Raw genomic sequence first — 144,179 nt, 5'->3', positions numbered from 1 at the left:
ACTGACAAACAAGTGGATGGTGCAAGGGTTTCAACAGTCTCGCAGCATTTCGCAAATTCTATTGTCGTTATATAACGATCTAGAATGTCACTACAACCTATCATTGCTATCTGACGTGTTAGGCAATTCTTGGTACACTGATTTTGACTACGGATAACTCTGTTTACCTGATCGAGATATAGGGCTCACGGCGGGTGTAGCCAGTCGACAGGGGATGCTTACTCCTCCTAGGCACCTGATCCCACCTCTGGTATTATCCAGGGGTCTGTATTTGACCAACTCTTTATTTTGTATTGCTTATAGGAGTTATGAGATTGATCACTGTTCGTTATCTCCGCGTTTCAAATATCTAGATAAGAAACTATGTGCAAAATTTATTTCATATCAAACAAATGAAACTGATCTTAAAATGAATGTTAATTTATTCTATCCATAGTTTAAAGTATTGATGTGACCGAGGAAGCAAATATGCACACCCGGCGCAGAGCTCAGAAGTCCTGCTGTGTGACTCCTGTAAAATTGTCCCCCTACAGAGCTATTGTGAACTTTGTCAAATCAATCTCTGTGTGAACTGTGTTGTAAAACACCTCTCTGATTCGTCTAAAAGACACAACGTTGTGCCCTATAAACAACGAAAGTCTACCCTTAACTACCCTGAATCTCCGAAACATGTTGAAAAACACTGTGAATTTTACTGCGAGAAATGTGGCATTCCTGTCTTTTCTACCTGCGTCTCCTCAGATAAACACAGAGGTCACAAAATATCAGATGTTCTTAGAAAAATCAGCTCTAAAACAAAAGATTTACAAAAAGATTTGGAAGAACTAGATACCAGAATTTATCCCCGATATGAAGAAATGACTTCCGATGTCCAAACTGAGAAAGTCGAGTTAAAAACGATTTACAGAAAACTTACAACAGTTCTCGATCAACAAGGAGAAATCTGGCACCGTGAGGTCACCGTCATTGTCAAGCAAAGGAAATCTGAAACTGCGGAGATGAAAACTAAACATATGGCTGCCTTAGATAAAAACACAGATGAAATCACGCACAGTATTACTGAACTTAAACAAATCATTCTAAACCTGAAGGCAATATTAAAATCCAATGATATCTCTCTAATCTCTACCTACAAATCTAGGAATAACGAGTTCAGAAGATTGCCTCCTAAAGTCCGAGTTGCATCACCAAGTTTCTCTCCTCCGAAAATAAACACAGACCAGCTCCGTGAAATGTTTGGTTCTCTGTCACCATTATCCATTAACACAGAAGAACATGGCGACACAATGAAGTAACCAAAAGCTGAATCGTCTCCTCCAGTCAAACCAATGAAGTCATCAGAAGCTGTATCGTCTCCTCCAGTCAAACCAATGAAGTCACCAGAAGCTGTATGGTCTCCTCCAATGAAACCAATAAAGTCACCAGAAGCTGTATCGTCTCCTCCAGTCAAACCAATGGAGTCACCAGAAGCTGTATCGTCTCCTCCAGTCAAACCAATGAAGTCACCAGAAGCTGTGTCATCTCCTCCAATGAAACCAATGAAGTCACCAGAAGCTGTATCGTCCCCTCCAGTCAAACCAATGAAGTCACCAGAAGCTGTATCGTCTCCTCCAGTCAAACCAATGAAGTCACCAGCTATTTCGTCTCCTCCAGTCAAACCACTGCTCGATGATCCTCGACTCACTGCCACTATAGACACTGAGTATAGACTACATAGTGTTAGATATCTCAATGAAAATCAAGTCTGGACATGTGGGAATAACGAAATCATGAAGCTCTTCAACCTGCGGGGTAACAAATTTATGCAGCTCCTCAACTTCCAGGATAAACTACTGGCAACTATACAAACTAAGTCAGGGAACGTACCAGAGGATATAACAGTGACACGGGACGGAAATCTTGTTTATACTGACTATGATAATAAAACTGTAAACCAAGTGAAGAATAAACAGATACAGACCGTGATCACACTCCAGGGGTGGATACCTCTCAATGTCTGCAGAACCTTCTCTAACGATCTCCTGGTTATCATGAACAGTGATGATCTCAAACAATCCAAAGTTGTGCGATATTCTGATTCTACAGAGACACAAGCCATTCAGTTTGATGATCAGGGTCATCCTCTCTATTCATCTGGCGGGGTTTTTTAAACGAAAAACAGGAACTTGAACATATGTGTTGCTGACCGTTATGCTAGTGCAGTAGTGGTGGTCAATCAGTCAGGAAAACTCCGATTTAAATACACTGGTCATCCCTCTAATACATGTACCAAGGAATCATTTCATCCATTCGGCATCACTACAGACAGCCAGAGTCACATCCTGACGGCAGACTATAACAATGACCGTATTCACATCCTAGATCAGGACGGACAGTTCCTCCGTTACATTCACTGTGATTTACGCGATCTATGGGGTTTATGTGTGTACATCAGAGACAACCTCTTTGTGGCTGAGTATGTCACTGCTAAAGTAAAGAAAATCCAATATCTATCAACACAGTGTTAAGTACATCTACCAAAACTGGTAATTACATCTCCAAACACAGTGTAAATTACAACAGATCTAACACAGTGTTTTTAATGATTAACCGTGTTAATAAGAGAGCTCTAAAACTGTGTTCATTACATCTCAAAACGATAATTGCAGTTAATTACAGCAGTGTTTGTGATATGCAACTAACCTGTGCATTGACACAGTAGATTTGTGGGGTTGTGCTATCTTTCAAGCCTAATACTGTCTGTATTATGTTTTGAACAATATATCTACATAATTCTTCTTTTGATTATATCTGTGTACCGATGCTGTAGATTTGTGGTTGTTTATTTTTGTCTGTGTTGAGTTACTGCCTGTCAAACATTATTTTGTTTGTTACTTATGAATATTATGTTTAACAATGTATATATCATATATAAACATTATAATTTTGTTGATTATATCATTTGAATTTTACATTCTCAAAGTTTTTACCTTCAAAATGCTTACCAATTGATATGGTAGCCATTTTAGCATTTCAATTGGTGAAAATATCAAAGATAGAACCATTGGAAATGTAATTATTTCCGTAAGACTGTGAGCAATGTGCGTGTGAATCTTGATAAACATAGTGCGCCTATTTCAACGGCTGGCAATATTCCGACAAAAATGAAAGTAGAATGTAAATTTGACACCTGAGCAACCTTTGGTATTGCCGTTGTTCGAGGTCACATGGTTGAACACCACGATATAATGTCAAGGTCGTGTCATAAAGAATATATATATATATATATATATATATATATATATATATATATATATATATTATATATATATATATATATATATATATATATATATATATATAAAATATGAAATCCCTACCTAAATAGTTTAGAAGATAAATAGGTAAAAAAAAAAAAGTAGTTCAAACTCCAAGGTCAAAAGATCAAACACCATTGTGTCCCAATGCCTTGTCATAAAGAATCTATATACAAAATTTGAAATTCCTACCTAAAATATTCCGGATATACTTAATGAAAGGTGAAAATAACGAACAGTGGTCAATTTCATTACTCCTATAAACAATGCAAAATAGAGAGTTGGACTATTGAAACCATTATCTTTGTAGTATGTACACTTTTATTTATAATCTGGTATAACTCTAGCATCAAAATGATATCAGTGGCGGATTTAGAGGGAGGGAACTGAATGTAAATATCTAAATGATATACATGAATATAGAAATTTTATTTTATTTCAAACAATTAATAACTGATCTTAAAATTACTGTTAATTTCTTTTGACGACAGTTTGAAGTATTGGTGTGACCGATATATCAAAAATGCACCCCAGCACAGTACCAATGACGTCCTATTGTGTGACTCCTATAAATTTACATACCACAGTGTCACGGTGAACTTTGTCAAATCAATCTCTGTGGGACCTGTATCGTGAAACACCTCTCCAATTTATCTTTAAAAACACACCTTTTGCTCTATAAACAAAACAAATCTATCCTTAACTACCCAGAAAACATACCAACAAACACTGTGAACTTTACTGCAAGAAATGTGATGACCCTGTCTCTTCTACCTGCATCTCCCATAAGATTATAGGACACTTTTTATGTGATATCCTGGGGGGAAAAAACTCGGCTATAAAACACAACGTTTACGAGACAATTTGGAAGAATTAAGAGACCAGAGTTTATTCCCAATATGAAGAAACGGCATTCAATATCCAAAATGAGAAAGTCGAGTTAAAAACGAATTACGAGAAATTGACAACAGCTGCCAACCAACAAGGAGAAATCTGGCACCGAGAGATCACCGCCATCGTCAACCAACGGAAACCCGACATTGCAGAGATGAAAACTAAACGTATGGCTGCCTTAGATAAAAACACAGATGAAATCACGCACAGTATTACTGAACTCAAATTTAAGAAATCATCCTAAACCTGAAGGCAATATTAGAATCCAATGATATCTCTCTAATTTCTACCTACAAATCTAGGAATAACGAGTTCAGAAGATTTCCCCCTAACGTCCGAGTTACATTACCAAGTTTCTCTCCTCAGAAAATAAACACCGACCAACTCCGTGAAATGTTTGGTTCTCTTGTCATCATTATCCATTACCACAGAATATAATATAGTGGCACAGTCTCCTCCAGTCAAACCAATGAAGTCACCAGAAGCTGTATCGTCTCCTCCAGTCAAACCAATGAAGTCACCAGAACTTGTACCGTCTCCTGCAATCAAACCACTGCTTGATAAATCGTGACTCACTACCACCATGAAAACTGGGTGTAAATATCAACGCAGCGTTAGCCGTCTCAGTGGTCTTGACATGTGGGAATAACGAAATCATGAAGCTCCTCAACCTTCAGGGTAAACTACTGACATCAATACAAACCGAGTCAGGGAATGAACCACAGGGCATAGCAGTGACACGGGACGGTGATCTTCTTTATACTATGATAATAAAACTGTAAACCTAGTGAAAAGTAAAACAGGAACATACCGTTATCACACTACATTTGGTGGATGTCTTGAAATGTCTGCAGTACCTGGTTACCATGATCAGTAATGATACAAGAGACCCATAGGCCACATCGCTCACCTGAGTCACCTTGGCCCATATCTGAAGACTTTCCATATATATTTGCATGTAAAAGATTAGTTCCTATTATGGCCCCAACCTACCTCTGGAGGCCATGAGTTTTGCAAACTTGAATCTACACAATGTCAGAAAGCTTTCATGTAAATGTCAACTTCTTTGGCCCAATGATTCTTGAGAAGAAGATTTTCCCTATAATTGTATGTAAAACTTTGATCCCCCTTGTGGCCCCATCCTACTCCCGGGGGCCATGATTTTAACAAGCTTGAATCTGCACTATGTCAGGAAGCTTTCATGTAAATGTAAATTTCAGCTTTTCTGGTTCAGTGGTTCTTGAGAAGATTTTTAAATGGTCCCACCCTATTTTTGCATTTTTGTGATTATCTCCCCTTTGAAAGAGATATGACCCTTCATTTGAACAAACTTGAAAGTCCTTCACCCAAGGATGCTTTTGGCCAAGTTTGGTTGAAATTCGCCCTGTGGTTCTGGAGAAGAAGGCGAAAATATAAAAAAAAGTTTACCGACAGACGGAGAGACGACAGACAACAGGCGATCAGAATAGCTCACTTGTGCTTTCAGCTCAGGTGATATGAGCTAAAAAAAAAAAAAAACAAAAAAAACAAACAATCCAAAGTAGTGCGTTACTCCGACTCCAAAGAGAAACAAACCATTCAGTTTGATGATCACGGTTGTCCTCTCTATTCATCTGGTGATTATGATAAATATAGCAGTGAGAACAGGAACCTGGATATCTGTGTCGCTGACGATGAAGCAGTAGTTGTGGTCAATCAGTCAGGAAAAATCCTATTTATATACAGTGGTCATCTCTCTAATACCAAGAAATCACTTTTTTCTTCATTTTGTATTTTAATCGTGTTCTTGTAGTAATCTTATCATATTATTATATTTCGCTATCGGCACTCTTTACGATATCCGAATACACAATGTTACGAATTATCAAATAAATGTTTCTACTTAATCACTCCAAAGCATTATCTTCCCACCATTTTATTTACAATCATGTTGCTTTGGACGTTTTCTTTTTGAATATGTCTTATTTCTACAATTTTTAAAAAAATTCTATTTTAATCCCGACCCGATAATGGCCGTACAAACTCTCTACCCTCTCGTCTGTAGACACGCTTACAACGAAGCCATTCTTCTCAATTCAGAACATCAGTGTATCATTCTTGTTAACAATGTAGATCATTGATATTTGTCGTTTTATTCCGTGGTATGTCATATTTGTTTATTTAATAAATGTCTCTTCATAAACACGCGGGTTGCGTCGAAAATTTGAGGTTCAAATAACCAACAATGTCTTGGCCTTTTCAGTGCTGAGAGAGAGAGAGAGAGAGAGAGAGAGAGAGAGAGAGAGAGAGAGAGAGAGGCACAAAAATCCGTTCTAACAGTAGATACGACATCAGATAACTAAAGATATAAAAAGTACTAAAACTAGATGCGATCTCGTTGCGAGCAACGAGTGGGTCTTCCGTCCAATTTTAGATGTGATGAGATAAGAATTTGACTGAGATTTTCGTTCATAAATAATGATACAAATATATTGTCTAGACGTACAATTTAGCTTCGGTGATGTTTTACAAATAATGATCATTTAAGTGTAATAAATCAAAGACTCTCTGCCCCTCTCGGAAACTAATTAAAGCCTTTTTTCGAGAAAAAAGTTAATGTTATTTACTGCGATACAAATTCGACTGATCAGGCGAGTCATGTCGCCCAGAGGCCTATTTTTCATATCATTTTAGATATATCTCGCAAAACTGAACAAATTTTGTTCTACATGTCCTATGAAAATTTTCTTGAGAAAAAAGTTATTGATTGCGACATTTATCAGACTGTTAAGGCGAGTCATAAGGCCCATGGGCCTTTTTCTTGATATCGTTTGAAAGATCTTGCAAAACTGAACAACGTTTGTTCTACATGTCTAATCAAAAGATTCTCGAGGAAAATTTTTTATTGATTGTGACATTTATCAGACTGTTAAGGCGAGTCATAAGGCCCGTGGGCCTTTTTCTTGATATCGTTTGAAAGATCTTGAAAAACTGAACAACTTTTGCTCTACATGTCTTATCAAAAGATTCTCGAGAAAAAAGTTAGTAATTGTTACACTAATCAAACTGTTGAGGCGAGCCATGAGGACCGTTCGCTTTTTTTGATGTTGTTCGAAAGATCTCGCAAAACTGAACAACTTTTGTTCTAGATGTCTTATTAAAAGTTTCTTGACAAAAATATTATAGATTGCAACAATAACCCAACTGTTCAGGTGAGCCATTAGACCTGCAGGCCTATTTCTTAACATCGTTAGTTAACGCTTGCGAAACTGAACAACTTTTGTTCTACATGTCTTGGCAAAAGTTTCTCGAGAAAAAAGATATTAATATTATTAATTGTGATACAAATTCGACTGTTCAGGCGAGCCATAACGCCCGGGGGCCTATTTTTGGATATCATAGATCTTGCAAAACTGAACAACTTTTATTCTACATTTTTTTTTCAAAAGTTTCGTGAAAAAAAAGTTAATCATTGTAACAGAAATTCAATGGTTCAGGCGAGCCATGAGGCCCATGGGTCCATTTCTTTTGTTATATATGTCTAAGCAAAATATTTACGAGTAAAAAGTTCTGATTTAAAACGCGGAAAAAAATTGGGCACTTTTTAAAACTCCATTTTCGATCCCTACCGAGCTTCCATACTAGGCACTGCATAACTACAACGTGTCTAACATCACTGAAAATTTCAGCACTCTAGCTTGAAAATCGATAAAAGGGGGATAACTTCCAACCGAAAGTGATTTTTTAAAAATGGAAATGGCGGTACAAACTTCAAATGGCAACGAATCAACCCTGAAAATTTGAAGCAAATCGATCCAACCATCTCCGAGAAATCTTCTGCACAAAATCAAGGGTCTTCAATGGAGACGGAAGACCCTACAATTGTAATAATAATAAAAGTGAAAAAGACCCTAATGACGAATGACTGTTTTCGGACATTTTAGTGCTTTATCACTCAGTCACTATATATATATATATAATATATATATATAAAGCACTAAATAATCACAACTAGGTACTCACCCCAGCCCGGGGTCGAACCAGCGACCTACGGCACCCACCGCCTAGCAAGACTGTCTAATCAGTGCGTAAGTCCACTCGGCCACAACGACTTCCCTAAGAAAGGAAGTTTTTGTTATGTTCCTAAAGCGCTACTTATACACACTGGTGCAATCTCACACAGTCGCTGTATTATTCAGTGTTTAAGATATTTTTATAAGGAGAGTGGATCTTTCAATGCAATTGTATAGAATATTTAATAGAAAGCACCAAAAAAAAAAAAAAAAAAAAACAATTATAACACCCAACCTTACATAAACCCCTAGGATCTAAACGATACATGTGATAATCAATAATTCATTGATTATCACATGTATCGTTTAGATCCTAGGGGTTTATGTAAGGTTGGGTGATATAATTGTTTGTTTGTGCTTTCTATATACAACTGTGTACATATATATATATATATATATATATATATCAATATATATATATATATAATCCAAATAGAAAGAGTTGATATCACACAGTCAAAATAATTCAATAAAAAAGCAGGAAAATCTACAGTTCCAAAATATATTTAAATCACTAGCGCTTTCTGGATTTTAACATCCATCCTCAGGTGAATACAAATTTTAAATAATGAATACATATATGTGTGTGTGTGTGTGTGTGTGTGTGTGTGTGTGTGTAAAACTTATACGGTACCAATTTTGATGCACCAGATGCGCATTTCGACAAATAATGTCTCTTCAGTGATGCTCAACCGAAATGTTTGAAATCCGAAATAACTATGAAGTTTTAGATCTAAATATAGCCAAAAACAAGTGGAGCCAAATTCGTCCAAGGATAAGAGCTATGCATGAGGGAGATAATCCTTAATTTTGAAATGAATTTCTAAATTTTCTAACAGCAATTAAATATACATCCGTATTTTCAAGCTAGTAACGAAGTACTTAGCTACTGGGCTGTAGAGACCCACGGGGACTAACAGTCCATGCACCAGCAGAGGCCTCGACCTAGGGGTCATAATGTAAAACTTATACGGTACCAATTTTGATGCACCAGATGCGCATTTCGACAAATAATGTCTCTTCAGTGATGCTCAACCGAAATGTTTGAAATCCGAAATAACTATGAAGTTTTCGATCTAAATATAGCCAAAAACAGCGTGCCAAACAAGTGGAGCCAAATTCGTCCAAGGATAAGAGCTATGCATGAGGGAGATAATCCTTAATTTTGAAATGAATTTCTAAATTTTCTAACAGCAATTAAATATACATCTGTATTTTCAAGCTAGTAACGAAGTACTTAGCTACTGGGCTGTAGAGACCCTCGGGGACTAACAGTCCACCAGTAGAGGCCTCGACCCAGGGGTCATAATGTAAAACTTATACGGTACCAATTTTGATGCACCAGATGCGCATTTCGACAAATAATGTCTCTTCAATGATGCTCAACCGAAATGTTTGAAATCCGAAATAACTATGAAGTTTTAGATCTAAATACAGCGTGCCAAACAAGTGGAGCCAAATTCGTCCAAGGATAAGAGCTAATTAAGAAATAAGATATCATTTTTGAATATTGTTGGGATATGACATGAAGTTGGTCACGTGATCAAATCCTATAACACCCGAAGGGCGTTTCTATTTTGATTTGTTTTCTTATCGAGCTTCCATGATTATGTAGCAGATGACCAAAATAACGATCGTAGAACGCAAAATATAGTTCGTAAGAGTTTTATCGAATAAAAAATTAGGAACAATATCAAAGAGAATATAAGATATAGATATTTAATTGAAAATGCTAAAAAAAAAAAAAAAAAAAAAAAAAGACGAAACATGTGTAAAAATAAAGGTAATTTAGAGCGTAAAGTTAATTGAAATGACGACAAGAGTGGAGTAAACTACATCCGTGGTGTGATTTGGTCGCGATCAGCGATTGAGCAACTGGCGTCCGTCTAGGTTACTTAGTTGAAAACGCATTTGTTGATCACAGATTTCGACAGAAATTCAAAGGATCTGAGAGAATTGATGGTGGATATGACGGGTCAAGTTAACGTTAAGGTCTTAGTCAGGTTTTTGGAAAGAAACAACGGTATGTTCATCGTTAGGACTCGCGGTTGTAGCCATGCAGGAGACGATTCAAGACAGCTAGTAGGACAGATTTAGACCAAGTGCAGGTATAATCATGCCGAGTTATAGCCGTGATGGAAGTTGCCAGGAAACAACAGGTTAACTTATCATCATGAAGTAAATACATGTAGGCTTATAACTCTGCCTACATGTTTTCGCTTCAAATATCATAGAACTTTATTTTATGAAATCGCCATGCAGAAGTTGCAGACTGTATTTAAAACTGCATAAAATGAAACAACAGAACGATATATGTTTAATGTTTCTTTCATAAATTGATGAAATTTTTTTTTATTTACAAAATAAACTGTATAAATATCCTACTGCGTTTATTTCTGTTATGATGTCATTGCAGTGGTGGATCCAGGGTTTACGAAAGGGGGTGTGTGAAAGTCAAGAATTAGCCAAAATGCTTAGCCAATCTGGAATTTTACTCACACTATTTCTATTATATAAATTTGTGGCGAGATGGGGGGGGGGTCCTAAATCCCCTACTGCATTGTATAAGCAAGAAGCCAGGTGAAAATACAGGAACTGACTTTTGAAGCGGTGATTGTATTCATTCGCAAGAACGAACTGATCACATGACCAAATTCATTTCACACGAAACTGAACATCAATTTCATTAGTACTGTCATATAAGGAAGTGCATTGGCAAATGTAAATATTAGAATATAACATACATGTAACTCCAAATCATATCAAGGAGATAACTGGTTTTCAGTCTATGAACAATAACAGCATCAATGAAAAGTGTTATTTGTATATTCAGGTAATGGAAACACGAGAAAAACGTCTTACAAGTACATTGAAATTAAAGTTAAATTCTCAACTTAATGTGCAAAGAATACTAAGCATACTTATATTATACTTATAAGATACTGTGCCTATCAATTTTCATAACTGCTAGATCAACACAGAATTGTACTATAAAGTTACATTCATGACATCTCAGTCACTAAATTTTATAATATTACTGTCATTTCATGAGTTATATTTTACTCTCTCTCTCTGTATATATATATATATATATATATATATATATATATATATTCTACACATTGAGGAATAAAATGTCCCCGACAGAAACTCGTCTCTTCTCTTCATTAAATCTTCTCTTTCACTCTTGATTCTGTCTTCTGTCATCATCAGCTCTTTCTGGAAAACAGAATCATGAAATATACATTTTGTGATTATAACCAAAAAATATACAAATGATACAAAGATTGAAATCGTGAATTTAGTATCAGATAAACATAGATCAAAATTACCTCTCTTTGCGTTACACTTTTCAATTTCTTCAGCTGCTGAATTTTTGTAAGAGAATTTTTGAATTCTTGCATCTTTTCCTGAAAACTCTCATGAGTGCTGACATCACGGTATTTGTGTAGACTATTGTAGCCTTTGACTGATGAACCACTTGAAGATTTGACAGATTTAGATGATTCAGAGGACGGTGTCTCCTCTGAAGAAACATCAAAAGCTTTGGGGCCAGACCAGCTGAATCCCACGTAAAAGTACACCTTCTTATTCCACAGATGTCTCTGAGTGACCGGAAGTGACGTTGTTATAACTACTGTTTCTGTGTTTCCTCGTGGACCTTTTATGTCAATTACAACTTCTAGACCATGCGACTTCAAGATTCCCTGCACTCTTTTAAGTCTGTCTCTGACATTTTGTTTCCGCCAAACTGAATCCCCACGAAAATACCGAGATCCACCTTTATCATGCAGATCCTCGTAATACACTACTTCCCCAAATGCAGACCCATGACCAAGGAAGAAAAAAGTGGTATCCCTCCGATGTAAAAAGCTGTCTTCACGCTGCTTAGGATAAATCTGGAAAAATATATTCTTCCATTTCTTTATGGCATCCTGAAGCTGTTTCACGGTACAAAGTTCGTCGACGAATTTTTCATATCTTTGGGTGGTCGGCCAGTGTAACAAAACAACAAACATATAAATTTCTAAAGACGGCCTTTCTTCCGTTTTCCCAGTCATTTCTAGCGCTGTTTTACTCCATTTGAGCAATTCTCTATATTCATCATCTGCGTTTTCTTGGTTGAGGTTTTTTACGATAGAGACACCAACCAGCTGTCTCACATCCGTTACCGTGCAAAATTTTGAATTACAGTTCTCTAACAACAAGTCTTCTACTTTCTTTAGTATTGACGGACCATCATCTTTTGTCTTTAATCTCAGGACTGTTGTCAAGGTATTTCCAACAAGTCATCGAACTCTTCGGCGAATGAATTCTGCTCTGTCGTGTGCGGATAATGATTTAGGAATGCTATCTGAATTTTCTCCAAAATATTTATCCAAGTTTTCCCTCAGGTAATCTAAAGAATTTCGTTGTGTAAAATCAGGTTTGCACACTGTGGCATTGCTCATAATATCACTCTTTAATTGTGAACTCTGTTCTTCAATAATGCGCATCACCGTGTTAGTTCGAAACTGAAAATGTTTGATGCGGTTTACTGCTTCTTCTGATAAATTTTCACAAAAAGAAGGCATGTAACGGCTGTCGTTGAGAAATTTCCTGAGGTCATCTTGCTTGTTAGTTCCAGGACAAAAGTGAAGAATTTCAAGAAGAATTAACACCGTGCGTAATTCAGCAAAATACCCAGCATCATTCAATTTGACACTATGTTCTCTTTCACTTTTTTCTTGTTCTTGGTTAAACTTTTGTATTGCCTTCAGTCCCAACTGAATTGCGTCCACTGCATCTTTCCCTTCCAGATCTGACAATTCTTTAGATGTGTCCAAGTACATGTTTGTCAACTGCCGTTTAAATACTTGGCCATATGTATCCCACAGATACGAGTTCTCAGGTTTCATGTTTGTTGCAATTTTCGCAGCACGGTCCCAATTTTTAGAATACATGTACAAACGTGCTATCTGTTGAGCAATCATTGCATCATCGAACATTTCAAATCCCATTTCTAAGATCTTGCCAGCATTGTCTGTGCCTTCTTTATTTATTACTGCCATTACTAAAGGTGAAAAATTTTCCTTCCTTCCTGTAGCTAACACTTCGCGTCTCTTCATTATGTCCTTTATTATCTTTTTCAGAACTTCATAAGACCTATTGAACCCTTTGAAAACTGCTGAGTTTAGAAAATATATCATCATTTCACTTGTTGCCATGCGTTTCTTTGATGCTATGTACATAAAGATTTCGCTCGCGAATAGTTGATTGATGATGCAAAAGCCTTTGAGCTTACTTCCACAATCCAATCTGGCACTTCTATTTACAAGTACAAGCAAGGATGAATTTAGATTGGCTTCCCAAGAAGTTTTTCGGAATCCCCGTCGTTGTTGCGTTACTGAACCAAAAGTTATTTTCCTAATGTTTTTGAAATTAGTCATAAGTGGATCAAACGCACTTATTGGTACAGACTGAAAATCCAGATCAAAAGTATTCATCAGAGAAAGAAAACACAACAGATTTTGTTCTTGGTCGTTTTTTATATCATCAACGAATTCTTGAACTGTCCGTTTGATGTAATCTTTGTTGAAATTTTCTTTCAACATGTTGAATGAGATGAGTAACATTGGATTTGTTCCACCTTCTGCTTCAAATTTTTCTTGGAGATGTTCATGTTTCCGTTGAAACCATTTAAGTTCTTGTTGATTCAGCTCATGACGTAATTGAAACGTATGATCAAGCAAGCTTTTCGGAAGATTTGCCCTTCGAAAGCATACAAGAAATACACAGTAAACTTTGCATGGTATTTCACTTCTTCTGGAGAGGATTCGCGCCCTATTTTCTAAATGAGCAAATAGAGTTGCCATTTTCTCCTCGTCCTCGTTGTCTATGAGAATGATTGGTGGTTTTGGATTTTCTGATTCTTCATAGTACCTTAACTTCTCAATCTGGTCACATGTTTGCTCTGTAATTCGTTGGACCACTGCGCATCGATATTTTCTCCGCATATCCCACAGCACTTGTTTTGCAGATGTAGTACCACCTGCACCCGGCTGATGAACTAAGCGAACAATTCCCACTTTACTATCATCATCCATTTCATTTCCCTCACATACTTTATTCATTTCATCAACTAAGCGCTTGTGCATGTTGCGTTTCAAAACGTGATCTTCTTCGAACCACAAGTTCCACCACTGCACTACACCTCCCCTAAAAAATGCTTCTTCGACACTTTTTCTGTGTTGTTCTATATTGTCCTTAGGAATGTTCAGGTCATTATCACATTCATTTGCACTTAGAATTTCAAGATCAAATAACTCGTTTCTTGTTTTTTCTTTCAGACGACAGAAAGCACCACTAGAAGTGGGTAATTCACTGGCAGCTGTTGCTTTGGTTCTCATAACTTTTTTAATCATTTCATTGACATGTTTCCATGACATCCCTATAATGCATCTTTCATCCAAAGTAGTTCTGTCTACGCTTTCTCTTTCCAATAAATTTTGCTTCCAGTGATTAGCAATTGATTCGTTTGTTGCGAGAAGAATCCATTGATCGCGGAATTTTGATAAAACCTCATCAGCTGCGTCCAGCATGATGTCATAGTTTTTCGAGAATAGCAGAAACACAACAATAGCGCGATCTTCGGGTACTTCACCATAAAAGAAACGAATTGCCTCCTTAAATCCATTGCTCCTATTTTGCTTCCAGGCTAATTTTTTGAAGGGGTCTTTTCTAATGGGTTGGTACCCGTTGCAGAATACCCAAGGTTTGATGACTGACGTCCGTAAGTCTTCCAATGCATTGCTCAAGCAATCCTTACCCATATTCTCTTCACTGTTTTTATCAAAGGTATCTGTTGTCAGAACTTTGAAAATTTTTTCTTGGTCGTCTTCAACAAAGTGAAACATACCTTTCCCTTCGCTGCAGGAATCAAAATCAAATATTACACTGGGATCAATGTCGTGTAAAAATTCAAAATTTTCTGCAACGTATTCCTCTCCAAGATCACTTTCCAATGGACTCAAAAACAAAAATGGATAAATTTCTTCTAGAAGTTCATCATTACCAGCAGAAAATATATTCAAAAATTGTTGGCGTAAGTCTTTAAATTTTGGGGTTGTCTGGGTTCTATTTTCTTCCTGTTTTCTACGCTCCTGGGTAAATTTGGATTTAGAACTCATAAAGGCATGTTCTTGTTCCGCTGTCAAAACTATGGGAATAGCAGTTCCTTTCTTAAACCTGTACAAATATCTTTTTTGCCCTTGCGTTTTTGGGGGTGGTTGATTCCTCAAGAAGAAGGCTGTTTCTTGCACGAGACTAGAAGAAGGAATAATATCGATTTCAACGACAAATTTATTTGATACTTGGACTTTATCTGCATTCCCTGGCAATGTAACATGGATAAACTGTGGTGGTTGCATACATCGATTCACAACTTCAAAATCATCTTCAAAGAAAGCATCCCTAACAGCTTTATAGAGAGATCTTTTTATTTTCTGTTTGTTGGCAAATATTCCGATAACATTTCCTTTTAACAAGTTTTCATTTGGCAACACTTTCACTCCAAAATGAATGGTGCCATTCATACGTTCGTTCAAACAGCTACACAGAAATGGTATAGATATATTTGCTATCCATTCAGGAACCATATCCTCAGCTAATGTTTCGTACACGAAATAGTGCACTGTTTCCAACATGCTGTTGGTAAGTTGATTTTCTGATGTTAGAATAGAGTCAAAGAGATAACTGTCTCTCTCTTTGGTGGCATATCCAAATTTTCGAAAGGTTTCTCGAAATTTATCTGAAATCGAGGAACCTCCTGCAACAGAATTTTCACTCACTTCAGCTTCATGAAAGACTGCTTCTTTGCTGTCTTTAAAAGTATGTTCAGAGAATGTGAAACCATTTTCCTCTGCCTGTACTATTTCATCACGAATATTGATAATGCGTTTCCTTTGCCCAAATGATAGGTTGGGAAATAGTTCTCTTGGAAATAATAGGTATGTTTCTTCCATAGTAAATGAACAAAAGACTTCACCATTTACATCCTCTTCCACAAAGGTATCTAATATTGATAGATTAATACCTTTTTCAACGAACTTGGCATTCAAAATAGCACGTATACCATTTGCAGTTCTCTCTTTTAAGGGCAATGATGATGTGGGATCTTTTTCACTTCTCTTTGCATCTGAAAGATTACAAAAAATAATGATACCAACAAATATGACCTATCAACTCCTAAGAGCATAATACATTAGGACCATTCACTCTTGAATCTAACGATATATGTCTCTATTCATCTACCAACTTTATATAAACTACATAACATGTATTAGACTATTAACTTGGAGAGAAGTGTCTATGGTGTCTATAACATTTTTACATTCAATTATTGTCTATATAAAAGGCGAAGGAAACGAACACTGATCAATCTCGTAACACCCACAAGGAATACTGAATAAAGAGTTGGGCATAAACGGACCTCTGGACATAACAGAGGTGGGATCAGGTACCTAGAAGAGCGGATCCGCTGTCGACCAGTCACACCCGCCATGATCTGACTTTCATGACCTTTTACAATCTAATTGATTACCGGACGGCTTGTCCAAGTTGAGCTTCTTTGCCTGGCACTCCTTTTCATTTTCTGACCCAATGTCTTCTTCGCCGCTGGTGAAATCTGATTTCCTCTTAATTCCACGCACCATTTCTTTTCTGTACATGATAAAAATCTAGATATACACAATGAAAATGAAAGGGTTAGGGGAAAAGTTTTCAATAAGACAGGTGAAAATGACTTTCATAAATACTATAATATACCTTCTCTTCCGTTTGTAAATTATATCTGGAAACTCTTCCATTAACACTTTGCTTAGAAGAGTCCAAGATGCATCCCAAATATGTTGCCGCTGGCTAAATTCGTATTTCACGTCATCTTCTATTTCTTCTTTCAGTGCGAAAGAAGAGTGATCTGTTCGGGCGTAATAAGCATGCAAAATTTCTCTCACAGTCTGAACAGTCCTTTCTTCCTCTGGAATATGAAGGAATTAGATTACCTAATGTGGACACCCCAAAGCATTTTTATGTTCTATTATTCCCATAGAATTCAGCTTTAAAAAGGTGATATTACACATCTTACGAATGTGCTTCGAAGTCACTGTAAACAAATTCTTATTCGTTTGAAGGAACATTCTGCAAGTTTCACAAATAGTATTCTCTCTCTCTCTCTCTAGTTATTTCTCCTCATGAAAAGTAAAGATAACGAAGAGTGATCAATCTCATAACTCCTTTAAGCAACACAAAAAGAGAGTTGGGCAATCACGGACCCCTGGATACATCAGAGGAGAGATCAGGTGCCTAGGAGTAAGCATCCCATCGTAAATCACAATATTATATCTAGCATATTTATTCAAGGGTAATGATGATTCAATGTAAAGAAATATTGTCAACGCGGGCAATTCATTGATTGTACTATGTTGGCAGGTTGTGTTGTTTTTTATAACTAAAGAAAATTTACACTAAGATGGTATGAAGAACAAGAGACCCATGAGCCACATCGCTCAACTGAGTCACCTTAGCCCTGCTGTTGTTCAGCTGTTAAGATTTTTCAAAGGTTTCCGTTTTAATCTTGGGATTAAAAAAATTTGACGCCATATTGTGAGCCCAATCGAGTCCCAAATGAACATCACAAAACCGAACTTGAATTTACAAATGACTAAAATACCTTGCTTTTCTGGAAAAGAAAACAAATTTCAAAGATTTTTTCCTGTCTACATCAATTACACTAAATTTTATCAACCCTAACCCAAGGGTTAATGAAATAAAATTTTAGTGTAATGAGCTACCATTTAAATTCATATCTACTTATCGAGCTATGATCCTGCAAAAGAATTTCGGTCGTGATTGTACCCGATTTTATGTTAAGCCCCTTCCATAATATTTACTACAGCTATTTATGATTTATCACGAAAATGTTAAGTGCACAAAGGTCAAACTTTCAAATATAATTCAACAATGTTATTGATATCATTGTCCAATCAGCTAAAGACTGCCTTATTTCTGATATATTATGTACAAGAAGGTTGAAGAAGTCATAGACTGAGTGGAATCACTCGTCACGAACAAATATACTATACAAGTATAACTTCAAGGGAGGGGGGGGGTCAAAATCAAGGTTAGCTTCATACCTTCATATTCTTATAGGAAGTTAGGTACGTGAATAGCGTTTAATTGATAAAATTTACTCACAGATTTATTAGCATTTTTCATCTGGTATTTGGACCATCTTGTTTTTGAGTACTAATTCCACCCCCAAATTCTTAAATTTACCTTAATTCTTATCATGTAGTTATGCTGCAACATGTTACTATCATTTATTCTATATTCTGCATATATTCTGAAGTTTATTGTAAAATAAATATATAAATTTCGTCAAATTAAAAAAAAATAATCATTGAAAATCGGAATGGTCTTGGAAAATTCACATTTTTCGAGAAAAAAATAATAAAAGCCTGGCTGGATTAGAATCTGTAATTTACAATTCAGCAGTCGATGTGCTAATCTACGGTTCAAGCCCAGTATTCCGACTGTCCGATAGTCCGACGGGCCGGTAGTCCGACGGTCCGATAGGCCGGTAGTCCGATAGTCCGACGGTTCAATATTCCGACGGTCCGATAGTCCGACATGTTGACCATAACCAAAAATGTTAATTAATAGAGTTAAAATGTATTCATGTCAGTCATTATTTTAAGGAAATTACCAGAAACCGCCAAAATCGACACGGCCTGATTATAAATCAGACAATCCATTTCTGACCAAAATCATTCAAGTGTGAACTTACGGCGGCGTAGAAAGGCCATATATAAATATATTATTCGTTCGGACGAATTAGCTATTTGTTCGCACGAAATAGAAAATCGTTCGGACAAATTAGCAATTTGTTCGGACGAATTAGCTATTTGTTCGGACAAATTAGCAATTTTTCCGACGAATTGGCTATTTGTTCGGGCATATTAGTAATTCGTTCGGACAAATTAGTAATTCGTTCGGACGAATTAGCTATTTGTTCGGACAAATTAGTAATTCGTTCGGACGAATTAGCAATTTGTTCGGACGAATTTGTTATTAGCTATAAGGCAACGCCAATGCCGTAGTCAAATACCGTAAAGTGTTGGCAGGAGAGCACAAAACTTAGATTGGGACACATGCTAAAATGGGATTCAATTCCAAAATGTTCCACATAAACGTCATGAAGATGGCGACGGTAACCTACATAATCACCCCAACCCCTGAAATAACAAGCTAAAAATGGTAGGAATCCCTCCACCCTGCTCAGTCTTAAAAGTTTGAAGTGGGCCTCAAGCCCCCCCCCCCCCCCCCCACCCCCCCCCCCCCACGGGCAAAAGTTTATTAAATGAAAATTTTCTGTATAACGGGGCATAACACAATCAATAAGAAATCAATTTTTGTATGGAACGACAATAATGCAATTATGCGCCAATCAGAGCCTATCTAAGTTTTTCAACGGAAATCTGTATATCCGAATTTTATACCAATTTTATGGTATACATTTCTTTATAGCAAATAACAATTTTTGAACAGAAATTTCTTGCACTAGAATTAAGGGGAGGATGTTATCAAACAACATTTGATATAAAGATGAGGATCTCGTTTGGGGTCCCAGAAGTGTAAGGAGGGGGCACATACATACTCTTGTCTCCACTCCCTACTTTTGAAAGTGTTAAGGAGACACGAGCAGGCGCGTGGCATCGTTTTTGAAAGGGGGAAGCTGGGGGGCAGCCAGAAAGGATTAGTGGGAGGGGGGGGCAGCCGAACCAAAAAGAGTTTTAACATGTAAAAAAGAAGAAAGGAAAAAAAATTTAAAAGTGGGGAAGGGATCAGCCCCCCCCCTTTTGCTACGTCCCTGACGAGTATCCGTTGTAAGCCCTCCCTACAAGCCTTATAGATATCTGTATATATGTATACCTACATGTATCTACATAGCTCTCTATAAAGACACGATGAAAATGTTCCTTAAATTCAGCATACATACATACATACAGACAGACAGACATACAGACACACACACAGCGAGTAGGAATGAATGAACCCACGGGTGATGGAGAAAGGAACGAAGCGTAATCAACCGTGGGCTTCCGACGATGCCGAAATATATACATGTAGATGTAGGTGGGTACCTGTAAAGTGCGAAACGAAACGAAATCTACCGAAACGAAAACCCACCGAAATGAAATGAAACAGATTGTATAACCGAACTCTTTTATTAGAAATGGTATCTTAGGCCCCTGTGAAAATTACCACATATAAATAAAATTCGCTTCCCCTTTGATATAGGCTTTCAGCTTGACTGATACACAGTTTTAAAAGCTGGAAAGGGGGGGGGGGGGGGAGGTGGTGAGTAAGCAAAATGTACATATCCGAAGTTGATTAAATAACATGTACAATTAGTTTCAGATCAATAAATTTCAGAACGGAGAGTTACAGTCTCAGAGGTCTGGCGAAACACACTAAACAAGGGGTGGGGTCGCTTGCGTTGGATCCGCTTTTGGGTATAGATACATTGTTTTAAGAAACTGGTGTCTGAGAAATTTGAAAGCAGGAAGAGCTCTTAACCTTTTATTTTATCTCTAACTGCTGAGGTGCGAGTACTTTCAATAATGGAAAAAGTTAGATAGTATACCATATTATATGAATGCAATTCGGTAAAATATATATATGTGTGTTATTAAAAATTATTATTGATATGTAGTGAGTCTAAATATAACTCTATACATTTGTTTTGTTGCTAGGACGGGGAATTGAAAAAGGGACGGAAAACAGAATTTTTTATGGAAAAATATCAGGAGGAGGTCAGCATTTTGTAAACTCAAAAGGCTTATGAACAAGGGAAGCAGAAATTGCAAAGAGAACGGGAAGACACACTCAGAATCCACCGTTTGATATACTACATACAAATACACAATATCCACATGTATACATAGATTTGACTTTAGAGCAAAAAATACTGAAACGTGTATTTATGCCGAACTGTAACCCTATGTTCTGAAATTTATGGATCCTAAACTAATTGCACAGGGTATTCAATCAACTTCGGATATGAACTTTGTGCTTACTCACCCTCTTCCAACTTTTAAAACTTTGTATCTGTCAAGCCGAAAGCTTACCACAATGGGGAGGCAAATTTTATTTATATGTGGTAATTTTAACAGGGGCTTAAGATACCATTTTTAATTATTATAATTAATATAGTTCGGTTATACACCATTTTTAATTATTATAATTAATAGAGTTCGGTTATACAATCTGTTTCGTTTCGTTTCGGTGGGTTTCGTCTCGTTTCGGTGGGTTACGTTTCGGTAGATTTCGTTTCGTTTCGTTTCGCACTTTACAGGTACCCGATGTAGGTCGAACCCGTTCAAAGTTTTCCCACTGTGCGATGTTTTGCTCTTGTGGCGTAAAAAATCGCTCTGGCACACGGCACTTAATCCTGTTTTCTGCTGCCTATTACATAGCGATCTCTTATATATGTGGCCACAAATTATCGGAGTTTCGGACTCTCGGACTGTCGGACTATCGGACCGTCGGACTATTGAAATACTGGGCGGTCACCCTAATCCACTGCGCTACTCAGCTAGGCATTTGAATTTGAAAGGAATAGACAAATATTGCTGACATTACATTTTCATTCATGTTTTAGAAGGAAGTCAGCCATTATGACCATGTAGTATACCTCCTTAAGATTTAATCTTTTATATAAAAGGTGAAGATAACAAACAGTGATTAATCTCCTGATCTCTTAACTCCTATAAGGAAAACAAATTAAAAGAGTTGGGAAACTCGGACCCCTGGATACACCAGAGGTGGGATCAGGTGTCTAGGAGGAGTAAGCATCCCCTGTCGACCGGCAATTATAACACATCTTTCATCACTTACCTTCCTGTATTTCTTTTTCATCGATTTTTGTTTCCTGCAGTTTTTCGAGGACAAAGTCATGCTCACTGGCCTCTAAAGCTTTGCAAAACCAGTCGTAACCCTCTGTTTTGGTAAAGAGTATTCGTAAACACCTATCAACTTTATCTCCACTGGTGTGTTCTTCATTCACTCTTTCAAAATCATCCTCTTTAAAAATTGACTCAAACAATTTGTCAAGAAAACTTGTGTGTTTGACATCTATGTTTTCCTTTAGATATGTCCAGTTTCTCTGTATTTTTTTCCTGTCGATTTTATTCATGGTTTAATTCTCTCGCTGAAAAAAATATTAGAAAACTTACAATCACAACTGTTAATGCTAAGTAATACAATGTTCGTATCCTGCAATACACTAGCATATGTATACACATTTTCGATATATTTTGGGTCATCTGAGTAAACTCAGGTGAACTGTTGTTTACTCAAGTGAATAACTGCAATTGATCTACGTCGGTCGTGCGTTAACAATTAAAACAATTTTAACTTCTCGATAACTACCATTCCAATTCTATTCAAATTTGCTATGAAGCATCTTTGGAACAAGTGGGACATTAACTGTAAATTTCAAGACTCTCGCACCCCTGGGGCCTTAGGAGCGGGCCAAAAACTGTCAATATCGTCTCTACAACTGCTTATATTTCAGAAAAAATAAATGCATAGTGATATAGAGCAGGAAGGCCTCTATCAAAATTGTAAATTTCATGGGTAGAGGTTCTGACTCCAGAGCGTGGTCAAATTTAATATTCATAGTGTATATGTGTAAAACAAATTGTAAATTTCATGATCCTAGAGGGTAAGGGTTTGTTGGTTTCAGGGTGGAGCCATAATTATTACAGAGATTATTGTCATTATCATTTTCAGTTTACTGATACAATATATAAACTAAATACATATTTAGGAAAACCAGAAAAAGATGTATAAAAATGGTGAATTTCGCAACCCTAGGGTTTTGACGTTAGGGTAGGTCCAAATTAGTGATCATATTATCTAAAGATAAACCATGTATTATGTAAAACCTTTTGTTAAGGTATGTCCCAGGGCATTGACGTTTTAAGAACATATCTTGTTTTATACTGTTGCTGAATATTAAAATTTTGCTTAGATATTCAGAACAAGAAATATTTTCTAAATATTTAGCCTTGGGACTAGTGATGCTCTTAACAAGTACTCAGGTGACCGATAAGGCATGTGGGCCTCTAGTTTATTTCAATTATCAAAAACTATTGTTATAAATTGAAATTCTACTATTATTTTATTAATGATCTAGATAAACATATTGCAGAAATAAACTTAGAATAGTAATAAAAATCGCAAGGGAAGTAACAAATATTGGTCATACAAATTAGATCAACGTCCAAAAATTCAATATCATTGTAACGTTAAAATTGCAAGAAGAATTAATTAGTGTTGTTTCCACTTTCACAGTTACATGTATTATGCATGTTAGTTTCATGATTGTAATACATCACGAATGTATACCTTAATAGTAAATAATATAAATTACATTCAAGTGTATTTTCTACTTTAATTTCTGTTGAAATCCATTGCTTGTCTTTTGCAACAGTGAAAACACATTTTGTTATCAATCTAGGTAGAACTGGTTTTGGTGCAGTTTGTCTGCGTATATTCCACAAACTACATGTATTTTTTAAACTACTAACGAACAAACAAATGTGTTAAAGCAGTGTGCAATGATATGTAGCTTATTTTATGCGATTAAACTTTGTCCTTCTTGAACTATTTTTGTAAACCATCGTTCAACAAGAGTACCGCAAACGGTACAATATACACCCGTCAGACTGAAATTCAACCTGGAAGCATATTGTGCGCTTTAACCATTAGACTAAATATCAGGGCAATATCTGTATCCATAATGAAAATTAAAAGCTTGGAAACTGTTTGACCTGGTTTTAGCCTAAAAGTAGGTCAAGGACGGACCAATCCAGCTGAAATGCAAACTGCACTTGTATTCCTCCGAGAGGAAGCCGTTGACTAAATAGCAGGACAATATCTGTATCCGTAATGGAAAATAAACCCGGAAAACTGTTTGACCTACTTTTAGTTCAAAAGGCCAAGGATGGATCAATCCAGCTGAAATGGAAACTGAACTTGTAATCCTCCAAAAGTAAGTCTGTGACCAAGTTTCAAGGCAATATCTGAATCCATAATGGTGAAAAAACGGGAAATTGTTTGACCTATTTTAGCCCAAAAGAAGGTCAAGGATGGGCCAATCCAGCTGAAATGCAATTGAACTTGTATTCCTCTGACAGGAAGCTTATGTGTAAATTTCAGGGCAATATCTGTATCAGTCAAGAAAAAAGTCCGGAAAACTGTTTGACCTACTTGTAGCCCTAAAGTTGGTCAAGGATGGACCAATCCAGCTGAAAAGCAAACTCACTCTTATAATTCTTGAGGGAGAAATTGGGACTAAATTTCAAAGTTGTACATACATCCGTTAAGGAAAAAATGGAAAATATGACCCCGAACGGACAGCCAGCCAGACAGACGCACGGACAGCATATCTAATGACGGGCGCATAAAAATGGAGATCATTGCTACATATGGAGTAGAGTCAACTTTTAGCTGATACCTTTAAATAACTTACCGGTAAAAATATCTATATCTTACATACTTGCAAGTATTTATCTGTTTATCTTTTTAAATTACAGGAAAATTTTAAGTACATATAAACATGATAAAGTGGTTATCTTTTGTTTGTTAGACAGAAGATGAAGGTCGCAAATACTGCGGAAAAATATATTTAACCCGCTAGTGGGTTACGTATATTTTCTGGAATGTTTGCAATTTTCATAGATAGAAAACGTACATTTTACGATTTTCATATCCTATTTAACAAACCAAACAAAAGATTTTAGTTTTTTAAATGAAAATGTATTTAAAACACTGTACTTCAATTCTTAAGCTTTGATTCACAATGCCATTTTTGAGACGAAGGCCAGTCCACGAAGCAAGGCTCTGAAAGAAAGAGAAAAGACAAAATCAAGCAGATAGAATATGTAGTACATCTACTGTCACTATTGCATATTCCATAGCAGTAAATGCCTAGTAGCACCGTGAAATTTCTTCTTTTTTTTCAGGATGTAGATGATTCTGCATTATTAGCCATTGATAACTGTACGACGACTCGGCATTGTTTGTACTATACAGTATATATATATATATATGCAACCTCTAAAAGATAGCACCAGTGCCAATCTATTTTTAGATCTTATCAAAATCTTCTGCCGATCTCTGCGATAAAAATATGGTATGCTGTATATTCTTGGTAAAATTGAATAACTTTAACTACACGCTAGTTTTTCAAAACTTCTAGAAACATTTATCTTGCAGAAAACAAATAGTCATACAGCAAGGCAGGTGCTTCATCTACATGTGACACTCCCACCACCCTCCGTAAATACAGCGCGACCAAGATTTAAAATACGCCTCATTTTCTAACAGCTGGGGTAATATTAGATAGCTGTCACAACCTTATTCATCTCTGAAACATACCCGAGTCCGAAGGAGAAAATCTGGGATAATTTTATCTTGGTCATGTTTGGGGGAGAACATTGAGGTAATAAGGTCTGAGTTTGTCTAGTTTTAAATTAGCACTTACCCGAACGTAAACTTAATTTTCTTTTGTAAGTAGATTGCAAATTCCTAGGAACATGAAATCTTTAGTCATATCACTCAGAAGCACCATTTAAACCTCGAACAGGGCAGTCTAGACAAGAGTCGACGTCACAAATTACTCCGCGCATTTTGAACTCTAAATTATCGCATGCCAAGTTCATAGATTACGCAACATTGTAAGCACTTATCTATGGAGGGTAATCGTGTTCAAAAATCCAAGCATGTAAACTTGTTAATTGAAACATGCAACTGTGTTAATTTCTGTTTCAACTATGTATGTTTGCAACTCAGGGGGTGTACGTTATGTTTCTCAGAAATGTATACCTCGGTGTTGTACTCTTCATTTGTGTCATCGTTTGATTTCTTATTTTACATTTCTCTTTATAAAAATGCATCATTGTTTCTTAAGTTATACGCGGTCATCCCTACAGTATTTCCGTTGGTAGACTTTGTATTTACATAGCTGTACCTTACAACATCACATCTTACACCTTACAAGTCAACAAATGTCAAGTTAACATGTTTGTCGAATTTCGATATGACCATATATGCAAAGACAACGGAAATCCACGATTTCTACCGAGAACCGAAAGAAAATCAATGTGCTATACGGGCAGAACACAAGCGGTATCCTCGCTAAATTGTACGTACTTGGGTGAAACGTCACCAATGAACAATATATTTCCGGAATATATGTTAACGTATTTTTTAAAATTCAAAAAATTAATCATAATAAAGTCATATCTATTAGATCTAAAATACATATCTAATTACATAACGAATTTTACGAGGTACAACTGGACTGAAATTACATGTTAGTTTGGTAGGCTATTTTTTTCTTCAATCATATCTAGGGCTAAAATAAATTAAAATACGTATATATTTTTTCATTATAATATGTAGCAATATGTAAGGAAATAGTAGTCAGAAATTTAACTCAACTTAAGTTTTGTTGCACAAAGAATGACAACGAGTATCGGCCACATGACGTGGCTTTTCTGAAAAGGGGGTGGGATTGGGGGCAGAGGAGAAGTCGTCTAAAATTCCTGACAATCTAGCAAAAAAAAGGGGACCCCCCCCCCCCAAGAACTCCATAAAATATGTTGTCTATTCCAAATTAACAGCCTAAGGGAGGGGGAGGGGCTTAGTTCTTCAATTCATTACAATGTACATGCAGTTGGGGGGGGGGGGGGGGGGTCATCCAATATACCTTACTTTCTATGTGAAAATAACTTTGCACGTAAAAATAATGGAAAATCAATTTTAACGTGCCTGAGTATAAGATGGACGAAATCAGGGATACCAAATGTGATCATCCACTCAAACAACTTCTTTGAGACTTTATCTCCCACAAAATTTATAAAGAGGAACACTTTAACAGAGACGGGATGCCCTTCATTGATTATGGAAAAAACTCTTTCTACCACATCATTCTTTCAGCCTTTTGACTGGCCCTGTGACGTGCAGTACCACATGACCTCTGCACTTTTGATATTACATACACATACGCATAGGCGCCCTCGGGTGATACCCCTACTAAGATGGGATAATTTCCGATGTCTTCCTGCTATAAACAGCCCATAATTGTATATTAACAAATAACGTTTTCAATTTTCATAAATATTTTATACTAAAAAAGAACGTTTATATCTGAATCTTTTAGGCATGTTTGATTAGATATCCATATCATGCACCAAATCTCAGCGAAATTTGAACTCTAGAATCCTTTATTTGCGAGGAAAACATTTTTGTTTTATCATTCAGGGACGAATCACTAAAAATCATATAAAATAATTGAGAGTTTGTTTCACTCTTTCGATGGTGAAATCACACTTCATAAGAGGTGTTTTAACAAGCCATTAAATAAAATTTTAGTGTAATGAGCTATCTTAACCGGTGTAAAATATGTGTACTAGCATGTTGGATAGTTTTATCCATACATAAACGTTACATGTCTGTGCACATGCACATCAAGAAAGTATATGTTTATTATTAGGCGTTGGTGTAAATCCATTCTTCGTAACCTTATAGATCATTTTCTGTGTGTAATGCGTAACGTCGAGAACTTGAGACTGTGACACATGTCGATTTGTCTTTTGATATAAAAACTTAGCAAATTCGAGATGCAAATCCGTTGTTAATTTTGGCGCATGCGCAATAGCTTAGTCCTACAAATGGGGAATTCTTTCGTTTCTCGGTAATAATCGTGGATTTCCGTTGTCTTTCCATATATGGTCATATCGAAATTCGACAAACATGTTAACTTGACATTTGTTGACTTGTAAGGTGTAAGATGCGATGTTGTAAGGTACAGCTATGTAAATACTAAGTCTACAAACGGAAATACTGTAGGGATGGCCGCGTATAATTTAAGAAACAATGATGCATTTTTATAACGAGAAATGTAAAATCAGAAATCAAACGATGACACAAAAGAAGAGTACGACACCGAGGTATACATTTCTGAGAAACATAACTTACACCCCTGACATGAGTTACAAACATACATAGTTGAAACTGAGAAATTGACACTGTTGCATGTATCGATTAACAAGGTTACATGCTTGGATTTTTGAACACGATTACCCTCCATACTTATCAGCGTATTGAATGTCAGTCCGTCTTTTCCGAGGATTCGCCGACATCGCCTAACAGATAAATGTATGTCTAAAGGTACAACTGTCTCCAATCAATGTAATAGGCTTTTTTTAAGTCTATATACTTAATTGGAGAATACACAAAATACGACAAAATATTTACCTAACAATAAAGGTATTTATTAGCAACACATTATTTTTGCCGGGATATCAATTTCCAGTGGGGACCTTGGAGTCGATCGACGTGTTGCACCCATTTAACCTACCTCTCAGAACTGCAGATATTATCGGGACTGCTCCCATCGTCATTACCAATAATTGCACTATCACAATATTATTTGACGCTAACTTAACCATAGTCCACAATGCGCTCAGTTTACATACCTGAATTGTGGGCTTGAAGAAGCAGGACAATCGTGTGGTTTTCAGCTTTCGCTTTAAATACCTGGAACGGACTATTTAGTTTTAGGAAATCTCAAGCTCTTTTATTTCTGGCTCCATGATCATAAACTGAGAAATTATGATTGATTTAATGCATAGCGTATCGATATACCGGTAGCCAGTCAATAAAACTCATATAAATATAATTCAAAATATCAATGGGGTATTGGTGTAATTTCAACAAGACCGTAGTTCCACCTTGAAAAAAGGGGGAGGGGCACACTTACTTTGGAATTATATTAATTTCATAATGATAAAGATTGCAACTAATTAACACAACACTATATGAAATAGAATATTGGGTGGTTATATGTAGTGTAACGCGAGACCAGCCGAGCCACCTATTACTATGAGTACGCGGGATTTTGGACACTCGAGAGTTAATAGTCTGTTACCTAACATACTACCAAAGTACATAATCAATATATTTATGAAGATAGAATTACAATTAACGGAATCAATATATGTGTTATAATTGGGAAAAGAATCAGGGCAAATAATCGCAGAGAAAACCGTGTACAGTTCCTAAATCCATATTCTGACAAATACGCACTGAGCATAATCACTGATAATTGCAAGAGTTTTATTGAAACGTTCAACCACCCCGTCGCTTTGTGGGTAGTAAGGGGTTGTCCTGGTTTTCTGATTATGTAACAGGGCACACAGTTCTTGAAACAACTGGCTCTCATAATGTCTCCCCAGGTCAGAATGAATTATACAAGGGACCCCAAATCTAGCAACGAAATAATATACCGATTACCCATTCCTATCCTTGACAGCTCTCCCAAGATACCCGTCACCAATCTCTCCATGGGTACACCTGTGTCAACCACTTTCGTAGGAGCTCTTTTATAGTCTCCTTGGGATCCTTCCGTCTAGAACACTTATAACATTCTGACCCATCTCCTACACCCTGGCCTATAATGGCTACTTTCGCTAGTGGGATTTTGGTAGCCTAAATGTCCAGAACTCTTGAAATCATGACAAAAATACAGAACATTTCTCCTTTCCTTCATAGGAACAATTACCTGCATAGTAGATTGTCTGTTTCTTGAATCCCATTTTCTACATAGTAGGTTATCGCTCAGGATGAATAAGTCTCACTGCGTTAGAAGATTTCTAAGAAATATACTTTTGCCAGATATTTCATGTGGTTTTGACTTTCGATCCGTTTCAAGCAAACTAATGATGAAGGCGATTTCTGACTATTTTTTTTTTTTTTTAGAATGATTCAAAAAGTATTATTCGGAGTTTCATCATCATTCCTGTGAATGGAATCACAAATTCATTCATCTCCTCATTGTTCCATTCAGGAGAGAATCCGAATTCTTTGCAAGGTTTTCGGCACATGGTATCATTTCTAGTGGTGTACTTCTGATCAGCATTCAATCTGCAAGTCATAGTCATAAGTACTTAGTTTGTTGCTGAGATAATATACCTTTTATAGAATCTTTGCTTGCAACTAAGATTAACTTCTCTTTTTTTAAATCTGGATAAGTTTCGTCATTCATTACTCCATACGAATGGTCTCCCGTTTACGGTTAATTTCTGCAGACACTTGGCGATTTTGGCGAAATCATTCATGAATTTCCCACATAGTCTTATAAAACATCGTACTTCAGTAATGCATTTGTGGGTATTACATTCTCTGTCTTTTAGGGATCTATGAAAAGGTTAACATAACGAACAGCTAGTGACCAATCTCATAACTCCTATAAAGAATACAAAATAGAGAGTTGGGCAAACATGGAACCCTAGATATACCAGAGGTGGGATCTGGTGCTTAAGAGGAGTAAGCATCGCCTGTCGACCGGTCAAACCCGCCCTGAGCCCTGTACTAGTATTCCTTCTTCTGAAATGATGTGATCAAAGAACTTTACAGATCTATGAAACAAATGACACTTCTCTCCCTTTAACCGTAAACCAGCTGACTGAAGCCCGTCAAAGACCTTTTAAAGATTGGTCATCATACCGTCAAAAGTATTTACCATGATTATGATATCATATGAACAGACCAAACAAATGTCCCATTGCAAACCACCCAATACCTTCTCCGCCAATCTTTCAAAGGTGACGGGTGCGCGGCAAAGTCCAAACGGTAAGTCTCGAAACAGAAAGATTCCTTTAATTTCCTTGAGATAAAAGGTGATTTTTGCCAGTGACTTCAACTGTATCAAGTAGAATTTGCCAATACCCGGAAAAAATATTCAAGGTTGAGAACCAACTATATCCCGACAATTGTTCCAATGATTCATCAATCCAGGGGAGGGGTATGTATATCTTTTACTGTGTAAGCATTTAACCTCCTGTAATCTATGCAAAATCGTTAAGTATCGTCCTTCTTTTTCACCAAGGCAATTGGTGTAGCCCATGGGTGTTTCAGAAGAATGGTCTGCTAAAAACTACCCCTTGGCTACTTGACGGACGAATATCGAATCGACATATGAATGAAAGTTATTATTGTTAATAGACAAAACGTCGTCGGTATATCTAAATGTCGAACTGAAGGCCATGTGCAGCAAGAGAGTTTTTTCTTCTCACGTAGAAGTTTCTGAATAAATTCTGCTTCATATGAATATAGAAACAGGTCATCTAACAAAGGATCACAACTTGTGCACATGGGTGTTATAAGACCTGATCACCAAAAACCACGAAGATAAATGTCAATGAGGAACTCCAGCATATTTTTTTATTTCAACTTCAGAGTACTTGTGCGTGAAATCAGAGTGGAGTTTAACAAAGTAATTTCTGGGATGACTGGTCACTAGATAGGAATATTTGCGTTTTCCATTTTTGTTGAAGAAGCAAAGTTCTGTGTATGATGTCAAAAAGTCTAGTCTTTAAATTATCGTGAGGAATGGTCGTGTAAAGAGTTGAAAAGTCATACGTTTTGATGTTGATTTGAGAAAAGATTTGTGATTTCAAGAATACTAAAAGTTCTTAAGAATTCAGTCGCACAGTGCGTTTGAAGTTTCTCCTTCACGGCTGTTAATATTTTCGTGAGGAGCAAATATAGGGGCTTGGTAGAACATTTACTGGACCCAGCAATGTATCTTTGTTTGTAAGGGTTTTTATGAAGTTTAGGAATCCAGTATACATGTAGGTACGGTAACAGTTACTCATATTCATCCGACCCATTGACTATCAAATGAATATCAAATGTGTCTAAAACTGATGAAACATGGTTCTGAAGAATTTCGTCTTTTGAAAGGGCAGTTGGAGTATAGGTACGATAACCAAAAGTGGAAGTAATGCCAAGGTCGTTGAAAATACAGTTGTAATAATGAGCCTTACAAACAAGACAATTGTTGAATGTTACAATGCACTGATCAAAGTACCAAATCTCATGTAACTTGTGTCCAGTCGAGCGGTTTTTTACGATAATATACATTAATTAAAAGTTAACCAAACCATTGTTAAAGCTCGTTCCCCAATGCATTTTTGTGATAGGTGTAGCATTTCTGCATATTTATTGTCAGTGTTCGAATGGTTCGATGATCGAACTGTCATGAACCGGAGACATGTCAAAACCCATGTGCGAATGTTTATTACAGAAACAAACACAGTCTGTCAAGATAATAACACATTTTGACAATTCCTTTCAAGAGGTAAGATTACAAAGCTTTATGAATAATTTCAAAAACTGAGAATCACAGTGTGATGTTTTGCAATATAGTGAATACACCCTAGGCCGCGAGGTTAACCTCAAATATTAAATCAAAATGAAAGTGAAACTACGCTGCCATAAGCCTCTAAATTAGTAAATACATGGGTAACTCTCACCCTCTTCTACATAATACCTTTTTTTATGTAACAAAGCCTTAGTCTTGTATTTTCAAAACTAATTAAGAAGTTTTATTTTGCTGTATTGATCAGTGTTGATGTATGGTGGAATTATAACTGTTGATATCGAATATCTAACCTGGGTATATTTAGTGTTTATTGGGTTGCACTGCTCTTGGATGACTATTCAGGCCCATGGGCCTCTTGTTGAAGAAAAAATGTCGTTTCTCTGGCCAAAATGATCTCCAGGAACATTGTTTTACAAAAGAACTTACAACAAAGACTAAAAATGTTCTGAACTCTCATCTACTGATCGTCATCAGTCATCATCAACCTGTTTTGATTATACAGGCGATGTATTAATGTCGAGGGTATGACCTTTCTGTCTGTCAAGAGCGAAGTCTTCCTCTCCACACATGGCTATCCAGTGGGTTGGTAGAGTCCATTTTAGGGCTACATAATCACACTTCATGAGTTCATCCCAAGAAAGTTAAAAATGGTCTGCCTTGACCCCGCTGTGCTGCAATGTTGATGCATCTGACCTGCGAGATGCAACTTGTGCTGCGTTCAACGCTTTACCTCATATAAAAAAATAATAAAAATATCTAATTTTTTCTTATATTTTACTTTAAAATCGTAATTTAATCAACATAGAGAATAAAATAGATTGCAAAAGAAGATTTTGGTCTTAGTCGTACGTTCTTTTGTAAAACATGTCTCATGATGAAAATATAAATTCTGAAACCTTATTTAACACCAACAGCTAGCCACCACCAATCATGTTCTTATAGGTGATTTGGCTATTTATTTTTTGGAAAAATGTATTTTGGCTTCATAATTATGCTTCTCAGATGGAAAAAAAAGAGTTCCAAAACTTTATTGTATGTCTTTGAAACACCACCAATCATATTCTAAAAGATAATTTGACTATTGCATAAAATGTAAGAGGAATTTTGGAAAAATTGTTTTTGCAGAAAAATGTCATTTTTTGGTCCACAATTGGCCTCTTGCATGAAAATGGAAATTCTGAAACCTTATTGCACATACAGGACAAATCCCATCATATTCTTAAAGATGATTTCATCTTTTAGATTAATTACAGTAACTAACATGTAAAATTTTGGGTAGATGTTTTTAATGGAAAACGTAATTTTTCTATCTCCCTGGATGAAAGTAAAAACTCTGAAACCTTATCGCTCATCTACTGGACACAACCAATCATATTCGAAAAGATGAATTGGCTATTGCGTGAAATGTAAGAGGAGTCTGAGGGAGGAGGGTGTAACAGAGGGACTGACCAGGATAACAACAGTATACCCGAAATTTCTGTAGAAAGTGTGGGCATAAGAAACAGATCTTCAGATTTACAGAGTGATTTGTCAGATTTCTCTATTAATACATTAAACTCTAAAGAAGTGAAACTTTATGGCAGTTGTTGTTCATTACAGAGAAAACCTGTGATACTGAGAGGACAAAACATCGGGAATGTCACAGAAAAATGGAGTTCAGTGGACTATCTTGCAGAGAAGGGCGGGGCCAAACCTGTCAAAATCCACGTGTCACCGGTCCCACAGATGGACTTCATCAACAAAAACTTTACATACAAGTATTAATTATCTCCTTTTTATAAATTCAAAAACTTTACATACAAGTATTAATTATCTCCTTTTTATAAATTCACAATTTTCAAGCATTATAAAATATATTTCGTAATCTCAGTCTGACATGTGAAGTACATAATATGTATTATTTAAACAGAAAGCTGAATTCATGCCATAATTTTGGGTCCAGGGTGGAAATCTTATAGGATCAGTCTTCCTGAATTTCAGCAAATTTCATAAAATCAAAGATGATTGTGGAGTACATTATTTTCTGTTTGTATTTAAATTTCTTCTGATGGTGAAATAAAACCAAGATACAAGATATTTATTTCCAATTTGGACTTATTACTGGACAGAATGACCTAACAATTGGAACAGCAAATCTTAACATCATTATGTACAATATACAACTACTTTGTCCATCTCACTGAGCCATTGTATATGTATGTATTCAATTTTAAATTAGAATTGCAAAAATTAATGATAGAATGGTTAAACAAAAGAAATACTGCATTCAAAGATTTCATGCCCTATAATATTTAACACATATAAACAGATCGCTGCCATTCAATGAATTTGTGAGACGAGCAGCTGAAGAAACGCACACAGAATTCTTCATATCAGAGGTGAGACTTTGTTTATCTAAAACGGAATTTGAGACTCGACAGGACTAAAGCCAGCCCTCTCTTTACCATGTATTCTCTACATGGAAGCGCAATTGGAGGTCTGGCTTTAGTCGGACCGAGGGGAGGCTTTGTTTATATAAAACGGAGTTTGGAAAGATTTTGTGTTCTATAGTCAGCATATATATAGATGTTGGCCCATCAGAGCTTGTTTTGTTGGTGTAATGTCTAATTGTAATTAGTGGACCTTTATTGCAGAAATTGAGATTTTCTTACTTCCAAAAGCTCGATTCATACTATTTTGAGTGTTATTTCATGTATATATAAGTTTTTAAGGCATATTTAAAACATGCTGTTTAGAAAAATATGGATGTACTGGTAGCATTACTGTGTTAAAGCTATATCTTCTGTGGGGGTGAATCATACTGGGTAACAGAAAATAGTTACATGAATCTTACAATGGTGTTACAGTATATGTGTATTTCTTAAGTTTAAACATTCATACCTAGTTTGAAACCTTGGAGATGTACAACCTTTAGGTGTACAGGTGTACAATTTTTAAGTGTACAAAGATGGATTCTAATGAAACTGGAATTTTTATTTTAGACAGAGAAGTACTACTTGCGGGCCCTGGGTGATGATGTGAGGAAGGACATCGCTGACGTTCGAGTACAGTTCCCGGAGCTTGCTGAGGATCTGATCTTTCCCGACCTGTTCCCTAAGGACAGATTCTTCTCCAGCGTGTTCCGGATAGCCTCCAAAGGCCTCCAGCTCTGGACTCATTATGATGTAATTAAAGCTTAAAAGATGCATAGTACTTGTTTGTTGAAATTAAGGCATTGATAACTTTTAGTGGGTAACCGACACTGTCTATTAATGGATTGCCTAATTAGGCAATCCGTTAGTAGATTCATACCAGAACATGTGACATGTAGTAACCAATTAAAATTAGGCAGTACATTAAAAACAGATCAGTGATCAGTCTAGGGACTGAGGGGATGGTAAAAGGAAAACAGAAAAACAGATCAGTGATCAGGCTAGGGACTGGAAGATGGTAAAAGAAAAACAGATCAGTGATCAGGCTAGGGACTGGGGGGATGGTAAAAGGAAAACAGTTTTTTAAGGATTTGGGTAATGATTTAAAAGTAGGGAATGACTTGAAAATGTTATTTATGACCTTGACCTTTAATTCTGCAGGTGATGGACAATATTCTGATTCAGGTCAGTGGCAGAAAAAGAGTGGTGTTGTTTGACCCAGCAGATGCCCACAATTTATATCTCAATGGTAATGTATGCTTTATATCACAATTAAATCTTTGACAATCTGAAATTTGATTTCAATCTCAGAAGTTTACATATTATCTGAGATGCATTTACTTATTTAAAATCTACTGTTGCTTGAAGATATTTTTATTTTTTTGTGAATTTAAGTTTAATATGGAAAGATAATTATACTCCACACAATGAGCTGTGGTGGGTATGATGATTTTGACCTGTCCTTCCATCAGCAAGTCTGTCAGTCCTGTTCTTGTGTCCTCTGAAACTGCTCAACAGAATTTCATGAAACTTTGTAGTTACATGTAGTAAGGACATTAGTGTATAGATGTGCATATTCACAGGAAATTCTGATTTTTCCCCCTGTGAGTTATGCTGCATAGCATTAGAATGTAGAAGTTTAGCCAATATTAAATATACTACATGTACTGAAACAGATTGTCAGTGCAAACTCCTCTAAAACCGCTGAGCAGAATTTCTAGCTTTGTACTTATTATGGGCATACTGTGTAGATAGGTATTTTCACAGGAAATTCTGATTTGGTTTTTTTTTTTTTTTTTTTTTTTTTTTTTACTTTTGCCCCTTTTTGAATATAGAAGTTCTGACCACACATATATGTATATATTCAAAAAGAAACAAAATATATGATATTAGAGTAATATGACAGTTCCATGTTCCCAACATGCTGCCTTTTAAATAAACATTATGATGTATTTATTGTATTTTATGCATAGCATTGTCATTCATTATGAGGGTGTGGGTCATGCGAGTTTGTTCACATTTTCTTTCCTTCTTTAAAAAAGTAATCAGATGAGTTTAGTTCTACAGATGACCTAAGATTTCCTTTTTAAGCTTTTGTATTGCAATATTTCCCAAATATTGTATGCATGCAAAAACAACATGTTTTCCAGTAGACATCAATGAAGTATATCAAGTCTTAGTGGAAAACTGAGTAGTTTGGATTCATGGTTTTAATTCCAAGCATAGAGTAAATCATTATTTATTTAATCCTGCAATGTTTTTTGTTTTGACAGGTGACAAGTCTGAGGTGCTGGATATAGAGAACCCTGACCCAGGGAAATACCCAAAGTTCTACGAAGCCACGAGATATGAGGGGGAACTGGAGCCCGGAGATATTCTTTATATTCCAGGTAAAAAAAATAAAACTGGAGCCCTGAGATATTCTCTGTATTCCAGGTAAAAAAAATAAAACTGGAGTCTGGAGATATTCTCTGTATTCCAGGTAAAAAAATAAAACTGGAGCCCCGAGATATTCTCTGTATTCCAGGTAAAAAAAATAAAACTGGAGTCTGGAGATATTCTCTATATTCCAGGTAATAAAATAAAACTGGAGTTTGGAGATATTCTCTATATTCCAAGTAAAAAAAAAAAAACTGGAGCCAGGAGATATTCTCTGTATTCCAGGTAAAAAAAAAAAAAAATAGGGCTTTGTTCACTGAATAAAATTCTAAAAATGCAATTTTTTTTTTAGATACTCCATTTTAAAATGTGATGCACACTAGGTACATATGTATGTCTACCTATAATTGTGAAAATATGGAGTCTGGACGAAGTCATTCAATGTTGTATTCGTTTTACAGCTCTCTGTGGTTTCACAATGTGGTGTCTGGTCTAAGTCACTTAATGATGTATATTTTTTACAACTCTGTGTGGTATTACAGTGTGGTGTCTGGTCTAAGTCACTTAATGATGTATATTTTTTACAGCTCTGTGTGGTATTACAGTGTGGTGTCTGGTCTAAGTCACTTAATGATGTATATTTGTTTTACAGCTCTGTGTGGTATTACAGTGTGGTGTCTGGTCTAAGTCACTTAATGATGTATATTTTTTACAGCTCTGTGTGGTATTACAGTGTGGTGTCTGGTCTAAGTCACTTAATGATGTATATTTTTTACAGCTCTGTGTGGTATTACAGTGTGGTGTCTGGTCTAAGTCACTTAATGATGTATATTTTTTACAGCTCTGTGTGGTATTACAGTGTGGTGTCTGGTCTAAGTCACTTAATGATGTATATTTTTTACAGCTCTGTGTGGTATTACAGTGTGGTGTCTGGTCTAAGTCACTTAATGATGTATATTTTTTACAGCTCTGTGTGGTATTACAGTGTGGTGTCTGGTCTAAGTCACTTAATGATGTATATTTTTTACAGCTCTGTGTGGTATTACAGTGCGGTGTCTGGTCTAAGTCACTTAATGATGTATATTTTTTACAGCTCTGTGTGGTATTACAGTGCGGTGTCTGGTCTAAGTCACTTAATGATGTATATTTTTTACAGCTCTGTGTGGTATTACAGTGCGGTGTCTGGTCTAAGTCACTTAATGATGTATATTTTTTACAGCTCTGTGTGGTATTACAGTGCGGTGTCTGGTCTAAGTCACTTAATGATGTATATTTTTTACAGCTCTGTGTGGTATTACAGTGCGGTGTCTGGTCTAAGTCACTTAATGATGTATATTTTTTACAGCTCTGTGTGGTATTACAGTGTGGTGTCTGGTCTAAGTCACTTAATGATGTATATTTTTTACAGCTCTGTGTGGTATTACAGTGCGGTGTCTGGTCTAAGTCACTTAATGATGTATATTTTTTACAGCTCTGTGTGGTATTACAGTGCGGTGTCTGGTCTAAGTCACTTAATGATGTATATTTTTTACAGCTCTGTGTGGTATTACAGTGCGGTGTCTGGTCTAAGTCACTTAATGATGTATATTTTTTACAGCTCTGTGTGGTATTACAGTGCGGTGTCTGGTCTAAGTCACTTAATGATGTATATTTTTTACAGCTCTGTGTGGTATTACAGTGCGGTGTCTGGTCTAAGTCACTTAATGATGTATATTTTTTACAGCTCTGTGTGGTATTACAGTGCGGTGTCTGGTCTAAGTCACTTAATGATGTATATTTTTTACAGCTCTGTGTGGTATTACAGTGTGGTGTCTGGTCTAAGTCACTTAATGATGTATATTTTTTACAGCTCTGTGTGGTATTACAGTGTGGTGTCTGGTCTAAGTCACTTAATGATGTATATTTTTTACAGCTCTGTGTGGTATTACAGTGTGGTGTCTGGTCTAAGTCACTTAATGATGTATATTTTTTACAGCTCTGTGTGGTATTACAGTGTGGTGTCTGGTCTAAGTCACTTAATGATGTATATTTTTTACAGCTCTGTGTGGTATTACAGTGTGGTGTCTGGTCTAAGTCACTTAATGATGTATATTTTTTACAGCTCTGTGTGGTATTACAGTGTGGTGTCTGGTCTAAGTCACTTAATGATGTATATTTTTTACAGCTCTGTGTGGTATTACAGTGTGGTGTCTGGTCTAAGTCACTTAATGATGTATATTTGTTTTACAGCTCTGTGGTTTCATAATGTGGTGTCTCTGGACTTCGGTGTGGCTGTAAATGTATTCTGGAAGCACCTCGAGGACAGTATGTACGATAATAAGGATACTTATGGTAACAAGGACCTCCAGCCAGCAGCCCGAGCAATGCAGATTACAGAGCGAGCGATAAAAGCCCTGGAGGAACTACCTCCTGTATACAGAGACTTCTACGCTAGACGACTAGTCAGCAAGATCGAGAAAAAATGTTACATTAATTCCGATGTCACGTAGGGATCTCAACATGCGTTTATTATTATGTTATACTGAATATTACTTGTTGAAGTTCTATTGGTAAAAAATTCAGATACATGATATTACTGTTTTAATTTAGTCATGAGTATCGGGGTGGGTTTTTTTTTGGGGGGGGGGGGATTTTAATTGTATGCAATTATGATGCATGAATGGAAAAAATTTTTGCTCTTATGTTCGACCATCGTTTTTATCTGCCATAAAAACCAACATTCTGAACTCCCAAATACACTGTATTACCTGATAGATGGTACATTAAATTCCATGGGTGTTGAGGATGAAAATCAACTGCTTGATTGCTGTATTTATTCCAAGTGACTCGTAAAGGATTATATGTGGGAAGGACTGTCCCCCAGTAACGGTGAAGTTTCAATATTACTTCAACATGGAGACAAATGCTACCTGTATTTAGTGTTCCAAATCCTGCGTAATAACATAGTTCTTGTCTTTCTATCTATCTACAGTGCAATAAAGATATAACTATAAATGATTTACTGCTTCATTACATTGTCTTCATTTTCGATCTCGTCAGTATGTCTGTGGCAGTAACTTTTGTACTTAGGCCCACAACTCTGTTAATACCAAGAAATATATGTATTCCTTGGGACTGTGCCTTTGATTTGTACCAACTTGAAGATCTGTGGACCAAGTGAAAAGAAGACACAGATTGGATCAGAAATTTAAACTTATGCTCTGTCTTGACCATTGTCTCGGTCTTTGTCGTAGATGGCCAAGGACAGTGAAAATCAAAGATGCAGAGGGTAGGCGAGTTTGAATCTGGCATAAAAGCCATATTGATAGAACTACATTAACCTGGATGCTTGCAATCAATATGGTTATTCTTGGGAAACAATCTTTTGCACATTATTTTACATTTGGATACTTCATCTGTTCAGAGAATTTTCCTAGGAAAGCAAAGTATATAAAGTTATGAGCTATGGTTATATGTGTTGTAGTTTCATGAATTATTTCCCCCTGTAGACAACCTCCCCAAATTAATGCAGTTTTGCCCCTAAGATTTTAAGAGGATATGAGGGGATCATATACTCACTTCCTGTCAATAACTAAAGTTTAGAAACCAGCAACATGCATCAGATGTGAATTGGTGGGAGTTCCGTGTCCATGGGACATTAGTGGGATTTCTGTGTCCTCGGGACATTTGTGGGAGTTCTGTGTCCCCGGGATATTGGTGGGAGTTCCATGTCCTCGGGACAATCTTTTAAACTTCAATTTTCCTTAATGATTTTTAGTTCTAAAGGTTAATGTATAGATGATAACTGGTCCAATGAAACCCAATATAGTGCACACTCGTATAGAAAGAAGACGCCCACAACAATTACGAGTCCATGTTAAACAATTATTAACATTTACGAGGTTAACACGATGCTTTAGCTACCTGAGAAATACAATGTTTACCGACCCTGGAGCACTTAGAAGGTACATGTATGATGTAACTATTTACAACACAATATTAATGGAGAAAAAATAATATAAATTGCTTTACTATATGACTGAATAATATAAATTGCTTTATTATATGACTGAATAATTAAAGATGAAGATAACGAAAAGTGATCAATTTCATAACTCCTATAAAGAATACAAACTAAAGAGTTGGGCAAACATGGAACCCTGGACATACCAGAGGTGGAATCAGGTGCTTAGGAGAAGTAAGCATCCCCTGTCAACCAGTCACACCCGCCGCAAGCCCTATATCTTGATCAGGTAAACAGAGTAATACAATGAAACTGGCCACTAGAGTTAAGAATTACGTATTTATATATAAAGCACTAGAGTTAAGAATTACGTATTTATATATTAAAGCACTAGAGTTTAGAATTACGTATCTATATATAAAGCACTAGAGTTAAGAATTACGTATTTATATATAAAGCAATAGAGTTTAGAATTACGTATTTATATATAAAGCACTAGAGATAAGAATTACGTATTTATATATAAAGCAATAGAGTTTAGAATTACGTATTTATATATAAAGCACTAGAGATAAGAATTACGTATTTATAAATAAAACACTAGAGTTTAGAATTACGTATTTATAAATAAAACACTAGAGTTTAGAATTACGTATTTATATATAAAGCACTAGAGATAAGAATTACGTATTTATAAATAAAACACGAGTTTAGAATTACGTATTTATAAATAAAGCACTAGAGTTTATTACGTATTTATATATAAAACACTAGAGTTTAGAATTACGTATTTATATGTAAAGCACTACATTCCAACAGTAACATCCGATACCTCGGATCCACAATAAGGTACAAGGTCAAAAACAAAAATTACATATATATATATAGCACTAAAACCACCAATGACATGAACAATTAGATTGTTTGCATCATTGATCATTTTAGTGTTTTCTATGTAATTGTATATATGTGTGTGTGTGTGTGGTCGACTCAAATCAAAATACAGAACAAATTAACAAAGAATGAAATGTACATTAAATTTAATGTAGAATATTTATCAGTAAATAAAGGAAGGGAAAGACCACATGCACGCATATGCTATTTCCATCTATAAACTTAAAATGACAAGTTGGGCACATTTTTTATGTTTTGAAATCGCTCATCATTTACAACATTTAAAAATAATAATCATAAACAATTGCAAAGAAAAATGTCAAACAGATTACTGCAAGCCTCCATCAGAATTCCTCCAACAACACCATTAGCAAGTACAAGTACCCAATAAATCTGATAACAAACACTGCAACTTTAACAAATCATAAGCTGTTTGTACACTGACGGTACAATACACCAAATAGCCAATTAATGATACAATACACAATGACAATACAATACACCAAATAGCCAATTAATGATACAATACACAATGATGATACAATACGCCAAATAGCCAATTAATGATACAATACACAATGATGATACAATACGCCAAATAGCCAATTAATGATACAATACACTATGATGATACAATACGCCAAATAGCCAATTAATGATACAATACACAATGATGATACAATACACCAAATAGCCAATTAATGATACAATACACAATGATGATACAATACGCCAAATAGCCAATTAATGATACAATACACAATGATGATACAATACGCCAAATAGCCAATTGACTAGAGTCCCGTACCATCCTGGACAAATAATGCACAGTTGAAGAGACATACTTACTCCAATTAAAATAAATATAAAATATTGTTTAATAATCCATATTAGCAAATCCTCATTTATTACCTAAATTTACTGAACTTTGAAATCCTAAATCTTGGTATATTTACAACTCATTCAGACCCCACATAGCAGACACATTCCCCTCGTAACATGGAGGGTTCAGACTTCCAGGGAGCAAGGCATAGGTCCTTTTGTGAATGAAAGATATGAAATTTAACAGTTTGATACTTTCATAAAACAGGTCACAGAGCTCGTTTATTTGATATAATTCAGGAGAGCCGTGCTCGAGTTCTCCAGGCATCCATTAATAATGATGCCTTCTCTTCAGGACTCTGTGGGAAACTTCTTAAAAAATGTCTGGACTGGGTAGTGCAGCATCTCTACCAAATAGCAGTAGGAGGGCTCTGTAAATACAAAACACATTATACTCTACCAATTAGTAACAGACGACTGTAAGGCCACATCAAATCGATTCTCTGGTTCTTGGACAATTGTTTTTCAAAAAATGGGTAGGTAGGTAGGGGGTTTAGTTTTTCAGTTTATCTCCATGTCACAAATGGGTAGGGATTTTTTGTCCGTGGTTTTTTTTTTTTTTTGTGTTGTGAAGAAAGTTAAGAGTTTTACAAATGGTATTCAACACCGTATAGCTTCTTTTCATTGTGTTTATTTGACGAGGGCAAATCAGTCTTTTTTTCAGACACTTTCACTTTTAAATATCTCCCGAAAAGTTCAACCACTTTGGAAATTTTCACTGTTGAAAAGCCTTATCGCTGTTAGCAGTTTTGTTTCGACCTACGAAAATGTCGTACTTCAACTCGGCCTTGCTTTCATCAATTTGTTCCTTCACGGTTTCAATTTCTTTAAACTCACCGCCCAGAAGTTTCTTGCAAAGCGTATCAACTGTCAAGGACGAGTCTACCGGTATAATTGTCCATGGAACAATCTGTTTTCAATGAGTTAAAAATAATCTCAATGCTGACAAAAACTGTTTCTGTCACCATATTGTTTACATCAACTAAGCAGCACGTCTTATTCAGCAATGTGCTTTACGATTTTGGCACCAAAACACAAATTTTATTTTGACGGATCAAATACAGGCGGCGGCAATTTTTTTCCGGGGCGGCAATAAACTCATGTCAGCAGCCGATTTTTTGGAGGGGGTGGCGGTGTCTGAGAACCAGAGAATCGATTTGATGTGGCCTAAATACAAAACACATTAAACTCTACCAAGTAACAGACGACTATAAATACAAAACACATTATACTCTTGTATTTACAGTCGTGAATACAAAACACATTATACTCTACCAAGTAACAGATGACTGTAAATACAAAACACATTATACTCTACCAAATAACAAGAGGATGACTTTTAATATAGGTAGCACAAGAAACAGATTAGCTGTTGGGCATGTGTACAAGCTCTTGTGAAAGGTGTTGGACAATACCATGTGTTGACAGTTCCAACAGGTCATTCACTGTCTCAAAACCTGTCAACAATAGTTTTATCCACACTGCACTGCCTCAAAACCTCAGTCAATAACTGTTTTATCCACTGCCTCAAACCTCTGTCAACAACCGTTTTATCCACTGCCTCAAAACCTTGGTCAATAATCATTTTATCCACTGCCTCAAAACCTTGATTAATAACTTCTTTTATTCACTGCCCTGAAACCTTGGTCAACAACTGTTTTATCCACTGCCTCAAACCTCTGTCAACAACTGTTTTTATTATCCACTGCCTCAAAACCTTGGTCAATAACTTTTATTCACTGCCTCAAAACCTCAGTCAATAACTGTTTTACCCACTACCTCAAAACCTCAGTCAATAACTGTTTTATCCACTGTCTGAAAACCTCAGTCAACAACTGTTTTATTATGCATTGTCATCTACTGTTCACAAGACAGTCAGATTTAGCAGTTCAGTTTCCACAAAACTCTGATTCAACAACTTGCTTTTATATACAATTATGTAAAGTGTATAAAGAAACTATTAATATAGGTACCGTATTTTGCCGAATATAATACGCACTTTTTTTAGAGAATATTTTTGTGCCAGAAAGGGGTGCGTATTATATACCACAATAGGTTTTTGATCTTTTTTTCCAGATGAAACTCGGCGATTAAGTAGTGTAATATTTCACTCAAAGACCAAGGCTTCGGATACTGTACGCCTTTTCACGTTCACCTATTTATTAAGTAGAAAATTCGACCTCAAGAAAATTACTACAGAAACGTAAAATTGCAGAAAATGTGATATATATACTTACAATATCTAAATAATTCAATTATCATGAAACAAACAGCCAATCAAATTGCATTGGATCTGACTATTCATTACATCGCATGCCGCCATTATTGAAAGCATGTGTACACAATAATGCCTTGACACGTGCTAAAATTGTTGGAAAATAATTTTGTCACTTGCTAAAAGTTTATTTACTGTAAGTTTTATGAATAGGCCTAATTTTTAATGAAATACTTATTTGAATCTTTGAAATAACTATTCTTGCGTAAAAGCGTGTGTTTTACGAAGCCATTGTTGTGTACACTGCTTTTGTTAGATACCCCCTCCGGGTAAAGAAATACCTAACAAAATTTTTTTTTCACACATTTTAAGTCATCGTAGTTAACAAGGAGTTGATAATTTGCATCTTTGTACCTACCATGGTGTGTTGATTACAGTAAAATAAGCGATAGTTTAATTGTTTAATTTTATTTTTATAACATCGGCTATTTGATTGATTTTAAGTTTCAACAAAGGAAATATCGAGTCAGTTAAGATTTAATGCTACAAAATCTCGTGCTTTCCTGAAATGAACAGGCTTGTCCGGGTTGATATTTCCCTGAAGATTCTCATTGAAGATTACCGCGATGTAGACCTCATCTCAAAAAGTTTGCAAATTATTGGGCGTTGTTTAGAATTCATTATTTCTGCAAAAATATTAAGTGAAAATTAACACCAAGTATAAAATAAAGATTACCGCTTGGTCAAAATTTTTGCTGCGTATTATACACCCGAAGTGCGTTTTTTCACCAACTTTTAGGCTCAAAGTGGGGGGTGCGTATTAAACACCACTGCGTATTATATTCGGCAAAATACGGTATCACAAATTCTAAAGTTTAACCTAATTAATGCCCATTTCTAGGTAACCAATATAGCTTCATTTAATCAATGCAGTATAAATGCCTTCTGCAAACGAATTTGAACCTTGCAAATCTGACCAGTCACTGGAATTCTTAAAACAGCTTTATTTCTCATGATGATGTGCTTCATATAAAACTACGCACATCTTGAAACATTGCAAGTCATTTTAAAATTTTGAATGAACTAACCAGATATGGGAGTAGTTATTTCTAGGCATCTTTGATTTGTCTCTGAGAGGTAACCATCTTGCCGATGTCGGGGTTAATAATGCTACATTGTATCAAATCTACGTTTATCAGGGTTAATAACGTGTCGTATTAATTAATCTTACCATTATCAGGGTTAATAATGTGTCGTATTAATTAATCTTACCATTATCAGGGTTAATAATGTGTCGTATTAATTAATCTTACCATTATCAGGATTAATAATGATTTGTCATATTAAATCTTACCATTATCAGGGTCAATAATGTTGTGTCGTATTAAATCTTACCATTATCAGGGTTAATAATGTTGTGTCGTATTAAATCTTACCGTTATCAGGGTTAATAATGTTGTGTCGTATTAAATCTTATCGTTATCAGGGTTAATAATATTGTGTCGTAGTAAATCTTACCATTATCAGGGTTAATAATGTTGTGTCGTATTAAATCTTACCGTTATCAGGGTTAATAATGTTGTGTCGTATTAAATCTTACCATTATCAGGGTTAATAATGTTGTGTCGTATTAAATCGTATCGCTATCAGGGTTAATAATATTGTGTCGTAGTAAATCTTATCGCTATCAGGGTTAATAATGTGTCGTATTAAATCTTACCATTATCAGGGTTAATAATATTGTGTCGTATTAAATCTTACCATTATCAGGGTTAATAATATTGTGTCGTATTAAATCTTACCATTATCAGGGTTAATAATGTTGTGTCGTATTAAATCTTACCATTATCAGGGTTAATAATATTGTGTCGTAGTAAATCTTACCGTTATCAGGATTAATAATGTTGTGTCGTATTAAATCTTACCATTATCAGGGTTAATAATATTGTGTCGTATTAAATCTTACCATTATCAGGGTTAATAATGTTGTGTCGTATTAAATCTTACCATTATCAGGGTTAATAATATTGTGTCGTATTAAATCTTACCATTATCAGGGTTAATAATATTGTGTCGTAGTAAATTTTACCGTTATCAGGATTAATAATGTTGTGTCGTATTAAATCTTACCATTATCAGGGTTAATAATATTGTGTCGTATTAAATCTTACCGTTATCAGGATTAATAATGTTGTGTCGTATTAAGAAGTCCAACACTATGGCAGCACTGTTTGGCTTGAAGGAAGCTTGAACAATCATCCCTGGTAACTGAAAATAACAAATGTTCAGACAATTCAACCTGTCCCTAATGTTCGTGAACCCCCTAATCCTGAAAAAGTAATCACTGGCACCAGTCATCCACCTTCTTTTGGTATATGTTCCATTAAACCCACTATTTTACTTCATGAAAACTTTCTAAACAAACAAACCACACCACAATCCTTTTTATTATCATCAGTCTTCAATTTTGTACTTGTGATGCACTTCAACAATGGAATGCATTCTCTGTTGTTTTATCAGGTGATGAAGGTAGCTAGCATTGCAGAAAAAATTCATAACTGCATCAGAGGGTTATGTAAAAAAAATTTTTTGCTATGCTAGCTACCTTCATCACCCAATGAAACAACAAAGAAAGACATTTTATTGTTTATATTCATATTTTTAAGTATTTTTATTAAATATAAACTAGATTTCAGTACTGAAATATCACATTGTTGACAATTTTGTTACTTTAAACGAAACAGCCAATACAACCTTTGACCTTGACACTCCATATTTAGTAATGCTTATGCGGACAGTGGTAAAGAAAAATGGGATCAAACTAATTTCTACAAACATGTATTCATTGTCTATGATGAAAGCAATGTCAATTTCAAAAGAAATTTAAGAAAAAGAGTTTCAGTGAATGTAAATATTTATGATTAAATTCTCCCAACCGTGGTGGCCCAGTGGTTAAAGTGTTTGCTTGGTGACAGTGAGGTTGTAGGTTTGAGCTTCACACGTATTTTAGCTATGTCAAACTTAAGACGAACACAGTTGATAGTGTCTGTTTCAGCCCCTCAGCACTTAGAAGTGAGTCACATTTCTTTTGGACGAGATCTTCAAAATCTCGAATATCATAGTCTATATGTTGAAGTGATTTGGAAGTCCCAACCACTTATTCTTTATGTATTTTACCTTTAATACCTTGAATCCTCGGATATCTCAAAGTTTGATCTTGGTCCCATTGAGTTTGAGATAATGAAGTTTGACTGTATTTAGTTCAAGAAACCCTATCCAGAAAGTGATGTCTCTAAAATGTTTAATTACCTCGGAGACAGGATAAAGTTTAAATTCCTGAACTTCACCATCAGCATTCACCGGTACAAAGTCCTCGGGAAGTTTCAGGTCAAAGATAAACTCGACTTCTGGTTGAACACCCCTCTCATCTTCATGAACGAAGCTATCAATGAAAACATTTACTTCTGAACACTATCAATGAAAACATTTACTTCTGAACACCTAACACATGAATTGGGTGGGCACCCCTCTCATCTTCATGAACATAGCTATCAATCAAAGCAAGTGTAAATCTAAAATACTTTTCATTTAGATATTAAAAAGTTTAAAATATATCTGCACCACAGAGAAATAATTAAAAGATGTTTTAAGTGTAACAGGAAGGTAGAAAATGCAACAGACCAGATCAAGATTCGACCCCAGGCCCCCTGAATTCTCTAGACAGGTGCTCCACCAACCGAGCCATCCAGCCACCGGCGATCGACCCCGTTTGACCGCCACATATTAAGCTTCTACATGGCACTATTGTTCTGATTAGCCAATATGCTTATGACCGTAAATGAAGGTTATTTGGCCAAAGTTAACAACATGGGTGAATATTATTCCAGATGATAACTTTGTAAAAGAAAAACATTACTGAAGCCCGTACTTGGGTCATGAGGGTTGCTTCTGACCGGTCATGTTAAGATTAGAGTACTTGCTTCACAACCAGAAGATCCCAAGTTCTGACTGATCATCTTTAAAGTGTTTGCTTCACGACCAGAAGATCCCAAGTTGGATTCTTTAAAACAGCATCAAACTTACACGTGTAACAGTGATGTTCCTTCACCAAACACCAGGCATTAGTAGATAAAGACACAGTTCTTTTGGATATGACCTTCAAAATGGAGAAATCGTGTCACAGTAAAATATTTCAGAAACTTCTGAGCAGAGAATTAAGCAAACAGCTGGTCATGACCATCAACTAAGGACAAGGTCATCGGTTAAAGAAAAACATAAATTTACAGAGCCTGTGGATTTGAGCTATTTTTTATCTGACAATGCCAGCGTACTAAGGCTAATAAGTCTTAGAGACCCTGCGCAGTTAGACACTTAAGACTTACAGAGCCTGTGGAGTTAGGCAGGTAAATGTTACACTGAGGTAATTTTACCTGACAAAGCCTGTGGAGTTAGGCAGGTAAATGTTACATTGATGTAATTTTACCTGACAGTACCTGTGAAGTTTGACAGGTAACTGTTACATTGATGTAATTTTACCTGACAGTACCTGTGAAGTTAGGCAGGTAAATGTTACACTGAGGTAATTTTACCTGACAAAGCCTGTGAAGTTAGGCAGGTAAATGTTACATTGATGTAATTTTACCTGACAGTACCTGTGAAGTTTGGCAGGTAACTGTTACATTGAGGTAATTTTACCTGACAGTGCCCGTGGAGTTAGGCAGGTAAATGTTACACTGAGGTAATTTTACCTGACAAAGCCTGTGGAGTTAGGCAGGTAAATGTTACATTGATGTAATTTTACCTGACAGTACCTGTGAAGTTTGGCAGGTAACTGTTACATTGAGGTAATTTTACCTGACAGTGTCCGCGGAGTTGGGCAGGTAAATGTTACACTGAGGTAATTTTACCTGACAAAGCCTGTGAAGTTAGGCAGGTAAATGTTACATTGATGTAATTTTACCTGACAGTACCTGTGAAGTTGGCAGGTAACTGTTACATTGAGGTAATTTTACCTGACAGTGCCCGTGGAGTTAGACAGGTAAATGTTACACTGAGGTAATTTTACCTGACAAAGCCTGTGGAGTTAGGCAGGTAAATGTTACATTGATGTAATTTTACCTGACAGTACCTGTGAAGTTTGGCAGGTAAATGTTACATTGAGGTAATTTTACCTGACAGAGCCTGTGGAGTTAGGCAGGTAAATATTACATTGAGGTAATTTTACCTGATAGTACTTGTGGAGTTAAGCAGGTAAATGTTACACTGAGGTAATTTTACCTGACAGAGCCTGTGGAGTTAGGCAGGTAAATGTTACACTGAGGTAATTTTACCTGACAGTGCCTGTGGAGTTAGGCAGGTAAATGTTACACTGAGGTAATTTTACCTGACAAAGCCTGTGGAGTTAGGCAGGTAAATGTTACATTGATGTAATTTTACCTGACAGTACCTGTGAAGTTTGACAGGTAACTGTTACATTGATGTAATTTTACCTGACAGTACCTGTGAAGTTAGGCAGGTAAATGTTACACTGAGGTAATTTTACCTGACAAAGCCTGTGAAGTTAGGCAGGTAAATGTTACATTGATGTAATTTTACCTGACAGTACCTGTGAAGTTTGGCAGGTAACTGTTACATTGAGGTAATTTTACCTGACAGTGCCCGTGGAGCTGGGCAGGTAAATGTTACACTGAGGTAATTTTACCTGACAAAGCCTGTGAAGTTAGGCAGGTAAATGTTACATTGATGTAATTTTACCTGACAGTACCTGTGAAGTTGGCAGGTAACTGTTACATTGAGGTAATTTTACCTGACAGTGCCCGTGGAGTTAGGCAGGTAAATGTTACACTGAGGTAATTTTACCTGACAAAGCCTGTGGAGTTAGGCAGGTAAATGTTACATTGATGTAATTTTACCTGACAGTACCTGTGAAGTTTGGCAGGTAAATGTTACATTGAGGTAATTTTACCTGACAGAGCCTGTGGAGTTAGGCAGGTAAATATTACATTGAGGTAATTTTACCTGATAGTACCTGTGGAGTTAAGCAGGTAAATGTTACACTGAGGTAATTTTACCTGACAGAGCCTGTGGAGTTAGGCAGGTAAATGTTACACTGAGGTAATTTTACCTGACAGTGCCTGTGGAGTTAGGCAGGTAAATGTTACACTGAGGTAATTTTACCTGACAGAGCCTGTGGAGTTAGGAAGTTAACTGTTACATTGAGGTAATTTTACCTGACAGAGCCTGTGGAATTAGGCAGGTAAATGTTACATTGAGGTAATTTTACCTGACAGAGCCTGTGGAGTTAGGAAGTTAACTGTTACATTGAGGTAATTTTACCTGACAGAGCCTGTGGAGTTAGGCAGGTAAATGTTACTTAGGCAGGTAAATGTTACACTGAGGTAATTTTACCTGACAGTGCCTGTGGAGTTAGGAAGTTAACTGTTACATTGAGGTAATTTTACCTGACAGAGCCTGTGGAATTAGGCAGGTAAATGTTACATTGAGGTAATTTTACCTGACAGAGCCTGTGGAGTTAGGAAGTTAACTGTTACATTGAGGTAATTTTACCTGACAGAGCCTGTGGAGTTAGGCAGGTAAATGTTACACTGAGGTAATTTTACCTGACAAAGCCTGTGGAGTTAGGAAGTTAACTGTTACATTGAGGTAATTTTACCTGACAGAGCCTGTGGAATTAGGCAGGTAAATGTTACACTGAGGTAATTTTACCTGACAGAGCCTGTGGAATTAGGCAGGTAAATGTTACACTGAGGTAATTTTACCTGACAGAGCCTGTGGAGTTAGGCAGGTAAATATTACATTGAGGTAATTTTACCTGACAGTACCTGTGGAGTTAAGCAGGTAAATGTTACATTGAGGTAATTTTACCTGACAGTGCCTGTGGACTTTAGATTCCTCAGGTGTATCTCTGGTACGGATGCTTCTTCCTGGCACTCCTTCTCAGCGCACTCTCGGAATCCTAGACCGGAAGTCAGTCCTCCAGCAACCTATAACAAGATGTGTTTGTGAAACACAAATGCCCCCGATAATGGCCAATTCCCAAGATGGCCAAGGTCACAAGGACAAATATCTTGGTACCATTAGAAAGATCTTGTCACAAGAAATGCTCATGTACAATATGCAGGGCTTGAAGCTAACTTTTTATGTCACCAGTCCAGCCGGACTGATGGGGTATAATTTCAACCAGTCCGCCAAAAATTTTACCAGTCCAACAGAGTTTTCCAGAAATGATTAAACATTTAATTTCGTTAATGTTATTAAAACGAAATTTAACTCAATATGTCTCAGACAATATTGTAACACTTAAATGTGAGATTCATATTTACGAATCAGATTCATCTGATATCTACAGATCGAAGCATGCCAAATGTTTGTATAAAATTTCATAAGTATATGCTTTAGAAAATTAACCAGTCCCATCGGACTGACTAAAACAAATGTCAGTCAGTCCGCCAGACTTTTAACCAGTCACAGACTGACGAGCATATGTTAATTTCGAGCCCTGATATGAAAGCTCTAATATTTACCATTTAGAAGTTATGACCAATGTAAAAAAAAAATTAAAAGTAGGTCAAATGACAAGGTCAAAATGTTTATTACCAACGGAAAGGTCTTGTTACAAGGAACACTTATGTGAAATATCAAAGCTCTAGCACTTACTGTTCAAAAGTTATTAGCAAGGTTAAAGTTTCAGACAGAATTACAGACAGGACAAAAACAATATGCCACCCGATCTTCGATCTCGGGGGCATAAAAACATGTGTAGATGGGGAGCTAATGCAAGACACACTTAACAAAGAACTATGTGAGATAGGATATGTTTCTGGCCCTGATCAACAAAGAACTAGGTGAGATAGGATATGTTTCTGGCCCTGATCAACAAAGAACTAGGTGAGATAGGATATGTTTCTGGCCCTGAGAGAACTGGGTTCACTGATAGTGTAATATGGCCTTAATTCTTGTGGGGATCTTAACAGTACATTTGATTTATAACATACCTCTATCTGTAAAATGTTTGCTTAATAATTGAAAGATAACAACACTAATTTTTAAAATGTGAATATAAATGATGAATCATGAACAAACTATCTACACTGTCACAAACATATCCATTTCCACACAATTTCTATAAAATCGCAAAAAACTCACTAATACTGAAATCTTTAATGATATGTGGTTTGAAATATCTACAAAATATATACATGTATCCGAGTAATCAGGTTCCCATTTTAGTATTAGTATGTAATACTCGGGCTTTCAGTCAAGTACCAGGTTAACCAGGTACTCGTTGACATCCCTTAAAATGACCCATGCAAGTCTGACCTTAACCTTTGATCTACGACCTTGAAAACCATAATGCTTCTTTCTCTTATAATTAGGAACATAATGTCAAGTTTGATTATCCTAGCCTTATAACCATATAACCTACATCTTGAATAAACAAGATGTGTTTGGGAAACACTGATGCCCCCATATGGCAGCCATGTAATTCTGGTACCAGAAGGTCATGTCACAAGGAATACGTGCGTGAAATATGGAAAGCTTTCAAAAGTTATGGCCAAGGTTACAGACTTTGTAGACAAACAGTCAGACAGATGGAGAGACCAAAAACTATGTATATGGCATATGCCCTCGAATCTTGAATTATGTGGACATGAAAATAAGCTTCTTCCTCTAATCACTGGAAATACAAGTACCAAGTCATGATCTTAGCCTCATAATTACTGTTTTAATCTGATTCAATATACTGATGAATGGACAGGCTCAGACAGACAGACTGCACCAAACCATAATACCACCAGGGTATGATGGTTGCATAAAAATTAAGTAGACAATATCAACTAACAATATGAAGAAATGAAGCATCGCTAAATGTTTGACCAACTCACAAACTGGTCTAGGAGGTTGGGGTACGTCTGTTTGGTTGATGACCTCTTTGCGACCCACATCATCATCTCTCCATTTTTATAGGTGTATCCATTGATGTGACATCCATAAGTCACCACTCCAAAGGGACCTAAAAATAGACCACAAGAAGGCAAGTTATGTCAATATCTGTATCAAAGAATAAAGATACCTATAAATATCCTTAATATTTCAAGAGAAGGCAATTTATGTCAATATATTTCTTGAATACAAATTTAATGCCATCTCTTTTTAAGTCCTGAACAACAAATTCTACCCCTTTCTACTGAATATGTGTCCCCTGTAGTGCGTATTTAATTATACAAAATCTGATCGTGGACAAAGGGACGAACCGACAGTACATTCCAAAACACACTCGAAAAAGTTGTCAATATGTGTTGCTTTGCTTTGCAAGAATCCTGATAGGGTTGAAACAAATACTGTTGATCTTGAAATTGTTAGAATTCATAGTGATAGATTATAAAATGTTTCCAAGGACTATTATCATAGGGTCTGCCTTCAAGTGACCAACACTTTATAACTATCACAGACCGGACAACTATCAGTTATGAAGTATTTATTCATTTGCATATTTTGTCAACTGATTAAAAGTGCCAAAACAGTTCGGTGATACTTTTAATCTTTGGTCAGAGATAGAAACTTCAATCTCTGGTTTGTGCATGCATTCATTCAAAAATATTTTCAATTGAAACACCTTATGATTGGGTAATTCTAACATTACTAGATTGTTGTTTACTATCATGTACTCCGAGTTAACTTGCCACTGATTTTCTTCTGAAGTCTACATTGTACCTACTAGAAGCAGATAACTCCATTTCTTCTAAAGGCTACCTACTAGAAGCAGATTGCTCCATTATAAATAAATATCATTAGATAGGAAGTTTACGGCAATGCACAGTGATTTGACTTGCTGATGCTTTTCTTCTATAGGATACTTACTACAAGCAGATCGCTCCATTTTGAACAAAACAGGCTCACTCATGGAATGACGAATGCTGTAGAACTGAAAAAAGAATGGAAACAAAGCACATGTCAAACCAAATGACACATGTACACATAAAACACATGTAAAGAAAAGAATGTGTTACTACAAACATAACCATAACTCAGTGCTCCAAGTCGCATCTGCTATCAGGTCGCAAAATGGCGACCTAGAAATATTTCTGGTCGCCATTTTCAAATTTCTAGTCGCCATTTTCAAAATTTCTACTCGACATGGTAAAAGATTTTGTAAATAAGACTTGCAAGAAAAAAATCAACACCCATGCATGCGTTTTGTTTGTTTTATTTTTAAACTGAATAGAAATGTGCTGTGAAACATGCTGGATGCTAACAAGTCAAGTATTTACTCTGGCAAAAGTTGTATTGCATTGGGTCATCCTGAATATCCTGTATATTTTACAGTATGATTCTGGGGAGGAAGACCCAGCGTTCCACACAAGGATTTGCTTTAGGGTCTCAATAATGGGCCTTCACTGCTTATGCGAACAAGAGCTACTTTTGTTGGATCTTTTGCTGAACAATCAGTACCAGCATCAATAAGAATACTACATGTACATCCCCAGTTTGTAATTGTCTTTGAAAATTAGCAGCAACAGTTGCCCTGCTCGACTTACTGCTAAAAATGCAGTCACGGACAAAGATACGTCTCTTAATGTTACCGTGAATAGTCACACTTCCATATTTGAAAGATGTACACCTGGTCGAAGCGAAATCGGACAATGGGTGTCCAGAAATGGTTGACGTTCCTGGCTGATTGGCCTCACAAATTCTGCAAAACATTTTGCCATCTCTGTATATCAACCACGAAAATTTCTTTAGCCATTTCAGGACTGGGGTTCTTCCTTTATTTTGCATTTTTCTTTAGACACAGCTACGTCATTTTTAGATGCAAAACTTTTTCCGTGTGATTCTCGAATTTCTTCGTTACATGTACTACGCTGAGGTTTCTAATTTTTACTACCAATAACTCCAAAGTGCTCTAATCCTCGTTTTCCCGCCATCTTTATTGCTTTCAAATGCTGCTTTGACTGAGACTGAAAAATATTTATTCAGACTTCTGATCCCGATTATAAAATTTTACTAGATGCCCAATTTTTCTCCACTCGCGAAAATGCGACTTAGTTATAATCTCTAGTCGCAAAATCGATTTTTTGGTCGCAAATGCGACCATTTTACTCGCAACTTGGAGCACTGATAACATGTAACCATGCCTACATAGGCTTGTGTTTCACTCAACATAATATAATTGTAGGTCTCTTACATTACATCTCTCATCAATACGACAAATACTCATTAAATTTTATTCCCTTTCTTAACTTCACATACTATATCAAAATGTCAGAACAATGCGTGTATTTCATGTCGTCTTTTTCTTCATTTGATCGGATCCTTACCTCATTTCTCCAGCCTTTGAGCGCCTCATTGAGTTTTCCAGCCTCTCGGACACTCTCTAGAAATTCTTTCATCACCTTCGTCCTCTCCTCACAGGTTGCATACTTATTGTTCAGGTGGACAGCGGTGTTGCTGACCGAGAAGATTTCAGGGTGCTCCTGCAACAGCAACACAACATGCGGTCGAAGGATCCCTACTTGTCCATTTCCCACGTAAAATGGCAAGCACTGAGAACGACTCGAGGCTGGGAGAAAGAAAACATGATAGAGATTTCTGACTTATCAGATAACACAAAATGTACATGAGAAGTTGAAAAGAAAATATATTTCTGTTTCAATAACGAGTCCATTTATTAAACATATCATATGCAGTAATTCAGGCCTGTAGAGTGGCCCACTCTTTAAAACTGTTTATTTCATATACAGAAAATGGATAACAATTTGTCCAAGAATATGTTTTGGTATTCTTCCCCCCCCCCCAACCTTCTGATGGGTCTGTACTTACTAGGTAACAGGAAGTTGTTAACTTTCTCCACCACTTTACAGAGGTTGACTTTGTTGGTCACATTCATTGTGGAGAACGTTTACGTTACACCTGAGCTGTCTGATGGTGGTAATTACTTCTGTTCTGTTATTGATCTTACAAAATTTCTGGAGCCATCTCCTCAGCTGCAATAATTCAAAAAATCACAAATGCATTATGTCAGCCATATTTGTTTTACTATGGTGCTATCAGGCAACTAGTTCCTGAAGCGGAGTTAATCAAAGCATTCCTGATGTAGATTTAGTTTAAACTTTAATTATTTTACGACAATTAACAAACAAGTTCTACAACTTATATTAATGCATCTCGTCAGCTAAGATATTGCTGTGACGGGGTTATTGATGCAAGAGGAAAGCCCACGTGTTTGCATGACCACAATACCCTTTCACATACAACCATTGCCGTTCCGTAGGATCAAACTCGGGTAGCAGCGATAAGATAATGCGTTAACCTATCTACACTAACCGAATATACCCGTAAATTTAATCAATTACACCTTGTCAATTACGCCTGAGACTGATGTGCGAGATAAAATATTTAACATTTGTTTTATGATGTTCATTTTACTGTACCAGAAGAGTTGTTGTGGATTGTAATGTCAAATTTTTCCAATAATAAATACTTTTTCAAAATAAAATATGAATATCCTGAGTAAATAAATTCGGTACATTTCAAAATCTGCCTTGTTTCAGGACATAATGAGAAATACTGTGATGTCATGCGGTTTGAACTGGTAGGTTGTTTGAAGCCGAATCTTGTAAAAGGTCAAATTTGAAGAAGACCGAAATTTCAGAGGGCCATATTTCAAAGGCCGAAACTTGATAGAAACTTCTCTCCATTACAAACCTGACAGAATTTTCCTTGTCGATCTGTCTGATACTTACAGTAGTCACAGTGACAATACTTCTTTACGGAAGCCGAAGCGCTCCATAGGTCATAGGTAAGGTAAACATCAGATAACTTAGCTATATCATACTTAAAATAATTCGATTGTCATTTTCATAATGTGCTTATAGGCCTGTATGATTTAGAAAATTGTCTTTCTGTAAACGAACTATTCAGTAGCTGCCTACACCCAAGTACGCAACTGTGTACTCATCATGAGAGAGAGAGGGGGGGGAGGGGGGAGAGGGGGGGGGGAGAGATCTAACGTAAAAAAAATTTTGTACCTCAAAAATAATTTTGCGCTATATAGATCCAACATATAAATATCAACATTATTAATTCAAATTCAAAGTCACTTTAATGTACATCATATATATGTGTGTGTGTGTGTGTGTGTGTGTGTGTGTGTGTGTGTGTGTAATTTCTGTGGAAACGAAGGGGAGGGGGATATTCAGTTATATTCGGTCTTAAATAATTCCTATCCTCCTCGTTTCGGTCCAACTCTGAGCCTTAGTTTTAGTACCAGTCAAAATGAAGTGGACAACACAATTCGTAAAACAAATTAACGAAGTCAGTCCAAGTACACACTGTGAATTCTTTAGAAAATAATTTTGTGCATTCTTTTTCTTTTGGACAAGAAACTCTGTTTCTATGCAGATTTCATTGGTTAAACCCAAGAGCCTTCAGGGGGATTCGCCCCATTGGCCCAGTCCAGGGCAAAGTCTGGACCCACTGTAGGGGGTGGGGGGCTCAAGGCCCCCAGACCCCTTGTCGTACTTGGTGCACACTTCATTTTCTTTCTGGCTACGCGCCTGGATAATTTGAACTGAATAGGTTTTTTTAAATATATATATATATATATTTACAGAAAGACCCTTTATTTTTATTATGGGGGGGGGGGGTTACATATTTTTAAAATGGTGATTCAAAATACAATCAATATTTGTTATATTGTATGATGTACATTGTAATGAGTTTTCCGTCTGACTAGAAACGTCAAGCAACCGTGAAGTCAATTTCTCTCTCTCTCTCTCTCTCTCTCTCTCTCTCTCTCTCTCTCTCTCTCTCTCTCTCTCTCTCTCTCTCTCTCAATCAGGTAAATATATTAATAATTGAATATAATCTAATTTTAATATAATTGAAGATTTTTCAAATACATTATTGATTGAATGATACGTACTTACACTGGCGAATATCTAGAATGAAATACCGATAAATTATAACAGTCAATTCAAGAATATATATATATATATATATATATATATATATATATATATATATATATATATATATATATATATATATATAAATCAATTAACAATAAATCATGGAATATGTAATCTATTATATCTATCATATTTTATGTGAAATCAGTAAACATTTTCCCTTTCATGCGCTACCAGCATTATATCTTGGTCTAATAATGTACACACATACACAAATAAATGAATAACTGTATGCCTATAGAGATTCCGAGTTGATTATATTTTTTTCAGTAGAAATACTAGTATACTTTTCTTGAGAATTGTTTATATATACCTTGATTTAATTTTCGCTGCTCCTCCCTCTTTCCCCAAAATCATCCATTAATTTTTATTTGCTATTATGATATATTTTTTTAAAAATCTACTTCTTATTATTTTAAAAACTATAAAGAAACATCTGTTCAGGCAAGAGGTGTAACATGTGATAAAAGAAGTGGGGGGGGGGGGGGATTCAAATCCAAGAAATATAAATAGATGGACTCAAATCACAGCTTAATGACGAGCAAATAAGTTTGTCTAGAAAGAAATTTACTGATGATAAATTTTGCCTCATTTGAGTAGTGTTGATAAAGGTGTGTTTCTGTTTGTAAGAAGGGGTGTAACTTCACCTATGAAGGCTAATTAATTGTAAAAAAAAAAAAAATAAAAAAAATCACTATAATTCAGGAGCTTCCGAGGGCTTCGCCCCCCCCCCCCCCCCGGGCCCTCACCAGGGCTTTGCCCTGGACCCACTGGGGGGCCTTAGGGCGGCCTCCCACCCCCTGCCTCTGGAAAAAAAATCCACACATCCCCAACCAGAATCCCTGGATCCGCCCCTGACTTAGTATTTGAATTGAATTGAGCATATTCTATTAATTGTCAATGTATTTTAAAAAGACAAAAGGAGCGCGGGTACATGTTCTTAAAACGTAGAACCCTCTACTACTTAGTAACTATATATTTAGTTCTGAGTAAAAATAATTGTATTATTATATTGGGTTTTTTTTTGTTTTTTTGTTTTTTTATTTATGTTTTCGTACTGTTGAAATATGCGGTGTAATGCATCTTTTGAATACATTGTTATAGTTGGGCAAAACCCCATGCTGAAATTATGTGACCGGTTATATACGAAAATTGTTAGAAATAAAATCAAAATTTACAAACACTGTACATGGCTTCTTTGGCAATAAATGAAAAATTTGGTCTGAGTAAAAGCCGTTTATTCCTAAACGAATTTATCTAAAAACTCTTGCAAATCAAAATTTTAAAAACCCATAAACAAAAACAAAACAGCCTAAACCTAAACAAAATCCTAAATCATGGTGGTGGGTGGGGGTGATCCTTTAGTTCAATTCTTCAATTAGTCGGTTAATCAATTTTACATTCATTTCCGATACAATCTTGCACTTTGAAATAACCAACTTCGCAACTTAAATGTCATTTTGATGTTAAGATGAATGAATTTTATTCTAGGATTTTTGCTAGAAAGCCTGCCCCCACAGACTTGACCCCCCCCCCCCTTTTATGTGGAACTATATATTTTTTCTTCATGTATGGATAATAATAAAACAATTTAAAGTATTAATTTTCAGTGGTGAACCTAGAGGGCGCGCGATTGCAGAAGTTGCATATTCCTCCACCTTTGGTTGAATGTTTTATTCCCCAAATGGTCATTTTGTTTCCCTTTGAGGAACAGAAAGGTACAAACTTGGGTAGCGCCTAACCTTGAAAATGTTCTTGATCCGCCTTTGATTTTCGTGTTTATTTTACATATACATCTTCGTAACAAAGTTCAATATTCTTATGTTAAATTTGATTATTTTCACTTGAAATTTCGATTGTACATAAAGAACAACTTAGAATGCATGAGAAAGTGGAAATCGTGGTGAAAATGTTGATGGTCGTTTCGAATCTTGAACGATGACTATACGTGAGTGAATTCTGTCACACGTCACATCGTAATAAGAATGACTAAAAACGAGTTGAAAACTATATATTTGTCAAGCAGATCAAAAAGAAGGGTCTTGGATAGATTTCATACCATACTGTTAGGCCGTTCTTTACATCGTGATTTTCTCCAGTAAACTCGGGGAAAAAAGATACTACAGTCTTCCACATCTTTCACAATTGACTGTTTTACTGTATATAAACATAAACAGCAAACTAACAACTCAGTTTTGTGACAAACGGGATGACGTACGTCAGCTTGTCCATCGATCGTCAATTTCCCATATGTATTTTTGCACATCTAACAATAGTCCACTATCACCAGCAAATGGAGTCCACGTCGCTCACCTGATTCGATACGGAAGAGCTTGTTCTTTTAGATTATATTGATGTTTTATCTATTAACAATAATCATTTTCGTTTTTATGTTCATTCGATATATCCCATGCAGTGAACTCCAAATAAGACACTACAGAGTCGTCCACATCTGTTTCGAACTTGGATATTTTATAGAACATAGTAACAGCAAATTAAAATTCAACTTTATGACAAACGTGATGATTTCAGATTCTTCATCGTCAACTTCCCATATTTATGTAGCAATATTCTATTATCAATTGATTCGATACGCGAGAGCACGCTCTGCATATAATTATTCTTTTTCTTTTAATCGAGACAGGCTACTGACAAAACAAGTTGATGTTATAGGGGTTTCAACAATCTCGTTTAAAGTCAGCATTTCGCAAATTCTATTGTCGTTATAATGATCTAGTTTGCCAATTCAACCTATCATTGGATGTCTGACGTTTAATATCAATTGTTAGGTCGTTCTTTACATACTGAATTTGACTATGGATTACTCCGTTTATCTGATCAAGATACATGGCTCACAGTGTGTGTGACAGGTCAACAGGGGATGCTTACTCCTCCTAGGTATACCTGATCCCAACTCTGGTGTTTCCAGAGTTCTGTGTTTGCTCTACTCTTAATTTTGAATTCCCTATAGGATTTGAGAGAGAGAGAGAGAGAGAGAGAGAGAGAGAGAGAGAGAGAGCACTGGTCGTTATCTTTTTTTATTTACTGTACCTTATCTTGTACAATTATAGATTCTGGACTTCCCCAAAGGTCGCTATTAGGCCCATTCTTCTTTTTATATATCAATAATATTTCTGATGACTTCAATAACGTAAGAACTCATGCTGATGCCACATTTTTGCAATTGTTTCATTAATTAACAATTAAGCGATCTTGAGAAATTATTTCAATAATCCAAATATTGGCTGTGTATTTCACCCACCCACCCACCCACCCCAACCCCACCACCACCACACCCCACCACCACTTTAATGATTATGTTTTAGATCAGTACTGTATGATGTGTTTAGTATCAGGGGAAATTGTTTTAGATCAGTGTTGTATGATGTACTTAGTATCAGGAGAGATTGTTTTAGATCAGTACTGTATGATGTGTTTAGAATCAGGGGAGATTGTTTTAGATCAGTACTAAACACATCATAATGTGTTTAGTATCAGGAGAGACTGTTTTAGATCATAACTATATATGCTGTACTTAGAATCAGGGGATATTGTTTTAGATCAGTACTGTATGATGTACTTACATGTAGTATCAGGGTAGTTTATTTTAGATCAGTACTGTATGATGTACTTAGTTTCAGGGTAGATTGTTTTAGGTCAGTACTGCATATGATGTTCTTTGTAATCAGAGGAGATTGTTTTCGATCAGTACTGTATGATGTACTTACATGTAGTATCAGGGTAGTTTATTTTAGATCAGTACTGTATGATGTACTTAGTTTCAGGGTAGATTGTTTTAGGTCAGTACTGCATATGATGTTCTTTGTAATCAGAGGAGATTGTTTTCGATCGGTATTGTATGATGTACTTAGTATCAGGACAGTTTATTTTAGATCAGTACTGTATGGTGTTCTTAGTACATTTTCCGAGTACTATATATGACGTCACAGGCTGCAATACCTAGTCAAACAGAAGAAGAGTCCCGAAAATTATTTCATTTTTCAAATTAGCTGCTTGTCCCATAATGCCTTCCCCAAATTTTGATTCCTTTAATTCCGTTCATTTTGGTTGAAAATATCTCGAGAGGGTACCTGTAAAGTGCGAAACGAAATCTACCGGAACGAAACCCACCGAAACAAAAATCTACCACGAAATTTCGCACTTTACAGGTACCCCATCTCGAGAGTACAACAATGATTTTGTACGATATATTACGAAGTTAGTGTTCGCCGAATAGAGATGCATAAATTGTAAAAGTTAAGTGCCTTATTCATGATTTGTCGCTGGTATTTCTTATCGAGTTTTCAAAATGACAGCAGAAGACGGTACCAACCTACCTGTAGATCTGTAGCTGTTTAGGTCTGTTTAGATATTTTCCAGAGAGCTACAGATCTGTTGCTATTGCCAACCTCACTCATTTGCATCTGGTGTGATTCGTGGTTTGACTTTTCTAAAATGAAACGGATTCTGTGGATTTTGGTTATTTCATTGAAACAAAATGACGGCTATGTTGTGTAAATATTCTGTGAAAAATATGTCATTTACCCAACGCACTGAACATGCAGTAAACACATTTATAAGGGGTTTGGGGCGCGGGGTGGGTGAGGAGTGTTCTGTCCACGAGCATATATGTGGAATATCTTAGCTTCAAAGACAAATTTCAAAATTTTCAGTCCGTTCAAGATCATTTGGCTTTTGGAAACCAAAATATTTTGAAACATACATTTCTGAGTCTCTAACTGTACAAATACATGTAATAAATAAATATATTTTGTACAAATGTATACCTAGGCCTGACTTTTCCTTGTTAAATCATACTCTAGATCTCTCTCTCAAAAATTTGTCCTTACTATACACGTTCTCTCTCTCTCTCTCTCTCTCTCTCTCTCTCTCTCTCTCTCTCTCTCTCTCTCTCTCTCTCCTTATTATACCTGCACTTTCTAAATAAAGTTTGGGTATATTGTCGTTACTCTGGTCCGTCCGTCTGTCACACTTCCTTCCTCAAATTCCTCTTTTAAGTTGACCAATAACCATCTTTTGATGTGCAATAAGGTTTAGGAATTTTCAATATTACTCTGGGTCTGGGGTCAAAAGGGCGGGGCGGGGTTGTTGTTGTTAAAAATTACACCGGTTTCTTTAAATACATGGTCCCCAGCACTCTTCATAGATTTTACGCAATAGCCAAATTATTTTTTGGAAGATGGTTGGTGGTGTCCTGTATATGGTACATAAATGTGCAATAAGGATTCGGAATTTTCATTCTTACCTTGCGGGCCAATGGGGGGGGGGGGGGTCTTGAAAAACGACATTTGTTTTCTATATAAAAAACCCGGTTCCAATAACTCTTTCTTACATTTTATGCAGTAGTCAATTAATCTTTTGGAAGGTGGTTAATGGTGTTCTTTAGAATGTGCAATAAATTTTCAGAATTTTCTTTTTAATTTCGAGGGCTAAATGGAGTGGAAAATAGATGAACAAAAACCTGCAACAAGAATATATTTGCTTTAAGGGTTGAAATCTCAACCATCTCACACACACACACACACACACACACACACACACACACACACACACACACACACACACACACACAAAAGAATTTAAAAAATGATGGGGGTTGCATGGATGCCGGGGTGGAGGGTGAGGTTGGAATAACTCCGGGACACTTGCCCATCATAACATCAGAATACTCTTGAACTGCATCTTGATTTATTTGCTTGTATGTGCACCAGGAATATGAATATGTTTTTAGGGGTCTGGCTGAAACATGGACAAACCGCACTTATTGATAGCTTACATAAACTATTTAATAGCTGTTTAGTGGGAGGTATTTATCCTAATCAATGGTCATATGGTATTATAACTTTACTACATAAGTCTGGTGATGCTCACGATCCAAACAATTATCGTGGAATAACCATAACTAGTGCAATAGGTAAATTATTAAATAGTATCCTCAATAGGAGGGTAGAAAAATTTCTTGAAAAGCATAAAATAATTAATGAATGCCAGATTGGTTTCACAAAATCTGCAAGTACATCAGACCACATGTTTATTCTTAAAAATATCATTGAAACTTATTGCCATAACAAAGAGGGGCGAGTATATGCTTATTTTGTAGATTTTAGAAAAGCATTTGATACTGTCATACACTCGGGTATCAAATACAAACTACTCAAATTATGTATTGGAACCCAATTCTATATGCTTATTAAAAGTATGTGCAACAATAGTAAATCATGCATTAAGATAAAAAGTCATCATACAGACTTTTTCCAAATTAAACTCGGTGTAAAACAGGGAGACAACCTCAGTCCCAACTTGTTTAATATATTTATCAATGACTTACCAGAGTACTTCAAAGATGCAAGTGACCTAATAGTTCTAAACAATAAAATAATACACTGTTTGATGTATGCAGATGATGTAATATTACTGTCACACTCAGCAGTTGGTTTACAATGTAACCTTGATGAATTGCAAAAATTCTGTTCTGATTGGTGCTTGAAAGTCAATATTGATAAAACTAAAGTTTTAATCTTTAACAAGGCAGGAAGATTTCTCAAGAAAAATTTTATTTTGGAGAAAAGGGAAATACAGTGTGTCCCCTCTTACAGATATTTGGGAATATATTTCAATACAGCTTGAAATTTTTCTAATGCTCAAGAGGATCTGTACAAAAAGGCAATGAAAGCATATTTCAAACTACATAAAGATTTTTTTATCATTACAACCTAGCATTAAAACATCCCTTCATGTCTTTGATCACACAATCAAGCCAATTTTACTCTACGGCAGTGAGATTTGGGGAATTTGTAATCGCCCTTCTTTTCTCAATCGCAATGACATCTCCTTACATGATTTTTACTCTAAATTAAAATGTGAAAACCTCCATGTAAAATTCTGTAAATTTATTCTAGGTCTTCATAGAAAAAGCTCAAACTTTGCAACACTATCCGAACTTGGCAGGTTTCCACTACATTTTGATGTAGTGAAAAATATAATAACTTATGTAAACAGATTAGAAAATCTGGGTACTTCTTTTCCTCTACTAATTATAAATACTGCATACATGCAAAGTAAGCATAATGCTTGTACATTAAAATCGCAGTCATGGTATGGTGTGGTGCAAAAGTTATTTGGAATTGTTGGAATTAGAAACAATCATATTGCAATCAATAACCTATCAATTTTTAAGAAAAAATGTAAGGAATTGTTATGCAATCATTAGTTGAAAGAATGGGGACATATCAGAAGTTTACAATATGGAAAACTTGAAACTTATGTTAAATTTAAAACTAATTTTGTTTTTGAAAACTACTTAACACTCTTACCACCTGCACAACGTAAAGCACTTGCAAGATTACGTACATCAACGCACAATTTACCAGTAGAACGAGGTCGTTATTCAGGAATCCCTAGACATTTAAGATTTTGCACAAAGTGTTTTTCTTGTAAAATTGGTGATGAAATTCATCTAATTTTTGAATGTTTAACTTATAACTCACTCAGGCAGAACATGTATGAAATTATAAAACAACAATGTGAACATTTTTCCAGTCTTGACAACATGAATAGATTAATATGGTTACTCAATTGTGAAAATACTGATGTACTTGTAGCCCTTTGCGATTTGATTGAAGAAGCGATATAAAATGAAACATGTGAAAGTTCAAACCAATATGTTTATACATAATTATGCACTCCTTGTAAACATGACATGTTGACTTAGTACCAATGCACCGTCTCGTGGTATCTTTTGCATTACATTCAATCATATGTACTTGTACTACGTGCCTATTACTATTATTATGTGTCATTGCATATTTTGTTATTATTTTCTTCCTATGTGCATTCCTGACTGTTTTGCATTAGGATACACGGTGGTACTTACATATATTACATCAAGTAATGTCTCATGTTATGTACATTGTCTAAGCTCATACTACTAGTATTACTGTATATTATGTGTGAACCATATGAAACCATATTGCACATATGCACTCATTATAAACATGACATGTTGATCTAGTACCAATGCACCGTCCCGTGGTATCTTTTGCATTACAGTGGAGTTAATCATATGTACTTATACTACCTTTACTATTATTACATGTAGAGTTGTTATGTATATGTATATATATATATATATATATATATATATATATATATATATATTTATATTTATATAATATATTTTTTATTTTTTTATTTTTTTCTTCTTCCCTATATGTATTTCTGACTGTTTTGCATTAGGATACACGGTGGTACTTACATATAATACAAATAAGTATTATCATGTTCAAATGTCTCATGTATGATCATTGCTCATACTAATAGTGCATATTTTACTCTTGTTTTTTTTCTTTTTATCGTCATTGCACATTGAAATGTTAACAATCATGTATGCTGTATGCCCGAGAGGGCCCTAATTTGGAAATAAATCATATTCTATTCTATTCTATTCATAGTTTTCACACGTTATTGCATAGTGCAAATCGATATTGTAATTGTAATTGTAAAGATTTTTTATTTATTTTTCTTTTAATTTTGTATATTTCCACGTGAAGATCTATTCTTTTAGTTTTCTTTTTTTTTTCTTTTCTTTTTAAAAAGATGAAATTCCTCCCTTTTACCGAACTAATATCATTTATCTACCAATTGAATAGACATATTCTGTAAACAGTGAAGTATTTTAAAACAGGTTTAACCTTTTTAGGCATGTATTATTCGTTCTGAGCGCTAAACAATTTTTAAAAGGCGCGGATCAATGGAATCGGACAAAGGTAAGATTCAATCGCACTTCCGTTTTGCGCAGCACCGGAAGTGCCCTTTCATTACAAGAATGGCGGACTCCACAGTTTATCAAAATAGAACAAATTTGAATATTCGAAAACAAAGATTTTAAAATGTAAACTGTGTCTCAGATAATGTCATGGTAAGTAAATTAATTCATTTATATTTTCACCTGAAAGTTAAACCTCGGGTAGAAGCAGAATCGGTGGTTGTGGGGTGTTTGTTTATATTCGAAATAGTTTGCGATATTAGCTATGAAGTATGATTCATACTTTACATTGTCTAGTCATGCATATATAATGATAGTCCTTTTCTACGTATCCATAAATCAAGTAACATAATCGATCAAAAAATGAATTTTACAAAATATTCGTAGAAATTGAAACGGTGTAGATAGCAAACCTGGTAAATATTTTCTTGCAGGGAGGACATGAAGTGTGTGTTGGGGGGGGGGGGGGGGGGGGGGGGGGGGGGATGATAAATGAGATTGATATAAATTTTTGATATAGTAAGTAATCCCAATCAGAGCTTGCGAATGTTTAGTAGCTTTATTTATTGATTGGGAAGTTTTAACATTGTTAAGTTGATATATATGATTGTATTTGTGGAACAATCTATACAAACTTATATTTGTTATATACATATCGGAGGAAAATTGTTGTATCCATTATGTAATGTCAGTTTTTGTAATGAACCACTAGCCCAATGACCCCTGACTACCAGATTTCTTTTACGGTAAAATTGTTCTTCAGAATTATAGGGTTTTATGAAGCATTGCCATGCTTAGATAGAAATGTTCTCAAAGAGTAATACTGTATTGTTATTATAGATAACACCATTGTTGAGAAGAATTATTACATACCATTTCACTACAATAAAAAAAATATGTTGAGCTATTTAAATATTTATGGGAACATGATGTGTAAAAGTTCCCTTCAGGTTTTAAGAATGGGTTTGGACTAAAGTGAAATGTTGCATTGAGTTTACTTTAATCAAGCCTCAATGTTAAAGTCTCATCGCAATATGTAGTTGTATTCAGAACCACGGTACACAACATGATTATATGTATAAATGTACTGTAGAGAACAGGCAAGTACAGTGCAATGTATGCACAAATTAATCTGATTCAGATATTGAATCAACTAATCATGATCATAATTGATACAATTTTAAAAAAAAAGATCTTAACGTTACTTTGATGTGTATTTATACTGTGTACATGGTATACGTGTACATGAATGTATAATTGGGAAGAACTGAGGAATGATCCATCATTTATGAACTGTACATTGAGTTGCTCCCCTTTTTATTTGTGACTGAATTTACTTGATCATGGAATGCATGACACGAGTATTATGCTTTATAACCTCTTGTATCCTAACATCAAAATATGACCCGACACAGCGTGTTTAATCAGTAAACTTTGAATGTAAACACATACTCAGGAAATGAGGGTAGGGACTGGCTTATTGATGAGGGAATCCCCATTCAATGGATGTTTGCATTGACACTTTATAAGGGACCCATAAAGTTTTAATATTGGAATTTACCATTGACTTTCTTCTACACGTATTTTATTAATATAATAATAAAGAGATTAACTCCATACAATAAACAATTAAGATACTATGGACTGATATGGTTCAGTCAATGTGTGTATGAAGTACTGCTCAGTGACAATAGCTTTGTATTCAGGTGTGTCAATACTATCTAGTAGAGTGTGTCAACCCTAACTCCGCATTCCGGGCACTTCTTGGTCTGGAAAGTTTATCGCTCTTCTCTGTTTTATTGTGGTGTAGTGGAATTTAAATTGTCACCTTTTTCAACTTTTAAGTGAATTGAAGAGGCGGCGAAGTTATCGATCAACTGTTAGAACCTTTTTTTTTTTTTGAAAGATAACTTGATGTGTTTCTGTACATTGAAAGCTGAGAATATGAATAGGACAAAGAGTTGAATTTTATGTTTGCAAATCACCGCTATTCTAGTCTAGTTAAGTAGGTTTGTTTATTTATTTTTCCGTGTTATCAAATGTGAGGGCTGAAATATCTGGGCATTAATCAAAATGTCAAAGCTTGTATTTGTCTAGCATTTGTTGAATTTAGTCGTATAGGTTCTTAATACTTGTATATAGTCTATACCAGGACAATAGAATAAAAGAACGTGCTTGAGATTGACACCTCATTGTTTGATTTAGGCCCAATCTAATTAAAATCTGAATTCTTAGATCCATGCCTTATACGCAGAATATACGACGTGGATCTAGGAAGTGTGATTTTAATTAGATTAATTTAGGCCAGGCTTGCTATATACTTATCAACATCTTGTTATACAGGATTTTAAAGGCAAATGTAACTTTTCTCATTGTCCTTTTGAATGAGAGATGTTATTGAAGGGTTGACAGTAGAAGTTCATTTCCATGTTTATAGTATTTATGACAGTTCATGTAGGGCATGAACCGTCGTCGCAAGCCACACCTATTGTCTCCGTTTACACTACGTCATATGAGGTAGGGTAGGTACTATGGGACTCAGTAATCGTGGCTATAGCGACGATGGGCAAGACCATAAATGATCAAATATGTGGTTCCTGTTACATGTTTTTCAGAAATAGGGTATTTCAGTAGGATTTTTATTTGTTATTGTTGACAAAGTAGGTTTTAACTCTAGTGGACATTTGATAATAAATGAAAAACATACATGATACTAAATATAGAGTAAATGTCAATCAAATGTACAATAATTAGTTATACTGTCATTAATGTTTTTGTAGTAACCATTGATTGGCAGGTAATCTAATTACAATAATTGTATTCTGACCCTGTGTTTACGAAAAAAAACAGGGTTGGGGGATTAAAAAATAAGGAGGGACAGGATTCAAACTGAAACCATACAATTATGAATTTTATTTAAGATACACCTATAAATGCACATAAAATGCAAATTCTGTGTTGATGAGGCTACCATACATAGTTATTTGGTACATTTAGTTTACAATTGTTTATATAAGACCTGATTATTTAGATAATCAGGACAAGGGAAATTACTGGGTTTTACTTGTTTATACATGGACAGTACGTGTATTGACACTATTGTTTGTACTATATATTTCACCTGGCTGTGTACTGCGGTACTGTCTGTATTAGTAACTTGTGGACAGTCTCGTGTACCGGGTGCAGGTTAGGAACACACGACTTGTGAATATAAAGAATATTTTTCTCTAATTCTGACAAAAAAAATGGATGCAAGTTATGAAACAGAGGTGATCTCGCTAAATACATGTTTAGTTAACAAGATAATTTAGTATCATAATTGAATTTAAATACATAACATGTTTAGGTACCAAGATAATTTATCAAATAAATAGTATCATAATTGATTTTAAATGTACATGTTTAGTTAACATGATCATTTAGTATTGTAATTGATTATAGATACTTGAAACCCTTTCTTGTAAATATCACACCACCCACGTATCAGTCTATGTACAATTTGTTGTAAAGTATACTGCCCTCACAGAATTTGGGAAGTAACACCTATAGCAAGGTTTATCTTATTAATCTGCTTACTTAATAAACCGAAATGTAATAGAAATGTCCTTGTGTACTGTAAGTGTAATGCAAAGTGGAGGACAGATGTATGTCAGATATACAATAAAAAACATATAGCAACCTAGCTTACAGTGAAAGACTTGTAAACTTTATGTTGGATAAATTGACAAGATTTCAGATTGTACTGTGCAGAGTTCAAGGGTCAGGCCTAGCAGTGAAATGGATTTTACGGGTGTTAGACTAGTCAGGTTTAACTGTACATTAACCTGACAGGTTCTGTCTGGACTATGAATAGATCCATTTATTAATGTACAGATATATTAATACCAAATACATATGTGTATACAATTATTAAGATTAAAATGCTCTTAAATTTGTACATCATTGAGCAACCTGTCTGTCAGGAAAAGATGACTTCAGGAAAATCAGAAATATTTCGACGGCATCTAGCAAAAGCAATAACTTGATTGAATTCAAAGGCAGGGATGTTCTTATTAAGTATACTCAGGAAACTACTTCTGAAAAGCAATTGATAGTAAGTTGCCAAAACTCTTGAAGGTCTGTTGGGTCTTTCTGCACACATGTTAATATTATTAACTGGCTAAGGGGCCTTGTGAAGTATTGCGAGCCAATTTGAACTGAATTAGTACAGTGACTCCTGGTGCACTTCAGAATTCCTCGTCTTACGATTTCTTTTTGCCAATCTATTTTTTATAAGAATAAGTCTGAATTTTTATGCTTTGAGGTATGCGTATTGAGTGTATTCAGTAATGCTACTAGCTTTATTACAGAGTAATTGCATGAGAGGAAAAATCACACATAGAATTGCATGCTTTTGTTCTTTGAATAAAAACCATTTGGAGGATTAAGTACAACGATGCAGGTTTTATTGCATGAAATTGGAGTTTGCTCTCTGATGTTTACAAGTTTACTGTTGATTAAGGGCTGTATTATTGTATCCAGGAGGTGTGTAGCTTTATTCTATGGAAGATTTTGATTATGATTTTATTCTATGGGAGATTTTGATTATGGTTTTATTCTATGGAAGATTTTGATTATGATTTTATTCTATGGAAGATTTTGATTATGGTTTTAGATTTTGATTATGGTTTTATTCTATGGGAGATTTTGATTATGATTTTATTCTATGGGAGATTTTGATTAAGGTTTTATTCTATGGGAGATTTGATTAAGGTTTTATTCTATGGGAGATCTTGATTATGGTTTTAGATTTTGATTATGGTTTTATTCTATGGGAGATTTTGATTATGGTTTTATTCTATGGGAGATTTTGATTATAGTTTGAGATTTTGATTATGGTTTTATTCTATGGGAGATCTTGATTATGGTTTTATTCTATGGAAGATTTTGATTATGGTTTTATTCTATGGGAGATTTTGATTATGGTTTTAGATTTTGATTATGGTTTTATTCTATGGGAGAGTTTGATTATGGTTTTATTCTATGGGAGATTTTGATTATAGTTTGAGATTTTGATTATGGTTTTATTCAATGGAAGATTTTGATTATGGTTTTAGATTTTGATTATGGTTTTATTCTGTGGGAGATTTTGATTATGGTTTTATTCTATGGAAGATTTTGATTATGGTTTTATTCTATGGAAGATTTTGATTAAGGGTCACAGTATTGTATTCAGGGTTGTATGGTTTTATTCTATGGAATACTTTGATTAAGGGCTGCGATGTTGAATTCAGGGTTAGTGGTTTTATTCTATGATCATAGACGATTTTGATAAAGGACTGCACTATACACATCTTGAATACAATATGTATTCAAGATGTGTATAGTTTTATTCTCTGGAAGATTTTGATTGAGGGCTGCTATATTTTATTGAGGGGTTGTAATCGTTCTATTGTATGATCAGAGAATATTTTTATTAAGGAGGGCTGCAATATTGTATTCAACTTCAAGACGTGTGTAGTTTTATTCTATGGAAGATTTTGATTATCATTTTATTAAATGGAGAAAGTTATTAAAAGTATGCAAGTTTTATAATCCATGCTATAGGTAGTTTTTTATGCCCCGAGATCGAAGATCTGGGGGCATATTGTTTTTGTCCTGTCTGTAATTCTGTCATTCTGTCTGAAACATTAACCTTGCTAATACCTTTTAAACAGTAAGTGATAGAGCTTTGATATTTCACATGAGTATTCGTTGTGACAAGACTTTTCCGTGGATACCAACAGTTTTGACCCTGTGACCTTGGAGTTTGACGTACTTTTAGAAAATTTTAACCTTGCTAATAACTTTTGAACAGTAAGAGCTAGAGCTTTGATATTTCACATGAGTATTCCTTGTGACAAGACCTTTCCGTTGATACTAAACCTTTTGACCTTGACATTTGACTTACTTTTAAAAATGACATTGGTCATAACTTCTAAATGGTAAATATTAGAGCTTTCATATTGTACATGAGCATTTCTTGTGACAGGATCTTTCTACTAGCTGGTACCAAAATATGTGTCCTTGTGACCTTGGCCATCTTTGGAATTGTCCATTATCGGGGGCATTTGTGTTTCACAAACACATCTTGTTTAATATTTGATAATAATACAATAATACTGTGATCCGGTGTGTGGAAATGAACAAGAGATGGATTTGATGGTGGTGGGGGTTGGGAATTTGATAAAGCTATCGGGATATCTAGACTCGGTAATGAAACACAAGATGTAAATGTAATCTGGGTATTTCACTGAATGGGATTTAAGTAAAGCTGTAGAATAGATTAAAACTTCTGATGATGATTATGGTGATTGACAGTACAAATCTCACTGATGCAACTGTCAGATTCAGTTGAGGTGAGGTTGCTCGAGGAGGAATTGTTTGTCAGGGAGAGAAATGAGAAGAGAGAGAGAGAGAGAGAGAGAGAGAGAGAGAGAGAGAGAGAGAGAGAGAGAGAGAGAGGGAGAGAGGAAAGGGCCACTGTAACATTAGGTGCAGCTCACCATTGCCCTTCAGTAATTCACGGTGATAGCTGTTCTGCAGGGATTCATGCATAGGTGATATTGTATGGTTTGCAACTTTTCTTCATCAAAATCCTGCTGAGTTATTGTGTTTTTTTGTGTGACTCCCATCATTGTTTTTATCTTACAAGTGCAAGATTGGATGGAGTTCAGAGTTGGTGTATTGTAATTTTGTTTTATGGGATCAGTGTGTAGTGGTGTTTGAAGGGCGTTTGTATTGTTATTGGAGGACTCCAGAGGACAGAGGATATTTGCATGAGAATTCTCCAAAGATCTCCGATGTTGGACAGAAGAAAAAAAGCACATTGTTAAAATGTACATGTAATCCATTGATTCATTGACTATTTAAAAAAAAATCCTGTGCATTTTCAATTGCGGCAATTGAAGAATTTTAAACTATTGATGAAAGAATGTCGTACCTACCTTTGCTGCTGTTTTTTACCTGTCAACCACAGGAATTTAAACTGTGGGAAAAAAAGTGAAGAAGAAATGGGATTTTCCTGTGTATGGCTATCTCTTCCTGATATCGAAAATTAAACGTGATTCATAATTTAAAGTTTTCTGATCAGCAGTGACAATGGCCAGGGTAAATATGAAATGAATGGTGTCTGGGATTTAAGAGAGCTTCGGGATTGTTCCGTTTCCAATCACAGACAAAGTCATTATCTAATCTATTATGTGATATGTTTGTATGAATGAAATATAGAACAGGGAGAGGGTTGGACAGTTCTCAGCAGGAAATATCCTGGTTTCTATATTTATATATGTACCTGTGTTCTATTGGCAGCATGGAGCTGTTGCATGATCCAGAATTCCCAAATATTTGTAGACACAAGTTACCTATTGACAGAAAAGGAATTTAATACTTTAATAGCTTGGATTCCAGGTACAAGTTGATTGTCTCACTAGATTTATAATTTGTTGTAATAGCCAGTTTAGCCAGCACTGAACAGTGAAACAGATGAGCAGGGTTGGAGGAATAAGGCTATTTCATGAACAGAGAGGAAAAAGCCATGTGGAGTTTGATTTCCAGCTTTATTGTGTTGCAAGTGTAAACAAATATTATACAGAGGCTCTGTTCGAAAATCTGACCAAAGTGCCTCATAGTGATGAAAGATTGATGCCTGTATAGTCATGTAAAATTGTGGTAAAATTTGTGCACTGTGTGAAAGGGATTAGATTTCTATCTAGAAAAGGTGTGTATTGATTTCATACAATATCAGAATTATTGAACGAAATCCGTCCATGCTTTTGAATCTCGGATTTAACATACTTTCTACAAATTGTGTGTGTGTTCTTTTAATGATTTACATGGGAGCGAACATTTTTATCTGAAGAATTGATTGTTAAAGAGTGAGTTTTCCTTGTGGGCTAAAAAAAGAAAAGTCTGATTACAGCAGTGTTTATTTAATCGTTTATGTCAACAAGCAGGGAAGGTACAATTAACAGCGAAGTCTCCTGAAGATATCCCATGAGAAAAGTGTAGTTCATTGACACTGAAGAAATAAAAAATGCTTGAAAGTTGCGTGGCACTGCCATCTTTACCGAACGCCTCATCGGAAGTCCGACACTGATGGGTGATCAACCTAATTGAATTTTCAAACCTTTTGTTTTCGTTGTGGTACCAAAAATAAGAAATATTTAGTACACAGTGACGGTGCCCTCTAAGTAGATCCCGACACTCATTAGTTGTCATATCCCAGAAAATGAATGACAGTTTATGAGGATCAAAGTAGGTGCTGATGGTGCATGTTCTTGTATTGTTCTGTAAATAACTGAACATGCTGGGTTGTTAGAAAGGCAGCCCTGTTAAGTGTTGGACTCTCATCTGATGGTGAATTGCTGATGTAGGAGATAGAACAGTAGACATACTGTGTGTGTGATATAGACTGGTACATACATACTGTGTGTGTGATATAGACTGGTATATACATACTGTGTGTGTGATATAGACCAGTATATACATACTGTGTGTGTGATATAGACCGGTATATACATACTGTGTGGAGATATAGACTGGTATATACATACTGTGTGGAGACATTATAACCAGTACATGGAGACTGTACATTTATATATATATATCGGATAAGGAAGCAAGGGATGCGTTATATTGATTTTATTTAACTGCCTACGTACCATTAGATGAAAAAACAGTTTATTATACGATTCAGTGAAGTGGTGAAGTGATGCGTTGTCAAGGGTTGTAATCTACCTGAAACTGCATTCTGTGTGAAAAGAAGGAAGGCCATTTTCTGGAAAAGCCACTTAAGAAGGGAAGAGTCCTCATCAGAGGGGCTGATATTGAGGAAGGTTGTCAGCATTGGATGTCTCCTACTCATTGAACAGAAGTAGAGATCTAGAAGTCATTGTTATATGTGGCCATCTGATTTATTGTGCAATGTTTTACGTATATTCCATTTCGAAATCAGTTTGTTGCATGTGAACTTTTCCTACAGTTTCACTGTTATCAAAAAAAAAAATCTAATTTCACAGTTTGGCCTTTGTGATTTTGAGGAAGTGGCTTGAAAAGAATTAAAAGGCACTTCGGGAAAAAATATTTTTTGGAAAAACACGAGAAATTATTTTTTAAAAAAATTGCTGAGTTTGATATTGCAGACAATGCCTACAGGTAAAGGAGAGAGTCAGCTGTTTTAAAGAGTGACGAAAACAGCAGGACAGAGAACTCCAGCCTATAATGTTCATCTACTGTGTATAATTGTTTTATATCTTGGAAAATAATTAAGCAGCTGATGTATGCTGATGTGTTATAGACAGTTGGAGGGAAAAGAAATTTAATTAGGCATGTTAGGCAGGTATAGAGAAACAAATGACTTGATGGGCTGCTAGATGAGCTATTGTTCTCCCAGAGGATTAACTGTTGCCTTAGCATTTGATCTGACCTTGTGGAGTTAAAAACTTCTTGGATAGATTATCTACAGATTATCCTGGTGTGACATACCCTCATTAAAAAAAAGAACTGGGAGCCTTATTTAACTTTGGATGGATTGTGTTGTTGGCTTTGTGACAGCTTTAATTGACCGTTTGAATTATTGGTTATTGGTAATTTTACCTGTCCCTTGTCTCGTGTGTAAAGCCTCTGTCCTGTCCTATTATTCTTCACTCTGATAATTGACTTATACATGTTCATTTGGAATGTTACACCATTGATTAGTTGTGACAGAGGCAGCCCAGGACTTCAGGAGAAAAAAAAAGAAGATATATACATCCAGTGAATTCCGTATTGTCGCCTCAGAAATAGATTATTGATAAGCAGAAGAGGAGTACCTTCTGCTGTGTATCTGCTGGTATGTGGTGACACTTGCATAGTACATGAAGGAAGTTGGTCAGATATGATTTTCTGTTGGCTGCGGTAGTTTTTTCCTGGATTTTCTAATGACCACTTAAATAAATTAGCTGAGCACTTGTGGTGGTTTATGACGTGATAAAAATCAGAAGTGTTTCTAACATTGCAACACCCAAACAAGTCTGTATTAATGCATAACTGAGAGGGCAGCAATCGCATCGTGTTTACATAATGTATAATTGTGTTGGATTTTTTCTTTTGTGAAACCATTGAGAAATGTCCTTAGGCATTTGAGTTGGTGGTTTGGTTATTGAGTGGAAGTGCACAATGAATGCATCTATAGCTGAAAGCATGTCTGTTTAGGATGATATACATGTAAATATAAAGTGAAAAAAAAAATGTCAACCAAGTCAAGAAAAAAGGTGGGATTTGCGGAGGATGTGAAAACAGAAGAACGTGAATCCAGGAGTCGGGCACGACCAAAATTTCGGGAGCGGAGGTCAAAGTCCCAGGATGTAAAGTCTAATAGAAGCTCATCACTTTCCAAAAAACGGGACCACAGTTTGATTTCCTTAGTTCGGACAGGTTCTAGAGCTTCCGTTCGTAGCCTGGTCAAACTGTTTGAGAATGTTGGAGGGGTGAGTAATTTTAATGCTCTATTGTGAAGACGCTAGGTGAGGCTGTATAATTTATAGATTTATGTTGTATGCTGTCTGCTGGTAAATTATGTGCAGGAACTATAAAGCTGTTATATTTATGGATCTTTAAAAGTTTGCATATTTACAACAATGTTAGCTGTACTCGCAGTGCATTTGATGTTTAGGTGTATTGATTTCGTACCCTGCACTTAAAAGCTAAACAGAAATTATAGATAAAATTCATTCACCGTAAGTCGTTTACAAAGTAATGAAAATATTGATAAAAGTATCAAGATTCTGAAGTTAGCTATGCTCATTAAGTTGAATTTTCATCTACCCCAGCGCAATGAAACAATGCCCATGACTTGATCAGGAGGATGATTTTAGACTTTGCTAAGTGTTTCCTGTGAACGGGAATCTCAGGGACCCTAGAACACAAGTCGCAGTAGTCTGCTGATGAGGTTTATGGCCTTAAGGTGTAAAGCTTATTAATCATATTTGGTTAAGATGACTGGTTTTCCAATCTCCCTAGATAGATGTGAATTAGGGGTTCTGTTTAATTAGGTATCTCATCTCTTATTGATAAAGGAAGACTTAGGTCTTAAGCAGATTGTACATTTATACAGGTTCTGTTAGGTCTCCTGTATGTGATAAAATAAGTATACATATATGTTTTGGCTCTTAGAATCTTCATTTATAATTTATAATTCAGTTGCCATTATTTTTTTTATCAAAAGTGTGGATGGTCATGTCATACCATTGTACAATTGCATGTACAGTAAAACATCTGTATCTCGAATATGGTTTATCTCGAATACCCCGCTTGAGTCGAAGTCGACCGCCGGTCCTGGCCGTTTTCCCTATATAAATGATTAAAAAAAAATTCTGATATTTCGAACACGGTAATCTCAAATACTCCGCTTATGTCGAAGTATTTTCAAGGTCCCATACCAGAGTTCTTGAAAAGTGTAGGTAATGTCGGATTATCCGATAAAAGTAGTAAATGTCCGACACAAGTTACTTAATTATCGGCCCTGATGGCCGATAAAAGATCGAGATCGAAGTCCGTTTTTTACCGGGAAAAATGGCGGCCATGTGGCCCATAAATTTTCAAACTGATGCTAAATCCGGCAAGACATTGAAACATAAACGTGAGGAATCTGTTGTGAGAACTACGAGGAGAAAAGAAACCGGGAATCTGGGAGACAATGGCTTTTGTTTGATGCGGTTTTACCTATTGCTAGGTGACACCATCTGCTCAAAGTCGCAAGACCAACTACACCCGGGCCAAAGTGAGAGAGAGTAATTTAAACGATTGCAGAAGAAGATGAGAAAGAAGTTGAGAGGAATAGACAGGATAGAGAGAAAAGAGGAGGGTGAGAGAGAAGTAGAGGGTGAGAGAGAAGTGGAGGATGGGACAGAAGTGGAGGATGAGAGAGAAGTGGAGGATGGGACAGAAGTGGAGGATGAGAGAGAAGTGGAGGATGAGAGAGAAGTGGAGGATGAGAGAGAAGTGGAGTACAAAAGTGACTCGGTGAATTGAGGAAGATTCAGAGTGTGAGGAAGATGTGAAAGGGTATGAAAGGAGAATTTATGAACGTATAGCTGAGATGGAGATTGAATACAATAACACATGTAGTTGATTATAAATAAAATTTATAAAAACCTCAAAAGCAATGCATTTTTTTCTGGACTGACAAAATTTTGTTTGGGCTGACACTATTTCTAACAGTATCGGACCAAATGTCTGACACTTCAAAAGAAATTTCAAGAACTCTGCCATACCCTAAATTCACCTGGTTTATTTCGAAGTGCAGTCAATTTTCCGCTCTGCTTACCATACCTGGCGTCGTTAAGTCACACATTCACACCCGCGGCTACATCAATTATCATTAATTACCGCTAATCCATGCTCGCCTTTTCCAAATAGACCCAGGTCGCAATAAATGGTCAACAGCTTGGGTGATTAGTGAAGCCTTTCAACATTACGGCTAAAATTCACCGCCAATTATGAACTAACACACCCGATTCCAGGGATGGTGTTTTGAATGACACACGCTCTATCATTAACATGTGGGTTAGATACACGCACAAAATCGTCGAAGTACGCTTGAAGGTAATGCTCTTAATAACGATAATGCATTTGATAATACATGCTTCATCATTAAAACTAGTACAGAGAAAACACGAAAATTTCTTTAATAAACATTTAAAAGTGTCTTTTGTTTTAAATCCGTCTTTTTTGTTTCTTATGTGATAGGTTCTTTCATTACAAGGCAATAACTACATCCCAGTCTAGCCTGGACATCAGTAAACTTAAAGTAAGCACACAGGCACGACCATCTAAATTTTGAAACACATTGTGAATTCAATTGGATGTTTATATATATTTAAAAACGAAATGTTTGTCTTTGAAATTCCACAATATTAATTTATCAACTTGTATTAAACTATAAGAAACGGCAACGGGGTTTTTGTTTAATGCAAATCCCATACTATGCATCAAATATCCTCCTTCAAAAAAAAATATCCAAGGTCGATTTTGGATATCTTGAACCCCCCGGATATCTCGAAGTTTTTTCGATGTCCCTCGGACTTCGAGATAGAGATATTTTACTGTACATTGAAAGCTGCATAATTGGACTCCTGTGTAATACACTTCACTGGACATTGTGATCCTTAGTTTCATTGTTTTTATATGACTGTTTTAATATTCCAACACACTGCATGTATTCTGACAGAAATCGGTCTCCCAGTCCCTGTCGGATTAGACAGTTTTCACTATAAAAGCAGCTGGTATCTCATTTATTTTTGATGGAATTGAATAAAATTTGATTATATTACTGGATGTACAGTAAGTTCCTGATTGTTGGTTATGTCTTCTGTATAATACATGAGACATTTTGTGGATGGAACTTAACTTGTCATATAATGGGGGCCTTGTATCTGTATTAGACATGATCATATTGTATTGCGATTTCATCAGGGAAGTGGTGTACAGATGAACAACACCCTGTAGGCGTGTCTTAGACCTTCAATGTCGTGCATTATTGTGAGGACTCTTGATTGTTTATCTGTCGGTGAAAGGTTGCTGAGTACTCTCGTAGGTGTCAGGAATTGTTCGTCTTCGCTAGTCAAGGTCTTCAATTTGCCTCTCTCCTGTTCTTTATAGAGAAGAGAAGTTTATGGTAACCCTTGGCTAGTGAAGAGGGTTGAAGAGTGGAGGAGTGTATCGTAACTCTTGGCTATATAACAAAAAGCGGAGAAAAACGGGAGTGTATTGTAACTCTTGGCTAGCAATGAAGGAATTCTGTGAAGAACACAGACAGGGTACATATCATTTCCTCTCAGTAAATTCCTATTCCGTTAAGCATACACAGGACTGTATTAAGTCAGTCTGATAGTTATGTAACTTTTGAAGAATACCAGGATTAAACTGATTTAACTGAGTAGTGTACACAGAAGACTGGTTCATTCATTGACTGAGCTTTTAATTGCCATGTTAGGAAGAAAGACTTGGTTTAGAGAGGAATTTGCTCACCTGACTGATGGTAAATAGACAAACCTCAATGTTGACAAATCCACCCCTTTCTGTTGTTGGGTCTGTTAATAAATACCATGTATTTGATACCCCAAAAAAGTCTGTTTCCCTTTACACATTTTTATATGTGTTGCAGAGGAAATTTCATGACATTTAATAGATTTGGTATTCAGGTTATTAGTCTAAGTCATGACTAGGTTTTTAATAGAGGGGGTGGGGTGTGTGTGTGTTGCACACAGATTTTGTCTGGATATTTCAGTACACCCTTTGATCTTTGGTCTCAGGATGTGCTGGAATGTGCTTGACACCTTAAATGACAGTGCATATCTTTTCAATTTGATCGCCCTCAGACTCCAGAAAGGGAAAATAATGGATGGAGAGTGAAAATAAATTTCTCCAGATGGAGAGGAGGAAAATCTACGTAAAAACACATTAAAAGTGGTCTGTTCAAGGTCATGTCACCAAGGTCAAGGTTATGTAGCTATGGGTGAAATTAATTTTGCCATTGAGAAATTACTCTTGCATGTAATGGAATGAGATGGGAAGGCCCTATGGCACTCATTGTGGTGTGTTTAGAAGATGGTGGCTAATTAATGGAGCCTCTTAATTTACCTTGGCTCCAGAGCCATAAACTTGGTATCCAGATGTTGGTAGTAAACACAGGTGTCCATGTTATTGAATGAAGACCAGCACAGCTTGGTATGATTGTGTCTGGTTATAGTGGTTCAGCAGCCTTAATTAAATCAGGGGAGCCTCCTTAATCTATCAGGAAGGGGTCTGAGTGTAATTACTTCTAATGAAAACAAGCACCTGACTGGAAGGATGGTGCTCTTTTGCAGTTCTATTGGTCAATTGGGCAAGAGTGTAATGTCACTGCAGCAATGATTTTGTAGAAGTTGAGGGATTTCATTAAAAAAAACATTGCCATTACTCTTTCTTCTTTTGGGAATTAATTGCTGTTTCAGTAGATGAAATGTATTTCCTATTTTGCCTGACATTAATTTCAGCAAGGTGGGATAAAGTAGTAATATTTACAACAGTATTGAGTTCAAAATAAATGCTTTCCTTGACACTAAAAAATCTATTTTGGTTTATCCACATTGAAAACTACATATTTACACAGTTGGTAATTGTTTGAATAAAGATTTTTTGCCAAATATGAAATTAATTAAATAGCCTTGGGCTAAGTTTTACCATTAATTGCAAATACAATTTAGCTAATTGTTTGTAGAGTTCTTAAGTCTATGACGTCTATCCACTAAAAATGATAAATTGAAACCAACTGCTGAAGAGCGCACCACAGCAATTAACCCATTGGAGGGAAGTGGTCACTTGCTCATTTAAGAAACCTGAGAATCTATAGAGGCAGTTGTATTGCATGAACCATATTGATCAGAGATAATTGGTTATATAGGGTTTAGGAAGATTGCCACTCTTGTCAGAGTATAGTTAGCAGGGACTGGTAAATCACACAATTAATTGTCATTGATCTCAATGATGGGGATCAGGGCAGCTGGAAACTGGGTAATCTTAGGACCTGAGACAGGGCTCGAAATTAACATATGCCCGTCAGTCTGTGACTGGTTAAAAGTCTGGCGGACTGACTGACATTTGTTTTAGTCAGTCTGATGGGACTGGTTAATTTTCTAAATCATCATTTTGGAAATTATACTTATGAAATTTTATACACACATTTGGCATATATGCTTCGATCTGTAGATATCAGACGAATCTGATTCGTAAATATAATCTCACATATGTATTTAAGTGTTACAATATTGTCTGTGACATATTGAGTTAAATTTCATTAACGAAATATATTTAATTATTTCTGGAACACTCTGTTGGACTGGTAAATTTTTCTGTGGACTGGTTGAAATTATACCCCATCAGTCCGGCTGGACTGGTGACACAAAAAGTTAGCTTCAAGCCCTGTGAGATCAGGGCAGCTGGGAACTGAGTAATCTTAGGACCTTGGGGGTTGTTCACTAATTTTTGCTGGTTCTATGGTTTTTTTGTTTTTGTTTTAATTTTCTGAGAAAACTGCCTCTTCCTGTACATCATACATTTGATCAGGAAAAACTGAATTCTACATCAAATCATCTTTTGTCAAAAAATTTCCATGAAAATGCCATGCTTGTCTTCTTCCTGTTTCAAAAAGACTCGTTAGCATAATAGTATCAACTTTTCAGATGTACTGCACTTGAGTGAAAAATTGTGTCATTAAACATACTTGTAATCTACTTATAACACAGAGACAATAGTGACTTTGTTTCTGGGAGTGTAGAAAACGGAAGTCCATCTCTCCAAGACAACTTCTGTTTCAAGTGAGGGGGTAGTTCCCGGGGATTATCACTTAAGTTGATGAGACACCAACCTTTGGACTCGCTTTATAAATGAACTTCACATACACTATATTCATTGTAATGGTATTCAGAGCACTTACTTAGAACAAATATTTAACACTTCCTAATTGACCAGAATGTGCCGTAAATCACTTTGAAATGGTCAGGGTATGTAGTGTTAACCCTTTCTGTCTGCCATATCCGTCAGTTAGTTTTCTGGACTTCTTTTCTGTGCTTGTAGAGAATGAACTATCATTTATTAGATATCATTTCACAGGTCAAATTTGAGTTTCAAGTCGATTAATTGAACTATTTTTACAAACGTTATGATTGCCCTAAGACTTGAATAATATTTAATTGTTATTAAATTACAGTTTTCAAAACTTTTTGTGCCATGCTTGTTTCTAGATAATGAGCAGAGTTTTGGTATAGCTCTCTATATAGATGATTTACAGATCCAATTCGAACTGCTTGCCAAGTGAATGACCTATTTCCACCAATGGTATTGCATTGAAAATCTTTTAATTATCTGTCTGTTAGATTTTAAGCAGAGTTTTAGTGGGTACTTTTATGACAATGACTTGCAGATCATGTTTCATTTTCTTTAGTAATTGTAGTGTCTTAATTGTTCATAATTAGGCCTGCCTTGCACTTCCTTGTCCTAAAAACTAAAGTAATTCACTTCTCTTCACGAAAGCACCAATCTGATGTTTTTTTTGTTTTTGTTTTGTTTGCTCCTAATGTAATTGTCACATCCTTGGAGTTTCAAATATTTCAAACATGAATGTCAACGGGGGCATTTGTGCCCTATTGACATTCACAAAATTACTATGTTGCTAAAATCAGGTTTTTGAGAATAATTGAATTTGTGTCGTGTGTATATATATATATATATATATATATATATATATATATATATATATATATATACACGACACAAATTCAATTATTATATATATATATATATATATATATATATATATATATATATATAAATATAAATTATATATATATATATATAGTTATGAAAAAAGGGAGATGTCTCCCACTGAAAAGTGAAGTACATGAGCGAGACGCTCAGTAAAGCGAGGACGGAGTACGGCAGTACTCCTGATCTAGTGTATACGAGTAACTAATCTCCGTCCTAAGAAGTTTATAACGTCAATGGGATCATCTTGAAGAATGTACTTTGTTTAATATCATGTCAAGCTGTAATGTTTCAGTTGTTCATAGAGCATGTGACCATGAAAAAAATTAATAGAATGAGCTGTATGACGAATATCAGCAAGAAAACAATTTGGTAATCAATTGAGAATTGAATCTGTTCGATATCATCTGTTGCCATTGAAAATCAATACAGACAAAGAGAGTTATCTTCCTTCTTATACACTGTGTGCATTGAGATGTTTGTGCTCTTACGTTTGGTGAGGAGTGGATGGGTGTTCAGATGGAAGTCTGGAGAATCAGTGTTTGGATGATAATTTGAGGTGAAATTTAGAAATATTGTAATAAGGATTTTATTTTTCATTTCTAAATTATGCCCCTTGATGATGCAGATAGGAACTTTAAATGATGTTGGTTTGCTGATTATAATAGATTGGACGTGGCTTTCTCTAGCCAGTATCATTATACAAAGTAACTCTGCATATGATACTTACCAGAGGAAGCCATGTCCAATTTATTGTACCTTTCCCACCCCAACACTTGTTTGTCTGTCTCGCTTCATCAAAGGCTCATACTGCATATTTTCAATGTTAAACAAAAAGTTAGAAATATCTTTCTGAGTCCTACCTTTGTAGTGGGGAAGAGTTAATTTGAGTGCCATGACTTTGAACCAAGATTATTAATTTAAGTTCAAGGTCATTGGTTACTGTAATATTTGGGAAACATGCAACTTTGACACTTCCTTGATTTGAATTGGTGATGGATTCTCATAGTTAGGACTACAGAACAGCATATGAGTGTACATGTACTTTGAAGTTGACATTTTTGTGAGTACACTGATCCAAGTCTATTACCTTATTAAGTCTAGATTCATTATTGGAATCTAAATATTGTACATGACACTATAATTACTAATTCATTGTATGATATCAATCTTTACATCATACAGATCTGTGTAAAACAGACTTCTTCAGTTATACTCCTGGGATAATGGGACCCAGAAGCATGTGCTGCTATTTATGTACATCTTGTAGAACCCCAGGGAATGCAGGATTATATATCAACTTTGATTTGTTCACCAGCACACTGCAAATACTAATCACCAATTCATACATTATCAAAATGTTGGCTCTTAATAACTGGCTCCTAATCAGCGCGTTGGTGTATTTATATTCGAGGTATCTCTTGCGGATCTGACAACACCTACAGATTCTTTCTGATGTATTCCTAGCCCATGCTAATTTGTACGCTGTGCATGCTTTTGTTTTTGAACTCGGATTTACGCCCAGGCTTGGGGTATATATTCGTGTTTTACATTTGTTATAAAAATCAACCTGCTCTGCACGATGACCTTCTGACCTTGTGCTTTATGGTGGAGAGCAAGTGGAAAATCCGAGAGAAATAGTATTGTCAGTCGGGGAAAGTTTGTGTATTGACAGCTTATGGTACATGTGAAGGTTTAATCACAGTGATTGGTGTGGTAGACTGGATACAGGATAAGTGTTGTCATGGATGGGTGTTTGTGATTCCAGAGTTATGTTATTATCACTGGTTTAGGAGCTGCTGATGTCATACGTATTGGAGTTCAAGATTGAATATTGTGCGTGATGAATGTTGAGATGCAAAGTTTATAATGTTGATGAATTGCATTTAACAAAGTTGTGAATTAATTGATTTGTATGGAAAGTTTTTTTTTGTTTTTATTTCGGTGAATATGAGAAAGTGTACTGACTTACGGTTGACAATTTGGAAAAAGTTACATATTTTTTAAGGAAATGTAATCGCTGTAGGAAACATTTTCTGAAGAAGTGGAAGATAATCAATTACACAATACAGAAATTAGAATTACGCAAAGAAACGTGAATGTCCAATTTAGTTGCTGCAACAGGGAAGAATTTTCGGGACCTATTGATATATATGTTATGATGAGGAAGTAGAAGTTTAGGTGAAGGGGTGCCAAATTGATGAATCAGCGATAGCAGAAAATGACGAGGTTACGATCTCACCAGTCGCCTGAGATGATGAACAGGTCTTCAGTTTACAACGTGGGGGCCATGTGTGTTTTACACAGTGGATTCTTGTTTTTAAATTGTGATGTTCTTTAGATTGAAAAAAAAATGCCAATGGATTCACTCATTATTTATACTAGTGTAATAATTCTAGTGGAAAGTGTCCACCTGTTTCAGGTGTTTTGAGACAGTCCCTTATGAGTTAAAGGTAGGTACTGTACAATGGGCCACTGGATTATGACCAAAAAGATAAAACTAGTATTGTATTAGGAAGGGACATTTTTTTTTTAAATTTAAAAATTAATGTTGTTAGTTTTGACATTGTCAGTACTGTGTTCATTGAGGAGTAGGGATTGAGCAGTCGACTGTGTGAAGCAGACGGGAGTACTACAATGCATGTCGGTAGTCGTACGCATATGAAGTGTTTTATATGTCATTAAGTCCTTTTTAATGACGGAGCAGAAAGACACCAGTCTGTTGTTGTCCTGTTACAGCCTCTGAATCCTAGTTCAGAGGGAAGGAAATGGAGAGGAACTTATATTTGTTTTGTCTGCAGTGTGATATGTAGGACTAATGTTGCCACTGTGAAATTTGAGAGTGGAATACACAGACGGTTTTTAGTCCCAGAACATATGCGAAATTTGAATTTAGTTCGCTGATTGTTGATGATTATCAGATTGTCGTTGTTCAGCAATTGTGAAAAAAATGTCCAAGGCTGTCCGTCGTTTGAGTAAAGTTTGGGTAAGTTTGATTTGTGCTTAATAAAAAGAGTCATTGAATTTTAGAAATATTGACATCATTACATAATTTAAACTCAGCATGTTCAGAGGAATTTGAGATAGAAATGAAATGATTATATTAGATACGGTAGAACATTTATGTTTTTGTGATTATGACCTGAATACTGCGTTTGTAGGCTGACAGTCTATCACATACACGGTTCATATACATCTCAATTATCTGAGTGAGTAATGATGACACATTAAGAAACACTGGAGCTTATCAGCTTCCATGACGGTTGAAATGGTGTGCCTGCACTTATATTCTTGATTTGTTTGGGGTTCCTGTGAAAGAAAAGTTATTATAAGTTAGCTTGTAAAGATCAGCTTAACGTCCATTTGTCATATTATTTACATACAAACTTCATGTGAACTAGGTATTATAATAAAAGACCATGACAGTTGTATAAATTCAGCAGTGGTGGAGATTGTCTGATTATAACTCCACAGACATTTTAGTGATCATCTGACATGTGTACAGTTGAGACCCTCGGGCACATTGACATTCTGAAGGATAGGGTGAGAAGTTTGTCATTCTTGAATTGATGAAAAAAAAACATTTAAGAGAGCAAGATTGAAGAATGTCTGTGTGGGCTTACAGTTTGTCTGAAAGACAGAGACATTATTGAGAGACTTTCGAACAGCCACATAGACAGACAGACAGACAGATGAAGATGGACAGACAGACAAAGTAGAGTTCTTAGAGCTATTGAAAATAAAGGTTAAGTGTATGTAAATTGTGTAAATGGGTCAACAGTTTATGTATTCAGTTAGACAGACTGTTTTGTGTAAGGTTTTTAGGTGTGACGGAATATGATGATAAACATTTATAAACAGTTTATTTTACCAATTGATATTAATGAGAGAATTCTACATAGATATAAAAATTAAAGTAAGATTTGAAATTTCAAATCAGAATGAATGCAGAATTGGTTTTTTAATATTTTGGATCTCCTCGTTGTGGAACAACATGAATGTCTGATATCAAACTCTTCATTGTGTAATTAATGATCACCTGATATCAAACTCTTCATTGTGTAATTACATGAATGCCTGATATCAAACTATTCATTGTGTAATTACATGAATGCCTGATATCAAACTCTTCATTGTGTATATAATTACATGAACGCCTGATATCAAACTCTTCATTGTGTATATAATTACATGAACGCCTGATATCAAACTCTTCATTGTGTAATACACGAACGCCTGATATCAAACTCTCCATTGACGTGTAACTACGTAGACAAGTTGATGATGAGAGTGTTGGCGAAAGCAGCTCACGTAGATAATTTCATGATCTCACAACACTGATGATATCTAGTTAGTAAATAATTTCATTGTCTCACAATATAATCCTGATATCTGTAGTTAGCAGGTAACTGTTGTCTCACAAGACTTGATATCTGTAGTTGACAGATAACTGTTGTCTCACAAGACTTGATATCTGTAGTTAGCAGATAACTGTTGTCTCACAAGACTTGATATCTGTAGTTAGCAGATAACTGTTGTCTCACAAGACTTGGTATCTGTAGTTAGCAGATAACTGCTGTCTCACAAGACTTGATATCTGTAGTTGACAGATAACTCTGTTGTCTCACAAGACTTGATATCTGTAGTTAGCAGGTAACTGTTGTCTCACAAGACTTGATATCTGTAGTTGACAGATAACTGTTGTCTCACAAGACTTGATATCTGTAGTTAGCAGATAACTGTTGTCTCACAAGACTTGATATCTGTAGTTAGCAGATAACTGTTGTCTCACAAGACTTGGTATCTGTAGTTAGCAGATAACTGCTGTCTCACAAGACTTGGTATCTGTAGTTAGCAGGTAACTGTTGTCTCACAAGACTTAGTATCTGTAGTTAGCAGATAACTGTTGTCTCACAAGACTTGATATCTGTAGTTAGCAGATAACTGTTGTCTCACAAGACTTGGTATCTGTAGTTAGCAGATAACTGCTGTCTCACAAGACTTGATATCTGTAGTTGACAGATAACTCTGTTGTCTCACAAGACTTGATATCTGTAGTTAGCAGGTAACTGTTGTCTCACAAGACTTGGTATCTGTAGTTAGCAGATAACTGCTGTCTCACAAGACTTGGTATCTGTAGTTAGCAGGTAACTGTTGTCTCACAAGACTTGGTATCTGTAGTTAGCAGGTAACTGTTGTCTCACAAGACTTGATATCTGTAGTTAGCAGGTAACTGTTGTCTCACAAGACTTGATATCTGTAGTTAGCAGGTAACTGTTGTCTCACAAGACTTGATATCTGTAGTTAGCAGGTAACTGTTGTCTCACAAGACTTGATATCTGTAGTTAGCAGGTAACTGTTGTCTCACAAGACTTGATATCTGTAGTTAGCAGATAACTGTTGTCTCACAAGACTTGATATCTGTAGTTAGCAGATAACTGTTGTCTCACAAGACTTGGTATCTGTAGTTAGCAGGTAACTGTTGTCTCACAAGACTTGATATCTGTAGTTAGCAGGTAACTGTTGTCTCACAAGACTTGATATCTGTAGTTGACAGATAACTCTGTTGTCTCACAAGACTTGATATCTGTAGTTAGCAGGTAACTGTTGTCTCACAAGACTTGATATCTGTAGTTACTTTTTGTCTGTTACTGGTTATCATGATATTCAGGACTGTACTGTCATTCTGAGTCATTCATACCTTGTGATTTAAGTGTAATATATATCTTACAATTTAGTACAAGAATAATTCCATGCTACCATATTGCCAATGGATGGTAATGATATTATGGAAAAATGCCATATACTGTGAATTGATAGTTTATATATTGATCAATAAGATTTTGAAATCAAATCTGATAGAGTGTTATTGTACATATGTGAGATTATTGTCATTTATTTGAGCTATATTATATAGATATTCCAAATCTGATATAGTGTTATTGTACATATGTGAGATTATTGTCATTTATTTGAGCTATATTATATAGATATTCCAAATCTGATAGTGTTATTGTACATATGTGAGATTATTGTCATTTATTTGAGCTATATTATATAGATATTCCAAATCTGATAGAGTGTTATTGTACATATGTGAGATTATTGTCATTTATTTGAGCTATATTATATAGATATTCCAAATCTGATAGTGTTATTGTACATATGTGAGATTATTGTCATTTATTTGAGCTATATTATATAGATATTCCAAATCTGATAGAGTGTTATTGTACATATGTGAGATTATTGTCATTTATTTGAGCTATATTATATAGATATTCCAAATCTGATAGTGTTATTGTACATATGTGAGATTATTGTCATTTATTTGAGCTATATTATATAGATATTCCAAATCTGATAGAGTGTTATTGTACATATGTGAGATTATTGTCATTTATTTGAGCTATATTATATAGATATTCCAAATCTGATAGTGTTATTGTACATATGTGAGATTATTGTCATTTATTTGAGCTATATTATATAGATATTCCAAATCTGATAGAGTGTTATTGTACATATGTGAGATTATTGTCATTTATTTGAGCTATATTATATAGATATTCCAAATCTGATAGTGTTATTGTACATATGTGAGATTATTGTCATTTATTTGAGCTATATTATATAGATATTCCAAATCTGATAGAGTGTTATTGTACATATGTGAGATTATTGTCCTTTATTTGAGCTATATTATATAGATATTCCAAATCTGATAGAGTGTTATTGTACATATGTGAGATTATTGTCATTTATTTGAGCTATATTATATAGATATTCCAAATCTGATAGAGTGTTATTGTACATATGTGAGATTATTGTCATTTATTTGAGCTATATTATATAGATATTCCAAATCTGATAGAGTTATTGTACATATGTGAGATTATTGTCATTTATTTGAGCTATATTATATAGATATTCCAAATCTGATAGTGTTATTGTACATATGTGAGATTATTGTCATTTATTTGAGCTATATTATATAGATATTCCAAATCTGATAGAGTGTTATTGTACATATGTGAGATTATTGTCATTTATTTGAGCTATATTATATAGATATTCCAAATCTGATAGAGTGTTATTGTACATATGTGAGATTATTGTCATTTATTTGAGCTATATTATATAGATATTCCAAATCTGATAGTGTTATTGTACATATGTGAGATTATTGACATTTATTTGAGCTATATTATATAGATATTCCAAATCTGATAGTGTTATTGTACATATGTGAGATTATTGTCATTTATTTGAGCTATATTATATAGATATTCCAAATCTGATAGAGTGTTATTGTACATATGTGAGATTATTGTCATTTATTTGAGCTATATTATATAGATATTCCAAATCTGATAGAGTTATTGTACATATGTGAGATTATTGTCATTTATTTGAGCTATATTATATAGATATTCCAAATCTGATAGTGTTATTGTACATATGTGAGATTATTGTCATTTATTTGAGCTATATTATATAGATATTCCAAATCTGATAGAGTGTTATTGTACATATGTGAGATTATTGTCCTTTATTTGAGCTATATTATATAGATATTCCAAATCTGATAGAGTGTTATTGTACATATGTGAGATTATTGTCATTTATTTGAGCTATATTATATAGATATTCCAAATCTGATAGTGTTATTGTACATATGTGAGATTATTGTCATTTATTTGAGCTATATTATATAGATATTCCAAATCTGATAGAGTGTTATTGTACATATGTGAGATTATTGACATTTATTTGAGCTATATTATATAGATATTCCAAATCTGATAGAGTGTTATTGTACATATGTGAGATTATTGACATTTATTTGAGCTATATTATATAGATATTCCAAATCTGATAGTGTTATTGTACATATGTGAGATTATTGTCATTTATTTGAGCTATATTATATAGATATTCCAAATCTGATATAGTGTTATTGTACATATGTGAGATTATTGTCATTTATTTGAGCTATATTATATAGATATTCCAAATCTGATAGAGTGTTATTGTACATATGTGAGATTATTGTCATTTATTTGAGCTATATTATATAGATATTCCAAATCTGATATAGTGTTATTGTACATATGTGAGATTATTGTATACATATCTTTATCTGAGGAAAAGAGACATTAAAAGTATATATACAGGTAGGAAAAGTGAAAGAGAAAGTTAAAATGTACAGCACTCGTCCATATCTACAAGTGCAGTGGTTTGCAGCTTGAACACCTAGATATTTATGACTATACAACAAATTTTGACACCCCAGATTTTATAGACACTTGGCATATGCCTTTACAATGGATACATTGTAACTTGGTTATGGAGCTCGGGTTACCAATATTCGGTTACATAACAATGTCTCTCACTGCTGAAATACAGTAAAGGACTATCTTCCTGATTATGGAGGGGGAGGATAGCAATTCTCTGGGACAATTGAGTTTCTACTGGTTTGGTCACAACAACTATCTCCATGTTCAGGTAAAAAGTTAGTATAGATAGGTGTAACAATGACTGGCTACATGGTGCTTGTTTGTTGGGAGTGTGGAGTAGGAAGTTGTAGTCATTCTCATTTCTTTAAATGACACATAACACATTTTCATTTGAATGTACCATGGTCCCGTTTGGGCTGTCTGTGAGTTTTGAGCAATCTGTATAGATTTTCATGTTCATGATGCTACCAAATTATATTTTCACTGGGGCAGATTGAGGTATAGAAATGATTTTTGTTTCAAATGAATCTGAAGAGCATTTATCTCACAGAAAGAAGGGGAAAATTTCTCTGGAAAGGCCATCTCCCATTAAAGGACTACATGTTGTATGTTCTAGTATCAATATGGTGAAGGAACTTGTATTGTTAAAACTCTTCAGTAGTGCTTAAACAATGATTTGACCTCATCCAGGGCAGTTTTAGAAGTAAAGAACTCCTGTTCATGTAAATTGATTACATAAATCTGAATTGAGTTACTCGGTATTGGGTCTGCTAATTGCTGACTATTTAACGAGACATTTTAAATTATTACAATATAAGACTAGACAATGGATAATTAATACTTCATTTTTGCATACACAGTGATTAAGGGTCAAAACTGTGTATTGCGACAGAGTAAGTTTTGGTTAGGGATTTTAAACCATTATTTTAACAACGAATAAGTGTTTGCACAAGAGTTGTACATTGTCATTTTCTTTGCTTTCAGATGAATGAAGGCCGCAAGAGTCAAATAGTCCTGCCAGATGAGCGAAGGCTTGACCTACTGATCCAGGTAAGAATTACCTACAAGTGACGAAATTAAAACAATAGCATGTGGAGTGAGGTAAATCAGGCCCCATAATAGACCTGCAAGGCATTTACTGCTTGGATGGGCAGGGACCGTCTCCAAAGTCCAAAGTCCGTGGTTATTAAGTAGTTTTACAGAGAGACAAAATTGAAAGATTGTTTAGTGGGATTGTATGTGCATATAGAGGGATGTTTTTCTTTTAATGATTCTCTCCCCCGGCCCTTTCAATCCATAATTAGAAAACCACTAATTATCTACATTAAGGAGGTATACTACATCATCATAATGGCTGACATCCATCCTTTCAAACATGAATGAAAATATGAATATCAGCAATATTTGTTTATTCCTTTTAGATCTGATTGCATAGTCTAAGATGGATAGTTCAGTCTGGTAACGTGTCGACTGTGGATTTGTAGATCATGTGTTCAAGTCCAGTAGGGGTTTTGGATAATTTTTCAGATTACTTTCTACTGAAACTGCATTTTTGACTTATTGAAGTAAATTTGAAAGTTTTCAATTATTGTACATATCCTCCACTTCTCATTCATATCAATGATGTAATACTCCTCCTTAATTCAACACTGCTTGAAAGACTTTATAGGAGTGTTCAATTCATTTGCACTTGATTCATTCAGATGCATTCGTATTTAACCTTGTCATAGACAGTTTATGTGACAGATTTAGAATCTTTCCGTAGACACAATTTATCTGACAGATTTAGAATCTTTCCATAGACACAGTGTATGTGACAGATTTAGAATCTTTCGGTAGACACAATTTATGTGACAGATTTAGAATCTTTCCGTAGACACAGTGTATGTGACAGATTTAGAATCTTTCCGTAGACACAATTTATGTGACAGATTTAGAATCTTTCCTTAGACACAGCTTAATATGTGACAGATTTAGAATCTTTCCGTAGACACAGTTTTTCTGACAGATTTAGAATCTCTCCGTAGACACAGTTTATGTGACAGATTTAGAATCTTTCCATAGACACAATGTATGTGACAGATTTAGAATCTAGACACAATTTATGTGACAGATTTAGAATCTTTCCGTAGACACAGTGTATGTGACAGATTTAGAATCTCTCCGTAGACACAGTTTATGTGACAGATTTAGAATCTCTTCGTAGACACAGCTTATGTGACAGATTTAGAATCTTTCCTTATAGACACAGCTTAATATGTGACAGATTTAGAATCTTTCCCTAGACACAGTTTATGTGACAGATGTAGAATGATCTTTCCGTAGACACAGTGTATGTGACAGATTTAGAATCTCTCCGTAGACACAGTTTATGTGACAGATTTAGAATCTTTCCATAGACACAGTGTATGTGACAGATTTAGAATCTTTCGGTAGACACAATTTATGTGACAGATTTAGAATCTTTCCTTAGACACAGCTTAATATGTGACAGATTTAGAATCTTTCCGTAGACACAATTTATGTGACAGATTTAGAATCTCTCCGTAGACACAGCTTATGTGACAGATTTAGAATCTTTCCCTAGACACAGTGTATGTGACAGATTTAGAATCTTTGCCATATAGACACAGTTTATCTGACAGATTTAGAATTGCAGTTTTTTCCCATGCACTTTAAGTCTTCTCATAATTAGAAACAGGAAGTCTGGAAGATAGATATCATATGAATACAATGTACTTACAATCACAGACTTCAGACGAGAGAAAATGGAAGTGATTACAGAGCTTGGTATAGACTAGTGGTACTAAGTGTAAGGATGTGCGAAATTGACTATAATTAGCTGGTTTCTGGAGACAGGATAGTTCTGCATACTTAAAAAAAAGCATGGAATTGATACTGAAGTTTGAAATTTAGGTGGAGTCACGTTTTTATGATATCCTCTTATTTTTTTTTCAAGTACAGATTTTGAGACGAGAACAAAAAATGATACATTAAAAGATATTAGTCTTTCGTGGGACTGGATTTAGACATGATTTGAGAAGCGTGTAGAGATAAGCTTGCTGAAGTTATTTCTCTTTAGATGCGTTCACATTTTAATGTTTGCAGCCCAAGATCTAGTTGCGTGAAGATTAGTTAACTATAACTGACAGTTAGCGTGCCATTAATAACTCATATATTTATATAGTGTTAACTGCAGGGTTCAGGTTAATAAAGCTTGCTGGAGTTATCTCCATTTGAATGCATTTATCATGTATGTGTTTGAAGCCCAGGTTAAGGGGATATACTACATCGTCATACTGGCTGACTTCACATCAGATTTTCTCTGGTGTGTTATTCCTCCTTAACATCCCAAGACATGAAGTTTGCTGGAGTTATCTCCCTTTGAATGCATTTATCATTTCTGTGTTTGTAGCCCAGGTTAAGGAGGTATACTGAATGACTTCCATATCAATCTCTGGTTTAACATCCCAAGACATGAAGCTTGCTGGAGTTATCTCTCTTTAAATGCATTATTATTTTTTGTGTTTTTAGCCCAGATTAACATCTCGAGACCTGCTAGATCTTGTGGCATCACACTTCAAATTAAAAGAAAAAGAATATTTTGGTTTATGTTATCAAGATGACACGTAAGTATAGCAATTTAAACAATTATGGAATGTTTGAAAAATGAAATATTTTATGAAGTTTAAAGGAAGAAATAAAAAATTCTCTGACTTGAAATTTGATATAAATACCATGTACAATATTACTGAAGAGGTGGATGTCTACTCATAGAAAGTGAAAAAAGGTGACTTATAATGGAGTGGTTTGTCTACCGCTTCTTGCTTTTTTTTGTTGGTTTATGCCGTGAATGATTTGTGTTGTGTTTCAAATTAGCATAATTGTGAAATCAATGTCTGGTTTCTGGAAGACAACTCAAGAGCCCTTCTGAAAGAGGTTTCTATAAATTTGGTCAAATGATGACCTAGATAAGAACTTGTGTAAGAGGGTCAATTACTTCAATTGGAAATTGAATCGGAAATTGTTTCCGGAAACTGTTATTACTGAAGCAACAAATTAGGAGAGTGGATTTCTCTTCACTGAATACAATGTAATAAAAAAGAGCCTACTGTATAGACAGACATTTAATCCTGAAGAAAAAGTAAAAATTCAGCGAAGCATTGCTAATGCTAGAGACTTGAATTCATGTATTTGTCTGAGCACTCAATGATAGGTAGTGTTGTAACCACCCACATTTAACAAGGGCACGGAATCAAGAGTCTTTCTGATTCAGACCGTGGAAAATCGGAGCAGGTAAGCATGTTATAGAAGGGAAGGGGGGTCACGGATAAGCCACGGGAGGGGTCCTCAAGTGTGTGTGTGTATTAGGGGAAGACTTAGATATGACTACTTGGACCACAAAACACGTTCTGGAGAAAGCAGTAATAATGAAGCGAAAGTAAAGTCACGTGAAAGGTTTAGAGAGTTGGGTGGAGTTAAGTGACCTATTGATAGATGCCTAGAATCAGATAAAACATCAGGACCTCACCTGGGGAGGAGACATGATCACTGTATCAAAATTTGCTAGATCGACATGCTTTTGAAAATAATCTTAATGGAAATCAGATAGAGTTTCAATAGATAAAATTCCAATCCAATCCACCTCTGACTCAATTTCTCTACATACACATGTTCTGTTTAGAAATTATAAATGCAGGCTATAAGGAGATTATGTTTATTTATAGATGTCATTTGCACGTTTGTTAAGATCACATGTATGCAGTAAAGTTTGGAATTTCAAAATTGTTTTCATTTCAAAAGGTGTGGAGGGAGCAAACAATGGTACATTACCAAGAGAAATTTAAATCCTAATTCACCCTTGTTTACATGTGAATTCTGTTTGTGATATTTTTGATCTATAGGTAGTGTTGATTTTTACGGTATTGTGAAATTTAAAGTTTGATAAAGAAATATTTAAGACACGTTGATACATTTGTATGTTTTATACGCATATACTCATTTGATATTTGTTCAGAAAGTTTTTATATTGGGTGAAATGAACTCGGTCCTGCGATCACATGACGTGTGTATTGACTGTCCCATCAATGAATTTCTTTAGGAAATGAGGACACTGGTACCTATTTAAAGTACACCCCCCAGTATGATGAACTATAGAAAGTGTGAATCAGTTGTATAGTAAACACACGCATGTCCTGGTGTGTCTCTCTCTGTGGTCAAGTAAAACAGGAACCAATCTGAAACATCTCCATTTTGATTGGATGTTAATGATAGCGCAGGCTTTCTGTGGCTGGAAATTTGTGAATGAGCTTGAGACACTATTCGGAACTCCGTACTTGTATATTGTGGTTCTCCACAAACACCAGTGTTGTTGTTGGATAAAAGGGGAAATTTTGTCATCATATCAGCTCTCTAATGAGCTTGTTTTGGTAGAGAAGGCATTTATTTGTACATAGTTCAAAACAACACCGGCTCAATGAACATTCTTGTGAAGACATTTGGGTGAAAATTTTAATGAATGACTCACTTACTGTTGTCTTAGAGGGACTGTACTTAATTTCTACGAGAAAGTGAATGGTAAGAGATAAAAAATACCTGTAGTATATAGATCTAATTCATATGTTCATTGCTTTTCTGAGAATCAGCTCAGCTCCTTCTGAAATGATTGTGATATCAAATCTTTATCAGGAAAGGAATTTTTAAAAACACTGATTTATATTGATAAGTCAACATTTTTACAGAGTACAAGTGGCAAATTCTGATCATTTTCTGACAAACTCTGAAGTCTTGCATCAATTTAGTAAATCCCACCCCCTCTGAATAAAAAATTTGGATTTTATGTCTACAAAAAGTGACAATTTGGCACGATCTAATTATTCGTGGACACATCCAGCCGTTCATAAATCTCCACTGACATAGGCAGTGCATTAAGACTGTACATCTCTTTCCTTTTGATTTGCTTAATTTAAGTTTACATGTCTCCACAAAAAGGGGAGGGGATGAAAGAGAGAGTTTTGACCCTTGCGACCTTCCAAGGTCATAGGAGTTGAGATGGCTTTGTGTTCCTGCCTGTAAATAGATAAAGGGTATTCCAAGGTCGTCTGATAGATGGGGTGTACTAGGAGTAAGGACAGTCTGAGCCAGCACTTTCTTTTGAAGATGAATAATGGTGTACCCTTTAACATTTGTTGTTGATGATACATATACATGTACACCTGGAATCTGTAGGACTTAATTCTAATCCTTTGGAGTGAGTTTATCGGTAACGAAATGGATTTATTTGCTTAAAAATTGTGTTTTAGGACTACACGTCATGAACATTAGTACTTTGAAAATCAGTAACCTAAAGTTCAACTGTTTGATGTGAACTGGTGTTAATATCAGTGTTTCAGATTCGGTTCTGGTGATTTTCTGTCTGTTCTACTGTGGACTGGAGTATTTCGTAGGAGCAGAACCATGCCTGCTCAGAATAAAACCCATGCATGCATATATGATTCTGCAGGTTGCTCATTTAATTGACCAGCTAATCAATCCCATTATAAAATGCACATGGGCCTACATGGTTGGTTGACCAAACTCTATGGTGATTAATGGGCAGTGTCTGTGTGAACAGGTTCAGGGATTTAAACAGTGTGACCATTCTGATCTTTGTATAAGGACCATGTTTTATCTATAGTTTTATTTACAGTGGACATCTGAATTGGTTGAACTTGGACAAGAGAGTTTTGGAGCACGATTTTGTTCGCAGGGCTGGAACCCTTATATTACTATTTGGAGTTAGGTGAGAAAATTTTTCAAACCGTTTGATACAAAAACATGTAGATTCATAAATATAGGTAAGGAATTTTTTATTGTGTAATTTAGCAAGAAGTACAACTCATGAAATTTATTTTCATATTTCTGAAATACATGTAAAGACACTTGATCATCCATCCACTCATGGATTTGTGTCCTCACAAATTGGCATATTTGATTCATTTTGATATAAGTACTCGCATAAAATAAGGAATCTACAGTGATTCTTGACTTCAGTCAATTCAGAGTTTGACTTTGTAGATATTAGTGGATAAAAATGAAGTCTCTTCTTTAATTGTTTTAATTTCAAACACAGCTATATATATACTCTACATATGTTACCTGTAACATAAAAATTATATTATTATTGAATCATGGAACACTTTGTATAAGTCAAAGTACTTTTTTTATTTGCAGGTTTTATGTTCAGAGTATATCTGCACTCCGAGATAGTCAGACTGTTGAAGTTTTCTTTTTAAATGCCAAGCAAGCAATATTTAAGGTGAGTTGAATTTTCAGCTGTTGATAGTATCTGAGTGTTTAAGGTTTGAAGCTGTTTTAGATTACAATGTCAGCCTCATGTACAGAGGGTGAAGTTTGTTATCAACTCAGTCAATACGGGCGATATCCTTTCTGTGTGTGTATCCCTAATACAGTTAGAATTTCATGATTTCTTCCTATGGAAAGGAGGGAATATTAGAAACATTGCATGTCTTTCTGTCTGTCCCACATCATGCACAGGTCAAAACAATGTTAGACAGTCCCCTTAGTACAGACTTTTCCACAGCATGGCCAGCTGGGTCTTGAAGTTAAAGTTAAACAAGGGCAGTGTTTAGACTGATGAAATATCGTAATAATTTTATATGAAAAGTGAAATGGAATTTTTTTTAGCTCAATCAGCAATTTATGTGCTGAATTTTAAAAAGGTTGACCTTTTGATAGGTGTATAGTATTTCCTGTGTTGGTCTTGATTACTATAAAGGTCAATAAAAAGAAACCCCGTTTGTTATTGTTTACATGTAGTAAACATCAGACATCAGAAAACTGTCAAATTGTGTGCAAACGTGTGTGTGTGCAGCATGTTCATTTCCTGTTGTCAGAATTCTCAGAGATCATTCCAGCATAACAGTTGCAGTGTGAAAATAAATTTCGTTAATCATTACCATATTTTCTCACAATTTGTTGTTTTGAAATGACTTTAATCTGCATTTAAAGCATGGTTTACTGGAGGCGATAAAATGTCATGTGTTGTTAGATGTTATGACCCATTTTCGGAAAATGAATAGCAAATGATGAAAACTGAAATATGCAAACGTTTTGTGTTGTACTGTTGCCAACAACTGAACTTACACGGGATTATGATTTAAATGGCACCCTCATTCACTTGCTAGTTTTCTGGACTTGAATCACAGATGGTGTAGTAGCAATCCGTTTTCCTGTCTGTGCCTTATCTGTTAGCAAACCACAGCAATATAAAAACAATGCCTGTCTCGTTTAACATGCAGTTACCTTATCTTGTAAACACACATAAAACAAACGAAACAAGATTTTTGTAATCTGTTGTACAATGCTTTCAAGGAGAGAAAAAGGCAACATTGTATGAATTTTGAAATGGGGAAAAAATGTATTATGTTGCATGAGAACTAGCGGGTTTCATATTTTAAGCGGTTTTGTCTGATTTACCGATATCGCTATTGAAATTGATATGTAGAATAAAGTAACGATTCTTTATTTCACAGGGGCAGATTGAATGTGACAGTGAGACGGTATTTGAGTTGGCAGCTTACGTTTTACAAGTCAATCAGGGGGACTACATTAGGTAAGAGATGTGTTTGAGTTAGGAATTTTACAAGTCAATCAAGCAAACTACATTAAGTGAGAGATATATTTGAGTTAGGAATTTTACAAGTCAATCAAGCGGACTACAGTAAGTGAGAGATGTGTTTGAGTTAGGAATTTTACAAGTCAATCAAGCGGACTACATTAGGTAAGAGATATGTTTGAGTTAGGAATTTTACAAGTCAATCAAGCGGACTACATTAAGTGAGAGATGTGTTTGAGTTGGTAGCCTAGGTTATACAAGTCACTTGGGGGGGGGGGTTACGTTAGATACATATGTAAGAGAGGTAGGTTACTCTATCTCAGTAATTCATCAGGGTGATTTGAAAAATAACTCACCTCGGTAACCCCACATCTCAGTAACTCCACGTCTCGGTAACCCCACACGGGGGGATCTTAATGAAATAACTCATCTCAGTAACTCCACATCTCAGTAACTCCACATCTCAGTAACCCCATATGGGGGGGGGGGGGATCTTAATGAAATAACTCATCTCAGTAACTCAGCAGTACAAACTTCACTCTTTAGAACAGTTTCAATTTCAAAATGGTTGTCATGAAAGTGTCAATTGTTGCTTGTTACAGCAAATCAGATTTCTGACCACAATGACTCTTGAATGATGGGAAAGTTATTCAAGTCACAGGAGAGATTTAGGGTCTGGAAATTCTCTTGTTAAAAAATTACAGTTATGGATATTTTGAGTTTGTTTGGACTGTTGATTAGTCTTTGTAATGGAATTGGGTGTTGGGGGTTCATGCACTTGTTTCTGTAAATAAAGTTATGATGTCTATATCTTAAGAAAGTGTTATTCTTAGCATATAGATGTCCATTGTCGGAAACCCAAGATTGGTCACACTTCTTTTACATCCCGTGGGACACAACGCTGATATTTTCGCATAACTCATTAAAATGCATGACCTTATGTGACCTATCGAGGACCAATGGGAATTGACGTAAGTGCCTCAACTTTCACTCAACAGATGAATCATTTGCGTGCAGCCTTTGTACAAATAAATTAAATTGAGTCTAATGCTGTCTGATGTGTTTCATATCGATTGTTAGACCCTTCTTGGCACACTGATTTTGGCTACGGATACATGTAAGTCCGTTTACCTGATCAAGATATGGGGCTCATGGCGGGTGTGACTGGTCGACAGGGGATGCTTTATCTCCTAAGCACCTGATCCCACCTCTGGTGTGTCCAGGGGTCCGTGTACACCCAACTCTCTATTTTGTATTGCTTATAGGAGTTGTGAGATTGATCACTGTTCGTTATCTTCACCTTTCATTGGGTATACAAACTCAACGAGTCAGTGGTCACGGAAGTGGATCATATGAAGGAGGAAAGAGATAAGTTGTAAGGATGTTTACATTTTGAATAGAATTAATTTCAAAACAAACTGATAAAGAATTTGTAAAGCATCTCGGTGAAAGCTTTGTAACTTGTCCAACTTACACGAAGTCAAAATCTTCACCTCGAAAGCCATGTTTTTCTATGCTCCTGAACACTGGAAATAGTGGGATTTTTCCTTGGTTGACTGTCGCAATAAGGAATAAAGCGACCAATCTCATAAAGAAGCCGAGATACACCTTCCAGCAAAAATATCAGTGTTGTGTCCCAAGGGAGGTAAAAAGAAGTGCGACCGACCGTGGGTTTCTGATGATGATAGACAGAAACAAATGCATGGGGGGTGGGGATTGAATCCATTGTAAATTTACTAGTATATCTGTCACCCAATGTTGTCGGCCTGGATGGTCCCCCTAATTGTTGCCAATGTACCCTGATTTATAGAAGGGGCTTCACGTTTTCTGCAGTTGGTTAACCAGTAGTACTGAGTGGTCTTCTTCATTGATAATTGTATCACTCACCCTACAGGCAAATTAAAACCTCTGATCTGTAGTTTACATCGCTAGAGTTCACTGATAGTCAGTCTCAGGAGTTGTGAAATAGAAGACCTGAATACACAAATTAAAACCTCTGATCTATAGTTTACATCACTAGAGTTCACTGATAGTCAGTCTCAGGAGTTGTGAAATAGAAGACCTGAATAACAAATTGGAATAACAAAATTTTGTGATTTTTGTGAATAGCTGCTGATGTGCATTAACTTACATTGATAAACATTAAACTGTATTTTCAAAGAGTCCTAATGATTGTAATCTCCTAAACTGACATTTGAATCCAGATCAAACAAATATTATCTAGGGGTTGGGATGATAATTTGATTATTTCTGTAAAAAAGTAACCCCAGGAAGTGGAGGTCATGCCACTCTGCTCCGCTGGTGGTGACCTAGTTAAACCAGCCCATGTACCTCCAATGAAATACAAGATAAATACTTACATATATTACATACATATGCAGAGTAATTGAAATAATTTAAGTGCACGTTTGCTTGTGGTTTTTCAGGGAAACATTTGATTAATTTGTGCAATTTTCTTGATTTATTTAGTGATGAAAACACGAGGAATGACCTCAAGAAATTACCAGTAATTCCTACCTACATTCTTAGAGAGCACCCGTCCATACAGTACTGGTAAGTAATTAGTGGTTTATACAAAGACAAATGATTGACCATAATACATAACTGCGTGGTCACACTGGACAGAACCCCCCACCCACCCACACCTTATAAAATATCTGAACTGTATAGTCACATGACAGTGGTCATATTAGGAGCTTTACTGCTCTGTGTGAAGCAAACATTTTAGAATTATTGATCGCTGGTAATTATTAATGGATATTTACACCGTGATGCGTTTTGTATGCAATAAAATGTATTTGAATACAGTGAATATCTGCAGTGCCTTTCATTGCAAATCTGCATGTTGCATGTTGTGAATTCTCCAGGGAGAGGAAGTTGTTGACTCTCAAGGTCGGCCACTACATGCATGTATTGATTTAAAAGTTAGTGATGGTGTTGTGACGAGCTGCACTGACACAAGGAAAAGTGGAGGACTCCTTTTTTTGTATTTGTCAGGACCCTAGTTGATAATTGCTGCAGATTTTGTAGTGAAAAATCAATTTTTGTGGCTGCTTTAATTGATGTGTCATAGGAGATGCGGGGAAAATTCTGTTCTTCTGGTGAATTTCTAGACAACAACAGTTGTTTAAATGTGCTCAGGAATTAACATTTCCAGGACCCGCTTGTGAGTCACTGAATGCGACAACTGCAAGCAGGAGAATAAGGACAGTATTATTAGAGAATTTTCAGGTATAGAATAGAAATTACTGATTGTCTTGTAATTTCAAGAGCAGTTGCAGGCATTTTTGCATGGCTTTTTAATGAGGATTCCTTTGGATGAGCATGGGTTTAACATGGTACTTAAGTCAGATTGTAATCTATTGTCCACCAGGAAGAAGTAATTTACTAGTGCTACTAAGGAGGCGTGTACCAGACAAAAAGAGGAAGGGTCAGTCTATCCCCCCTGCTGTGTGTGTTTACTAACTTGTAGATATCCTGTAAGCAGCTGAACATTTCCCTGCAGGGGGTGAGATAGGTATGATCTGCCTGGGCAGTATTGTGTGCTGTGACATTTTCATCACTTTTTGATTTAGATTGATACCTGGGTTTTACGGTTCATTTGGTTCATTAGTGTAAATCAGTATGTGACTTCAGACCCTAGAGGCAATTCAGATAAACATTACGTACATCATGTTATCACGATTTTAAGAATTTCAGTTCTTGGACTTGAATTTCATGACATTTTCAATTTGACATCAATTTCCATGCATGTGAAATCAACATGATTATTAAGCATGATAAGTAGTGCTTTTGAAATATTTTAAAAAGTTCGAACAATATTCAGCATATATAACATAATCGTAATTTTTTTTTTTAAAGTACAGAGTTCAATGTTATTTAGTACTATTTCAGATATCCCCCCCAAAACATCAGCAGATTGCATTTAAAGGTTAAAAAAAGTATAAAAAATGGACAAGTTTATCTGATACAGGATTTTCCCATCCAAAACTTCCGATGCATTAAGATAAGATTCACAGCTTTCTAGACTTAAAAATTCTACTTGGGGGAGGCTGAGAAAGTTACAGCAAAATCGAATATTTGCGAAAGATCATTGTCATCGTCATAACCATTGCATCATCATAATCATTGACATCATTATAATCATTGTCATCATCATAATCATTGTCATCATTATAATCATTGCTGGGAAAAGATTTCTTGATCCTTGATGATAAATCTCAGTTTTTCATACAGATCAATCTATTTTTGGACAACTGGCCTCAAGACCATAAACTGAGAATGGAGTCTAAATTTTGAATCTAACTTACCTCTGAAATGATTTTTATAAGCGAATAAAATCTTCAGTATGTTTGCATTTAATTTTTGTTTTTTATAAATCAGCAGTTTTTTTTTTTAAACATCTGTGCCAAATAAATCTTAATATATAGAGTTTAAGTAATCAAAATTCTGGCTAAGATCAAGTCTCAATTTATAGTTTAGATGATAAATAAGGTAAACCTTAATTTTTGTGATGAGAAAAGTACATTAAATATACTAAGATAGATGTGTTGTCTCCGTATTATCAAGATTTTTGCTATCATTGTAAAACTCCCAAATCTCCAAACCTAAGAAGATAAATCTATTTGAATTATTACATATATATTAAGTCATTAGCAGTTAGATCTAGGGATGAAAGAAGTCTGTATACAGACACTTCAGTGGAGAGGAAATGAGGTTTCTGATGGTTCCTGTGTGAGATTTTGGAACAGGCAGGTGCTTCTTAATTTTCTAAGTGTCATGCTTTATGTTTGAGGGGGTGAGGGCAGATGAGAGTTGGGTAAGATCTGTAGAGATAAGTGACATGAGCTCTCAGATTGGCCATCAACACATGGATGATTGCTACACTCTGATGAAAATCTCCCAGATGTGTTTTAAAAAAGTATCTGGAGTTGAAGTCAAGAATTTCAATTATCAGTTGCAGCCTGGGCTCACTGTTTGGGGCTATCTCTGGTGGAGATCTGATGATTTCCTCATTCATATAGTCAAAGGTAACCCGCGGGTCTGATTTTGTGGGAGTCTGGGTGAGGTAAGATCAGAGGACGATATTGTGTGTTTTAACAATCTATCTTGAGCTGTGCAGAACTCTTTTGATGCTTGAATTGTGAATCTTCGAGACACTTGGATAAACATATCTTAAAAGGTTGATGACTTTAGGAGAAGAAGGAAAAAGTGATAGTATGATTTTTATTGCAATTTGTAATGGTTATAATCTGAGAGGACATTTTCTGTCTGGGTATTTGATCAGTAACTGCGGATTTTTTTTTGTTAAACGTGTAAACTGGCGACATACGTAGGTGTTTCGTGTATAAACATTCTCCTGCCCCTGGGCATCATTGGGCCGTAGATCATGCATAGACCTCACATTCCTTCTATATCGGCAGGCAATTACAGCTTTGATCAGTGAATACATACCGACCTTTAATCGGTAACATGTCTGAAATTGTCCACTGCTATATCGTTTGTGTGTAATTTTCTCTGGATGATTTAGTTGAAATTTACATAATAATCCTGGTGATTTACAAACGTGCTGGAGGACTGAAGATTTTGGAGTTGTGTGAAGATCGATCCGTAAGTAAAACGGTGAAGTATTTCCACTATGTATGTGCTGTATGTCTGGGACGGACGTAACCAGCGAAACATGCTGCTGAAAGTGTTTAACAGTTTGACAGTAACGTAACCTTGGGCTTTGTTTGTTTTTTGGTTATGGACTTGTACAAATTTAACATGTATGATCTACTTCAAAAGGAAGTGTAATGATTTCTTGGACAAAGACCTCAGTAGGGTTGACCAGTCTGTAAAGCTCTAGACCATAGACTCTGTTCTGAAAGTGATGTTTGACAAGCTTGAGCCAGTGGGTATTTAATTCTCATTTTATGGACTACATTTCAGTGTTGGGGTTATTTGTCAAAATAGCCCTAAAATAATATGTCAGCATTGTTTGTCCACCATTAAAGTGTCAGTATCTGTGTTCAGAAACCCCAGGTATTTTACAATTTTGTAATGTTTGTACCAGTCCAGTCAGGTTTGCTTGAGAGGGTTTTTATCTATGCTCATATATTCTATTGTTCACTGGTGAGACATATTCAATGGCTGCTTTTGGACATTTATAATGTTAATTGTTCCCTGCTGAGATGAAAGGGATGAACCTGGTACCTGAGTTTACCACCCTTAATGTTTTTTGTTCTTATTTATAGCTCTGTCTTATTCTCATGAACTCTAGTCAGTTATGGAATAATGAAATGTTCCGGACTCTGTTCCTATATTTTGTGAATATCCGTTATTCCGTATGCGCGTTTTAGTGTATACAAGTTTGACTGTGTACAACATGGGCTGTGTGTCATCAAGATCATACCTTTGTCATTCATCGTCTTCATTAAGACACTAATTATTTTTCTTTGCAGTGAAGACAGGGTGATATCATATTACAAGAAGATCTCGGGCTCCACTAGGGGACTCTCCATAGTTAAGTAAGACTCTTATTCTGATTTTATGATGATGTAGATCATTAAACAATATAAGGGAATTTTTATGGCAATATTTCTTTCAAGTGCAGGTAAATATGAGAACTAATTTGTGTTGTGAAACTAAAAACAGTTTTGTTATTTTATTAAATTCTTTCCCTTTGATACTGTTAAAATCAGTTCATGTGCATACAATTCAGGGGTACAGCTTCAGCTTAATTTTGTTTTAAAGCATTAAGAAAATATTGACTTTGTTCAGAGTAACCCAACAACATTTCATGTGTTTTGTTTGTGTACAGCATTGGCCAGGCAATGTCTGCCTTGTGACTTAAAGTTAAGCAGATTCGACTGCTCTCATGCAATACATTGAACTAGAGGTTTAAGGAGTTTGATACATATTTTATGGGAAGTGTTGCATTATTTAATTATTTTGTACATAATTTGCTCAATTCGATCTTGTAAATATATTTCAAGAGGCATGCAAGTTTGTGTATTTGTGATAAAGAGTAATAAAGTTCAGAACATTTTGCAAAAGAATGTAATGTGGTCTTCGGACATAAACTGTATATGAAGAAAACTGTTATCATTTTCTCGTGAATCTTATTTGTTTTCTTTTGTTTCAGTTATCTCTCTATTGTTGAAAGTTTACCAACTTACGGAACCCATTACTATGAAGTTAAGGTAAGTTATAGACTCCATGAAATTTATGTCGTTAGTAGATCTAATAGGTAAGACTAAGAGAAGCAGAGACTTACTCAATGAAGACTAGTAGCCACTGAGATCCGATGTTTCTGTAAACACCTGCCACATTGTATCACAACTACTACAGAAGCTCCCTGTAGTTAGACAGAATAGCTGTGGAGGAACCAACACAGATAAATATACCTGACAAACAGTTGTACAGTTGGACACTTGATCAAAGAGGAAGCCCGGGTCTTATCTGGGTTTAAGTGGGGGGTATGTCTTTATGAGCTGGATCACTGTTGATATGCTAGATCAGTGTTCCTCTCAGTGGCAGCAAGCTCCCCACTGACAGGGATAATGGAGAAACATGCATTCTAATCATAGGGTTTCTCTTGGTTATGATTCCAAAGGAATTAAAATTGTGAATATCAAGTGAATGAGAGATAAAGGAGAGAGAGAAAGAGTGATGAAGGAGAGATAAATTCTACATTCTGGTGGAGTTGGGTGTCAAAGAAAAAGGACCTTCCTTCTGTGTGTGGTTATTTGGATCACAGAGAGCAAGACCACTCCCCATTCTTGTGGTGAGTGGAAGGAATTAAGATGGATTTAATGGCTGTCATCTGTATTGAGTATCTAATGTTTGATTTTTAAAGGATAAAAAGGACCACCCCTGGTGGCTGGGACTGAGTTATAAGGGCATTGCTGTGTATGACAAAACAGACAAAACTACACCCAGAAAGGTACGTGATTGATAAAGTTGTAAATAGATAATTAGGTACAGTAATTAATAGATTTGTAGATAAATAATTCTGTATACCCAGAAAGGTACAGTAATTAATAGATTTGTAGATAAATAATTCTGTGTCTCCACTCTAAGCAAGACATAAATTATCGTTATTAAAAATAGAAATTTGATTGGACTGAGTACTTACACTTTGATATGTACAAGAAAATCACATGAAATTAGCTAGTTGAAGGTTAAAGGTCATTTATGTTTTATACTAATTTGACATATCATACATGTAAATTTTATTGCAAGGATTTTTGTTGTTGATAGATTCAAGGTGCCAATCCTTATATCACCAACACAATGAAAATGAAGTGTTGTATACATAGATACATGGAATTCTGATAATAGATCTTTTGCATTAATTCACTAGAACTTAATACATGTACTTTGTAATAACAGTTGAATTGATATGTAAACAATATAGCCAAAGGGCTCAAAAATATTTTCTACACTTCCGTAATCAAAATCATAAAGGCTTTGAAATGTTTGATATATATATATATATATATATATATATATATATATATACATGTTTGTATGTATCATGTTTTATGAAATTGTTATAGTTTTTTTTTTTCAAGGATAGTTTGAGTAATAGCATACTTGATTTCTGAACATTTTCTGTAAATTTCCTGTATATATTGTTTTGTCTAGATATGAGGAAGAGCTTGATTACTCCTACAAATTTAGTTGTTGTGTTTAAATTCATCTAAATTAAGTTTATTTTGATATGTGTATTGGCAATTCACTGGAATCACAAGTTTTATTGCTTATTCTTGGAAATCCTAAGGAAATGATGTTAATTACTTTTGAGTTTTTTAATGTGTAACAACTTTATAAAAGGACATTTATATAAACATAAATTAATATCTGTCCTTAATGCTGTGATGCATGCAAAAATATTGTCCATTACAAGTGCAAACACTTTGCACATGATTGCAGATTGTCAGTTATTAATTATGGTAATTAACTATTACCATACAGATAGACCATTCATTCAGCAATGCCACAGATATTGGGGATTGTGGTTTGAGTATTTTCTAACTAGGTAAATTCTAATGTTCTAGTGAATGTGGATGTAAAACCGCAATATGAATGAAATTAACGACACAGCATTGACAGGGGAAAAGGCGTGGGATTATGAATTATTTAAGCATTAAGTGTATCATTCATTCTATGTGAAAGGTCAGTGTCTGTTGTTTTTCAGGTGTTTAATTGGAAACAGTTAGAGAATCTATACTACCGAGACAAAAAGTTCTCCATAGAAGTCCACGATACAAAACGGTATGTAACACAGGAAATATCGAAGACGTTAGGCTTTCTATACTTTCAAGGTAACTGTGTTGTTTGTTAACTTTAAAAACGCAGACGTGTTGTGGTAGAAATTAGTCAGATATTGTATCATTATTGTGGATGAGTATTTATTTAAAAAGAAATATAAAGGAGAAGTATTTTGAAAGCATGATAGTACTACCCTAGTCTTTAAGCATGATGATTGATGTTACTGAATTTTTCAATTTAAAGTTCTTTGTTGATAGTTATCCATCTTTTAGTTATGAAATTGTTCTGAATGACTAACCATCACATAACCCTGTTAACAAAATTTGTTGCCCTTCATTGACCAAGGCATGTTATAGATTCCACGCTGCTAGTAAGATAGTGAGATAGTAAGATAGCGAGATAGATAGCGAGATAGTAAGATAGCGAGATAGTAAGATTGGCATGGTTTGTGTTGTAGTGTTGTTCATACCCTCAGCAGTTTTAACTTGTATGAAGACGCCATAAGGGAACCGCTAGACGAGTTTGACGAACTCTCTGATGCAATTTCAGACCCCACCACTCAGTAAGTAAACTTGCACATAATTGCTGATCCCTACATAAGGTGCTTGCACATAATCGCTGATCCCTACATAAGGTTTCATCAGTATATGGAAGTAATCTGTTCTGATAGACTTGCACATAATTTGCTGATCCCTAAGTAAGTCTCCTCGGTACTTTTAAATAGATAATGGATAAGAGCTTTAATTGTGACCTACTCACACATGTACAAAATACGGGAAGAGCTTTAATATGTAATGGTGCTCTACTCACACGTTTACTATCTTTTCTGTGCATTGAAATCTCCAACTCTTAAAAACTTACACAAAATTGCCAAGTCGGATTTTGTCATATAGAAACAGTTAGCTCAGACTTTCTGTTTGAACAGGATCGCACTGATACCGAATTAAAATAAAAAGAATGTCTGATTATTCAGCTGTGGTTGATATATGTGTTTCTGGCGTATGCGTGAGGTCTTCGTTCCGCAGACACATGTTATTATGAATTATGCATTAAGAACATCAGGAAAATTCTGTTATGAAATATTTAACATATCTGGGGGGATACAGTGTTTAAATTGTTGCCTGTCATTTAGATGCATGATTTATTGTGTTTTTGTTGTTGTGTGTACTGCTTCTTTTTTGCTTTGATTTGTTAATTACTTGTTGATGTACCCAGCAGGTACAAGAGTAAATAGTTAGGAGGGTATTAGGGAATAGTGTGTATATTCTGACTATCTCTCTTTACAGAGTGTCTGTGAGTCGTCGAACGTTCGGACCTGGAAACGTCATTGTCCACGCCTGGTTTGGATCCACGCCTCAGCTGACAAAATGTATCTGGTGTATGGCCGTGGCCCAACATCAGTTCTACCTCGATAGAAAGCATAACAAGGTAGGGGCAGACAACTCCAACAGAAGTGCATACAGAGACCCATTCTAACCATGAAAAGATACACTGTACATTTGGAAGTCGGAATAATAAGTTCTAAACAAGTGAAAAAATTTAATAATGCTTTTGAAACTATTGTATGTAAACGTAGAAAATATTTTTGTGGATGTTCAATTGGAAACAAAACTTTGATTTCACTTAGTCTTTGGCTATACAAGATGTTTACATTAAGCACACAGGCAAATAAACAGCTCTCCTCAAAGCAAACTCGTTCACCAACACTTCAGTACTTAGACTTTAACTGTGAATAATGAACATCTCTTTTGAGATGTCACATACTTGTATTGCATAAACCATTCTTGTTTCAGTCCACTTTACCTCAGGCTCGTAGTGTGAGCGAGATAGCAGCCGAGTTATCTCGCAGCACTTCATCTTTACAAGGCTCACTCGGCTCCGACTCGATAAGTCGAAGTGGAAGTTCTGCCAGCTTACCCAGTCTAACTACATCCAGGTTTGACTGTAAGTATACTCCAAATAAATGTAAGCAGGCCTTGACTGTACTCAGTAGTCTTAATAATTGTTACGTGTACAAAGTCTTTATTTCTATTTACTAGAAATCTTGTGGCTTTCTTTTTTATCATGAAAAAGCACGAATTAATACTAAATAGATCAAATTATTTTGTGAATTGAATTAAAATCATGCAATAGGAACAGTCATAGTATATGCATTTAAATCTCTCTCCAGGTGAATCATTTTGTATGAAAAATGGTGATGCTAAATGCTGAATTATTGATAAAGAATGAATGATAATTCAGAACTAAATGAATGATATTAAAGAATCTAAATAAGTTACTGAAGAGCCCTGTAATAATTAGAATAGAATGCATCATTGAAAAGCATATGTATAATGAAATAGGCATGTAAGTAAATGCAATTACAGTGGCATCAGGTTAAGATGAGGTTTCCTTGAAAAAAAGGCAGCTTTTCTTTTTTTTTAAAATTATTATTATTATTATTATATATATACGAATGTAGGACAATAAGTCACAGGACAAAATTGCCATGGACAAAATGTCACAATTAGAAATTTTATGAAAGTAGGATAAAATGTTACTGGACAAAAAGGCACAATTTACTAGAAAATATTAATTTTTATATAAATGATAATTAAGAAAATCTGTTCTTGTTTTAAAGTTTGAAAAAATATATATGATCATGTAAAATATTATGTTATCTGTAAGAGGTTATTTAAATTTCAAACTTTGAATTTCAGTAATAATTTTATTATAATAATAATGTTTTTATTCATTTTATCATGTTAATTGTAAAATATGAATTAGATTCTAGAAAAAGATTATTGATATCAAATAAAAAAAAGCTTTAAAAAGTTATTTGGTTTACAGTGCTAAATAATGATTATCATAACAAAATCTGCTGACAAAATTAAGATTGGCTTCCTTTCACTCCAGATTATTGTCAAAACAAGTACTAAGTGAAGTCCTATAATAATTGCTATATAAACAAAGTAATGGTTTTGTTGTTGATGTGTTTGTTTATGAACTGAAAGTGATAAATATGGCAAAAACAAAGTCATTATTTTTTTTTTTACTTTTTGTCTTGTGACTTTGTATCCATCTACTTTTTTGACACACAAAAATTTAGATTTAGATTTTGTTAATCCATAAAGAGTTCAATAAGCAGTGTAAATGATTGATTTATTTACACTGTCTCTAATAATAAGTCTCTAATAATAGTCCAAGTTGATCTCCCCAGAGGAATGTTTGTTGCATAGTACAGAATTGGTTTTTTTCTGGTGCTGTATGTCTATTTCCTATCATTATCACCCCCAAAGTGTTACTCTGTAAAAATATGACAACTCACAAGTGTTTTGCCAAATGCTGACCCAATACAGGTGTGATAAGACTGTGTTATGCATGATGCTGACCCTATGTCACAAAGGAGCAAGGTGTAGTAATTGTATTATTACACAGTGGCAGAATTCTGGGTGACAAATCTGCAGGAGAGGGCACACTTCTCTCTCACCTGCACTGGTGACTCCAGGGAACAGGTACTAGCAATAATGAGGACATTATCAACTAATTACTTATGACAATACAAACTACACAGGCCCTGATTGACTCCTAATGGACTATGATTAAGGACAGTAAGGTGAGAGGTGTGACTGTTAGCACCCTCTACCTGTCTGTACAAACAACAGGTACAGGCTGTGCTGGAGGCCAGTGTTGGTCTCCAGATGTATGTGTGTATATAAGCCCCCTGCTAGTTCCATGGCTGACCATAGTTATCCCTCAGCTGGCTAGGTACTCTTCATTACCTGGTGTCCTAATTAAGTATCTTAGTGACTTTGAAGTCCAGATTGGTTTCCTTAGTGACCTTGATTACCTTTTTTGTCTTGGTGTGGGACTCTGGAGTTCAGACTGTCAATATGAAAAACAGTTCTTTCATGATGGACCAAAGCATGATGTGTGTGGACAATTCCGCCTTTTATGATATGTCACTTTGTAAGTACTTTTTGTGTAGTCCAGGAGGTGAATAGTGTTAAGGACATTGTCTCAGGACATTGATGCTCATCTATATCAATTGTCTCCATAAACAATACTACACATGTGTGTATTCGTGGGGAAAAGGTGATTCACTTTAAAACGTTAGTGATATGTTCTAAGCAGTTATGAACTCTTGTCATGATATAGTAATTTAATTAATCTGGGAGTACTGTTTGTCAGTTTGAATATCTCTGTGAAGTGAAAACTTAGGTATAGCCAGATACCCAACCCTGATTTATTTTTTTAAAATAAAGTGTTACTTAGATCAAATTTAATGTCTATTGATATGGAAAAAGTTTGTGAGTTAAGGAGAGATGTAATTATTTTTCAATAGTAAGAATGCTTTTTCTGCTTTACAAACATGTAAACAAAAGTAATTTTAGAGGTGTTCGTGTTCATTGTGCTTTCTATAATGTTGATTCAGATTATGCCACACACAAGTAAATTTAGCCTCTCTTTCTTAATGCACCTAAGGCCTAAAACTAATGCTTGATTTCAATGGGCTGTTTTTTCTTTGAAGTTTAGAATTTTTGTATACTTCAAAGTAATGTATTTAAGAATATATTTATTTTAATGGATGTTAGCTTCCTCTTTAGGTTACAAAATAGGCTTGTTTGAAATCTTTTTGTCTTTAAGATAAAATCTGTTAAACATTAATGGGTGTTATTGAATGAAATTCATTCACATATTTAACTTAATATGCCATTTGTCATTAGAATAACACAGAAAAAATATCTACAGCAACACCTGTTTACAGGTGAAATCCATGTCTACCTGTAAATTTGCTTGTTAATTAGCATATCATACCTGTCCACAGGTGACAAGAAAGGTGTCCTGTAAATAACACTGACCAGTGGGTAGAAACATTTAATCATGGGAAAAACAGAGTTAAATAGATCATTATCCTTCACATATTGCAAGAAATTATCTGTAAAGAATATAGTTTAATTTACTTTACCTTTAATTCTAATCTTTTTTAAATGATTGATTTTAAAATAAAAGGAATGGGTAGACAAAGTATTAAAGACAGGATGGCATTTGTACAGGAATTGCATTTCCCTGAATATATCCTATCTACATATTGTACATATTATATTTAATGTCAGCAAATGCATTTCTCCAAATATCTTATCAACAAATTTTACATAAAACTGTTCATAGTTTACATATCTAGTATCAACAATTGCATTTCTCAAAATATATCTGATCTACATATCTTACATAAAACATATTATTAGTTCATTAGTAATATTGAATTTGGAGTTCATTATACAGTTCATTGTTTACATATTTATTATTAGTATAATACAGGGCACCACTTAATTTGTCTGGGAAATGAAGTTTATAAAACAATAATCATAAAAAACACAAATAAGAACTCCTGCTGAGCAGTGCTTGTGTAAGAAAGACTGCAGTTTTTCGTAGTAATAGTGTTTATCATAGGAAATACTGGATCAAAGAGACTCAGCTGAAGGCTAGAGGGGCTTAGGGAAAGATTAAAGGGAGATAATCCCCTCATCACACTAGTGTAGGAACCTTTGTACTGATTCAGACCTATAAATTAGATATCCAGACAGAGAGTAAATGTAAACATATGATAGGGAGAAACTATTGCATGTGGATGATCAGAAAGTTTTTCTATAGTGGGCCCTTCATCATGTTTTTAGATCTAGATCATTCATTTCTCACAAAAGTGGGTGATTTCTAGGAAAATTTTTCTAATATATAGTATTTAATGAAGGAATCTGAATGTGGATGTTTTTATTTTCATTTATTAAAAACTATGTCATGTAAATATTTTGACTTTTTCAGTGAACTGCGACCCCAGTGTTGAGGCTGTAAAGGCCCAGAGAGAAATGTACACTGCACTGAAGGCTCGCAAGGAGGCTCTAGAGGAGGCAGTCAGCAAGAAGTTAGAGGAGCTCAAGCAACTCTGTATACAGGAAGGGGTAAGAACGAAACTGTCTGTCCCCGGGGCCTCCCTGTCCTTGGGGCCTTTTTACAACATCATTTGTGTGTCCCTAGGGCCTTCATTACAGTATCACTTGTGTGTCCTTTCCGTGACTCGCTTTTGTTACCTATAGGTAGTTGCCGTCAGAAAATTTATTTTTGGCTTACAATAATGGAGTTTGCACTAAAATTTGAGTCAACTCACAAAAAGAATGAGAAACAATTGAAACATGAAATAGTCACCATAGGAGTGGGAGATGTCTGTTTTGAAATGGTTTTTGGTGGTCGGTCACTAATGGTAAACAAACAATAGTTTGATTAGAGGACTCGTGGTGAATCACTACTAGAAAGATATCAGATAATCAAGTGTTCATCTGTAAATGTGTAGAAAAGGAAATGCTATGGGCTATAAGATAATAACATGAAGGGGAAAGAAATCTATGATTTTACAGAAAAATGCACAATTGACTTCTTTTTATCTTAGAAATATTCTATATTTTCCATACACTTTGAAGAAAATATTTAATGTTATTTTATATTTTTAAACATATTTTTTTGGTGTTAAGACTCAAGAGTTTTGAAAATCAACTTTGTTTTGTATTTATTGTGATAATTTGAATTAAACTGTTATGTTTTACAATTGATTGTAGGAACTCACAGGTTGTCTGCCCTTGGACTACCCCCAACATCCAGGTGAACCCCTTCCTACCATCAGAAAGAGGGTAGGGACAGCCTTCTCATTGGCCTCAAAGGTTCCCGAGAATAAGGTAAAAGTGTTCTTATCATGTAACACGACTGATGTAAATCTAGAGAAAGGGTTGATTTTATTCTCCATTGTTTATCAAGGGAAGACATTTCATTATAATCGAAAGAGTAAGACTTCATGCAGTAATGTCTTTGTCAGTGTAGTAAAACAAGGTATACTATCACTGTTATGTCCGAGTATGTGCTCTCGTTGATGTGTGATGTAATTTTTACGATTATTTTTACAGACGGATGATGCCTTGTCCACTCTAGAGTTGGAGTATGAACTCCAGAAACAGATAACCAACGCTGCCAAAAAACTGTCTCAGGACAAGTCCGTCAGCAAGTATGTCCGCAAGCAGCGGCGTCAGTCCTTCCACAAGGCGCAGGCCAAGGTACGCTGGCTTTTCTGAATGTTATTTGTGCACATCTGCACTTCTTAATTGTTCAGTAGAGAGTGAGGATATGTTCTAAGGAATCGGAGAAATACACTTCTTTTTGTTTAAAGTTTGTAGAAAAGTTTCTAGAATAAAACAATAATTTACTGGAATATTTTGCCAATTATGTGTGACAAGACAAAAAACATTTTTGAATTTGCGTGCTACATGAATATTTTATGGGATTTACCAGGGTAAAGATGCAAGACTGATCAGTAATGTATGTGCTCTTTAATGATGAAATCTTTTGACTTTCAGATGAAGGAGATGGAGAAGAAACTGTCAGAGACCAGGGGTCACTTCCTGCCATCAGCGGTGCCATCTCTCGATGGTATGTACAGTGTAGTTAATCAGAGCTTAGTAGAAAGAGAGTACGACTTAGATCAGTGTTTGTCTAATACCTTCTGTGATGACATGGTGCTGGGGGAGAAACGACGCGGGAAGCGTTCTGTGACCTCCAGGCTCTACAAGTCCTTCCGGGAGAGGTACTCTGTGAAGCACAGGCTCAACAAGTCTTACCTGGATAACCCCGACCAGCATAATAACAACAGTATTCTAGAGGCTTCGTTTCTTAATGGATCCAACCACGAAAATCATGGATTGCTCAACCGTTCCTTGCTCCCAGTGATGGAGAATCCCCGCATCATGATACCTATTTTGAAGCCCTCGTCATCGTCAGGATCTACAAATTCAACCACCTCTTCGACGTCTTCAGCATCGTCTGGATATCTCTCGTTACCATCACCAACACGTGCATCGTGGCAGTCCTATCATTACGAGAAAATTTGTCATGAATTCGCCCAGAAGAAACATGTGGAGAGCCAAGTCTAACCGTCTCATTTTATCTTGGGTCTCCCACTTTATTTATTGTGTGCTTTAGTGCGACAGCTTTCTGTGTTAATATATTTGTTGTTTTAACTGAAAAAACAAACAAATGTCTTTCCAATAGTGCCAAGGGAGTTAAGTGGCTTGTTTTTCTGTTTCAAGGGAGATAACTTGTGTTCATTTTAACAAAGCATAATAATCATTTCCCATGTATTCATATGTGCATGTGTTTGTGTGTGTCAGCTGTGCGTATTACTGCATATTTATGCCTCAGTGTGTCATTACACATTATCATTCATTTGCATATTATGATGTGTTAATACTTTACCATAAACTTTCAAATTTTCAACAAAATTGGCAGAAATTTTGAAAAGTTATGAAAAGTGATTGTCATAATATGCCTTCATTATATGTCATATTCACCTTTCATTTTCAAGACTCCCGTCCAATTGTGTTTGATTTTCATTTGTATGCTTTGCTTCTTGTTATCTTCCTCTGTTATATTCACTTACTCTCCCTGATCCGTTTTTATCAATAAATGTTTTATACTTGCATTTCGTTTTATCGGCTTTTGCATTATATGCCTGGCTTGGACTAACTGTGTGTGTATATTACCTGCTTAAAGAATATACTATTTAGCGGTGCAAAGAACATGGGAATGAAAAATTTGGATCAGTTGCGTAACACTGAATTTAAGATCAGTTGCATTTCATGAAATTTTAAATGTTGCATCAATGGTATTTAACAATTATTCCAGCCCCCACCCCCACTCCACCACAAAAAAAAAAAATCTACAGTACATTTAAGTAACTAGAGACCTTACTTCTGTATTTGATATAGACTAACAGTACATTTAGTAGATAGAATGCACAATTATTTTCACTTTATTACATAATTGGAATGTATCAGTAAGATTTACTTTGTTCCATGTGGGAAAGATTTGTGCTAACTCTGGTCAGAAAAAAAACATTCTTTATTATGATTTTGATATGTGATAATAAATACTCGGACATAATGAACTTTATTTGAAATATATGTAGTAGCATTTCTAAGATGAATTTATTTAATGATATGGTTGGCAGTTGTGAAATGTAATGGGCTCAATTAAGTAGAGATAAAATAACGGTATGTGTGTACTGTATTTTACAATGAGATTTAGATGTACAAAATTCTGCAGAATTTCATACCTGTGGACTCGTCAAAAAATAGAAATCTGTGGAAATATACGTCTGCAGTATTTAATCCATGCTACAGAAATTCTTTGCTAATGTTAATCCAGTAAATTTGAAAAAAAAAAAAAAAAGAGGCTAAAACCAACTTTCCAGTATTGGTTATAGGAACTAATTTTCTTCACAGAAATTAGTTAAAGCAGGTTTTGCTTTCAGGACCATTCAAAGAATTATAATCCCAAACAGTGTACAACTCCCTTGATAGATTCTTCATAGCTAGTGAGCAAAATTCTGCACATGGATATTTCAGCAGATATACAAATTGGTTGCATACATATCATTAAAATCTTGTGTTTCATAGTCAGAATCATTGGGAACAGAAATGGGTATTGGAGAGATGTGAAACGTGTACAAGCCATTTTTATCACGGGACCTACTATCAATTGGCAATATATTGCTGGTATATTATTAAAATATTAGATATCTTGAAAGTGTTAACATGGTGATAAAGTCAGTTTCTGAAACCAGAAAGAGCTGTGTTCTTTGTTGCTTACGAAATAGGCATTTTGAGAAATTGGTATTTGTACAGAGAATTTCAAGAAAAACGTTTCACATTTAAAGCATTATCAGTTTGGGGGGGGGGGGGGGGTGTCGGAATTTCAATTATGGAAAAATTATAGGTAACTAAAGTTTTGTTATTGATATTTGTGTTAGAAAGTCTATTTAGAGGCTCTGAATAAAGTAAAATTACATCATTATCTTCCCGTATGGAAAATGATTTCTATATAATACTATCCTTTCAATAGAAACGAAATCTTTATTTTGATAAAATCCTTAACTTAGTTTTAATCTTATCAGTGACTGTGGTTAATGTTTCATACAAAACTATCATAATAGCACATTTTTACAACAAAATAAAAAATTCAGATTTAGAGCTAGTATTGCTTTAACAAATACATGTAGTAAAATAACAAAATGTTGTATACTTAGTAATAGGAGAAAAATGTCAAAGATTTACAATCCACAACTTCTGGCTATTAAACTGCATTAACTGATTTTTGACAAAATACACTAATCCTTTTAGAACATCATATAAACAAAATATCAGCAGTGGAAGTTATTGCAGATCACCCACTTTGACATTGAGCTAAAATTACCTCCATTGAAAAAAAAGGTGAGATAGAATTTGGCACAAATATTATTTTCCAGTAGCCATGCTGGAAAAAAGCCATTGATACTGATTTCTTTGAACTCTGAGTAGATATGTGAAAAACAAAATTTAGACACGGCTTGAAGTAATAAAATAATAGATATTTTTTGATTAGTGTATCTCAGAGTTCATAGGTAATCTTTTGATAGTTAATTATACATCAAGGAAAACTCTCCAAGCATGTGGCCTTATCCATTGCAATGTTAATTTTCAAATTCCCTTCAATCTAACATCTACATATCAGCCTGATAATACAGTGTAAAATATCAAGCTCACAACTTATTGCCTTGCTTTGAAACATTCTTTTCAAAGTTAAGAAAATGTAATGTTCATAGATCGCAGATATTGGCACACAACTTCTGATGCAGTAAGACCTGTTGAGGAATTTGGATTGCATACTTGCTGTCAGGATTCCGAATGAAATTCATATTCACAAAGGATTCTGGAACTGGGGAGGATATAAGCATTAAATATCCATGGAGGAGTATTTGAAATCATGTACAGAAGATCTTGGACACTTCCCTCAAATTCCAAAATTTCTTGGCATCAGCAGCAAAAGTATTTTCATGTTTCTGAATTTTATTGGTTTAAAATTTGGAGATTTAGCTGAGTGGATTTTTCTGTAAGGAGAATACTTCAGACCAGAGGCCAAGCACTGGTTATCGTAAACTTAGGAGTTTCAACAGAAAAGGAGATAGAGTCATGAATTCTTGACAACCGATTCCAGACTGTTCATTTATAGTTTGATTGCATGCTGAATTGTGTTTTGAATTAATGATATCACATATGATATAAGTGTTTTGATTTTTTATAGGATTATGTGAATTTTGAAAAATTTAACCATAGATTCTTTTGCAAAAATTGGGTCCCATGAATTTTTGTACATCAAAATTAAGCAAAATCAATTTTCTTGTTGAAAGACACGGTAACCATTTTCTTGGATTTTTTTTTTACTGAAGAGACCTCCAAAAGAAGGAAAGTTTTACAACAAATATAGCCACCTTTACCACAAGGACTTGAAAGCATATACAAATGAAATGATTATGTAAAGAAAGTTTTGTATAGATTTTTAACTTCATTGCAGGATCCAGCTCGAGCTTGCAGGACACCACATCTCCAGAACTGCCACCACGACGTAGGATTGACGTAAGTTGTTCATAGAGACTGTTTATTGTCGTAAGTGGCAGTTGTTTCACATATTCATATACAGAAAACTAGATAATAAATCGATGATCTCTTCCAATCAAAAAATAGGCAAATAATCTTACTGAAATAACCCCCCCCCCCCCCCCCAATTATATTGAGAAAGCTTACAATTTTTATGCCACCATGTTTTAAGGTTTTGGAGTAAGTTTTGAATTATAAGATGAAAACTTTTTGAACTGAGAGGTCAAGTTTATTTGACAATGGTCAAGGTTATCTATCGAGGTCATTTTGTTATTTGCCACAATTGAACTTTGCTAGTAAGCATAGTGTTTCACAAACATATCTTGTTAAAAACAAAAAACTACTTTAGATTATGAAATATGTATAAAGTTTCCAGTCTTGCTTCACTTGATGCACAGAAGAGAGTGGCACGAGGTGTATATATCTACTACGTATATTGTCTTTCAGCATGCCACCAGTGACGCATCCAGACAGATCACAATACAACGGTCAGCCACCACCCGGGAACTGTCTCCGACATCTCCACGCCCCCTCAGCCCCACCCTCAGCAGGTCAGTGTTGTAAATAATACCATACTAACTTAATCCTAATTGCAAAAGTCAGAAACACAAATGACTGTCTCATGCGACTGGTATTGAAATATGAAAATTCAGTATTTTCATTTGTATTAATGAATATTACCAATACACATTTGCATACACTACCCACCATAAATAAGTATATACATAAGGTTGTTACACATTTTGGAATGAAATATATTCAATATAATGAAAAAGAGCTGAATCCGCTGTGTATAACTTTCCATTTATCTGAGTAAAATAATCATTTAAGGGTACAACTTCAATGCATGTGAAACAGTAATGGACATTCAATATTTTTGGCTTAGTCTGTTAAATTGTGATATTGAATTATTTAAAGTGAAAAATCAAAAGGTCTTATAAAAGTACACATTAAGTACACAATAATATGTATTAGTATTTAGTTTGAAATGATTTCTAGATAAAAGTTTGCACAATATCTCTTTTTAGAAAATTTTAAAATTCAGAAAATGGAGTATTTTGATTAAAAAATAAGGATATAAAAAGTTAAAAGGCTAATGTCATCTATTTATATGTAAGAGTTGTGTATTTTGCATAGAAAAATCTGTATCTATGATGTAACACATATTTTGTATGCACAAGTAACTTATTTTGGTGAATGTATACTTATTTATGGTGGGCAGAAATATCAACTGATATTCCTGTATTGCTATTTTTCTTAGAATGCAAGTTTCCTGTAGGACTTAAATGATGATGACTTGGAAATATGCATTTCTTATTGAAATTAAATTTTTTATTTTATTTTTTAGTCCTCAGTTGAGTTCCCTGAACCAAACAAACTCGTACAGAAACCAGATATTTCCTCCACCTCTGAGTAGTCGAAGTGCTTCATCTGGCAGCAATATGTCCAGCCAATCGGAATACGAGAATGTGAAGCGTTATGAGAAAGGCAGCCAGGATAGTGGTTTTAGCTCGAACAATAACATGTATAACCTGAACACTCAAAGGACCTCTCATTACGAGAGCACTGATGAAATCAAGACTCCGACAAACTCGGAATTTAGTGAAAATGTAATGACTGGGTATGGTAAATCAGATATACCTCCCAAATATGAAGATTACCGCAAACCAATTCATCAGGGACACTATGGCAGTTTGGAGCGAAATTTACGTCGTCGAGAACGTTGGTCGTACAGAGACCGACAGCTCAGTGATAGTGACAGCAATGTGATGACGGACCTCGAACCTTCCAAATTTGGAAGTAAGAGAAATTCGCAATCAGAATATGACCTTGTGTCAACTAGAAACAGTGTGATAGAAGTTCCTGTAAAACATGAGGGAACAGTGACGCCAAAACACCAACGGCACAAATCGGCACCCTGGGAAGACTCTGCCTTCACTGAGCCGTCTCCGATCATTCGAAGTCCAGATCAGCAGGATAATAGTTTTGAAAACCATTGTTATAGTCCTCGGCTTCACGAGGGCACTGCTTTTTTTGGGAGTAAAGGACCAAATTCTGTGAATGACCAAAGTTTCTACCCAAATAGATCTGACTCTCCACATTACACGAAACAGTCAAATGCTGTAGTAACAGTGACTAAAATTCAGCCTCATCGCAATGTGGAAGTGATCTCAAAACCATTCGAAATGTCAGACTTTTACAAATACAGTGAGAAAATGCGACGGCAGCGGTATATTGAACAGTATCAGCAGCAACTGATGGGTGGATCTCGATGTAGCTCCCCATCCCAGCAATCGACAGACTCAGGGGGAGAGAACTCCTTCTCAGGTTCAAACTCGTCTTTTGCTCATCCTGCTTCGTCATCATTACACACGAGTCCTTCTCATTCTTTATCATCTGTATCCTGTCGTCCCGGCCCGGGCTCACCTGCAGCCCGGCGGGGCTCTCCATTCATGCTGCACAAGCGAGAAATAGACCCGTCGTTTGACTCTTCCCCGCATGGTTCGCCTCGTTTTGAGGCTGTTAAAGAACAAAGTTCTCATGTGCAATACACCATGCAGACTCCTAGTGGTACTCGAGTGTACAAATCTGTCCAAACTAAACACACCCATTATCAGCCTCTGACCCCTCAAAAGTGTGACCCTCTAACACGAAATCAGGCCTCTACTCCACGGACCTATAACAGGTGAGAGGCGTGGGGGTTGTCATAGTTACCACTCAGTCTGTTTACTGTTTCAATGGAGATATCGGGTGTGATTTTAATATGCAACAGGTGTTTTTTTTTTTACCTAAAAAGTCTTGATGTGTGGCACATGATTTAAACACATTTGACTTTGAATTTTTTTATCCACATTTATGTTTTCACACACTGTTGTGTTCTCAACCTTACAAATGTGTGATAATTAACATTAACGAGCTTTAATTAATAATTTTGTTACAGGATTTATGTGATATTACTTTTTATAATGTGTTGCATTTTAACCTTGTTAGCAGACAGCTATTTTGATGGAGAAGACAAACTCTTAAAGATGGAATGCAATATTTAAGAGTTAGATTACTTATATATTCAATACATCCAAACAACTAAGGCTTTTCCATTGTACATACTGATGTCAGAGGGAAGTCGTAGCTTTAAACATGTTTTTAAATTGATGTAGATACACAGAGAGGCATATTATTTTCAGTTTAAAAGAATGTGTTAAGTAAGACAATATTACAAGAAAGGTGATAGAAATTTGAATTTTTAGGATGTTAAGTGTGGAGAGGAAATGAGAGAGTTTGTTTTATATACAGCAGACAAAGTGTGATCTTTAGGATGTTAAGCATGGAGAGGAAATAAGAGAGTTTGTTTTATATACTGTAGACAAAGTGTGATTTTTAGGATATTAGTGTGGAGAGGAAATGAGAGAATTTGTTTTATATACAGGAGACAAAGTGTGATTTTTAGGATGTTAAGCGTGGAGAGGAAATGAGAGAGTTTGTTTTATATACAGCAGACAAAGTGTGATTTTTAGGATGTTAAGCGTGGAGAGGAAATGAGAGAGTTTGTTTTATATACTGTAGACAGAGCAGATTGTAGGTGGGAATTTGTATGCTGTGTGTGTATACATGTCAGTACAAAGCTAAATGTGGAGGAAAATATAACTACAAAAGCAATAAAAATGACAGAAGTTATTTGTATTTTTTGTGTAATTGTGTGTGAAGGCTTTGATTCAGACTAAATGGGGGGGGGGGGGATTTCCTTTTCCAAAGGGAGATATATTATGTTGTAATTACGGGAAGTTTAGTGCAATATGTTACTGTGAACCTGGTGTAAAAAAGATCGGATTTCCATGGATACCAGCAGGTGTAGCTTTTTGCTGAACAACTCGCTGTGTGTTTGTACCCGTGGTTCGTTGACGGTTGTCATGACAATCTCGGAGGATGCATTCTGTATAAAGAAGATTTAACAACTTTTACATACCGGTGTTATAACATGTATGTGTATATGAATATGTTGAATGTGCAAATTATTATTTTATTTGCTTGAAAATACTTACATACTGCATTTAATTAACTGTAAAGTTTTCATGAGCCAGGGATGTGCAGCATGAATGCAGTATCACCACACCATGATATTATTTACTATTTTGCAGTGCTTGAAAGTTTTTATGCCATAATTTGAACACCTAACTTTCACTTGATTTGAATGTGTTTAAAGCATGTACTTTTGCCACACACGTTTCTATATTACGTTGCTATTTTGATATCTGCTATCTCCATGGTCACAGTTGCTATGCTGATGCATGCCCTACTAATCAGCATATATCAGTCTAACTGTTTCATATTCAGAAGTGTCTAATGAGATCTCTGTGCTCTATGTATAGTCTGTGTTAGACATTTCAGTTTTCGTTATATCTTAATTCTTCTTTATTGTATTTGCATGACCTTGATCTGCATGACCTTAAGTACTTCAGATCTCTGAAAGTGTCATGCATGGTCATTTTTTCTTCCATTTTATTTTATTTCTAACTCCTTTTAACTTCTAGCAGTACCATTAATCAAATGGTTAACTATTGTAGTAACGATAATATGTTCAATTCAAGTTGTTGTAAATAACCTTTATTAATCTAATGATCACAATTATTTGTTTTCAAAAACAAAAAAAAATCAAGTTTAAGGGACAACATTGGCCCAACTGTGTTTTGACCACAGTCATCTATATGAAAATTTAATTATATGTGTCCAAGTTTGTTGATAGGCAATCTACAAAACATTTAGTCCTGAGTAATAACCAGAAAACAGAATGGTTTAGATTTATCTAATTCCTATTATTGGTTTGTCTACAATATCAAAAATGCACAATTATGTTTTATATACAGTAGGCACCACAAAACGCAGGTGGAAAGAGGTGGAGGTTTGAAACCATGTTCTCCGATTACCGGAAGTCGCGAGGATCGGAAGTCGCTGAATGTTTCCATGGACGCCAGTTTTGCTTTCAGTAAGGATTCTGTAGCAGACGACTTTGGAGAGGAAATGATGGCGTGGATTGACAAAGAAAGCACCAACCAGAACCCGTCGTTTGTCTGACCAAGAACATTCTTATTATTTATATTACTAGAAATAAAAATTTTATTAACCAAAACTATTATTCCTCGAGTTGATTTTACTGATAATGCTACGTTTGGTTGAAAAAAGTGGTTGAAGAATCCTATCATTTTTAGATGTTGTGACTTCAAAAAGTTACCCGACCATGCATAGAAGGATCATTATTTGGTCTGTAGCCGATTTTTAGCTGAATCTTGTTTGCTGATTCAGTGATGAATATTGGAACCTCTGTTGAACTGGTGTGTGTTGCACCAATCAGCAGGAAGCCAGTTTAGACAGCTGATGATCCAGCTGATTGTTTTTGTCCTGTCTGTCATTCTGTCTGAAACTTTAACCTTGCTAATAACTTTTGAACAGTAAGTGATAGAGCTTTGATATTTCACATGAGTATTCCTTGTGACAAGACCTTTCCGTGGGTACAAACATTTTTGACCCCGTGTCCTTGACCTTGGAGTTTGACCTTTTTTTTTAAAAAAACTTTAACCTTGCTAATAACTTTTGAACAATAAATGGTAGAGCTTTGATATTTCACGAGTATTCCTTGTTACAAGACCTTTCCGTTGGTATTGAACCTTTTGACCTTGACATTTGACCTACTTTTATTTTATTTTTTACATTGGTCATAACTTCTAAATGGTAAATATTAGAGCTTTAATATTGTACATGAGCATTTCTTTTGACAAGATCTTTGTACTGGTACCAAGATATTTGCCCTTGTGACCTTGGCCATCTTTGGAATTGGCCATTATCGGGGGCATTTGTGTTTCACAAACACATCTTGTTCATTTTAAAAATTATTTTATGTTTGATGGTATATTTGAAATACTTCATAAGTAGTTTTATGCCTAAGTAAATTACATCAAGCAAACATTTATTTATATAGACCTACAGTATCAGTTTGATTTAATCCATGGTAATGATGGTTGTTGGGCCAAAATAGAATGGATAAATAGTTTCTCAGGCCAATTTTTTTTTAAAAAATTTTGATAAGGCAGGCAGGTATTTTTCTTTAACTTGACTGTAGTAGGAGTTATCTTTCTTTTTTCTTGACTCGAATGAGGTACCTTCATGTTGAAATAGAATAAGCAATGAATTTTTATTTCCATTAAGAATAGCTTCACATTACTAACTATTAAATTTAGATTATTATTATTAAACACTTGCACATAAAGGAGTATGCATTCAATAATTATAGTTGATAAAAAAAAAAAAAATAGGTATAATTTTATTCAAACGTTCTGAAAGTTTTATATAAATATCTATAACAAAAGAGTAATCTCGTTTACATAAAAAAAATATATAAATTGAAAAAAATCCGAGCGGTACCATTTCAACGGAGATGAGAAACTATTGATTAATTTTATTTGTTTTATTGTTTTTTTTTATTTTAATTATTATTATTCCAGTAATCTTCCAGACAACTCGGATTCGCATCACTCATAATACTGAGGAGTGTGCTGTTAAAATCCGACAGGTTTAATATACTTTGATCCACTTGCGTATACACAGCAAAGGATATAATTTTACACAGTACAGTGTACATAAATATATCTAGGCGTGAGATTCGGGGCCGTAGTGCACGGTGCACATTCTTCATCGTTCCAACACCTACGATCACACGGATCTTCGTTTTTGAAGACTCATCCGAAAAATAAGAATTGTTTTACTTAGAATTAAATTCTTATTTTATGTTTGACGCAGTCAAGGTACGAGTGGGGTTTGAAACCTAGGACCCCCCCCCCCCCCTCCCTTCACGAAACAAACACTTAGAATCACTGAGCAACCACGATGGGTATAAAGTAAATGATATAAGGCGTCAAATAAACATAAACTTAAATAATTAAAGATCTCTTTAATTATTTGAATATATCATACATCGATCCATTTGATGCGGGCAACAATTCAATTTTAAAGATCTCTTCAAATAATAAATGATATTTTCAATCGTGAATTGCTGCGCGCATTGATTAAATATTTTGCTGAATTGATGGGCACTATAATTGATGTTGTTATCTTCAAATGAATTGATGATATAAACTTTTGAAATGATGCGCGTTACAATTCAGTTCACAGAAAGTAATGATTCAATGAAATTGTTCTCTTTAATTGCATTGTGGCGCGCAAAAATTGAACTATTGCTCTCTTCAATTGAATTAATGATATCATTAATTTATTTGATGCGTGCAATGAATATTCTGGAGAGAGCAACTATCTAATAAGAAATATCTTCAATTCAACATGTCCGTAATTGAAGTAATGATCTCTTTTTAATTAAATTGTTGCTTTCTTTACAAGAATTGATGCTTACATTACTTCCGTATATAAAATCGTTGTAAATAATTAAAGATATTTTCAGTTGAATTAAAGAGATCATCAAGTCATTTTCACCGAGCTTCAAGTTAAATTTTGCTAGGCATAGTTCCACTACATTGATGCGCGCATTAAATCAATTATTACTCTCATCAAACGAATTAATGTGCGCATCAAATCAATTATTGCTCTCATCAACTAAATTGACGCGCGCACTGATTGAATTAATGGGCTGCAATAATTGAATCGATGATGGCAATTGATTTGATGCGCGCATCAATTAAACTATTGCGCGCAATGATGGGATTGATGAGATCTTCAAATAATTAAAGATATCTTCAGTTATTTGCCTTTATGTTAATTTGGCTCTCCATAAAACGAATGTAACCCATTCGAATCATCACAAGAGAATCTTTATTGTGCAATATACTGGTACAATGTACGTATGTTGACTACACCTTGGATTTAGTACAGTGTGTTGTTTACACATTGACGGCCCAGACCTTTACCTCGGCTAGATGAAGATAATTGCCAGTGCCCTTGACAATTTGGATTTTGACGTATCTTGCCCTTTTCAGTGTCGGACAGCGTATTGCGATGCGCTGCTTGTTTACCCCTGGTCCCGTGAAATGTCCACACAGTTCCATGGTGTTCAGCGATGGTCCAACCCGTATATTTGCGTCATGGAAGCGGTATGCTAAACGTAATTATGAGAAATATTTGTCAAATATTTTTAGAGCAGAGTGTCATATCTGTGGGTTATCCCGTCGTGTATACATCAAAGGAGAATATCGTTTATTTTGTCCGGGTGTTGCTATAACGTGGAATGGAAAGTTAGTCGTTTGAGACGATGGGATTACTCTCTACCTTCTTTTATCAATTGCCCCCCTCCCCCACCGCTTCCTATTCCCCATCTTCAGTAATGTTTGGCTTATTTTTCACATCTGGTAATGGGGCCTCCGTGGCCGAGTTGTTAGAGCATCGCGCTCAAAATCACACGGCCTCTCACCTCTGGTCGTGTTATCGGTTATGCGATAGTTAGTTAAAAGTATCACTAGTGCCAAGGTCTATGAAATCTTGATCTGCATATCTAAGCTAAATTCTAATATTTAGCAACAGTATAAAACAAGATGTGTTCATAAAACTTTTAAAATGCCCTCGAAAGCGCCTATACTAACGAAAGGCTTTACATTATATAATATCTGTAACATTAACACGATAAGACAAATTTGGACCTATTCTAAAGTAAAAACCTTAAGGTTGCAAAATTCATAATTTTGGTACATCCTCTCCTGCTTTTCCTAGATAAGCAGTTAGTTTTTATACCGTAACAGCAAACAGAAAGAAGGTTGAGATAGTAATAACTGTAATGATTTTGACCCCACCCTAGAAACAAAACAGAACCTCTTCCCCAGCGATCATAAAATTTACAACTTTTGTAGAGGCTTTCTTACGCAACAGTCCCATTGGGGATCCGGGTTAGAATAGGTCCTCAGTACCCCTTGCTTGTCGTAATTGGCGACTTAAATGGGGCGGTCCTTCGGAAGAGACCGCAAAAACCGACACCCCGTGTCACAGCAGGTGTGGCACGATAAAGATCCCTTCCTGCTCAAAGGCCATTTAAGTGCCGAGCATAGGCCTAAATTTTGCAGCCCTTCACCGGCAATGGTGACGTCTCCATATGAGTGAATGATTCTCAAGCGGGACGTTAAACGATATTCAATCAATCAATCTTACTATACGTCACTATGCATTTAGTTTTTCTTATACATTTGCGGTTGTGGAGATGGCGATTTTTGAAAATTGGGCAGTTTTTGCCCCGCCCCTAAGGTCCCAGCGATACAAGAGTCCTGAAATCTACAATTTATGTCCCCCTTGTGCCAATGATTCTTCATATCAAATTCGAAAAAAATCGGATTGGTCATAAAGTTACTCTAAATAAAGTGCAAATTTGACTTGGATTTTTTTTTTTTACAAACTTTTGTCCCAGTATAGTTCAGAGATTCTTTTTGTAATATGGTTTCTGCAGTACTATTTATTGTGTGCTGTGTTTTGAGTACTGTTTTTGTTTCCTGGTTTTTGAATAGTGTTTATTTTTACAGGTTTTGGTGTACTGTTGCTGTTTTCTGAGTGTTGTTTATTGTGTGCTGGTTTTGAGTACTATTTATTTTGTGCTGGTTGCTAGTATTTTGGAAATTAAGATGGTGGGGACTCTTGGAAGACATTTTCATTATTATACATGTACGTTATTGAGTAAAAAATGGCAGAGAAGAAAAAGGAGGAACCAAAATACGGCCAAAGAGATTGATTATTGATTGAGCTATACGAAGAAGAAATGGATTTATGGAACGTTTCATCTTCTAATCTGTTCAGTAATCCATTCTTACAAAATTAAAGAAAAAATTCATGTGGGTCTTCGAACAACTTTTTATGCATGTTGATTTTGTATTCTCTATTCCTATTGATATTCAAATGGTAGACAGTTGTCAATATTAGGACATAAACGGGTAAAATATATTATTGACAGGGCCGTAAATTAACCTTCAATTTGGAGGAGGCAGGAAATTAGACGCTGAGCACATTTTGTGCACACTGAACACGTTTCGTGCAAAATCCTTGATTCTAGGGCCTTCTAAGATGTTACTTGACCAACTCATTCTAAAAGAAAGATTTGGAATGCTTTTTAAGGGAGGTATCATGTTCTTAGTTATTGGAAACAACATAAATTCTAATGGACTTTAAATTTTAATTCTTTTTGGCTCAAAAGTTGGAGGAGGCAGCTGCCTCCTCCGCCTCCATGTAATTTACGGCCCTGATTGAATTTAAATGGAGGGATTTCTTACAGGGTAAATGAAACAATGGAGCCAGATGTGACTTCCAGCCAATTCCAAATTAGTGACAGTCCATTGGTGAATCAAATTTATCACATCATGTACAGCTGTACATAACATAGTGCTTACGTGCTTTTGAAATTGTATATGTGCAAAAAAAAAAGAAAAATGCGCTCAGTGGGCGGTGTAGCGGTGGCGGATCTCGGCATTTTGAAACATTTGAGTCAAAATTAGCCGGAAACGAGGACCCGAAAGAAGGTCTATGCTCAAACACTAACTTTCCGCCAGAGTGCGTTTGCAGACAAACCTTGCGGAGACGCAGATGATTATGGGTAGTATGCCTCAAACACACGTAATATAACGTTGAACATAAATTACGAAATAGTTTTAAAATTGGGATATTAAAAAAAGGATCAACATACCGCAACATTGCACCTTTTCGTCAACGTTGTAAATTTCAACTTCAAATACATAGAACTGTTTCCCAAGGTCTATCAGGAGCCAGGGTTTTGTTTCTACTCTGGTGTGAGAGTAATCTGATAACAATCCATTGGTGACAGCCGCTGCGTGGTATTGTGTGGTGTAGGTGGAGCTCTGTTTTGCCATTTTACCGTAAGCAGCGTTGAAGATTCTCTTGTTGTCCACTTCTTTGTTATTAGAAAACAGAAAGAAAATTATCTGTACGTAGTGTGCTATAGTTGTAAATTCATACTAATATCAGAAATGTCAAATGACTCTACAAAACAAACACAAGTTGTGAATCTAGAAATTATCAGAGAGGGAGGTGGGGTGGGAATTGCGATCCAAAATATATGTTTTTTACACAAAAGTAAGGAAAGTTACAGATTTCAAAATTGCAAAGTGTGTGTGAAGTGGGGAGGGGATGTAACACGCACGCACCCCCCCCCCCCCCACACACACACAAGATCCGCCATTAAACAGACATACTCAACTTGCTGAAAAATCTTTCTTACCAGTATTCATAGGTAATTTTTGTACATTCGTCAAGATTTCCTTCAGAATCCGCACGTTGTTAGTGCTATTGCACTGCATGAAAATGTTTATCACTGGTCGGTTGCACACGAAGGAAGAACTTGTCCTCGAATTTAGTAAACATAAAGACAAAAAAAAGTAAATACTGAAAACTCATTTTCTTGTTTATTGGGATACTCCGAATTGATATACATGTGTGTATATATATATATATCATTGCGTAATGTCATGTAGTTGTAAACAGCTGGCGGAGACGTGCATTAACGATCAAGTAGGCTATGCAAAATGAAAACCGAGTAATATCTTGGAAAAACCCAATTCGTATAATTATTTAATCATTATGAACAGAAAAGATATCGGTAATTTCAAAGCATGATTATCTCGAAATTACGAGAAAAGATCTCAAACTTACGTATTATTTTTCTCGAAAGTACGAGATTTTTTTTTAATGGAAAAGACCCAGCTATGTAGGTTGGTTGTATATAGTTTAAGGGACCGGTCAATATTTATTGGGGGGTTGGGACCGGTGCAAAATGCAATAGGACACATATTTATTTTGACTTACATACTGATAGGACTCCAACTTTTTTTTTAATTTTCAACACTGATAGGACAGCTATTTTTTTATTTTTGCAAAATCGGGTTATACAGCTTTATTTCATGTCTAAGTTGAATATAGTAGAGACAATTTGCAATAAAATATTGGACCTTTGAACATTTTAGTATTAAAACATGTAATTCAAAATCACAAAAGAAGTATTCAGCTGTGAATAAAATTGTAAAAATTACATGTAAGTTTTGCATGGAGTATGGATTTCAATCATAGAAAAATGGTATATCATAATGATATTGGTCATAAATTGAAAGATACAGACCAGAATTTATATGGAGCGCCAAATTAACATAAACTCAAATAATTGAAGATATCTTCAATTATTTGAAGATATCATCAATTCAATTATTGCTCTCTTTAATTGAATTAATGCGCGCATTAAATCAATTATTGCTCTCATCAAATGAATTAATGCGCGCTTCAATTCAATTATTGCTCTCATCAATTGAATTAATGCGCGCATCAATTGAATTAATGAGAGCAATAATTGATTTAATGCGCGCATTAATTCAATTATTGCTCTCTTCAATTCAATTGATGCGCGCATTAATTCAATTAATGAGAGCAATAATAGATTTGATGCGCGCATTAATTCAATTATTGCTCTCTTCAATTCATTTGATGAGAGCATCAATTTAGTAGAAATATTGCTCGCAATAAATAATTTAGAGCTCGGTTTAAATAATTTGATGATCTCTTTAATTCAATTGAAGATATCGTTAAATCATTTACAATGCTTTTGTATAAGGAATTAATGCGTGCATCAATTCTTTTAAAGAGAGCAACAATTCAATTAAAGATATCATTAATTCAATTGTGGATATGTTGAATTGAAGATATCTTTAATTATATAGTTGCTCTCTCTAAAAGAATTATTGCTCTCTTCAAATGAATTAAAGATATCATTAATTCAATTGAAGAGAGCAATAATTGAATTAATGCGCGCATTAAATCAATTATTGCTCTCATCAAATGAATTAATGCGCGCATCAATTCAATCATTGCTCTCATCAATTGATTTAATGCGCGCATTATATCAATTATTGCTCTCTTCAATTGAATTGTAGCGCGCATCAATTCAATTGTTGATATCATTAATTCATTTGAAGAGATCATTAATTCAATTAAAGCGCGCATCAAATCAGCTGAAGAATTAATGCTCTCATCAATTCAATTAATGCGCGCAATAATTCAGAATTGAAGATATCATTAATCATTTGAAGAGATCTTTAATTCAATTGTTGCGCGCATCAAATGAATTGATGATATCTTCAAATAATTGAAGATATCTTCAATTATTTGAGTTTATGTTAATTTGGCGCTCCATAAATTTAAAGCTGTATGGTCCGAATTACAACATTTTTTCCCATCTCGTAAAAACGTTATTAAATCATCGCACGTATGTAGTTATGAGGCTGTATGACATGTCATACATTATTTCACCTGTTTTAACCAAAATTATTTAATTCTAAATCGATGTTTACAAACAACCGCGTCACTCTGCCATTTCAAGTGACAGTCACGTGACCAGTTCAAACTTTCAGATCATCGGTGGTCTTATCTGTGTAAAGCTGTGTATTTTGTTATGTTGACAGTACCGTACCATAAGTTTAATAGAAATAAAAATATAAAATATTTCTCAGTAATTCGTTGTTTTACGCTCTTTCAGCCTTAAAACTAGACAGAACTTTGCGTCTGAGTTAATACATCATATTGGGATTCCCCTGACGCGCGTGGGGCTATTTATAGACGTCTAACACTGTATAATTTATGCGTTATCCGGAACACCTTGGGTCTTTCACCGAATACACCGTGCTTTGGGTGAAAGGCCCGAGGTTTTACGGGTGATTTATATATGTACAACACTATAAGGTATCACACCGGTAATTATTTTCACTATATATTACTATAGAGGAAAAAAATTCATTAAAAATCAGTTTACAGAATTGATGCCGAATAACGCAGTCAGAAACGTTCTATGTTACCTATCTCGTCTGCCGACACCAGAAAAACACCACCCTACGCGGCATTTTCGAAAATAAATTACCCGCAAACAAGACTACCCTCAAATCCACGTGTTTTTCACATGTGTGTAAACAGCCGGAGTACACCTCAGGAAGTAGCCTCAGCTACCAACAGCAAATAGTTCCTTTGTATTCACTTGGTTATTTCTACAAATTACACAAAATTTCCTAATCAGGGGTGCAAAAATTAAGAGAAAAGAAGAAGAGGAAATGAGAAAAATCGCGCAAGGAAAAAAAATATTTCTTTAAATATATGGAACTACAATTGACTAAGTTCATTTTGATTGGACAATTACCGGTGTGATACCTATATTTACTTTCTAAATGATATTCTCACTGTTTTCTTTTACATGCAGATGTTTTCAAACATGTAATTAAGGGAAAGTTGATAACTTTGTAAAGTAATTAATCTGCTTTAAAGTAATTATGTACAAATATAATACATGGACATCGGGTCATACAGCTTTAAATAATTAGGCAATTTCCACACACCAAATTCACAATGAAGATTCTTGGTGATCGTCTTAAAACACACTTAGTAAGATATTTGAAGAAGAACCAACGTATAACGATTAGTCGGCGAATATCAATATCGGACATCGCGGGACATACGTCCCAGACTACATTTACACCCACCCCTAAAGAATAAGTAGGCAATTTCCATACACCAAATTCACAATGAAGATTCTTGGTGATCGTCTTAAAACACACTTAGTAAGATATTTAAAGAAAATCCAATGTATAACGATTAATCGGCGGACATCGCGGGACATATGTCCCGAACTACATTTACACCCACCCCCTAGTCCTAAAGTTGCGAATAGTAACGGGAATGTATATGAAAACATGCATTCAGCTACCCTAACAAGAGAATTTATTTTACCAGTGCGATATTACGAACTGTGTTAATGTGAACTTTAAATCTATTTAAGCAGAACTAGTATGTATGTATATATTGATATGTGTATGTGTCGATCTAGAACGGGTCAATCTCACCATAATTATTCAGTGTTTTCGTTAGGAACCGGCCGCCGGCCGAATTGACCGCCTCAGACAACTAAGTTGCCAATTCAAATCGTGTTTGAAAAAAAAAAATTATTGCATCTTTTTTTTTTTTAACTCGAAGTTAATTATTATTCTCATCGAAATAACCAGTACTTATTAGTTAAAAATAGACTGTGTTTACTAGTTAAATATAGACGGTGCATATCACTTCCTCGTTGTTGAAAGCGGTACGTATCGCGGATTTTCATTGGTTGCGAATATCGTGTATAATCTATGAAGGATTTTCATTGGCTGTAAATTCCGAGTCGATGTTGCGTTTTGAATGAACGGGAATCTTCCCAAATGTACCACACTGACCCACAACACTGATAAAAAACTTAAAAGATGAACGTGAAGAACTGGTGATGAAAAGAACAGTTAAAGAATATTTTCAAATCCAAAGTAAGCAAACGAAGCGATCTAAAGGTTAAAAATAAAACATATTTTAAACCTCAGGATGGGCCAGGATACAGGATTTTGCGTTCCTGATTTTCAAAATTTAATTGATCATGATTCATTTTTATTTGAAAACAAACTTTTTGTTATAGATCTGAATTTGAATGCTGACGACTGAATGTCATATTTTATGCACTTTGCTGAAATACCTGAAAAAAAGATATATAATTTCACATATTTTAAACAATAAATTTACCCTCAGAATGCGCCAGAATGCAGGATTTTGCGTCCTGATTTTCAAAATTTTCCCCAGACCCCCCCCCAAATTTTTTGGGCCTCCTCAAATCCTTTATACGCCTCTTCAATGAAAAGGAAGTGAAAACCCTGCCATATGCAGATATTTAAAGCACGGAACTACACTGAACGTCGAACTATCACGGAGGCCATGTTGGATTTACAGGTGAGACAAAATGATATACACACATTACAGTGTCACTAAAGTGTTATAACTGTATAAGTTATGCGCCTGAATAATGAAATCAAATATCTTATTCAAACTGAAAAATGACATTATAAGATAACTTTGTTTACACCCATCATCATAATTTCTTGAATTTTAGAATTCGGGGGGAGGGATATGATGCTGTAAGGGGTAGGTTTGTAATTATGTATACTTATATTTCTAATGAAAAAATAACGATCTTGGTGTAATTCGTGCGTGTAAATTGTGTTTACCCGTTACATGAAGTATGTTTATTGAAACTTGCATCTAATTCATTTATTCATGTATATAAAGTTTATTTCATGTCAAACAATTGAAACTGAACTTAATACTAATGTTGATTTATTTTATCGACAGTGGGAAGTATTCTTGTGACCCAGAAAGCAAAAATGTACCCCCGGCTTTTTAATTTCCACCTACCAATCTAGGAATAATGAGTTCAGAAGATTGCCTCCTAAAGTCCGAGTTATATTACCAAGTTTCTCTCCTCAGAAAATACACACAGAACAGCTCCGTGAAATGTTTGGTTCTCTGTCACCATTATCCATTAACACAGAAGAACATGGCGACACAATGAAGTCACCAGAAGCTGTATTGTCTCATCCAGTCAAACCAATGAAGTCACCAGAAGCTGTATCGTCTCCTCCAGTCAAACCAATGAAGTCACCAGAAGCTGTATTATCTCCTCCAGTCAAACCAATGAAGTCACCAGAAGCTGTATCGTCTCCTCCAGTCAAACCAATGAAGTCACCAGAAGCTGTATCGTCTCCTCCAGTCAAACCAATAGAGTCACCAGAAGCTGTATCATCTCCTTTAACAGTCAAATCACTGCTTAATAAACCGCGACTCATCGCCACCATAGACACTGGGTATGCATGCCGACTACGTAGTGTTAGATGTCTGGTGAAGAAGAAGTCTGGACATGTGGGGAAAATATAACCATGAAGCTCCTCAACCTCCAGGGTGAACAACTGAAATCAATAACAGTCCAGTCAGGGGACAGACCAGTGGACATAGCAGTGACACGGGACGGAGATGTTGTTTATACTGACTATCATTTTAAAACTGTAAACCTAGTGAAGTATAGACAGATACAAGTCGTGATCACACTACAGGAGTGGACACCTTTCCATATCTGCACTACCTCCTCCGATGATCTCCTAGTTACAATGCTCAGTCTTGATGAAATACAATCCAAAGTTGTGCATTATTCTGGCTCCACAGAGACACAAACCATTCAGTTTGATGATCAGGGTCGTCCTCTCTATTCATCAGGTTATTATAAATACATCACTGAGAATAGAAACCTGGATATCTGTGTGGCTGACGCAAAAGCTAATGCAGTAGTGGTGGTCAATCAGTCAGGTCAACGCCGATTTAGATACACTGGTCACTCCAAGAAACCATTTAATCCACGTGGCATCACTACAGACAGCCAGAGTCACATCCTGACAGCAGACGTTGACAATTACCATATCCACATCCTAGATCAGGACGGACAGTACCTCCGTTACATTAAGAACTGTCATTTACGAGCTCCATTTGGTATATGTACGGACATCAGAGACAACCTCTTTGTGGTTGAGTTAGACACTGCAAAAGTAAAGAAAATTCAATATCTATCAACACAGTGTTAATTACACATTTCAACACGGTGTTCAACACAATATTGATTAGAGCTGTGTGTTGTTGCGTAACGGAGACATGGTTAGATGACAGTGATCCTATTAATGGTGTTGTGAGATCTGATCTGAATATGACAGATTACAAATTCATTGACATACCCCGACAGCTAAGACTAGGCGGAGGAACGCCATTATGTACAGAAACACACTCAATGTAAAACCTCTTAATCTTGGAGAAAAACAATCATTTGAATATGCGATATATGAATTAGAATTCCAATCAACATCAATTCATATTCTCATCCTATATCGTTAACCCTACTCTACAAAGCACCTAGTGACAACAACCGTATTTTTTTTTTTTTAGGAATTCGCCCCTTTTCTGCACTGTGTGAGGTCATGGGTTTAATTCAACTTTTTACCTGTCAATCCGGAAATACACTAGATCGTATCATGGTATGGATCTATGACAGTATATCCTATTCTGAACCACCCGAAAATTTTCAAATTGGTGACCATGCTATCATTCACATGTATTCATCACTGCCCAAACCTAAAATGACCAGGGAAACTAAAACTGTCAGGAAAATCACATACATCAATCCAGTGGATTTCGTAAACGATCTCATGGAATTTTAATGCCAAAATTAGCAATCGAAACGATTCTGGGGTTTTGGCTATGTTCTACAACACTGAACTTCGAAATATTCTGGACAAGCATGCCCCTGAAATCAAAAAAGTTATAACATTTCCATCAACGACCATGTCAACATCTATGATAAATGGTCATACAGGAAACATCTCCGATACAACAAGTCTATTCTTATAAATTCTACTATTGTTGAATGCAGTCAATATACATTAAAATTGTACGACCTTGTGTTCGGAGTATTAGACAGAGTTGAAGATAACCTCATGTAATCGAACATTAGCGACGAATAATTGACAAATTAATTTAGTTCCTCCTCCATGGAAAAGATAGTTACCGTTCGCAATACCTTGGCTGAGAATAACAAATTCAACCCTAACCTTGGAGCTAAATGCTCCGACCGGTTTACAAGCTTTGACTCAGTTTCGGAATCCGATGTCCTTTAAGTGATCATGAGGGCAAAGCTAATTAACTGCCCTACAGATCCAATTCCATCGAAATTGGTAAAAACAATAAGCCGAAGTGTTGTTACCAACTATAACTACAATTGTCAACAATTCGCTAATATCTTATGTATTTGCACAGGAATGGAAAATAGCAATCATTCGATCATTTATATTGAAAAAGAATGGTTTGGAAACAATATACATGTACATATAAGAACTATCGTTCAGTCAGGAATCTACACTTCATTTCGAAAATAGTCGAAAAATGTGCTCTTGTCCAGTCCTGGAATCATGTAAACTATTACCCGACTACCAAAGTGCCTACAGGAAAGGGTTTAGTACAGAAACGGCTCCTCTTAAAGACGTACTGTGGAAAATGGAAAAACAGCGGGTAACAGCTTTAGTCGCGTTAGATCAACAGGGGATGCTTACTCCTCCTAGGTACCTGATCCCACCTCTGGTGTGTCCAACTATCTATTTAGTATTGCTTGTAGGAGTTATGAGATGATCACTGTTCGTTATCTTCACCTTGCATCTGCAAGCCGCTTTCGATACCGGTGACCACAGCATACTCAAAGAAGTTCTGCATACCATATTTGGGGTGTCCAATGTGGCACTTAAATGGTTCCAAACATGTCTTTCGTTACGGATGGCTACATCAACCCGTCAAAATCACAACCTCTACATCAAGATTTCTCAGTGCCGCAGGACACGCATAAAAAATTAATCAAAGGAACCGGCGTATCACTCCTTGGGTATGCTGACGACCATTCTGCGTATGATAGTTTTAATCCTAAAAACATAACAGACGAATCATATGTCATACAAAATCTGGAGGCAGTTCTAGTGGATGTCAACGACTGAATAAACCTAAACAGACTCAAACTTAATCCAAGTCAAACTGAATGTGGTTTGTTTGGAAGTCAGCAGATGTTATCTTTGTCTTCTATCACATCAACATACGTAGTTGGGGGAAATGTACCTAAATCAATTTGCATAAAATTCCTTGGATGATACCTGGATAAATTAAAAAAAAAAATAAGTGAAATATGCAGGACCATTTCGTTGAATATGTTGAAAATGGAATTTTTTTCTGAATTACTTAACCGCAGATTCGTGCAAACAGTTAATGCAATCTTTGGTGACCAGTCATCTTGATTACGATAATAAAGTGCTATACGGCCTACCAAAGTGTACTATCAAAGGACAGCAATTGCTTCAAAATCGTGCTGCAAAACTTGTTCTCAAATGGAAATCTACGGATAATTCTAGAGAAGCCCTAAAGATTTTGCATTGGTTACCAGTTTCTTTTCGAATCAAATTTAAAATCGCTTGTATTGTTTTTAAGTGTCTCAATAATGGTGACAGTCCTTCATATCTCAGAGAAATGCTAAGCGTCAGAAAATCAACATACAACATCGGCTCTGTTAATATTGAAGTCAACACACTCAATGTTCATGTCATTAAACGCAAAACGCTCCCATCTAGATCATTCGCCATATCAGGACCTAATGTATGGAATCAACTGCCACAAAATGTAGGAATAATAAGTGAATACAACAAGTTCAAAAGCCAGCTTAAAGCATTTTATTTCATTTGTGCCTTTAATTAACTGTTCAATGTCAATTTCACTCTATTTTTAATATTTTTTAACTTTTGTTTTACTTGTATAATATTGTTTTATTTAATGTAAAGTGCCTTTGATTGCATTATTTTGTAAAATTGTGCGCTTTATAAATGTTCATAATAATTACAACTATTAAACAATGTTAATTACATCTACACAAACTGTCAATTACATGTCTAAGCACGGTGTTAATTATTGCTGGGTGTTAATTACAACAGAGGGTGTTCTGTAAAACTAGCCCTACCTATAGACACCGTTTGTGTGAACATTATTCTGTCTTTTGATTATATCTTTTAATATCTGTAGAGTAAAGAATCTCTCAGATATATGGTGTCCGGATAGGGCCATTTGCAAAAGCGTGACTGCGCGTTAGTCACAACACGCCAACAAGGTGCGAAGGTGCGTTGCATGTTGGCATGACGGCGTGTTATGACTAACGCGCAGTCACCAGTTTGCAAATGGCCCTATCCAGACACCATAGATCTTACATTATTTAATAGCACGACGAAAATTTTAGAAAGAAACTCATGGGCCACAATGAGCACCTGAGTCACCTTCGTCGTGCTGTTTTTCGGAAGATTTTGGTAAGAGTTTTTACCCTCTTTATTTCCATAATTTTTTTCTAACCCACCCTAGCCCCATGGGGTCATGACTTGGCTAACCTTGAATCCACACAACGTAGCAATTCCTACATATCTTCTGAAGTATTCCTATTTTAGCCTAACCCTAGCCCCAGGGGACATGATTTGATCAAATATGAATATACAATACCGTACATTGGAATGCATGCATATTGATATGACTAGGCTAATGAATCTTGAGAATAAGATTTTAAATATTTATTTCAATTATTCTAATCAATTTATATTTTTATCAACCCTACCACCCAGAACTATACCTCAGATAAACTTGATTGAACATGCACTACCTCAGGATGATTGCATGTTTCAAATTACTACCCCATACATATACCACCGCACGTAAAACTTTGAATTTGTATTGTGACCCAATCTTAACCTCGGGTTAATTCACAGAAACACGAATCCGCATTACCCAAGGATGCTTGCATATTAATACGACTATTGCTGGTCCTCCTGCTCA

The 144,179-nt window shown here is 35.4% G+C and overlaps 5 protein-coding genes and 1 pseudogene across 19 annotated transcripts; 3 read left to right on the top strand and 3 right to left on the bottom strand.

The window, feature by feature from the left end:
* Positions 1-8,731: 8,731 nt before the first annotated feature.
* On the bottom strand, positions 8,732-26,028 carry LOC125653962 (sterile alpha motif domain-containing protein 9-like). Of its 2 annotated transcripts, XM_048883646.2 has the most exons (7): positions 25,836-26,028; positions 25,127-25,192; positions 22,181-22,493; positions 17,048-17,258; positions 16,824-16,942; positions 11,575-16,418; positions 8,732-11,461 (listed from the first exon to the last, which is right to left on the bottom strand). In XM_048883646.2, the coding sequence occupies exons 3-6, from the start codon at positions 22,476-22,478 to the stop codon at positions 12,532-12,534; spliced, it is 4,515 nt and encodes a 1,504-aa protein (XP_048739603.2). In that variant the 5' UTR covers positions 22,479-22,493; positions 25,127-25,192; positions 25,836-26,028; the 3' UTR covers positions 8,732-11,461; positions 11,575-12,531. The 2 variants fall into 2 exon arrangements, with proteins under 2 accessions (XP_048739603.2, XP_048739606.2); XM_048883649.2 differs by lacking the exons at positions 17,048-17,258; positions 22,181-22,493; positions 25,127-25,192; positions 25,836-26,028 and having other exon boundaries at positions 16,744-16,874.
* A 6,347-nt stretch (positions 26,029-32,375) lies between these two features.
* Positions 32,376-40,310, top strand: LOC125656255 (tRNA wybutosine-synthesizing protein 5-like). Its single transcript, XM_048886871.2, has 7 exons — positions 32,376-32,498; positions 34,122-34,279; positions 34,831-34,900; positions 35,504-35,686; positions 36,095-36,182; positions 37,207-37,323; positions 39,542-40,310. The coding sequence occupies exons 1-7, from the start codon at positions 32,412-32,414 to the stop codon at positions 39,799-39,801; spliced, it is 963 nt and encodes a 320-aa protein (XP_048742828.2). The 5' UTR covers positions 32,376-32,411; the 3' UTR covers positions 39,802-40,310.
* Positions 40,311-42,278: 1,968 nt separating this feature from the next.
* On the bottom strand, positions 42,279-58,099 carry LOC125655831 (uncharacterized). Of its 2 annotated transcripts, none has more exons than XM_048886353.2 (9): positions 58,011-58,099; positions 57,088-57,251; positions 56,586-56,827; positions 55,129-55,192; positions 54,153-54,280; positions 52,132-52,250; positions 48,556-48,688; positions 47,418-47,514; positions 42,279-43,402 (listed from the first exon to the last, which is right to left on the bottom strand). In XM_048886353.2, exons 2-9 carry the CDS (start codon positions 57,152-57,154, stop codon positions 43,323-43,325), a joined length of 930 nt encoding a protein of 309 aa, XP_048742310.2. In that variant the 5' UTR covers positions 57,155-57,251; positions 58,011-58,099; the 3' UTR covers positions 42,279-43,322. The 2 variants fall into 2 exon arrangements, with proteins under 2 accessions (XP_048742310.2, XP_048742312.2); XM_048886355.2 differs by having other exon boundaries at positions 57,973-58,092.
* A 9,387-nt stretch (positions 58,100-67,486) lies between these two features.
* Positions 67,487-128,055, top strand: LOC125653491 (FERM domain-containing protein 4A-like). Of its 13 annotated transcripts, none has more exons than XM_056144452.1 (22): positions 67,488-68,175; positions 94,548-94,613; positions 97,098-97,192; positions 100,252-100,344; positions 100,776-100,860; positions 102,098-102,177; positions 104,650-104,733; positions 108,624-108,689; positions 109,307-109,364; positions 110,021-110,107; positions 111,365-111,441; positions 111,896-112,000; positions 112,725-112,866; positions 113,232-113,382; positions 117,241-117,377; positions 118,029-118,145; positions 118,371-118,517; positions 118,818-118,890; positions 122,848-122,909; positions 123,378-123,481; positions 124,279-125,616; positions 127,793-128,055. In XM_056144452.1, exons 1-22 carry the CDS (start codon positions 68,173-68,175, stop codon positions 127,998-128,000), a joined length of 3,378 nt encoding a protein of 1,125 aa, XP_056000427.1. In that variant the 5' UTR covers positions 67,488-68,172; the 3' UTR covers positions 128,001-128,055. The 13 variants fall into 13 exon arrangements, with proteins under 13 accessions (XP_056000433.1, XP_056000427.1, XP_056000434.1 ...); XM_056144459.1 differs by lacking the exon at positions 67,488-68,175 and adding an exon at positions 75,123-78,509 and having other exon boundaries at positions 124,279-125,258; XM_048882970.2 differs by lacking the exon at positions 67,488-68,175 and adding an exon at positions 75,123-78,509.
* A 2,669-nt stretch (positions 128,056-130,724) lies between these two features.
* On the bottom strand, positions 130,725-134,377 carry LOC125654912 (uncharacterized). Its single transcript, XM_048885018.2, has 3 exons — positions 134,134-134,377; positions 133,582-133,806; positions 130,725-131,025 (listed from the first exon to the last, which is right to left on the bottom strand). Exons 1-3 carry the CDS (start codon positions 134,210-134,212, stop codon positions 130,811-130,813), a joined length of 519 nt encoding a protein of 172 aa, XP_048740975.2. The 5' UTR covers positions 134,213-134,377; the 3' UTR covers positions 130,725-130,810.
* Positions 134,378-139,014: 4,637 nt separating this feature from the next.
* Positions 139,015-143,183, top strand: LOC130048150 (uncharacterized; annotated as a pseudogene).
* Positions 143,184-144,179: the final 996 nt, after the last annotated feature.

The sequence above is a fragment of the Ostrea edulis genome, chromosome 7 (assembly GCF_947568905.1).
Source record: "Ostrea edulis chromosome 7, xbOstEdul1.1, whole genome shotgun sequence".
Lineage (NCBI taxonomy): Eukaryota > Metazoa > Mollusca > Bivalvia > Ostreida > Ostreidae > Ostrea > Ostrea edulis.
The sequence above is the reverse complement of the archived record's forward strand: the minus strand, read 5'-3'. Positions and strand labels throughout refer to the sequence as shown.

What these genes read in the sequence shown, in the direction of transcription:
- LOC125653962 (XM_048883646.2), bottom strand. Translation starts at nt 22,478, where the DNA reads ATGAATAAAATCGACAGGAAAAAAATACAGAGAAACTGGACATATCTA. An exon ending in ATTTACAAACGGAAGAGAAG is followed by an intron (nt 16,943 to 17,047) that starts GTATATTATAGT and finishes TATCATGTACAG; the next exon opens with AAAAGAAATGGTGCGTGGAA. An exon ending in CAACTTGGACAAGCCGTCCG is followed by an intron (nt 16,419 to 16,823) that starts GTAATCAATTAG and finishes GTAATCTTTCAG; the next exon opens with ATGCAAAGAGAAGTGAAAAA.
- LOC125656255 (XM_048886871.2), top strand. Translation starts at nt 32,412, where the DNA reads ATGTCAAAACCCATGTGCGAATGTTTATTACAGAAACAAACACAGTCT. An exon ending in CAGAATTCTTCATATCAGAG is followed by an intron (nt 34,901 to 35,503) that starts GTGAGACTTTGT and finishes TTTTTATTTTAG; the next exon opens with ACAGAGAAGTACTACTTGCG. An exon ending in CCACAATTTATATCTCAATG is followed by an intron (nt 36,183 to 37,206) that starts GTAATGTATGCT and finishes TTGTTTTGACAG; the next exon opens with GTGACAAGTCTGAGGTGCTG.
- LOC125655831 (XM_048886353.2), bottom strand. Translation starts at nt 57,154, where the DNA reads ATGAATGTGACCAACAAAGTCAACCTCTGTAAAGTGGTGGAGAAAGTT. An exon ending in TAACAACTTCCTGTTACCTA is followed by an intron (nt 56,828 to 57,087) that starts GTAAGTACAGAC and finishes TCTTTCTCCCAG; the next exon opens with CCTCGAGTCGTTCTCAGTGC. An exon ending in TCAAAGGCTGGAGAAATGAG is followed by an intron (nt 55,193 to 56,585) that starts GTAAGGATCCGA and finishes TTCTTTTTTCAG; the next exon opens with TTCTACAGCATTCGTCATTC.
- LOC125653491 (XM_048882970.2), top strand. Translation starts at nt 78,270, where the DNA reads ATGTCAACCAAGTCAAGAAAAAAGGTGGGATTTGCGGAGGATGTGAAA. An exon ending in AACTACATCCAGGTTTGACT is followed by an intron (nt 113,383 to 117,240) that starts GTAAGTATACTC and finishes TGACTTTTTCAG; the next exon opens with TGAACTGCGACCCCAGTGTT. An exon ending in AGCGGTGCCATCTCTCGATG is followed by an intron (nt 118,891 to 122,847) that starts GTATGTACAGTG and finishes ACTTCATTGCAG; the next exon opens with GATCCAGCTCGAGCTTGCAG.
- LOC125654912 (XM_048885018.2), bottom strand. Translation starts at nt 134,212, where the DNA reads ATGCAGTGCAATAGCACTAACAACGTGCGGATTCTGAAGGAAATCTTG. An exon ending in AAAATTACCTATGAATACTG is followed by an intron (nt 133,807 to 134,133) that starts GTAAGAAAGATT and finishes CTAATAACAAAG; the next exon opens with AAGTGGACAACAAGAGAATC. An exon ending in CGAAAAGGTGCAATGTTGCG is followed by an intron (nt 131,026 to 133,581) that starts GTATGTTGATCC and finishes AATTACGTTTAG; the next exon opens with CATACCGCTTCCATGACGCA.